Raw genomic sequence first — 143,678 nt, forward strand, 5'->3', positions numbered from 1 at the left:
CCTCAGCTCCTGTTCTCCAGCTGAATCCCCCAGGTCCCTCAGCCGCTCCCATCACACTTGTGCTCCAGCCCCTCACCAGCTCCATTCCCTTCTCTCAACTTGCTCCAGCACCACAAGGGCTTTCTTGGTGTGAGGGGCCAAAAACTGCCCCCAGGACACTCAGCACAGCGTGCTCTCTGAAGCAGATGGAGGAACAGTCCAAGCAGAGCAGAGTGCAGGGTTGGAGACAGAACAGTGTGTTGTCCAGGGGTCAATGGGCTGCGCACATCCCCTCGTGGGTGTTCGTCCCACAGTGGTGCTGTCAGCGATGCTGCTCGTGAACAGGGACGGGGGTCACACAGCCAACTGTGGGTCACTCGTGAGTGAAAGGCAGGTTCCTCCACAGGGCTGCGAGTGGTCCAGCGGGGCCAGGAACAAGCTTGGAAGATTTTCTAAATAATCAAGAGAATAGGGAATAAGACTGGAAGCTGGACTCAAAGACAGCCCTGAGGAGGTCACAACCCTGAGGAGGGCATCAGTGACAACTCTGCTCAATTTTCTGAAGCTGAAGTGGGAGAAGAGCTGCTCTCCTGCTGCACCAGCACTGGAGGCAGGGAAGCGGATACTGCAAAGCTGCCTGGTCCAGCTCTGATTTGACAATCTGCACCATCTGAGTAATTATCTCCGTCTTCTCCCCTCCAAGGAAAGAGGGAACATGCCTGTACCACTGAAGGAAGCCAGCAGCCTCCTGCTCAGCCTCCAGGAACTCTGCATCTGCTGTGCAATGGTGGAGGGGAGGAAAAACAGTTTCTCAGCAGGGTTCAGGCACAACCAACAGTACAAAAACATCCTGGGGCAACACTGGGGAAACTGCTGTAGCATTAAGGGAGCCTCCAAGAAAGCAATGCAGCAAGAGAACAGTCCTGCTTGGGGGAACACGGCAATATAGACAACCTTCTTCTGTGTAATGGAGGCTCTTCTTCAACGCTTTCCACACAGGAAAAATAGGATTTGGGATTTCATACCTTAGGAAGCTGTGCCCGTATATCTTCTGAGCCTATGAATATGCTCTCCAAGTGAGACCACGTACGCTGCACTTCGAACCAGAGAGAAATGACGGAATCTGTTGTGGACAGCTTCCTCTGCCATATGGACACTTCCTCCAAGAAGAAAGCAATACATTTGGATGTCATTGAATTCTGCAGCTGCACCTGGTTGTCTTCTAAAGTTTCTATGAGTTCCTCGTCTGACTTCAGCAACGGGATGTTCGTCCGGGGGTGAGGCTCATACTGAAACTCCATGGTGCTCCAAGTCATTTTTAGCTCCTTCAGGACTTTCTCCATACTCATTTCTCGTACCGCTTTGTCCACAATGCCACGAACCTCATCCTCAAAGTCATGGAGGTTGAGCTTCAGGAGGTCAGCCAGCGTGGTGTCCGAGTCCATCACAAACCTCACACCCGTCACCTGCATCAGCTGATTCCAGTGCCTTTCCCTAATGGCGGGATTTTGAAGTTCTGCCACAGCTTTCAGGGCCGTCAGCACGTTCTTCACCTTGCTGTCCAGCCCAGTGAAAGCATCCCACGCCCTCACCTCCTTATCCAAATTCCGAATCTCTCTTGCAAACTTTTTACACTCCAGATCCATGTTTTCCACGTTAATATCCGCCCATTTGGTGGTCTGCCAGTCATCAAGGCAAGTGCCCACAAGGGAGATCATATCCCAGAGCTCTTTGAGAAGACACAGCTCCTTTCGGCACTGCTTCAGTTGTTTATAGTCTGGCACTATGACTTCAAACAGACCAGCTGATTCATAAATCGAGGTCATGGCTGACTCCATTTGTTTAATCTCAATGTGCTTTGTATCCAGCAGTTGATAAGGCTTTTTGGTGTCAAACCTAGAAAGAAATGTTTATTCTTCATAAGTGATATTGTAACAACTTCTAAAGAAAACATAAAACAAATGGTGCCTCTGAGACACAAAGCAGACATGATACATCTATAGTACCCATTGATGGTGCAGCCACATGGCACTGCTGACAACCCCTTTAAGCAATATTGTGCACTCAGCATCCAGATTGAATCTCTTGCTAACACCTTACAGTGTTTGCAGGGACAAAACACCCAGGGCATAACAGATACAACACCGTGAGCAGGTAGGAAATGTATGCAAGGGTTCAAGAACACATCCTCAGGACACTCCGAGATGATCCCATGAAGCTTTTCTTCCTCAGGGCTTCTCTGATGTTATAATTTCACTGTACCTGAATGGTGCTTCTTTCCGAAATCGCTCTCTGAATCTGTGTTGCTCAACATCAAACGCCGCACAGCTCTTGCGCACAACTGTCATTTCGTTCGCCTGCAGAGGAGCCACATGCTGCTTCACAGCTATCGCCAGCTTCTTTATATTGTTCCATTTTTCTGGCAGCTCCTGCAAGCAAAATTTAAATGACGGTAGGCAGTATTTGCTATTTGATATAAGATGTGACTGATCTGTTTATGGACAACCACAGAACAGGAAAAGCAACAGATTCCATGCCTAAAACTGCAAGGAAGTTTTGTTGTGATGCAAAAGCTAAACACAATTTGGGATAAAACTTATCAGTTATCCACAATTTTGAAGACGAATGAAGACTGAGACTTTAAAACTGACTGCTCTGATTGCAAAAACATGTTAAATAACTTCAGAAGAAGGGTCCCAGACCAGATCCTGGGCTCCCAGGATGGCTCGGTGGTTGAGAGAGCACAGTTCTCCTGACACCGAGCCCAGCGGGACCCAGAGCTGGCTGGGGGCAGGAGGGTGGGCTGAGGATGCAAGTTCATCAGATCGTCCGGCTTCCCAGAGCTAATTAAGAAACAGAGCCTGGGAAATTTCCAGCCAGCTCTTAGAGCAGAAGATATTATGCCAGAAGGACTTCTACAGAGCTTTCTGGGGCAAATCCCTCCAGCCTGCCTGTATAATATTAGTACTAAATAAGACAGTTTCTTTCTCAGGACTGCATCCAAGCTGCTGGTGCACAGCACTGCTAACAATCCACCCTTTGCACCTGGGATTTTATTTAGAAAGAGATTTGATTTCTTCTCTTCTCACTAGACTTCTCGAGCCAAATCCTCACCCCAGACAGTGACACCAGCCAGGGCTCTGCTGTCCTCAAGTCCCACAGCTTTGCTCTCCCACTTCCCCAGGTACTGTGCCAGCCTACAGGAAAGACTTTGGGCTTCTTTTCATCCCAGTGCACATAGTTGAGAAGACTAATGGAGATGCACCAACACTATGCAAAGAAGCGAAATAACCTGGAGGCAGCAGAGGCGGCCAGAGCAGGGCCAGTCCCTCCTGAGGGGTCTCTTTCTGGCACTTCATGTTCCAGTCTCTGTAGAAATCACTATCCATGACCATAGCAGGGCACACATGGAGCTGCTTCCTTGTCCTTCTCATACAAACTATCAGCTCCAGCCCATCCATCTTCATGGCCATGGAGGGAGCGGTACCTGGAGGAACTTACTTTGGTTTTCCTACTGTGTACAGCAGTGAATGAATTATTCAACTATGTGTTGCTGTCACCTGCCAGAAAGAACGAAACTGTTTTGTTATCTCCTCCATCTGAATGGCTGCCCTGCATACCTCATTTCTTCTGTCAGAAAAATAAATCAGTTGTTCAAATCTACACGCACAAACAGGCACCAAGCAAGCAGCTCTTGGGCAGAGGAATCAGCAGAGCTGGGTTCCCCATAGCACCATTTTTTATGCTGAACTGAAGCTGCTGTAGCAGCCAAAACATTCATTTAATGCAGCTCTTCTGTTTTTTAGGGTGTCTGTAGGAATCCAGTTATCTTTAGGACCCTTACCCGTGTCAGATTTGGTGATACAACCATCCGTGGATCACGGCTGCACCAGCAGAAAACTGGGGGATTGCTAAACCCCGCTCAGGTCCCATCCAAGCCTGCAGCAGAGGGAGGAACTTCTCCCCAAAAAGCTCTGCCTTAAACCTGGTGTCCTACACAGAGCCCTCTGCACACAACGCCCCGTGACTAAGGGGTATCCATCAGTATGCAGCCACACGCTCCTCCACCGTAACATGGTGACTGCTGCCAGTTCCCCAAGGCTGGCTGGGCATCCCACAGGCTTTTCCAACCTTCACCTCATGGTCCCCTGTCCAGAAATGAGAAGAATTCCCCAAAGAAAAATTGATTCATCAGGGCCAGATGTGGAAAGGTGCTGAAATACTTTCATAACGTGCTCCCAGTGATGTCCTTTGGGTCAAGCAGATTGGGTGTTATAGACCTAGTGGAGGACTGAAGTCCTATGAGAAGGCGACTCCTCTGCCAACATTATCCTTCCCATCTCCACAGTTGCCAAGAACTGGCTTATTTAAAAATAATTATAATTCAAACTAATTAACAGATGTATTTGAAAATGCATTAATTTTTTTCAAGAGTAATCGCTGAGAGTTGGAGCAGGCAATTCTATGTTTTTCATACATAACAAAAGGCTTAATCTCTGCTTTAAAAGAAAAACCTCAATATAACTCCAAAATTTAGAGCTATTAAGGCACATCCCACAATAGTAAAATACTATCCACTGAGGCCCTCTAATGACAGGGAGTGGGGCTTTAAATATTCCTGCAATGCTCTTAAGCTCATGCTCTTTGACGCTGGCTACTTGGCAAACCGCCGTGTCCACCGCAGCTTTTCACCCACCTCCAGTTGCTTATAGACTTCCTCCGGCAGCTCTTGCTCATACGTCTTCAGCAGTTCGACGGTTTGCTTCGGGGGCTCGAACATGGCATCGGTGACACTGTGCCTTTCCTTAACGGCCAGGAGATGCCCCATGATCTCCACCAAACCATCATAATCGCCTTTTTCAACCTTTTTGCTCAAACCTTTGTCAGCAGTTTTTATGAACTCGTCCAGGTCAGACAAGCTGTAGAACACAAAACAGGAAAGCACCAAATGAGAGCAGTTCCTACCGGAATCATCCAGGCAGCTGGACTGGCACGGAGAGGGAAAGGCCTGGCTAACTCTGCCCATCACATGGCAACATGCTGAGGGCATCAGAACCACAGTTCATGCTCACAGGGATCCATAGATGTGGTACAGCTTCCTGTGAGGAACGGATAAATGGGTTGGGACTTCACAGGTTGGAGAAAAGGCATTTGAGGAGCACAAGTCTTACGAGGAGCAGCTGAGGGAGCTGGGGCTGTTCAGCCTGGAGAACAGGAGATGAGGGGAGACCTGATCTCTGCAACTGTCTGAAAGGAGGTTGGAGCGTGGAGGGGGTTGGTCTCTTCTCTCAGGTAGCAAGTGATAAGATAAAATGGCCTCAAATTTCTCCAGGGGAGGTTCAGATTGGGTATTAGGAAAAAAACTATTCACAGAAATGGCTGTCGGGCCTTGGAACAGGCTGCCCTGGGCAGTGGTGGAGTCACCATCCCTGGAGGGGTTGGATAGACATATAGATGAGGTTCTCAGGGACATGGGGTAGTGCCAGAGTTAGGTTATGGTTGGACTCTGTGATCTTGATGGTCTCTTCCAACCAAACAGATTCTATGACTCTATCCTATGATTCTATAAGGGAGACCTGTGAGCTCGGGTCTGTGGTCTGAAGAGAGTGAATTTGAAAGGACAGTTTTCATGTCATCTCTTCCAATACAAGAATTCAACAAATGAACCTGGTAGGTTGTAAAGCTACAACAAACAGGGATTCTTCTTCGCACGCTGCCTTATTTCAGAGGGTAAGTCTCTGCTGCAGAAGGATGCAGATGTTAAAAATTCACAGCGGTTCAGAAAAGCAACCGAACATTTGTGGGAGAAAAAAAAATCCATCCAGGTCTTTAGATACAAAGGTACAACCCATGACTCTCAAAGTCCTCAGGTATGAATGGTTAGAGACAAGGAGACTATTTGGGGGAAGTTTCCCTACCTGCTTCTTGATCTCACCAGCTGCTGGACACTGTTAGCAGAGCTTGATGGGCTCCTGGATCTTTGGTCCTTTCCATTCTTCCCTTCTCAAAACGCTTACTTTTGAAGTGCCCGCTTAAATTCTGTGGATGCTGCTGGACCAAAACATAGCCCTAAACACTTCACCTATTAAAGACTAAACTGCTGAGTCAGGAGCTCTTAATAAGAACTCCTAAATGCCTGTTCTAACCTATGCAAAAACCTCTTTGCACAGGAATCATCGTGCTGAAAAGAACACAAGAGATCACAGCAGCCACCACACGCAGCAGCCTTCACTAGTACATATGTCTGTAAATATTTCTTCGTAAGCATCCAAGCCCTGTGGCATCCTTCAGCTGCTACTACTCAAATAAATCACCTAACACATCATCCTGCAGAGACCAGGCGGCTGAGCAGCTATTCAGAGCAGGGAACACATGTTAATTCGAAACTTACATCCAAAGCTCCTCCTTTTTGTAACCTTGAAACTGCCTCCCCATGACTGCTCATGCCAGGCAACCCAAATTACTTTTTTTACAAAGAGTGCACTCAAAAGAGCACTGCATTTAGAAACGGAGCAAGTATCTCATGGCATTAATGCAGCTTTACTGATGGCAAATTCAACAAAATAAGCATAGAGCCCTAGAAGAGATTAGATTAGTTGGACCAGGATGAACAGACAAACAGACATCCTGTCCAACACCACACAGTAGGTCGTAGGAGCATCAGCTCGCAGGATGTCGATGGTGCCGAGTTCGTGGAACTGTTTGCACTTTACACACTCAGCTGGACCAGCTGCTCCCAGCAGAGACGAGGGGATGAAAGTTAGCAGAGATGCGATGGAGCTGGCAGGGGGTGTGTGCCCCCTCCTCTTGCTCCTGTATTAGCCTTTTGCTTATCAGTGTGAAATGATAAAGCCCAGCCAACACAAGAGAAACCCACTTTGGTTCTGGGAAGAAGAGGTAGAACGGTTCCTACCTGTGCATGACGTGGTCCATGAGATGCTGCTTGAACACCAAGCTCCACCGTTTAATCACATTCAGCAGAGACGCTTTGAAAGGCCGAGCATCAACTTTCATCCAACTCTGGAAAATGCTGATGGGCTCGATGCGATTCACCTCCTCATAGATCTTCTCGTAGGAGTCAATCTGCTCTCGGAACTGCTGCAGCGTGGGAGGTGACTCAGGGACCCCGTTCTCTGCATGGGCCTCGATTTCTGCCGCAGTGAGAATGTGCCCGTAGAGGAGGAACTGGCGGAAGAACTCCTTTCTGTCCTCCCCATACAGGTAGGAGTAGCGGTCGAAGGCACTGCGGTAATCACAGCAGGCCGCCATCACGGCCTGCACACGCCCCATCAGCTCATGGCGCATGTCGGCCAGGTCAGCCATGTCCTCCACGTCAGCCTGGAGAGAAGAGGAGAGGAGCTCGCAGTGATGCGGGGGCAGCGTGGCACCTCCTCACTGCCACACAGCGTGAGGGAGCTCCACAGCCACGGACCTGGTAGTGGAGGAAGCCGCTGTGCTCAGCCAGCCTGGGCACCAGCGATGAGATCCGGTAGATGTCGTTGAGAAGACCTTCCACCACGTCGTAGAAGCCGTCGTTTGTGCCAGGGTCCAAGGAGGGTTGAAATATCAAATCTGGGATCACCAAATCCAGCTGCACCTCAAACAGGGGAGGAAGCCCTGCCTTGGGATCTGGTAGGGAAGAACAGAGGTGCCAGGTTATTTTTGAAGGGGAGAAAAGTGATCTAGAGCCACCACTAACATCCCACCACAAGACACACACATGCCCCACAGGGACACCAGGCAGGTGGGACACCCACTCGCTGGGTCCAGTGACATTGTGTCTGCATACAACGCAGAGGGGAGGCTGCCAAACCAGCTGGTGTTCTGGTACCCACAGGAGATACTGGAGAACAGATGAGACACAAGTGATTTAAGGACCGGAAAAATGCTGTGGAGGGAAGCCTTAAAGAGACCAGGCTCTTCAGCTAATCAAAAGGGAGTCTGAGAGCTGAACAATTACAGCGCATAAGTACTTAAAGAGGAGAAAAACAACAGGAACCAAGAGGCTCTTTAATTTAGTGGAGAAAGGCATGAAAAAATAAAACACCAACTGGTTTCACAAATGTGAAATTATGTGCTTGTTTTTAACAAGATGGTGAGGAACTGGATGCAATTCTCCAGCTCAGTGTGCCTCCACATCCAGGAGGGAAGCGTTCTGAAGATGTGCTTTAGCTGGACACAGCTGCTCTCAGCAGAGTGACCCTCCGTGGCAGCCTTAGGCAGGAGCTCTGCTTTGGTGACCCCTCTCCTCACTCCTCAGTGATGGAGGTTTTTCTTTCATGTCTTTCATCCACAGAACCAACTCTTGAGACTCTCCACAAACGAAAGGTTGTGTCACCTTGATGCTTTGTGCATGGGAGGTCAGGAGATGGCTGATGCCCAAGAACAGACTTGGAATGATGCCTCAATTTTGTCTGTTCACAAATCCCAGCAAATGGTGCACAGTCATCTCTGTCCCTTCCCTTGAGCAAGGCTTTGCTCCAGTGACCAGGGGACAGAGTTACCCTCTGAGTCTGGAGGCTCCTCCAGCACTTGCTGTAGACAATGCAAGAGGCAGAGTAGAAAGACCACCACAAGTCAAAGCACAAAACAGAAACTTCCTTTTGGTGAGACTGAAGATGGTATCACGGCCAGAGCTGAGGAACCAGCAGTTACCTGTGTTTTCGAGGAGGTACTTGAGTGAGCACTCAATGGCAGTGAAGAATCCATCCAGAACTATCTCATCCACGTAATCCACATAGGCCTTCCAGATGTCAGATGCTGGGTCTGCAAGTAAGAGGCTCTGGTTTTCCTGGAAGAAAAAGACGACACTTTGAAATACAGCGGGGCTGAGTCTGTCCTACAAGAGCTGCCCACAGCTGAGGACTCATGGCAATGAGCACACAGGTACCAGCCCTGCGGGGGGTGAGAAACCAGACAGACGGATGTTGCTGCTGGTAGCATGGCCACAATTTTCTCCTTCTGTCAAGGGCTGCTTTGTCATCTGAAGCAACTCAAAATAATCACAAGGTAAAAATGGAGTGCGTGAGAGACTTAGCAGCCCTGCAACCTTCTCCTCCTTCTTCTCTGAGGCCAAAGGGCTCAAGGGTGCTTTGCAGACCTGGGCCAAAGGCTCATCCCAATGCATGAAGCCTCAGTCCTTGTGGCCTGTATAATGTTACCTTGGGTGGATGAGTCCTTCCAAGTGGACTGCTTACACCTCTGCCCTACAAATGGTCATCTCGGAACAAGAGAACTTTAAAATTCAGAAAAGGGTTTTTAAATAAACCAAGTGAAAATAGTTAAAGATTGGGATCAGAAGACAAAGGGTTGGCTTACAGCCTCCCTTCTCAGCTTATTGCGTTCCTTACCTCCAGGCAAGTTCACAGTCAGGAAATTCACGGTTTTCTAGGCCACAGAATGGCCCCATCCTTCTTGCGTCTCCTCTTCCACACCCACAAGACCAGCCTGGGTATCCATCCCCTGCACCTCCCAGGCTCTGCCGTGATCCTGTTCCGGCCTTGCTATGCCCTCTGAGGGCTCTTTCTCCTAAGCCTGCCAGGGGCTCTCAACACAGGCACGGGCTCAAAAAAAACGTAAGGTCCAGCTTGCAGTCTGCTGCCAGGGGTTCAAAGCTGGCTGTATTTCATCTCTGGGGACACAGGAGAGGGTGCCATTCCCAGTGGCATGGCAGCTTGGCACACATGAGATCATAGAATCATTCTGGTTGGAAGAGACCCTCAAGATCATCGAATCCAACCATAACCTAACTCCACCACTAACCCATGTCCCTAAGAACCCCATCTGTACATTTGTTAACACCTCCAGGGATGTGACTCCACCACTGCTCTGGGCAGCCTATTCCAAAGCTTCACAATCCTCTCTGTGAATTATTTTTTCCTAATATCCAATCTGAACTTTCCTTGGTGCAACTTGAGGCCACTTCCTCTCATCCTATCTCTTACTACTTGGGAGAAGAGACCAACCCCCTCCATGCTCCAACCTCCTTTCAGACAGTTGCAGAGAGCAAGAAGGTCTGGCCTCAGCCTCCTCAAGATAGAGTGGCATTGCCAATTGGGCTTGAGTCAACCCAGAGCTGCTGCTCCCCAACTTTACACATCAACGCTGAGTGATTAAACTGTTAACAGAGCAAGCCAGGGCTCTGGTGCCTTGCAGACTCACCTCCACATTTTGCTGACACAAGAGAAAGGGGAACTTCACAGGACTGAACACTATGGGAATGCCCATTTGAAAGCACCACCCCCTCTTCACCGTCCCATGCCCTTGTATTTGACAATGCCCCCTTGTCACTGGTGTTCTACTGAACCTTTACTCCAGAGGCCTCATCCTGGTGCAAAAGGGCAATGCAAGCCAGCATCTCACTGTCCTGCCTGTGCTTGTGGGTGCACGTACCCAAACTCTCTGTGCTCTTCTCTCAGCAGCCTCAAGACTCACCTGCTCAAAAGAAGACCTGAACACCCAAGGGAAACACAGCAGACCAGCTCTTGGCCCCTTTGCTGCTGTTCCTCCAGGTTTGACCAGCACAGCAGGACAGAGGCATGGGGACATCCTATTTTGGGCCACGGTGCCTTTCCCTCCCCAGGACCTTCATGCTGCTTTGCAGTTGGTCCTGCCCTGTGAGCCACCAGAGCAGCGGTGCCAGCCCTTCTGCCTTGGCCACAGCCCCATGTTCTCTCCGGTCAATTTAGGAAGTGTTCCCATCTTTTGGGTGTAGCTGGAGGTGGTTGAGCCTGTCACAGCTGTAGCAGCAGGACAACGTGGGCATAGTAAAATCCTCGCCGTGGGTTCAGAGGGTACAGAAGTGGGTCAGAAGCCCAAGGCTGAGTGCAGACAGTGAAGTAAGGTGAGCAACAAGGGCTCAGTGTCCCAGAGAGGGTCAGCCCAGTCTCTCCAGAGTCCAAGGCCAGATGGTGACCCTCAGGAGTGGGCTGGACCTAAAATCCATCTGCCTTCCAGCCAAGGTGCTGTCCCTGACACGCTAAAACCTCTGGGCGGGTGAGGCGCAGAGATTTGGGCTTTCTCCTGCTCTGCAAAGAGGACTCTCAGCTCTGGCAAAGCCACTGGAAAAAACCCAGGGTTCAGACAGCAGCTTTTTTCTTGTTACTCAGCTTCTCCCTGGACTGACAGCGTCACCTCCTGCTCCCGCAGAGGAACAACAAGCCTAAAGCAGAAAGGTCAGCCACAGCCAGCTGCCTCTCCATTTTAAGGTGAATATTTCGGAGGAGTTTTTCCTCTGAGCAGGATCCCAAAGCCTGATGCACGACTCCCCTCTAGTGGCTTCACAAGAACCAGGACTGGGAGCCAGACTGGGCTGCATCGGCTCCCACTCCTGCTCCAAACTCGGTGCCTGGTCAGCAGCCCCGCACACTCAGCTGTACCAGCTCACCCATCAAAGTATTCCTTAATCAACAACAGGTAAGTTTTTCAAATGAGTTAAGGGAGTTAATTTTAAGGTGAAGCAGCTCTGGACATTTTCACCAGAGCGGAGAGACACCCAGAGCCTATGAAGAGTCAACAAACCCCTGGAGAAGGTCCCCCCTCACCTTCACCAGCAGATGAATCCTCTGCCCTGACTCTCGGACAAGGCTGTAACGCCGTTCCAGGCGGTCCTGACAGTCCTCCAGGCTCAGCAGCGCTTCTCTTTTACAATCTCTTCTCACAAATATGGGCGACGCCCACGATCCCACGATGGTCTGGATCTCCTCAACATTGTTTTTGGCTTTCTGTATCCTCTGCTCGAGGTCATGGACATCATCCATCACCATGGAGATGTGATCCCAGACACCTGGTAAAAAATGAGATGATTGACTACTTTTTTTCAGAGCTGCATGACCAAGCTCTTGTGCACTCTCCATAAGACTTTTCCCCCACGGTTTCATGTATTTCTCACCCATCATTAACACAAGAGACTTACCACCTCAACCAAAAGAGTCACTTCTAGCTCCCTCCTACCCCAACAATCCATGGTACAGCTGCAGCCTCTGTTTTCTGCCAGGAGCACCAGCACCGTGGGGACGTCTGACACTTCCCCCTTTCCCGTACCCAGATTTAATGTGCTACCAGAGAGAGAACAAGGACAACAGGCTGAGTGTTCCTGCCACTGTCACTAGAGCAGGGACCCACAGCCCCACAAACACAGGCTGTGACAGCCCAAGGTACCAGCGAGGGCTGCATTTAGATTCAGGGAACTTCATCTGCAGGAAAGTCCCTTCATCTTTGTTGTGCAATGGAGAAAGAGCTTTTCAGCATGAGGAATTCTGCTTTGCAAGTTCCCAAGGGAGGACACTTGTTCCTGTTCATACCACAAGCCTGATGACAGAAATATATATTCCAACAGCGAGCAGTTTGCTTTCACCAAGAGGAAACAAATTGTCTTCCTCCATTCTGCTTTGCAGTTCAAACTGATCAAGCAAGAACACTGGTTAAATCATCCCAAAGTCACGGTGCACAAACCTCACCACTAACCACAGTATTTCATCTGGCTGGAAAGGATAACGAGGTGGCCCTGGCCCCCACCGGGAGAAGTCTGTCCCAAGCCAGATGGCTGGGCCAAGGGGTCCCAGTCCCTGCACAACTCAGGGAGAAAGCAGTGCCTTGGGGACACAGGGACATGACCACACAGTGGGTCACTTGGGCTGGCACGGGCAGGGAGCAGACTCTTCAACCCCAGCCTTGCCAGCTCTCACAAACCCCAATCTTGCCGTTTCCTCAGCATCACTGCTTACAGGGCAGCCTCTCTTCCCCAAAAGCCCAGAGGGAAGCTGAAGGGATCAGGATCCTGTCCCCAGCCCAAGCAGATCAAGGTAAGATGGGAAGGAGCAGGCAGGCTGGGGGCTGCCCTTTGTCTCCCCAGTGCTGGCTCTGCTGGAGAGTCCCCTGCCCTGCTGTGAACTGTCACTGGGAACCAGGTGATGGAGGCTGGGGACATGGGAGGAATCTGATGAGACCCAAGTGAGCAGGTTAACCATGAGCAATGTGCCCTGTGGCCAAGAAGGTTGATGGTACCTGGGCTGCGTGAGTAGGAGTGTGGCCAGCAGGTCGAGGGAGGTGAATCCTCCCCCTCTGCTCTGCACTCGTGAGGCCCCATCTGAGTGGTGTGTCCAGTTCTGGGCACCCCAGTTTAAGAAGGACAAGGAATTACTGGGGAGAGCCCAGCGGTGGCTACCAAGATGCTGAGGGGTCTAGAGCATTTTTCTTCTGAGGAAAGGCTGAGAGAGCTGGGGCTGTTGAGCTGGAGAAGAGAAGCTGAAAGGGATCTGATCAATGGATCAATATCTCCGGGTGGCTGTCAGAGGATGGACCAGACTCTGTTCAGTGGTGCCCAACGCCAGGGTGAGGGGCAACGGGCACAGACTGAAACACAGGAGGCTCCATCTGAACATGAGCAGAAACTTGTTTGCTGGGAGGTGCCAGAGCCTGGCCCAGGCTGCCCAGAGCGGGTGTGGAGTCTCCTTCTCTGAGACATTGAAACCCGCCTGGACCCACCTGTGTGATCTGCTCTGGGACCCTGCGTGAGCAGGGGGGTTGGACTGGGAGATCTCCAGAGGTCTCTTCAGCCCTCACCAGTCTGGGATTCTGTGAAATCCTGTACGGCCTCTTTTGCCCTAACACAGAGCTAGCTCACCCTCCATCTTCCAGTTGAGTGTTTCTTCTGCCTTCTTCAGCTTCAAGTTAATATCCCACAGCTGCTCCTGTATGAGAGGGTATTCGACCTCCAGGACTGTCTTCAGGACCTTGTTGTATCTGTTCACCATCAGCTCCAAGTTGGCCGCCAGCTGCCGGTATGACTCCTTGGAGGAATAGATTTCTGCTGCCGTGGGTGGGATGGCTCCCAGGCGGCTGCCAGACAGGTAGCTCAGCTCCCTCAGCACCGACACCAGCTGCAGAAACAAGGCAGAGAGCTGAATGTGAGACAATCCTCCCCATTCACCTGGTAGACACCCTCCTGTCAATTCTGGGGATCTTAGGGGGTTCCTGCTGTTTTATTCACAAAGCAGCACGCTCTGAGAAGGGCCTGGACACCTCCTAGTCCAGACCATCTCCCTCCCATTGATCTTTGCCTCTGATTTGCTTCCCAATCAAAGACATATAGCTCTGTTAACTACCCAGCCAGCAAACCCTGTGCAGCCTCTAAAAGCCATGATGATCTCTGGTCTTCTCAGCTATCCTCATCAATACAGTCTTTCAGCAATACTGTGCCTGCAGGAGGAGGCACAACCAAAAGCATCTTTGAGTTGTGATGGAACGGGATTGAGTGGGTTATTAAACTATAAACCCAAGTAGAAGTGAGTCCCTGCAACAAACGGAGCAGCAAGGTCTTCCAACGCAATATATCACTTCTAAGACAAAAAAATAAAATCTTTGCTCAGTTTAGTGGCTTGTGAGAGGGAAAATGCTCCTGAAACTGCACATTTTGGCTGGGTGACAGAAATTCAGTATATTGTATGGGCAATGGCAGGGGTGAGGAGTATCTACAATACTAAAGTGACTATGTCCACAATGACAAGAAGAGGAAAGAAAGACGGAGCGCAGAAGGGCGAAGGGAGCAGTTTGAGGAGGTGGATGGAAGAGGATGGGATGGGAGGAAGGGAAAAGCAGGGGATTGAGGGAGCAGGAGGCCAAGTGAGATAGAACCAAACTCCCCTCCCTTTTATGCACTGGAATGTCTGAGACATCCCCACCATGGTGTCAAGGATGTCTTACCCTCTTTCCCTCTCCTCCATGGAAGGTGAGCTCTGGAAGATTCTTTAATGTTGAAGGGTTGCAAATACATCCTCCCTTTAGGCAAAATGAGGTGCTCCTATCTGCTCTGAAGGGCATGAAGGGGCTGCTAAGCAGGCACCTGAGGACATGAGGCAGTCCTCAGTACGGAAAGCTGAGAGCAGCGCAGAAGCACTCAGAGACTGGAGCTGAGAACATGCTCAGCACGTCACAGGCTCCAAACCCTGGCACCAGGGTGAAGGGTGGAAAACATCCCCTGGGGCCATTTGCTTCCCACCTTAGCAAGGAGATTCCAAGGAGCTGGACAAATCCTTTGTCTGAGAGCCAAGCTGGAATGAGCTCTGGAACCTCAACACTTTTCTCTAACAGCAGCAAGTCCCAGGGAAAGGGGGAAGTGTTTGATGTTTTCCCAGGCCCCTGAGATTCAGCACCTCCGCAGCAAATGCCATTTCACATTTGAGAGGCCCCAGCTCTCATCAGGCCCCAGAACCTTTGAATCCACCTCTGCACTCTGCTGGCTTGGACCCTGCCTCTGCTTTGGGCAGGGGGATGGTCAGGCCTCCCTGTGCTGGAGAGGGCAGCCCTAGGGAACAGAGACCTACTGGAAGCCTCCTGCACCACAATTAAGGAAATCCAACAGCCACAACACTGAAGTAACAAAACAAACCTTTCCTGGGATTTTTATACCCTTTCAGGAAGCTCAGATTTCAGGTAAACATAACACGAACCCACGTCTGTAGGATGATGCTCCTACGCTCCCCACACCAGCGTCAAACCAACCTGCTCTGGAGATGTTGACACCAGTTAACATCTGGCTACTCACAGACTTTCTGGCTTTAATTACAATCCGCGCTGCTTAAACTGTAATCCTGATATTTTACCAGGAGACAGAGCCCACAAAGGGGATGGTTAATTCATGTCACCCATAACAGATGCTCCAGGGACCTCAGCAGAACAGATCTAGTAGCGATCCCACCAGACTTGCCATGCACGGTGGGGCACAGCTTGGAGACGTGCCCTCCAGCAGACAGGAAAGCTAGTTCTTACCTGGGGATCAAAATTAACTGTGATCAGCTTGGTTTCTGGATCTCGCCGGATAAGCGGTTGAGTAAGGTTGTACTGTGATTTTTCAGAGACTGTCTGGGACCAGTCTGCATAGAGCTTCTCCTGATACCTGCCGAAAAACAAACAAACAAATTAAAACATCCACCACGTAGCTGCCAAGCCCGCACACCAAGACATAGAACCAAATAAAAGCCAAGTCCACTTCTGAGGGCTGAAGAACATCAAGGAATATTTAAAACCCACCCACACCACCTCCATAAAGATCTTGGCTTCAAAGACAAACACCTGAAAACCAGTGACAGCATCAAGTCAGGAAAACAAAGATCCCCCAAGTACCATTCTTAGCAGAGGATTCAAATTTGGGGACAAACATTCAAAAGCTCAGAGCAATCAGTTCAGTTTTAGCATCAAACATTAAGATATTAAGTGAGGTGCAACGAATCCCACTCCCACTTGTGGAATACACACATTACAGCCACGGTAAGTACACTGTGAATGGGCACAAGTGGATCGAGACTTCTGGTCAGCTCAGGTTTTCTACCACAGCATCTCCTACATCCAAAAGAATCTCGTTCCAACATTTCTGCTGGGCTGCACAGCCCCTGTCCCTCCCATGCAAACTTCTCATTTCAAGATATCACAGAAAGACTGTGGTGTGTAGCAAAGGATTCCTCCTCCTCTCTCATCACAAAATTCCTTCTGGCTTAGAAAGAGACATTCTCAGGCCCTGGGCTTGCAAATGTGCTGAAAGGTGGTTTAGAGAAGGAGAAGGAAATGGCCTCAAGTTGCACCAGGGGAGGTTCAGACTGGATATTAGGAAACATTTCTTCCCCAAAGGGCTGTCGGGCATTGGAACAGGCTGCGAGGGCAGTGGTGGAGTCATCATCCCTGGAGGGGTGGACAGACGTGGAGACGAGGTTCTCAGGGACACGGGGCAGTGCCAGGGTTGTGTTAATGGATGGACATGAGGGTCTCTTCCAACCAAAACAATTCTATGATTCTATAAGGTTTGGCTTTTTTTCATATAGTTACAGTCATGCCTGAGCCACCACTTACCTGTCGAGCAGCTGGATCATTTCTTCATACTTCTCTATCACCCTTCTTCCTTCAGCAGAGTCCAAGCAGCTGGTGGCACAACAGACAAGCTCAGCGTTACATTTAGCCCTGTGAGGCTGCAGTCTCTATTTACCCCTTCCCAAAACCACCCACCACCTTGCAGGCAGAGCCTGGCTGGGGATCTTACATTCCAACCCCACCATATCGCCCAAAACCATTTCACTGCACAAAAGCTCTCCAAGCCCCAGTGCGCCCTTTTGCGGGTGTTTGCATGGCAACTGGCAAATGAGAACCACGTCCTGGGGGAAGAACAAGGGCCCAGAGCTGCTGGAGGAACACTGGTCTCCGTAACATACTCAATGCTCCGGTGTTTGCACAGAGCAGGGCAACCTCTGCTCACCAGCCACCACTTTCTGAGGTCAAAGAGGCACAGAAAGAAGCAGAGTGTGGCTCCCGGCAGATGAAGCTCTTGGCGGTGCCCAATTCATGCCCCTCAAACCGAAGAGCAAAGGTGTCCCAGAGTGCGGGAGGCAGAGCCCTGGCCACGCTGCCAGGGCTGTACAGCCCAGGGAACAGCAGGCCAGAGGAATTCTTATCATGCTGTCTTTTCCCCACTGTTTCATCTACAATATCCAAGTTTTCCTCAAGATGGTTGTTGATTTTGGAGGACATATTGACAAAACTTGAATTAACTTAACCAAAAGCTGGAAAAAAGGAGCGCCTGAGCAGTCACCGCTGGGCAAGTGCTGAGAAACCTGCTGCAAGTAAACAAGTCCTCTGAGCAAATCCAAGTAAATCCCAGCAAAACCACTTTTGTTTCTCCTTTTTAATCCTTTTTCCCTTTCAACAGCATCATGTCACCACCGTTGCAGAGCATGTTATTAACTACTCTAAACAGAGGACAGAAAATCAGTGTGAAATGCAGATCTGGGTCCTTCATGGTGGACAAAAATTTGCCATTTAGGTTCAAATCAGACATGATAACTTGGGCTCTGTGCTGGGAACAGCCCAAGAGTTTGTTTCATTGCACCAATGTCTTTGCTGCTGCAGAATAACTGTGCACTTAAAGACACTTAATGGCAAGATACAGTGAGAGAAGGTTACAAACATGGTACAGTGACGGTCAAGTTATTTTGGTCAAGTACATTAAAAAAGTGGATCCATTTACACAGAATCCTGACCAGCACACGTGAAGCCATTCCTGTGAGCTACCAGGTGCAGTCCCTAGAACACCCTCAGTTGTCATAAGTCCAACACTGCCTTGCTTACAGAGCTCTTAAATGTTGTCTCATGTGGTGCCAGCTGTGAGTATGAGGCCATACTTCCCTGACACCATCCGTTATAACAAGCATTTGGGTGATAAATATACCAGCACTGGTTTCTTTCCTTGATCTTGGGAGATGGCTCCTTTGTTTAACGCTGAGAAAGTTTTCTTCTGCCCAACAAAATGCTCGTCTGCTCCCCAACATGCAAACCCAGCTCCATCGACCCATCTCAGCTGAGTCCAGCCCAGCACTTCTCTGCTATTCACAGTCTGGATGATGCCAGAACCAGGACTTGCAGCTGAGGAGGTCCTGGAGAACATGCTGAGTGGGATTGCAGCAGGAAAGGTTCTGATACCTCTTTCAATTGCAACCCGGGAACTATGTCTGAAAGCTGAATAGCCCACTGTGCCTCTTAATCGCTTCAAAACAAATCCAGTTAATGAGTTTCTTAAAAAAAATAATGATCACAAGGAAGCTGAAAAGCACCAGTGCAACCACTTCACACCTCTTTGACTAAGAATTATTTCAGCTATAACCATGGGATAATGTTCACCACAGAAAGAAAATCAGATTGATTACAGAGAAGATAGCAAGGTGGTCATAAAGCAACTTAGCTGGAACAGACACGCACAGATGTGGGATGTGCCTGAAGTGATCAAACGGCACCTGGATTCGCGCTCGCAGCTCCTGCGCCCAGCGCAGCGCTCCAGCCACCGGCGGCATGTTCTTGTGCACAGGGGGGATCCTGGGGAGGGCACATTGGAACAGCGTTTGACTGAACACTGCACTTGTAACCCCAAAGATGCAACAACAGAACCTCATTTGCAGAAAACTGCTCTGATTTCCCAGCTTCCTTCCTTAAATCCAACATCTGCCACACTGATGTAGGTCTGTGACCAAGGCGAGTGCCTCTGGATCTTGAATAAGGAGCTGAGATCGAACGAGAAGCCCAGACTATGTCCAAACCTGAGCTGATGTGAGGTGTCCCTTGCCTGGGACACATTCCCCGCCCCTCACAAACACTGACATAGGGATTTCTGACCAGGAGTTACTTCTGTCCGTCTTATCTAACAGCCACAGAACAATAACCACAAATTCACAGCAAATGATTCTCTCCATGATTCTCTCCAGTCCAGGACTTGCCTCGTTCCAGTATGATCTTTCTGAGGCAAGTAAATAGGTTATTGTTCAAAATGACACACTTGAATCCTCATAATCTGATAGAAATCCACCCATTCCCCCCTGTGCCAACAGTCACGGGGAATAATAAACTTGGAAAAGGCTGATTAAACCCTTGGTTACAAAGTCCCACTCGCATACTTTGCATTTTAAGCATTGTAAGGGAAACAAAATAAATTCATTCTGAGGAGCACATGAGTGGGTTTGCAGGTCCCATGGGGTGCTGGAGGCAGCACACAAATGTGGAGAGAAACCTCCTGTCACAGCCTCGCTGGGAGAAAAGCTCAGCATGTGTCTCCATTCCCAGTCACATATCATGCATACACATTTGAAAAAGGGTATTTTTACTCCTAACCAATTATTTGCTTTAATACTAAGAACAGAGCTTTCCCAGGCATTTCCATTGCCACTAGGAGCTACAGAGGCTGAAAACATCTGCAATTTGTAAAGTTTTGGGTTCCTTAGAAAAATAAATCATTTCCCCCCCAAATTAATCTCAATCAAACTCCCTGTAAAACCCATTTTACTCAGCACGTTCTACCTACCGAGCTTCAGCTCTGCCTGGATGTGCCGGGAGTAGATCAGCCTGGCGTGGTCCAGGGCCCTGCTGAACATGCTGATGAGGACGGAGTATTTGCCAGCAGCACCTGCAGCGACTACCGGTCGCTCCAAAAGGCTCCCGAACACGTCCAGCAGCTGTTGGGGTGAACACGCAGGAAAAGAAGAGGGGAAAAATTTACGACCCCGACTCCTGCAGAGAGATCAGCTGGGACCTTCCTCCCCAGCCCAGATGCTTCAATACTGTCCGCACCGATGGGCACTTTGGAAAAAGGAAATTTGCTCCCTTTGTTACGGGGCCTCTCAGACTTTCTCTGGGGTTGGACCACATTCCAACTGTTGTTCTTCAAATGCTTCAAGATTTTCTATTTTTTTCAAAAAACTTACAAAGATAAACACTGTCACTTGCTAAAGGCTTTTCTACAAATGCTTATATTGATTTTTTAAAAAAAATACCATTTATTATTTCTGCAAGATAGATTAATTGATAAATAAACCAGCTTTGTTTCTAGAAAACCTGTTTCCAAAACTGAAACAGATCCATGTATTAATAATATTAACAAATTGATACTAACAATATCAATTCTCACCAGGAAATCCTAGAAAAAGCATGATTTCCCCCAACTTGCAGAGAGAGACACAAATATATCTCCTGGCATCCAAAAGCTTTGTGAGGGACCCACCAGCCTGAGCATCCCAAACCAAGAGCAGCCCAAAAGCTACAAGTCCCACTGTCCCACCAGCAAACACCAGCCCCATGTGCCTGTGGCTCCAGCACTGCCTGGTCTCCTCAGCGTGATTCTCACCGAGCCGGGTGCCCTGATTTCCCTTTTAGGGAAGAGCAAGGGAGCGATAAACAAACCTTGAAGGCGTGGTCCAAGTTGGAGGCGTCATCAAAAGCCTGGATGAAAATGGTGCCCAGCCGACGGTCCATGTCTTCTACTTTCTGCTGGAAACCAAAGGCATCCTGCTCAAAGTCCTGCACAAAGGCAAAACACAAGCTGTGAGGCTGCAAGATGGCACTAGGAAGGTACCTGTAACTCCTCGATCCAGAGATGCCCTCTCTTATTCACCGTGAACTAAGCCACTCCTCTGGCCAATCTTCAGCCATCGCAACGTGGCAAAGTCCTCACGAAGCTCGAGAACATTTCTGTGCTGTCCCATGGCTGAGATGTTGGCCCTTTCTCTGGGAGGGACCCTTTGGTCCTGAGGGCTTTCCACAGCCCACATGGCACTATCTTCAGCCTACAGGCAAGATGGACTATTTCCACACCCTCTCCCCCACCACTTGGCCTGAAGACCACACCATCATCCAGAAAACCCACGGATGCACCTGCTGAGTCCCAAATCCAACCTACTTTCAAGTCAAAACAAGCCTGTGGTTCCATGGTGAGCTGGTTGTGAGGGAGGCAGTTTCAAAACACTCGCACAGGTTGCCCAGAGAGGCTGTGGAGTCTCCACACTTGGACATAGGTAATCTTGGAGATATTTCACCTGACCAGTCACAGTCCTGCTCTAGCTGAGCCTGCTTTGAGCAGGGAAGGTGGACTGGGTGATCTCCAGAGGTCCTTTTCAAACTCAACAGTACTGGGTTTCTGTAATTTCCATCATCTTCTTGCACTGCTTTTCTTGCTTCAATTGTAATAAATCCTTTGAACTTCAAGAGTAACATCTATATTTGTTTTCCTACACGTAAAAGAGTCCAAATCAAAGACTGAACTTGACAGTCCGTGACAGTCCTTCTGTTCTAGCTTGGACAAAACCACTAAAAATGAGGTCATGTGTCTCTTTTCCAAAGGACAAAGTGCAAGGAAATAGCTTTTACTATTGCTACTGCTGAGCTCCAGCAGATCCAGATGCCATGTTTTAGCTAAAAAAAACGGCTCCAGCAGTGGCAGAGGGTGCAAAACTAGAGCACTGAAAGAACAAACATGACTCAGAGTCACACAAATGGCCATGGGGTCACCAAACCCAAGCCACCTCCTGCAGAGCCACTGTCACCTCTCCTCTGTGCCTGCCCTGCTGAAGGAGGGGTGCTATGGAGCAAGCAGCTTTCCAGCAAGAAACACTGGGGACGTGCCACCCCCTGCAGAGATGTACTGGGAGCTGCAGGAAGCAAAGCACGAGCCACCCATCCCCACACCAGGCAGGTCCCAGAGGGCTGGGAATATTCCTTTAATTAAAGCACTACTGATAATAAAATAGAGCATCCTTGAATTCTGAGAGCCCCAGATGCCATGTGTTCATCTAGGCAGGAGCGAACACATCCCAGAGATGATCTGAGTTGGCCCTCATCAGGCAAACTACCTTGTTTTTCCAAAACTAAGACAGAGTCTTATATTAATTTTTGCTGCAAAAGATGCTTACTTTTTTACATGTATAGCTGCCTGGACCCTATTTAAATTGACTTTTTTATGAACTGTAACTAGGGCTAATTTTTTGAATAGGGTTCATATTTCAAGCATCCTGAAAAATCATGCTATAGCTTGTTTTTGGGGTAGGTCTTATTTTTGGGGAAACATGGTAAATACCAAGAGCAGGAAAGCAAAGAGATGTGGGTGTTGGTATAGCTCTTATACCTCAGCAAGCACCATGTACAGCAAAAGCTTGTGCATAACTCATGGAAATCCCAGTTTCCCAGCTGCACTGATCTAAGGTGCTGATCTAGCAAGATATGTTAGATATAGACGTGCAAGAAGTCCCAAATCTCTGCAGGAAAGGCCAGCGGCTCCCTGTTCCCTCCAGTACCAGATCAGATCATAATGAAAGGAGGAAAGAGCTGGGAAGAAGATAGCAGGAAACTGCTGCTTTGGAAACATGCACATGTTCCTGATGTTCCCGCAAACTGGTCCCACCTACCGTGTTGGTCAGGTCAAGACAGTCATAGGTTCGCTCTGAAAACACCTTGTATGCCTCCTGGAATTCCTCATACATGTCCAGGACCTGCTGGCCCAGGGTCTTCCCTTTAATCCCACTGAATTCAATTTTCTCCAGCTTCATCAAGTCCAAGGAAGTTGCCAGGAGATCCTTCAAAGTCAACGGAGGGAGACACAGGTCATGATGTTGACAAAAGAAGATGACAACAGTTGTCACGACAGAGTTGCACTTGCTGAGGGACCTTCCCAAGCACAGCGCTGGTGCTCAGGCTGGGTGGCAGGGATGGGAAGGGGGGAGCCTGATCTGCCTGTCCTGAGCATCAGTGGCTGCTCATAACACGTCCCTGCCCAGTGAGACCTGCTGCAGCCACTAGAAATACCATGACAACTGTAAAATCGCTTTTAAGTGTATTTAAAGGACAGATCCAAAGCAGGATATGAGACTCTTATGTGTCATCCAGCATAGCTAAGAATCCCAATTTTATAGGTATTAACCAAGGACAGATTTCTAATATTTACAGGTACCCAAACTGTCCAAAGCTCCTGCGCAGTCAAACCTCCACGTGTCCAAGTGGGTGTTGCAGCACCTGCCCCGCTGGCCCTCTCTGCTGAGGTGGCACACGGGTCCTTCCCTTCCCTTCCCTTCCCTTCCCATCCTCTGCAGCCTGGCAGTGTCACCTCTTGGGAAAATGTCCCGCTCCCCCAGTGGTGGTGGCAGCACTGGGCAGCTCTGCTGCCATCCCACCTCATCTGTCTCCCTAGGTAGGGCCAAGTAAGGGCTGGTTGAACATCCATTGTCTCAGAGGACCAGGAGAAATGTGCACAGGAATGTACTGGTGGCCACTCTCTGCTTGCACTTGTCCTGGGGCCACCCGAGCAGGGCAGCAGGTTTTACCACAGACACGTAATATGAAACAGTGCAACGAACCAAAGGAAAGGGATCCTTCCCTCTTCACGTGCTCATGGGCTACCCATGCACCAGTGTAACTGCAGCTTTTATGAAAATTCGAAAACAAATGCACATATGCATTCATATTCACTTCGACACACCAGCACATCCGCTTGAACAAATACCTAGTAAGGCAAAAAAATAATGTGGAAATACCAGTTGTCCCTTGCTTTGTCTTGCAAGGTTGCTTGAAATGAAGTGATGAGGGGAAATTGAGACGGAGAGAGATGCAGCAGTTTTCCTCATTAACAGGCTGGTGTGCACTATGCTTTTAATTATTGTTTTACAGCTCACTCCGCAGGCTCTCCCTCTGACTCCAGATACTGCAGCTTCTACTGTCCCTGGAGTGTGGGACAGCCACGGAAGGAGGAAACAGACACTGGTCAAAACGCACAGTGCCCCAGCTCAAAACCTCCCCACTGGCTTTTGTCTGCAGCCCATATCCACAGTGTGCCCATGGCATCCATGGAATCCCAGCAGTCAGTGCCCCAGAGCCTTTACAGGGTCCCAGTAAACCTGTCACCAACACTGTCCTCATGATAACCTGCAGTTATTCCTGTGTCTATTTATATTCCTCTCTACACTGACCAGCATAATTTGGTTTATTTCACATCAAACCCTACTGGAAACCATCATTATGAATACTTTTAAAATAGGCACCAGTCATGACAGTTTTCAACATAGTTAATTAAGGAACACATAAAAGTATATGGCACATTTAAAGCAGTAAAACTGCAAACACCAGCAACCTGTACACTGGCCATCCAACCCTACACACTGAGAACGCAGCAACAATCAACAAAGAAATTCATTTGGGATGTGTGTGGAGAGCAGATGAATGTGTGTGGTTAGCCACGTGAGAGATAACAGGTACATGCAAGGTCTGTACAAGAGGTACATACAGTATCTGTATAAGAGGTATATACAGTGTCTGTATAACAGGTACATATGGTGTCTGTATGTCTGTGGTCTCCAGACACAGCCATGTGGTAAGGAGAGCATAGGGAGCTCCCACATTCACACTCAGACCTGCTCTCTGCAGAACATCTCCTGTGGCTCAAGGAGCCCTTGGCCACACTGGGAGCTCAGGGATGACACCCCAATGTCCCTGCCTCAGGTGACAGATCTGGCAAACAGGGACACCCCTGAGCCACAGCACCCCAGTTTGATGGACTATGAGGATGCGAAGGGACAACCTGGTGAGGAACGTGTCCCTGCTCCTCCCCAGGCCCACGTGGCACAGCCAAGGGGATCCTGCCATCTGGCCTCTCCAAGACAGGCAGGACCCAGCTCTAGGGTGTCATAGAATCATAGAACCATTTCAGTTGGAAGAGACCCTTAAGATCATTGAGTCCAACCATAACCTAAATCTGTCTCTGATGGCACCAGGAGACCTGGGAGATTACATTGCTTTATTTACAGCTGTGCAAACCACACCTCCAGTAATCCTCCTTTTCTTGCCCCAACAGGAGCAAGGAGTCCAACGGGACTCCTGAGAGCAAAAAACACACCTATCAACCTGACCAGCTTACATATGCACTGAGCAGGACATAGTAAAACACAGTCTTAGACTCGCTGTAACAGGAGACCTAACAGCAAAAGAGTGGCCCCATTCCCTGGTATCAGGTGAAGCTATAGAAAGGAAAGATGCCAGCAAGTGATCTCCTGGCTACAGAGTTCTCCTGACGGTTTGCAATGTTTTTCAAGACCAGAGTCTCACCTCCACCATCTCCAGTCTCTTCAGGAAGGTGTCCAGCCTCGCAAACACCATCGTGGAGCTGACGTCCCACTCCCTCACTTCTTGGCCTGGTTCATAATACATGTGCAGTTTTTCCCTTCTCTCCTCAAATGCCTCTTTGAACATGTTCAGGATACCGAGCACCATTCGCACCTTGCCCAGGCTCTCCTCCATGTCCCCTTTCAGAAGGTCTTCTGGAGACAGGTACACCAGGGCCTGGAAGAGCAAAATCACACCTGAGAGGTCACTTCTGCCATCATGGAAAACAAGGACTTCTTGTGTTGAACACATTTGAACCTGTTTATTAAGTTAAATGTTGCCTAAAGAATCACTTTTCCAGGGAAGGACAATAGGAAGAAGGGGAGAGGGGACACAGGGGACTGCAAACACAGGCATCACAGCCACAGACCTGCTCAATGAGAAGGTTGCAGATCTCCTGGAGCAGCACCACTATCCGCACGGGCATGTTGTAGTGCTTGGAGGTGACCCAGATCAAACACACCACGTGGAGCAGGGGGAGCAGGAAAGGCTTCACCTCGCTGAACTCAACCCTCTCTACGTCTTCCGAGCGGCGCTTGAGGGGTGTCAGGTGCAGGTGAACGTCCTGAGCTTCAGTCAAAGCTGTGTTGAGAGACGTGAGAAGCGGTAAGAACCACCCAGCTGCGGTGTGCTGGGTTCCCAGCTAGGTGCTGGCCTCACCACATGGAAAAGTGCCTGGGAAAAGAAACTGTCCTGACAAGCACTGAGCACCCTCAGCCACCTGTGTGCTGCAGGTCACTCACTCGTGAACATCACTCACCTGCGGCAGTAACCAGAACAGAAATAAGCTGATGTGATGGCAGGGGACAGGGAGCTGGGACAGGGCTTCGTGGAGAGCCTGAGTCCACAACTGCTAAAAAGTCACACGGAATTTGCCCAACAGCACCAAAAATACAGTGCTGCCATGGCTGTGAGCCATGGCCTTGCTGTACAGCACGACAGGCTGTACAGCCTTGGCCTGAGCCCTTTTTAGCTCAGTTTTGGCTCAAGCAACTCCTTGTCCAGTGGGCAGATGACGACGGCCCCACTAGTCCTGACTGTAATAGAAAACCTGTCAACAGTAAAGCAACTGATGTCTGACTCGTCGAAAGCTTTAGCTTAGCTCTGTACAGCTGTGTGGTTTTACCCTGAAGAATTACCCCAGAGCGCAAGCATTAATAAAACCAGATCGTTGTGCAATTAAACCTGTGGACCAACAAGAAGTGACAGAAGTGCTTGAATGCATGCAAAAATAACCCCTAAGGCCCAAGACCAAGGAAGAAGAGACTCCCACTATCAGCATCACCCTCCCAGCAAATCCACCAACAGCAGCCACACCAGTACAATGCCAGGGAAAGGGGCAGAGACTTAAAAGCAGGTGCACACAAATCTGAACTGCGCTGTAATGGAAATTAACAATTATAGTCCAAATTATCCAATTAGGGTTAGTATCGCTGTAGCCGGATTAAAACCAAATATTTGTTGTATTTTGATTAAACCCTTAAAGTATTAATTAGTTTAACAATGAACCCTTGGCTCCTTATATAAGGGGTGTTTCTCCAGCCCATTTAAACTGCACAATGCAGAGTGTGACACAGATCCTTAAGAGATTCAATGTTTGCACGTGAAGTGGTGAAGAACAGTGTTTTCTGCCAGCACGTGCACAGCTAACACAGTCTAGATGGTTTCATTGTGCCAGAGAGCAGCTGGGTTGGACATGGATGTCCAGCTGTGTTGGTCTGCAGGGACAGACCAGCAGGACTACACTGTTTTTCACTACAGACAGGGATTTGCAATATTTCCTTGGGCTGCGCTCAACTCCCCTAAGCAAAGCAAAGCAAGGAAATTCGGGCTGCAGTGGCCAAAGCCTGAGAAGCAGCGCTCTAACAAAGCAGTCTTAGGTACAAGATCTGTCCTCTTAGTCTGAACTCCCATTCCTGCATAATAACACCAGAGGAGCTGGTGGAAGTTGAGGTGAGTCCTGTTAGAGTAATGCAAACACTTTATTACAGCAGAATAAATTCCCAAACCCATTCACCCTGAACTTTGGCAAGAGTCTGGCTAACAGACCAGCGATGGAGCTTGTCCCAGCCTGGAAACAAAAGCCTAGACTCAAGCACAAGCAGCCCAGTCTCAATTCACAAACTAGAAAGATTTGGCTTGAAATCAGTCACACCAGGCCATGAAGAAAGGCCAGAAGCCAGCACTGTGGTAAAGTTGCCCCAGCATCTCACCTGCCTCAACATCCATTAGCATGGTTTTGAAGGCTGGGATGTAGCTGCTCTCAACTCTCTCCAGCAGCTCCATCATGTTCCTGACCTTCCTCGTTGTCAGCTGGTTGTAAATGCATTCCAGGTCATCACACCTACAGCAACCGAGACACAGAATCACAGAATCAGTTGGTTGGAAGAGACCCTCAAGATCATCGAGTCCAACCATAACCTAACCCCTGGCACTGCCCCATGTCCCTGAGAATGTCATCTCTGTGACTGTTCAACCCCTCCAGGGATGGTGACTCCACCACTGCCCTGGGCAGCCTGTTCCAATGCTTCACAACCCCTTCTGGGAAGAAATGTTTCCTAATATCCAACCTCAGCCTCCCCTGGCGCAACTTGAGGCCGTTTCCTCTGCTCCTGGCGCTTGTTCCTGGGGAGCAGAGCCCGACCCCCCTGGCTCCAAGCTCCTTTCAGGCAGTGCAGAGATCAGAAGGTCTCCCCTCAGCTCCTGTTCTCCAGCTGAACCCCCCAGGTCCCTCAGCCACTCCCATCACACTTGTGCTCCAGCCCCTCACCAGCTCTATTCCCTTCTCTCAACTCACTCCACTACCTCAAGGTCTTTCTTGGCCTGAGGGGCCCAAAACTGATTTGAGGTTTGGCTTCCCCAGCGCTGAGTACAGTGGGACAGTCATTGCCCTGGGCCTGCTGGCCACACTGTTCTTGATGCACACCAGGATGCTGGTGGCCATGTTACCCACCTACACTGGGCCATCAGCTGTCCCCCAACATCATCTGTTTCCCCTGGGCCTGATTCAGGGCTTCCTCCAGCTACACATGGACTGTGGAAATGGGAGAAAGCTGCATGAGGCACAGACAAACCCTACAGGACAGAAAGTGCTGAGTTCAGCATGACAGCAGCTCTGCTACTGACAGAACATCGCTGAAAAAAAGCCATCGTGTTTCTGCAGGCATTAGCAACAGCTCTCCAGCCAGCAGGGCTTTGCCCCGAGTCAGCCTGAACCAGTACAGCACAAAGGTTTTCAAAGGGCAGGAGGAAATACCACTCCCAGGCTCCTGAGCATCTAAAGCCCCTCTGGCCCTGACAGATGAACAGCAGCCAGCTGAGATGCACCATTTCCAGACAGCCCCCAGCAGGTGTCCATCAGCAATTACTCCTGTGGATGGCTCCTAGTGAACAGTGACGAAAGAGTGCCCAGAGCGGGTGTGGAGTCTCCTTCTCTGAGACATTGAAACCCACCTGGACCCACCTGTGTGATCTGCTCTGTGACCCTGCGTGAGCAGGGCTTGGACTGGGGGATCTGCAGAGGGCCCTTCAGCCCAACCAGCCTGGGATCCTGTAAAGGGCATTTCTGAAAAAAGTCCCTTGAGGTGTAGCCCCTGTGGTGGGGCTAAGTTAAAACACAGCCAGCTGCCCAGTGACCTCCCAGGCACTTTGCAGATCATGATGATTTTCTGTGCGGGAGCAATTTTCCTTAGTTGAAGCCTACACGAACCCCAAGTGGCCTGTTCTTCTCAACTCATGGAATTAGCAGCTCCACCACCAGCACTCTCCCTCTACACAAAACCAGCACCACAGGGCACCATGCACTGGCCAGGCTGCTCTGGGTACCTGTTCTTCCAGAACTCCAGCTCCACCTTTGGGTTCGGATTGCTGCCTTGCAGGAGAGGCTCTGAAGACTCTTTCTTCAGTGCCTCCTGGATCTGGTGGCTCCAGTCTATGATGGCCGACTCCATGGCATACACCAGAGATTTATCTATCCGTTCCATGCTGTAGTAAACAGAGTACGTGATTAACTTTGTTGATGTGCATTGCTCAGTTGGATCTACTTCCAATGGCCGTGTGGGCAGCTGGATTTTACAGGGTTTCACATTTCAAAACCACAAAACAATCAAACCCCATAAGATTTTGTCACTGGTTTAATATAGGAATTACACTCTGGAGAAAACGGCTGAATGTCTGCAGCAGTGTGGGCAACAACACTGTTCATAAAGTGAATGGTGGAAATGAAGAGCCAGTCGCCACCTCTCTGCACAGCCAGTCATTGTCACATCAGATCCATTCAGGTTCAGGATCTGACCTGGAGACTCACACATCCAGCAAGATTCTCTCTCCCCATACCATTCTCCCTCAAAATATTCTACATCCCTGCAGTCATTAACTCACTTAATTCAGCAAGAAACACCACCAAGTGGGCTGGGAAGCTGAGGACAGGTCACCCCACTGCCTTGGAAGCAGTAACTTCTCACAAAATCCCACCCGCACCACGTCCTGTCTGAGGAGTGATGCATTCCACTGCACCCACACATCTCCTGGGGTTCCACAGGGGCACGCACGCAGCCCAGACACGATGACAACTTGATGTACAAACGCATCTGCTTCTCTGGACCTTCCAGAACCTGCTATTTTGGGGTGGTACTCACGATTTCTCATTTTCCAGATCAATGTCCTCAATTCCCTCTGAGCCAGCTGGGAGAGGCAGCAAGGTCTTGCCGTCTACTTGGCCAACAACTGTGAAAATGGTACTTTTGAGGTTGTGGACATGACGCACGATGTCTTGTGACACCACTTGTGGCCAGCCCTGATGGTTCTTCTTGTTCGTTAGGATGGGCACGATCACCTACAGCGGGAGTCACGGAAGACCAATGGAGAAAAAAGTGCAGCAGGAGACGGACAGGCCACCAGGCTCTGAGGTCTGTGCTTGGCCAAGCCTGGAGACCCATATTCATTGCTGTCTCAAGCAGTTCCCATGTGAAATAGAGGCAGCTGATGATGAATGGGCATCTCTACAGGCCCACTTTATACAGCAGAACACCCTTTTCCCCAAATCCAAGCAGCCAAGGAGGGTGGAAGCCAGTAGGCAAAGTGAGCAGCCCCATCCCCAGGCTCTCCCAGCCTTTCAAGCCCGCAACTGGAGATGGCCCCATGGGCTGCTGTCCCTTGCCCTCACAACTGTCCCCGGTGCTTGGTCCCCATGTCCCTGCCCATGGGCACAGCTGTCAGGCTGCCCTTTGAGCCTGCCAGGGCTGGGCTGAGCTCAGTGTGCTGCAAGGGAAGGTCTGCTGGTACCCCCTGGGATACACTGGTGGTGAGGGTCCCCCAGGTCCCAGCTGCAGCCCACCAAACAGGAGCTTTGCCTTTATCAGCACTTTTACTGACCCGGCAGCATGGGGTTGTGGGGCTGGTCGGGGTTTGCCCAGATTTGAGCTGCTTTTGGCTTGTTTGAGCTGTGACAGCAACACCGTGTCTGTCACCTATCCTGGCTGGCTCTGCACTGGGACCAGCCTGTGGCAACAGCCTAACAAAGCCAGGTTGTCCCTAGTGACAAACAACAGCCCTTTGTGTTACTGGACTCAGGGTGGGGGTAGGGGAGGGGGGGGAGGTGACTAAAGGCATAAAAATAGCTGCAAATGGACATAAAATTGAAACGGAATAAAGCAGCTCAGCACCTCCATGGTGCTGTCCCAGGATGCTGAAGACTCTTTGGAACTGTGGCTGGCTCTGTAGACCCGAAGAAGACCCGACCAGCCACCTTCGTGCCCAGGGAGCCGTGGGAAGGGGGAGCACAACCCCAGGGAACACACGGGCAGGTGCTGACGAGTTCACCTTCAGCAGTTTTAGCTGCATTATTAGCAAGATGTGTCTCTATTACTTAAAGCATGTGGACTGCTAATGCCAGTGATGTTGTAACCAGGCAAATGATAGCCGTTCATTTTCTTTCTGACTGTTAAAATGATAACTGGACTCAGGATGAAGCCCCAGCCCACAGAGCAGGTGTGTTCCCTTCGGCACCGCAGGAGTGAAGCAACAAGTGGACAAGGTCACCAGCTGTGACCCCTCACCGAATAAAGACAAAGTGTGGGCAGAGGAACACACGACCCCAACCCCAGGAAATTCAAGACCTTTTTCACCTTCACGCAGACCCACCCCATCTGCCTGACCCAGCACCACCGCTGCTTTTGCCTTCAAGTGAAGCTTGAGAGGAAAATAGGATGAAAACCAGGCACAATCTGCTCCCTGCAGAAATACTGCATGTCTGCACAGGGGAGAGCAAAGCCTGCAAACACGCAGCTGGGACGCACAATCCCGGCTCCCAAAGGCATTCAGAAAACAGGATTTAACAGGATCTGCCAAAGTGTTCCTACCCCACCATCTACCCATAGCAGACGGTGCTTGCAATGCTATTGGCCAGCCGTGATGCAAAACCACTGTTTGTGCAGACTTCGCAAGACCACGGGGCTCATCAAAACAAAAGCTCCCCGTATAAATAATGTGTTTTCTCACAAAACCAGGATAACCAGTCTGGCAGCCTGCTCTTGGGAATCCAATCTATCAGTCACCATCTTAATATACCAAACATCATGATCAGAGCTTCTCAAATCCAGCAGCTCCTCTGCTTTCCCATTACAGCCTCATTCCTGAGACTTCTCCAGGTGAGGAGCCATCAGGAATAAACCGAAACAACATTGTCTAGTTCAGGCTAATAACACAGCAAAGCAAAAGCACTCGAACCTCTTGACGATCTCTTTAAGAAAACATCAGCCCACCTGAGATAACCCGACACTGAGCTACAGGAGGCTCCTGAACATCACAAAACACTTTTTCACTATGAGAGTAATCGAGCACTGGCCCAGGTTGCTCAAAGAGGTTGTGAAGTCTCCATCCTTAGAGATAATGAAGAGCTACCTGGACATGGCCCTGGGCAACTGGCTCTGGATGGCCCTGCTTGAGCAGGGGTTTGGAGTAGGTGACCTGCAGATGTCCCCTCCAGCACCTGTGGGTACATCAGTCCCACAAGGACCCCACTGATAGACAGAGCTGATGTGGATCAGCATTCAGGTGGTTTATATGAGTTCTAAAGCCGTCCATGGTACTGCAAAGGGCAGAGTTAAGGGTACAAGTGCATCAGCAGAGAAGGGAGGGAGGCCAAGGAGCCTGTCTGTAGGAGGGGACACCTTCCCCGCTGCCATGTGCGAGGGGCACCCGGTACTCATGGGTGCCAGGGCTCCCTCTGCACCTCCGGGGCTGCCCAGGCCTCACAGGATCCCAGCCTGGTTAGGTTGAAGGGATCTCTGCAGATCCCCCAGTCCAAGCCCTGCTCACGCAGGGTCACAGAGCAGATCACACAGGTGGGTCCAGGCGGGTTTCAATGTCTCAGAGAAGGAGACTCCACACCCGCCCTGGGCAGCCTGGGCCAGGCTCTGCCATCTCCCAGCAAACAAATTTCTCCTCATGTTGAGCCTGCCCCCGTGGCCCCTCATCCTCACCTCCTCCACGAGGGCGGCAAAGTGCCGCAGGGCATCGGCGGGCAGGTCCCCGCAGAGCAGCTCCCCGGGGCCGGCGCCGGGGGCCCGCAGGAAGAACAGCCCCTTGCGGCGGGCGGCGGGGGGCGGCGGGGGCGGCCCCAGCTCCAGCTCCCCGGCCGGGCCCCGCCAGAGCAGCAGCGCCGGCCCCGCCGGCCCCGCCAGGAAGCTCCGCAGCAGCGGCCCCGCCGCCTCCCCGCCTGCCCAGCGCTCCCAGCGCTCCGCCGGCACCCCCAGCCCCCGCGCCGCGCACCGGCACAGCCGCTCGGCGCCGGGCACCGGCTCCACCGCCTGCTCCATCCGGCCGGCACCGGCGGGTGTTTGCGGGGAAGAGCCGCGTTGCCCGGGGGAAGGGACACTGCGAGGAGCCGGGGGCGGGCCGGGGCGGGACACTGCGAGGAGCCGGGGGCGGGCCGGGGCGGGACCCAGCTCGCCTGGGAGACGCAGCTGCCCCGGGCAACCACGGGTATCAACACAAGCTGGGGATGGAGGGCCTGAGAGCAGCCCTGCGAAGGACTTGGGGGTGCTGGGGGATGCTCCCTCTGGGGGGGGTCTGGATACCACTGGATCCACCTGGGCACCCCCAAAGTGGCTTTCTAGCACTTATTTTTCTCCTGAAAAAGCAAACACAGTGGGGCTTTCTCCCATCCTGCCCCATGGAACCCCACTCAGACCACACCAGTGCTTGGTTGCCCATCACCATTTATTGCAGCTGCTGCCTGCTCAGCGCCCAGGGCAGTGGGACCGGGCCCGAGACCCCCATCCTGCCCGGCTGTCAGGGAGTGATTCACTGCGGGGGGTGGAAACTGGGGATCCCGTACCCCTATATATATGCTAAACCAAATTATTCGGTTGCAAGCAGTGGTTGAAATAATAAGCAACCAGACGGCTGAGGCACCGAATCTCATAGCGAGACAATTGTCTCAGACCAGAGCTGCAGTGTACCAAAATCAGGGAGCGTGAGATTGTCTTTCAGCTGAAGAGAGGGGGGCGTCTGTGGGAAACTGAACACTTCGGAGTGTTGTTTGGAAAGAGATAACGATGGGGAAGCCATAATGAAAATAGCAGAGGAGATAAAACGCGTTGCACATGTACCAGTACAGAAGTGGAATTCTGTACTTACTAGCCATTGGTGGGGTAACTTATTTGGGGGAGCCTGGTGGAAGAAAATAGGCTTCATGATAGTATGTGCATTTCTGGGTTTACTGTTTGTGCCACGTACGACCCCGTGCTTTGTTCAGTTAATACATTCAGTAGTCCAAGTCCTCCCCACCCCCCGCCAGCGAGTTCGCCTCCCCCCCGGGAAGCCGGGGCGTCCCTGCCGGCTCCGTGCCCGGGGTGGACGGGGGTGGACGGCGGGGGGGGGTGGACGGGGGCGGGGGGGGCACGCGGGCGTCCCGCGGTTTCTCAGCCCCGCTGTCGGAGGCCTAACCCCCTCACCTGCCCGTGCTGCCGCCTCCCGCGCTTCTTCCTCGGTGGCTCGCTCGCTCGGTCCCTCGGCCCGCTGCCCGCCCCGGCCGCGGGCTGAAGAAGAAACCGACCCCGCCAGCGGCTTTGCCTCCCCCCGGGGAGGCATAGAGACACCGCGTCCCCGTCCCCGTCTCCCCGTCCCGGCCCGCCTGCCTCCCTGCCTACCCGCGCGCGGGGTTCCTCGGCCGATCGGCAAGACGCTCCCGCGCTGGCCTCCCCGCGACCGCCCGCCCGACGGGCTTGACTCCGAGCGACTGACCGTTGGGCACCTGGCGGGGGGCAGGGGGCCGGTTGCCGGGCGGCGGGGAGAGCGCGCATGCGCGGCGCGCGCAGTTGCCGACCCCCTCCGGCCCTTCCCGCGGGTGGGCCGGAGGGGGCGGGGGGCAAGGCGAGGGCGGGAGAGACCGCGCTTTGGGGTGCGGGCGGGGGGGGGGGGTGTTTGTGCTCGCCGTGCAGTCTGAGCCGGAACACGAAGTGAAATTATACGGCGGCGGCAGGTGCGGGTGGGGGGCACGACGACACCACCACGACCCCGCCGCCCCTGCCGAAATAAACCCCCACCAAAAAAAAAAAAAACACCGCCACGAAACCCGCATCCCCACGCCACGCGCGAGCCCCGAAACTCCAGACACGGACTCGCCGAGCGTGTGCACGGATCGCGAGGGTCGAAAAGCTCGACTCGTAGAGTCGCGTACACTGTCCCGCAGCGGTCTGGTCCGGTTCGGTTCGGTTCGGTTCAGTTCAGGCCTTTCCCGCCAGTCCGGTGCAGTCCGGTTCAGTTCAGTCCTTTCCCGCTGGTCCGGTGCGGTCCGGTCCGGTTCAGTCCTTGCCCGCCGGTCCCGCTTACTTAGAGTAAGCCTAAAATGCACAGATCTCTCCATAAGGATGGGTTTTATACTCTACTTCCACAATCTGCTGGCAGTACAAAAGAATAAGCGGCAGATCTACTTAGGCTGAGTCACGGTGCTTTGCTCCTAAGACCATGCATACCATGGGAATATTTCAGCTGCATGTCCCACCCCAACCCCAGAGAGCAAGAGCTCCAGGAACAGGTGGAGAAACAGTGAAGAACACTGCAGTGCTTCTGAGAAATAAAGCAAGGACAGAAAGGCAGACGGGCATGCTGTGGAACCTTCTCCTTACCCGACTGTGCTGCTGCCACTCATGAAATGACACTGTAGAGCAAGTACTTTTAGCACCTTTTTTGTGTTTCACGTTCCAGGAACCCTTCCCCTGGAGGTCCAGCTGCTGAGGTGGAGACTCAGGACCTGGACCCCATGGCTTCGGGGCAGAGGCTCTGATGGAGAGGAGAGGAGACCAGGGGTTGCACTGGGAAATGTGTCTGCACTGCAGGGGATGTGAGAGAGGTTCCTAAATCCCATCCCCAGCATTTCTGGTAGCAGTTAACTCTTCCTGCCCATGTCTGTGCTCCTGCAGCTGTGTCTCTGTCCCTGGGTCTGCTCCCTGTCCGTGTCACAGACCCCGTCCCACCCGCTGTGTGCTCAGCTCTGTCCTGCTCACACCGCCTGGCACTGCCCAGGTGTTGCTTTATCCATGCGAGCCACGGAACCTGACACACCAATATGATGTTCACAGAGTTCGCTTTATTGTCGGACCGGGCTGGCTTTATAGCAAAGCTGCCCTGTCCACGCGCCTTACAACAACGTGATTGGTTGTAACTCGTGCTATACAATAACATGATAGGCTGCATGTACTGTCCACGCGCTCTGCACGCATGTGTCCGGCGATTGCTCACTCATTATTACCTTCTAATGGTGCTCCTTTAGTCTCTTTTGTCTCTGGCTTCACCTCTCAGCCAGGCTGGGGACAACCCCATCCCCCTGGGGCGGGGGGGGGCTCTGCCACTACATCTCCCCCTCTTTTATTTAATATTAACAATACGCCATATCATGCTTTAAATACAGTGTGAAATACAGGGTAAGAACATTAAGGCTGATACAATTACAATTAACAAGAACAAACCTGTTTTCAATATTCCTTTTAACCAAACAAGGCATTCACCCCAAAAAACCCAGTATCTTCTGTTATTTTCTTGTTCTGCAAATCTTCTATCTTTTTAACTTTTAAGTTCAAACAACACATACAATCAAACTCTTCATAACTGTGAACATGTCCAATAACAAAAAATTAATTGCTGCTCTGTTTTACAAAGTGGTATTCTCAACATTGGCTACATTCATTGCTTAAAGCGATAACATGTCTGAGGTTAAGGGTTGTCATCACTGCAACCGGTTTCTTCTCTGTTAGCTAGCCAAGGTCTCACCCACTTTGCTGGGATCCATGAATTTTTGTGGTTACCTGTAGAAACACAAGCATATCCCCTTCCCCAGGTTATTAGTGACATAGGACCTTCCCATTGTTGTGTTGTCGGATTAAACACACTAACCTTAGGCACATTTTCGGAAAAATCTTTGACATTTTTGATTTGGTGCATAACAACCGGTTCCATTTCAGTTTCACTTTTAGGATTAAGCCAGTTCAGCACATACAATGCCTTCATCAATACCTCTTCTGGGCTCACACCAATTCCCCCTTGTTTTTTCAAAACAGACAAGAGATTTTTAATGCACGGTGTGCACGCTCAATAATTGCTTGGCCAGTAGAATTATAAGGGATTCCAAACAGGTGTTGTACCTTCCACTGGGTGAGGAAGGCTGCAAGTCTGTCAGAGTGGTATGCAGGGCCATTATCTGTTTTGATTTGTGTAGGGACACCCATGACAGCAAAAGCTTGTAGTAAATGACGTTTTACTGCCTTTGCATTTGCTGAGGTCAAGGCTGTAGCCCACAGCAGTCCTGAACAGGTATCTATGGAGACATGAATGTACTTTTGTCTGCCAAATGGTGCAAATTCAGTAATATCAGTTTGCCATAACTGACCTGGCTGCAAGCCCCGAGGATTTACTCCCTTTTGTTGGAGAGGGACTATGCGGGCACAATCAGGACAAGCTGCAATAATGGCTCGAGCTTGTTCCTTTGTAATTGTAAACTGCTTTCGGAGTGCTGCTGAGGATTGATGAAAGAATTCGTGAGCTTGTCTGGCTTGTTCAAAAGGGGATATATCTGCTACTGCCACAAGTTTGTCTATGATGCTGTTTCCCTCTACTAGACCACCTGGTATGTTAGTATGGCTTTTTATATGCATGATAAATACTGGTGCTGTCCTATAATCTAATACGTTCCACAAATCTAACAATGCTTCAAACAACAAGGAATTGGAAACTCGCTGCAAAAGTGCTCTATGTATTCTTTGTACAATTCCCACAACATAAAGAGAATCTGTTACCAGATTAACTGGAGAGTTATGCCATTTTTGCAATGCTGCTGTCACCGCTCGCAATTCTAAAATTTGAACCGATCCTTCAGCTATGACAATCTGTGAATGCCACTGACCATTCTCAAACCATACAAAGCCTCCTTTGCATGAGCGACTACTCGCATCTGTGAAAATGGTTATAGCATCTAGTGGATGCTCACTAACAATTGACATAGGCTCTAAGGGGAGGTTGGTCTTAAATATAGGATGTGGTGGATAATGATTGTCCACCTGCACCGGAATCCGGGCAAGAGCTGAGGCAAGATCGTCATGTTTGAGAAGGATCTGTTCAAACAAATTGAGGGAAATAGGGATCACAATTTTAGCAACATATAGTCCAGACAATGTCAGAAATCTGCTTAGTCCTTTCACTATCACTTGGGCAATGGCTTCCCACCTCTGAATGATGGTTTTTTGTTTTTGGCTGTTTAAAAATATCCATTCTAATATTACCAATGGATCCTTTTCTTCCGTGCTCCACTGGGCCAAAAGTCCTGCCACTTCCTTATTGGTATTATAGACATAGAGAGTAACAGGCAATTCTGATCTTACCCGCTGAGCAGTATTCTGTGAAACTTTTCTTGCAATCTGCTCAAGCGCTTTCTGTGCTTCTGGTGTGAGGCACCGTGGTTCTTGGGGGTCTCGTCCCCCACGGAGGAGACTAAACAGCGGTTGCAAATCTGTATTTGTAATACCCACAACATTTCTTATCCACTGTAAGTCCCCTACTAACTTCATTGCATCGTGAAGGGTTGCTATCTTTGCTTTCACAGTAAGCTTCTGAGGTCTAATCATGGCCTGAGTTAGTTCATATCCTAAATATTTCCATGGTGCGGTTTGCTGTACCTTTTCTGGTGCCACAACCAGACCCCATTGACCTAATTGCTTTGTCAACTGAGTTATTATGTCCTTACTAATTTTCTCTTTATTGCACAAAAGGATATCATCCATATAATGATAGATGATCATCTGAGGGTGTTGTTGCCTGAATGATTTTAAAGCCAAATCTACATACCATTGGCAAATAGTAGGAGAATTTTTCATTCCCTGAGGTAGCACTACCCAATGATATCTTTTTGTGGGAGCTTGATGATTAAGCACTGGAACAGTAAAGGCAAATTTTTCACAATCCTCTGGGTGTAAAGGAATCGTGAAAAAACAATCCTTCAGATCAATGACAGTTATATCCCAATCTTTTGGAAGCATGGTTGGGGTAGGAAGACCTGGTTGTAGTGCCCCCATATCTTTCATTACTGCATTAATTGCCCTGAGGTCCTGTAACAAACGCCACTTCCCTGATTTCTTCTGGATAGTAAAAACAGGTGTATTCCACGGGCTGGTGGAAGGGACCAAATGTCCGAGACTGAGTTGCTCTTCAACCAGCTCCTCTAAATGTGCGAGCTTTTCTTTTGGTAATGGCCATTGATCCACCCAGACAGGATCATTTGTTTCCCAACTCAGCTTCATACATGGCCGGGTGTCGCTCGCTGCAATGGCCATTATTAAAAAGGTGACTGCATAACTATTCCCCACTGAGACATCACATCCCTTCCCAATAATGCAATTGTTGTGTTTAGAACATAAGGTCGTACCCATGCCTCTAAGCCCTCGCCCTCCTCCCTTATCTTAACCATATGTGTGCTGATGTGGGTGGGAGTGGCCCCCCCTATCCCCACTACCATGGTATTTACTGCTTCTAAAGGCCAACACAAAGGCCAGTCAGTGCGAGGGATAATCGTCACATCTGCGCCTGAATCTGAAAGCATTCTTTTCCTCTTAATCTCACTGCCAGGCCCAATAATGGAAACTACCCTAGATGGTTTGTCCAAAGTCAGTTTTTCCGTGAAAGCAACCACAGGGGCTCCAGTAGAACCAAAACCTTTCTGACCTCTTTCTGTATTTAAAGCCTTTGGAACACATGCTTTAAAAGGTACCAATTGTGCTATACGGGTCCCCTGTTTAATAGTCACAGGGGGTGTTAAGACTTGCAACATAATACCTATGGGTCCAACATAATCAGAGTCTATTAATCCTGGCAAAACAAACAACCCCTGTCTTGAAGCAGAAGAACAACCTATTAAAAGTGCACTCAATCCATACCCTAGGGGCCCTGTTACTGTAGATGGAACTACATGTACAGACCGGTCTGTTATTGTGACATCTGTTCCCACGGCCAGATCGACGCCTGCGCTTCCTGAGGTTGCTGCCCTGAGCTCGGACAAGCAACCATGGCTGTTCCCCCTCTCGGCTGGTATTGTGGTGTCATCGCGCCCCAGCCCCTGGCGCTGGTCCTCCCGTTTCCCGGCAGCGGTGTCCCATCTTTTTTAAATCTTGATCGACACTCCACTACTCGGTGTCCATACTTATCACACCGACTGCACGTGCCATCAAAGCGCAAATTATTGAGAGGGGCTGGTGACTGACTAGTGCCATTACTAGGTCCCCCTCTCCGAGTATACTGAGGGCAATTTCTTCTAATATGTCCTGTTTGTCCACAAGTAAAACATGCTAGGCCGCGAGAAGAAGGGCTTCGACCTTTCATTGCAGGCTTAAGTGCTGCAGCCAAGGCCGCAGCGTGGGCTTGAGCATGTATTTTTGCTTTTTCTACCTCCTGTTGCATAATTGGTACCCGTGTGCAAGCTTCCACCATCTCTGCTAAAGAAGCACTTTTTCCCAAACCGGCTAATATCTGTTGGCATTGGGTGTTTGCATTCATCATAGCCAAATCTTTCCCCACAGCAGCTTTTGCCTCTGGAGTCAAGTTAGGACAGGCATCTATAGCTTCTTTCAAACGATCTACAAACTTCATATATGGTTCCCCAGGATCCTGCTTTATTGTAGAATAGGGTGGCACAGGGTTACCTATATTTGGCAATTCTTTCACTGCTGCCAAGGCAAGCCCTTGCGTTTGCTGCAAAATCCTTGGATGAAGTGCTGCCTGAGTAGCACCATCCGCATATTGCCCACGACCCAGTAACTGGTCCATGCTCGCTAACCGCAACGGATCATCAGCTGGTAAACGAACATTTTCTAATACTGCCAATTCCACTTTCCCCTGCCACGTGTCCAAGAACAGCAAATACCCCGTTGGAGGAAGCAATAACTCCATCAATGCCCTAATATCTGTTTGAGTTAGTACTTGCCCCTTGAAAAATGAATTGATTAGCTGCATCACATGCTTATTATCCATACCATATTGCATAACTGCACTTTGCAATTGCTTAACCGTTTTCCAATCAAAAGGCGACCACTGCCTTTGTCCTCTATTATCTATGTGCACTGGCATTGCTGTAATACTACCAGGTAACGTGATCCCTTCAATAGTTGCATCTCTGATTACCCCTTGCCAACGTTGCCCTGCATTATAAGAATGATCTCGAGGAATATCTCTACCCTGATGCACAGGGGCAGCACCCAAATTATCATTATTATCACTGCTATACAATTCCCTTGTGTTTCCCTGTGGATCAGTAAGTCGACGCATATTTGCAAACCGATCTGCTAACCCAGTCTCCAGCCCTTTTCCATATCGCGCTCTCAAATATTCATCTGCTTCTCTTACAGACCACATTCCATCTTCAACACATTGTCTAGCCCATTTTTGTATTCGCTCCCTTTTGATACGGAGCTCCTCCGGAGTGAGGTCTAATTCCACCCCCTCCCTTTCCTGTTTTCCCCGTTTTTCACATTCCCTGCCAATTGCCTCCAGCCCGTCCTTAATTGCATCTGACGCCTTTTTATATGCTATTAACCGCGAAGTTTTACCGTTACCGCCATCTAGTCGTTTCATAGCTTCTAGAACTTCTTGCATCTGGCTCTCCTGCCGTCTCAGTAAGTCCTTCAGGCTCTGCACGTGGCTCTCCTCCTGGCAGTCAGGGCGATTCTGCGGGGCTCCGTCCTGGTGTTCCATCGGGTCCTCCGGCAAGGGCACGTCGGCTGGATTAACTTGTCCTGGCTTGTTGAAACTTGCCGGTTGCTGCCATTCGTTGTCGGAGCCAGGCAATGGCTCAACGGGCGCAGAGGGTAGAATTTGCTCTCCGCCCCAGAACTCCAGATCTGATACCAGCGGTGTTGATTCTTCGGAGTCCTCGGAGGGTGGGCAGCTCGCGGCGGGCGGCTCCGAGGGGACGGCACACAGCTCGGCTCCTCTGAGACTTCCTGCACCAGCTGCCTGACCTCCCGCCAGGGTCCGGCGAGATCGCAAGCCTCGCGGCTCCCCCTTGTAACCGCTTCCCATAGTTCGGTCCCTATGTCCTCCCATGTATCGGGAGAAAAAAATTCATCCGTCGAACGAACACAGCCCTTACGCTGGGCGAATAGTAAAAGGCGCTCCACCGCGTCTTTTTCCAAAATTCTTCCTGTTCTTGCAGCCAGCTGCAGAATACTTCTCACTATTATTTTTTCTTCCACGGATGCCGTGTTTCCCATGCCACCCGCTTCTTCATAGGCCTACTTTCCGCTATGATTGAGCGCTGGGCTGGTGTCGCCCCCAGGTGGCGTCCTCGCGTCTTCACTTCCGGCGATCTTGCTTCGATACGAAGGATCACGTCGGGGTCACCAAAGTGTTGCTTTATCCATGCGAGCCACGGAACCTGACACACCAATGTGATGTTCACAGAGTTCGCTTTATTGTCGGACCGGGCTGGCTTTATAGCAAAGCTGCCCTGTCCACGCGCCTTACAACAACGTGATTGGTTGTAACTCGTGCTATACAATAACATGATAGGCTGCATGTGCTGTCCACGCGCTCTGCACGCATGTGTCCGGCGATTGCTCACTCATTATTACATTCTAATGGTGCTCCTTTAGTCTCTTTTGTCTCTGGCTTCACCTCTCAGCCAGGCTGGCGACAACCCCATCCCCCTGGGGCGGGGGGGGCTCTGCCACTACACCCAGGGCCCATTGTGACATCCTCGGCACCCCTTTGTCCCCCGGGCCCATTGTGACATCCTGGGGACCCCCCCTTGTCCCCAGGGCCCATTGTGACGTCCCAGGACCCCCCATTGTCCCCAGGGGCCATTGTGACTTCCTAGGGATCCCTCCTTGTCCCCAGCGCCCATTGTGACATTCAGGCGACCCCTCTTTTTCCCTAGGGCCCATTGTGAGATCCTGGGGATCCCTCCTTGTCCCCAGGACCCATTGTGACGTCCCAGGATCCCCATTGTCCCCAGGACCTATTGTGACATTCAGGGGACCCCCTTTGTCACTGGGGCCCATTGTGACACCATGGAGACCCCCGCTTGTCCCCAGGGCCCATTGTGACATCCCAGGACCCCTCTTTGTCCCCAGTGCCCATTGTAGCACCATGGGGACCCCCTTTGACCCCAGGGCCCATTGTGGCACCATGGCAACCCCTTTTGTCCCCAGGGCCCATTGTGACATTCTTGGACCCCACTTTGTCCCCAGGACCTATTGTGACACCATGGGGACCCCTCCTTGTCACTGGGGACCCATTGTGACACCATGGGGACCCCCCCTTGTCCTCAGGACTCATTCTCACATCCTGGACACCCCCCATTGTCCCCAGGGCCCATTGTGACATCCACTGCACCCCATTGTCCCCAGGGCCCATTGTGACATTCAGGGGACCCCTCTTTGTCCCCAGGGCCCATTGTGACATGCTGGGGACGCTCTTTGTCCCCAGGGCCCATTGTGACATCCTGGGGACCCTCCTTGTCCCCAGAGCCCATTGTGACATCCAGGGGACCCCCTTTGTCCCCAGGGCCCATTGTGGCACCATGAGGACCCTCTTTGTCACTGGGCCCCATTGTGACATCCCAGGACCCCCCTTTGTCCCCAGGGCCCATTGTGACATCCCAGGACCCCACTTTGTCCCCAGGGCTTATTGTGATACCATGGGGATCTCCCTTGTCCCCAGGGCCCACTGTGACATCCCATGACCCCCCTTTGTCCCCAGTGCTATTGTGAAATCCTGGGGACCCCTTATGTCCCCAGGGCCCATTATGACACCATGGGGAACCCCTTTGTCACTGGGGGCCATTGTGACATTCCAGGATTCCACTTTGTCCCCAGGGCTCGTTCTGACACCTTGGGGACTCCCATTGTCCCCAGGGCCCATTGTGACATCCTGGGGATCCCCCTTTGTCCCCAGGGCCCATTGTGACATCCTGGGGACCCCCATTGTCCCCAGGGCCCATTGTGACATTCCAGGACCCCACATTGTCCCCAAGGCCCATTGTGACATCCACTGCACCCCCTTGTCCCCAGGGCCCATTGTGACCTTCAGGGCACCCCTCTTTGTCCCCAGGGCCCATTGTGACATCCTGGGGACCCCCACTTATCACTGGGGCCCATTGTGACATCCCAGGACCCCCCATTGTCCCCAGGGCCCATTGTGACATTCTGGGCACCCCCTTGTCCCCAGGGCCCATTGTGACATTCCGGGGACGCCTCTTTGTACCCAGGGCACACTGTGACATCCTGGGGACCCCCCCTTGTCACTGGGGCCCATTGTGACGTCCCAGGACCCCCCATTGTCGCCAGGGCCCATTGTGACATCCTGGGGATCCCTTCTTGTCCCCAGGGCCCATTGTGACGTCCCAGGACCCCCCATTGTCCCCAGGACCCATTGTGACATTCAGGTGGCCCCTTTGTCACTGGGGCCCATTGTGACATCCCAGGACCCCACATTGTCCCCAGGACCCATTGTGACACTATGGGGACCCCCCCTTGTTCCCAGGGCCCATTGTGACACGGTGGGTACCACCCTTTTCCGCAGGGCTCATTGTGACATCGCAGGACCCCCCTTTGTCCCCAGGGCCCATTCTGATACCGTGGGGATCCCCTTTGTCCCCAGAGCCCATTGTGACATCCTGGGGACCCCCATTGTCCCCAGGGCCCATTGTGACATTCCAGGACCCCCCATTGTCCCCAGGGCCCATTGTGACATCCTCGGCACCCCCTTGTCCCCACGGCCCATTGTGACATTCAGGGGACCCCTCTTTGTCCCCAGGGCCCATTGTGACATCCTGGGGACCCCCCCTTGTCACTGGGGCCCATTGTGACGTCCCAGGACCCCCCATTGTCCCCAGGGCCCATTGTGACATCCTGGGGATCCCTCCTTGTCCCCAGGGCCCGTTGTGACGTCCCAGGACCCCCCATTGTCCCTAGGACCCATTGTGACATTCAGGGGGCCCCTTTGTCACTGGGGCCCATTGTGACATCCCAGGACCCCACATTGTCCCCAGGACACATTGTCACATCCTGGGGACCCCACTTGTCCCCAGGACCCATTGTGACACTATGGGGACCCCCCCTTGTGCCCAGGGCCCATTGTGACACCGTGGGTACCACCCTTGTCCGCAGGGCTCATTGTGACATCCCAGGACCCCCCTTTGTCCCCAGGGCCCATTCTGATACCGTGGGGATCCCCTTTGTCTCCAGAGTCCATTGTGACATCCAGGGGACTCCCTTTGTCCCCAGGGCCCATTGTGACATCGCAGGACCCCCCTGGGCCCCAGGGCGCATTTTGACATCCTGGGGATGCCCCCTTGTCAACGGGGCCCATTGTGACGTCCCAGGACCCCCCATTGTGTCCAGGGCCCATTGTGACATCCTGGGGATCCCTGCTTGGCCCCAGGGCCCATTGTGACGTCTTAGGACCCCCCGTTGTCCCCAGGGCCCATTGTGACATCCTGGGGATCCCTCCTTGTCCCCAGGGCCCATTGTGACGTCCCAGGACCCCCCACTGTCCTCAGGACCTATTGTAACATTCAGGGGACCCCCTTTGTCACTGGGGCCCATTGTGACATCCCAGGACCCCACATTGTCCCCAGGGCCCATTGTGACATCCTGGGGACCCCATTTTCCCCAGGACCCATTGTGACACTATGGGTACCCCCCCTTGTCCCCAGGGCCAATTGTGACGTCCCAGGACCCCCCATTGTTCCCAGGGCCCATTGTGATGTCCTTGGGAGCCCCCTCTCTTCCCAGGGCTCATTGTGACTCTCAGGGGACCCCACCTTGTCCCCAGGACTGATTTTGACGTCCTAGGGCCCCTCTGTGTCCCCAGGGCCCATTGTGACGTCCCAGGACCCCCATTGTCCCCAGGGCCCATTGTGACATCCTCGGCACCCCCTTGTCCCCAGGGCCCATTGTGACATTCAGGGGACCCCTCTTTGTCCCCAGGGCCCATTGTGACATCCTGGGGACCCCCTCTTGTCCCCAGGGCCCATTGTGACGTCCCAGGACCCCCCATTGTCCCTAGGGCCCATTGTGACATCCTGGGGATCCCTCCTTGTCCCCAGGGCCCATTGTGACGTCCCAGGAACCCCCATTGTCCCCAGGACCCATTGTGACATTCAGGGGACCCCCTTTGTCACTGGGGCCCATTGTGACATCCCAGGACCCCACATTGTCCCCAGGGCCCATTGTGACATCCTGGGGACCCCCATGTCACTGGGGCCCATTGTGACGTCCCAGGACCCCGCATTGTCCCCAGGGCCCATTGTGACACCTTGGGGACCCCCTTGTCACTGGAGACCCGTTGTGACATCATGGGGACCACCCCTTGTCCTCAGGGCCTATTGTTACGTCCCAGGACCCCCCATTGTCCCCAGGGCCCATTGTGACACCTTGGGGACCCCCTTGTCACTGGAGACCCGTTGTGACAGCATGGGGACCACCCCTTGTCCTCAGGGCCTATTGTGAACATCCTGGGGAACCTCCATTGTCCCCAGAGCCCATTGTGAGTTCCTGGAGACCCCCTTGTCCCCAGGTCCCATTGTGACATCCTGGGCAGCCTCTTTGTCCCCACGGCCCATTGTGACATCCTGGGGACCTCCTTGTCCCCAGGACCCATCCTGGCACCGTGGAGACCTCCCTTGTTACTGGGGACCCATTGTGACACCATGGGGACCTCCCATTGTCCTCAGGGCCCATTGAGACATCCTGGGGACCCCCTTTGTCACTGGGGACCCATTGTGACATCCCAGGAACCCCGTTGTCCCAAGGGCCCATTGTGACATCCTGGGGACCCCCCTTTGTCTCCAGGACATATTGTGACACCGTGGGGACCACATTAGTCCCCAGGGCCCATTGTGACATCCTAGGGATCCCCTCTTGTCCCCAGGGCCCATTGTGACGTCCCAGGACCCCCCATTGTCCCCAGGGCCCACTGTGACCTCCTCGGCACCCCCTTGTCCCTAGGGCCCATTGTGACATTCACGGGACCCCCCTTTGTCCCCAGGACCCATTGTGACATCCTGGGGTCCCCCCTTTGTCCCCAGGGCCCATTGAAATGTCCCAGGACCACCGTTTGTCCCCAGGGTTCATTGGGACATCCTGGGGACCCCATTTGTCCCCACGGCCCATTGTGGCACCATGGGGAACCCCTTTGTCACTGGGGCCCATTGTGACATCCCAGGACCCCACTTTGTCCCCAGGGCTTATTGTGACACCATGGGGATCTCCCTTGTCCCCAGGGCCCATTGTGACATCCCATGACCCCCCTTTATCCCCAGTGCTATTGTGAAATCCTGGGGACCCCTTTTGTCCCCAGGGCCCATTGTGGCACCATGGGGAACCCCTTTGTCACTGGGGGCCATTGTGACATCCCAGGATTCCACTTTGTCCCCAGGGCTCGTTCTGACACCTTGGGGACTCACCATTGTCCCCAGGGCCCATTGTGACATCCTGGGCAACCCCATTGTCCCCAGGGCCCATTGTGACATCTGGGGGACGCCCTTGTCCCCAGGACCCATCGTGGCACCGTGGGGACCCTCCTTGTCACTTGGGCCCATTGTGACACCATGGGGATCCCCCCTTTGTCTCCAGTACCCATTGTGACATCCTGGGGATCCCTCCTTGTCCCCAGGGCCCATTGTGACGTCCCAGGACCCCCCATTGTCCCCAGGACCCATTGTGACATTCAGGGGACCCCCTTTGTCACTGGGGCCCATTGTGAAATCCCAGGACCCCACATTGTCCCCAGGGCCCTTGTGACATCCTGGGGACCCCACTTGGGGACCCCACTTGTCCCCAGGACCCATTGTGACACTATAGGGACCCCCCCTTGTGCCCAGTGACCATTGTGACACCGTGGGTACCACCCTTTTCCGCAGGGCCCATTGTGACATCCTGGGGACACCCCCTTGTCTCCAGGGCCCATTGTGACATCCTGGGAATCCCTCCTTGTCCCCAGGGCCCATTTTGACATTCAGGGGACCCCCCATTGTCCCTAGGGCCCATTGTGACATCCTCGGCACCCCCTTGTCCACAGGGCCCATTGTGACATTCAGGGGACCCCACATTGTCCCCAGGGCCCATTGTGATATCCTGTGGACCCCACTTGTCCCCAGGACCCATTGTGACACTATGGGGACCCCCCCTTGTGCCCAGGGCCCATTGTGACACTGTGGGTACCACCCTTGTCTGCAGGGCTCACTGTTTCATCCCAGGACCCCCCATTGTCCCCAGGGCCCATTGTGACATTCAGGGGACCCTCCTTGTCCCCAGAGCTCATTGTGACATCCAGGGGACCCCCTTTGTCCCCAGGGCCCATTGTGACATCCTGGGGACCCTCCTTGTCCCCAGAGCTCATTGTGACATCCAGGGGACCCCCTTTGTCCCCAGGGCCCATTGTGGCACCATAGGGACCCCCTTTGTCACCGGGGCCCATTGTGACATCCCAGGACCCCCCATTGTCCCCAGGGCCCATTGTGACATCCTGGGGACGCTCTTTGTCCCCAGGGCCCATTGTGACACTATGGGGACCCTCCTTGTCCCCAGAGCCCATTGTGACATCCAGGGGACCCCCTTTGTCCCCAGGGCCCATTGTGGCACCATAGGGACCCCCTTTGTCACTGGGGCCCATTGTGACATCCCAGGACCCCCCCTGGTCCCCAGGCCCCATTGTGACATCCTGGGGACCCCCCTTGTCCTCAGGGTCCATTGTGACAGCCCAGGACCTTACATTGTCCCCAGGGCCCATTGTGATATCTCGGGGAACCCCTTGTTCCCAAGGCCCATTGTGACATCCTGGGGACCCACCCTTGTCCCCAGGGCCCATTGTGACATCCCAGGACCCCCCATTGTCCCCAGGGCCCATTGTGACATCCTCGGCACCCCCTTGTCCCCAGGGCCCATTGTGACGTCTCACGAGCCCCCATTGTCCCCAGGGCCCATTGTGACATCCTGGGGATCCCTCCTTGTCCCCAGGGCCCATTGTGATGTCCCAGGACCCCCCATTGTCCCCAGGGCCCATTGTGACATCCTCTGCACCCCCTTGTCCCCAGGGCCCATTGTGACATTCAGGGGACCCCTCTTTGTCCCCAGGGCCCATTGTGACATCCTGGGGATCCCTCCTTGTCCCCAGGGCCCATTGTGACGTCCCAGGACCCCCCATTGTCCCCAGGACCTATTGTGACATTCAGGGGACCCCCTTTGTCACTGGGGCCCATTGTGACACCATGGAGACCCCCGCTTGTCCTCAGGGCCCATTGTGACATCCTGGGCACCCCCCATTTTCCCCAGGACCCATTGTGACATCCTGGCCACCCCCTTGCTCCCAGGGCCCGTTGTGGCACCATGGGGACACCCCCTTTGTCCCCAGGGCCCATTGTGACATCCCAGGACCCCCCTTTGTCCCCAGGGCCATTGTAGCACCATGGGGACCCCCTTTGACCTCAGGGCCCATTGTGGCACCATGGCAACCCCTTTTGTCCCCAGGGCCCATTGTGACATTCTTGGACCCCACTTTGTCCCCAGGGCCTATTGTGACACCATGGGGACCCCTCCTTGTCACTGGGGACCCATTGTGACACCATGGGGACCCCCCCTTGTCCTCAGGACTCATTCTCACCTCCTGGACACCCCCCATTGTCCCCAGGGCCCATTGTGACATCCTGGGGACCGTCCTTGTCCCCAGAGCCCATTGTGACATCCCAGGACCCACTTTGTCCCCAGGGCTTATTGTGACACCATGGGGATCTCCCTTGTCCCCAGGGCCCATTGTGACATCCCATGACCCCCCTTTGTCCCCAGTGCTATTGTGAAATCCTGGGGACCCCTTTTGTCCCCAGGGCCCATTGTGACACCATGGGGAACCCCTTTGTCACTGGGGGCCATTGTGACATTCCAGGATTCCACTTTGTCCCCAGGGCTCGTTCTGACACCTTGGGGACTCCCATTGTCCCCAGGGCCCATTGTGACATCCTGGGCAACCCCATTGTCCCCAGGGCCCATTGTGACATCCTGGGCAACCCCATTGTCCCAAGGGCCCATTGTGACATCCTGGGGACCCCCATTGTCCCCAAGGCCCATTGTGACATTCCAAGACCCCCCATTGTCCCCAGGGCCCATTGTGACATCCTCTGCACCCCCTTGTCCCCAGGGCCCATTGTGACATTCAGGGGACCCCTCTTTGTCCCCAGGGCCCATTGTGACATCCTGGGGACCCCCCCTTGTCACTGGGGCCCATTGTGACGTCCCAGGACCCCCCACTGTCCCCAGGGCCCATTGTGACATCCTGGGGATCCCTCCCTGTCCCCAGGGCCCATTGTGACGTCCCAGGACCCCCCATTGTCCCCAGGACCCATTGTGACATTCAGGGGGCCCCTTTGTCACTGGGGCCAATTGTGACATCCCAGGACCCCACATTGTCCCCAGGACACATTGTGACATCCTGGGGACCCCACTTGTCCCCAGGACCCATTGTGACACTATGGGGACCCCCCCTTGTTCCCAGGGCCCATTGTGACATCCTGGGCAACCCCGTTGTCCCCAGGGCCCATTGTGACATCCTGGGCAACCCCATTGTCCCAAGGGCCCATTGTGACATCCTGGGGACCCCCATTGTCCCCAAGGCCCATTGTGACATTCCAAGACCCCCCATTGTCCCCAGGGCCCATTGTGACATCCTCTGCACCCCCTTGTCCCCAGGGCCCATTGTGACATTCAGGGGACCCCTCTTTGTCCCCAGGGCCCATTGTGACATCCTGGGGACCCCCCCTTGTCACTGGGGCCCATTGTGACGTCCCAGGACCCCCCATTGTCCCCAGGGCCCATTGTGACATCCTGGGGATCCCTCCCTGTCCCCAGGGCCCATTGTGACGTCCCAGGACCCCCCATTGTCCCCAGGACCCATTGTGACATTCAGGGGGCCCCTTTGTCACTGGGGCCAATTGTGACATCCCAGGACCCCACATTGTCCCCAGGACACATTGTGACATCCTGGGGACCCCACTTGTCCCCAGGACCCATTGTGACACTATGGGGACCCCCCCTTGTTCCCAGGGCCCATTGTGACACCATGGGTACCACCCTTGTCCGCAGGGCTCATTGTGACATCCCAGGACCCCCCTTTGTCCCCAGGGCCCATTCTGATACCGTGGGGATCCCCTTTGTCCCCAGAGCCCATTCTGACATCCAGGGGACCCCCTTTGTCCCCAGGGCCCATTTTGACATCGCAGGACCCACCGTGGTCCCCAGGGCCCATTGTGACATCCTGGGCACCCCTTTTGTCCCCACAGCCCATTGTGGCACCATGGGGACCCCCTTTGTCACTGGGGCCCATTGTGACATCCCAGGACCCCACATTGTCCCCAGGGCCCTTGTGACATCCTGGGGACCCCCTTTGTCCCAAGACTTCATTGTGACATCCTGGGGACCCCCCTTGTCCTCAGGGTCCATTGTGACAGTCCAGGACCTTACATTGTCCCCAGGACCCATTGTGACATCCTGGGGCCACCCCCTTGCTCCCAGGGCCCGTTGTGGCACCGTGGGGACACCCCGTTTGTCCCCAGGGCCCATTGTGACATCCCAGGACCCCCCTTTGTACCCAGGGCCATTGTAGCACCATGGGGTCCCCTTTGACCCCGTGGCCCATTGTGGCACCATCGCAACCCCTTTTGTCCCCAGGGCCCATTGTGACATTCTTGGACCCCACTTTGTCCCCAGGGCCTATTGTGACACCATGGGGACCCCTCCTTGTCACTGGCGACCCATTGTGACACCATGGGGACCCCCCCTTGTCCTCAGGACTCATTCTCACATCCTGGACACCCCCCATTGTCCCCAGGGCCCATTGTGACATCCACTGCACCCCCTTGTCCCCAGGGCCCATTGTGACATTCAGGGGACCCCTCTTTGTCCCCAGGGCCCATTGTGACATCCTGGGGACCCCCCCTTGTCACTGGGGCCCATTGTGACGTCCCAGGACCCCCCATTGTCCCCAGGGCCCATTGTGACATCCTGGGGATCCCTCCTTGTCCCCAGGGCCCGTTGTGACGTCCCAGGACCCCCCATTGTCCCTAGGACCCATTGTGACATTCAGGTGGCCCCTTTGTCACTGGGGCCCATTGTGACATCCCAGGACCCCACATTGTCCCCAGGACACATTGTCACATCCTGGGGACCCCACTTGTCCCCAGGACCCATTGTGACACTATGGGGACCCCCCCTTGTGCCCAGGGCCCATTGTGACACCGTGTGTACCACCCTTGTCCGCAGGGCTCATTGTGACATCCCAGGACCCCCCTTTGTCCCCAGGGCCCATTCTGATACCGTGGGGATCCCCTTTGTCCCCAGAGTCCATTGTGACATCCAGGGGACTCCCTTTGTCCCCAGGGCCCATTGTGACATCGCAGGACCCCCCTGGGCCCCAGGGCGCATTTTGACATCCTGGGGATGCCCCCTTGTCAACGGGGCCCATTGTGACGTCCCAGGACCCCCCATTGTGTCCAGGGCCCATTGTGACATCCTGGGGATCCCTGCTTGGCCCCAGGGCCCATTGTGACGTCTTAGGACCCCCCGTTGTCCCCAGGGCCCATTGTGACATCCTGGGGATCCCTCCTTGTCCCCAGGGCCCATTGTGACGTCCCAGGACCCCCCACTGTCCTCAGGACCTATTGTAACATTCAGGGGACCCCCTTTGTCACTGGAGCCCATTGTGACATCCCAGGACCCCACATTGTCCCCAGGGCCCATTGTGACATCCTGGGGACCCCATTTTCCCCAGGACCCATTGTGACACTATGGGTACCCCCCCTTGTCCCCAGGGCCAATTGTGACGTCCCAGGACCCCCCATTGTTCCCAGAGCCCATTGTGATGTCCTTGGAAGCCCCCTCTCTTCCCAGGGCTCATTGTGACTCTCAGGGGACCCCACCTTGTCCCCAGGACTGATTGTGACGTCCCAGGACCCCCATTGTCCCCAGGGCCCATTGTGACATCCTCGGCACCCCCTTGTCCCCAGGGCCCATTGTGACATTCAGGGGACCCCTCTTTGTCCCCAGGGCCCATTGTGACATCCTGGGGACCCCCTCTTGTCCCCAGGGCCCATTGTGACGTCCCAGGACCCCCCATTGTCCCCAGGGCCCATTGTGACATCCTGGGGACCCTCCTTGTCCCCAGAGGCCATTGTGACATCCAGGGGACCCCCTTTGTCCCCAGGGCCCATTGTGACATCCTGGGGTCCCCCCTTTGTCCCCGGGGCCCATTGTGATATCCTGGGGATCCCTCCTTGTCCCCAGGGCCCATTGTGACGTCCCAGGACCCCCCATTGTCCCCAGGGCCCATTGTGACATTCAGGGGACCCCCTTTGTCACTGGGGCCCATTGTGACATCCCAGGACCCCCCTTTGTCCCCAGGGCCCATTGTGACATCCTGGGGATCCCCATGTCACTGGGGCCCATTGTGACGTCCCAGGACCCCGCATTGTCCCCAGAGCCCATTGTGACATCCTGGAGACCCCCTTTGTCTCCAGGGCCCATTGTGACGTCCCAGGACCCCCCATTGTCCCCAGGGTCCATTGTTACATCCTGGGGACCCCCTTGTCACTGGGACCCATCATGACACCATGGGGACCCTCCTTGTCACTGGGGACCCATTGTGACACCATGGGGACCCCCCTTGTCCTCAGGGCCCATTGTGACATCCTGGGCATCCCCCTGTCCCCCGGGACCGTTGTAACACCGTGCGGACCCCCTTTGTCCCCAGGGCCCATTGTGACACTGTGGGGAACCCCCTTGTCCCCAGGACCTATTGTTACGTCCCAGGACCCCCCATTGTCCCCAGGGCCCATTGTTACACCTTGGGGACCCCCTTGTCACTGGAGACCCATTGTGACAGCATGGGGACCACCCCTTGTCCTCAGGGCCTATTGTGAACATCCTGGGGAACCTCCATTGTCCCCAGAGCCCATTGTGATTTCCTGGAGACCCCCTTTGTCCCCAGGGCCCATTGTGACATCCTGGGGACCCCATTTGTCCCCACGGCCCATTGTGGCACCATGGGGAACCCCTTTGTCACTGGGGCCCATTGTGACATCCCAGGACCCCACTTTGTCCCCAGGGCTTATTGTGACACCATGGGGATCTCCCTTGTCCCCAGGGCCCATTGTGACATCCCATGACCCCCCTTTATCCCCAGTGCTATTGTGAAATCCTGGGGACCCCTTTTGTCCCCAGGGCCCATTGTGGCACCATGGGGAACCCCTTTGTCACTGGGGGCCATTGTGACATCCCAGGATTCCACTTTGTCCCCAGGGCTCGTTTTGACACCTTGGGGACTCCCATTGTCCCCAGGGCCCATTGTGACATCCTGGGCAACCCCATTGTCCCCAGGGCCCATTGTGACATCTGGGGAACGCCCTTGTCCCCAGGAGCCATCGTGGCACTGTGGGGACCCTCCTTGTCACTTGGGCCCATTGTGACACCATGGGGACCCCCCCTTTGTCCCCAGTGCCCATTGTGACATCCTGTGCGCCCCTCTTTGTCCCCAGGGTCCATTGTGACATCCTGGGCAACCCCATTGTCCCCATGGCCCATTGTGAAATCTGGGGGACGCCCTTGTCCCCAGGACCCATCCTGGCACCGTGGGGACCCTCCTTGTCACTTGGGCCCATTGTGACACCATGGGGAGCCCCCCTTTGTCTCCAGTAGCCATTGTGACATCCTGGGGATCCCTCCTTGTCCCCAGGGCCCATTGTGACGTCCCAGGACCCCCCATTGTCCCCAGGACCCATTGTGACATCCTGGGGACCCCACTTGTCCCCAGGACCCATTGTGACACTATGGGAACCCCCCCTTGTGCCCAGAGCCCATTGTGACACTGTGGGTACCACCCTTGTCCGCAGGGCTCATTGTGACATCCCAGGACCCCCCTTTGTCCCCAGGGCTCATTGTGACATTCTAGGACCCCACTTTGTCCCCAGGGCCTATTGTGACACCATGGGGAACCCTCCTTGTCACTGCGAACCCATTGTGACACCATGGGGACCCCCCCTTTGTCCCCAGTGCCCATTGTGACATCCTGCGCACCCCCCTTTGTCCCCAGGGTCCATTGTGACATCCTGGGCAACCCCATTGTCCCCAGGGCCCATTGTGACAACTAGGGGGACGCCCTTGTCCCCAGGACCCATCGTGGCACCGTGGGGACCCCCATTGTCCCCAGGGCCCATTGTGACGTCCCAGGACCCCCATTGTCCCCAGGGCCCATTGTGACATCCCAGGACCCCACTTTGTCCCCAGGGCTTATTGTGACACCATGGGGATCTCCCTTGTCCCCAGGGCCTATTGTGACATTCAGGGGCCCCCGTTTGTCACTGGGGCCCATTGTGACATCCCAGGACCCCACATTGTCCCCAGGGCCCATTGTGACTTTCAGGGGACCCCACTTGTCCCCAGGACCCATTGTGACACTATAGGGACCCCCCCTTGTGCCCAGTGCCCATTGTGACACCGTGGGTACCACCCTTGTCCGCAGGGCCCATTGTGACATCCTGGGGACACCCCCTTGTCCCCAGGGCCCATTGTGACATCCTGGGGATCCTTCCTTGTCCCCAGGGCCCATTGTGACGTCCCAGGACCCCCCATTGTCCCCAGGACCCATTGTGACATTCAGGGGACCCCCTTTGTCCCCAGGGCCCATTGTGACATCCTGGGGACCCCCCCTTTGTCCCCAGTGCCCATTGTGACATCCTGCGGACCCCCCTTTGTCCCCAGGGCCCATTTTGACATTCAGGGGACCCACCATTGTCCTCAGGGCCCATTGTGCGGTCCCAGGACCCCCCATTGTCCCCAGGGCCCATTGTGACATCCTGGGGACCCCACTTGTCCCCAGGACCCATTGTGACACTATGGGGACCCCCCCTTGTGCCCAGGGCTCATTGTGACATTCAGGGGACCCCCCTTTGTCCCCAGGGCCCATTCTGATACCGTGGGGACCCCCTTTGTCCCCAGGGCCCATTGTGACATCCTGGGGACCCTCCTTGTCCCCAGAGCCCATTGTGACATCCAGGGGACCCCCTTTGTCCCCAGGGCCCATTGTGACATCCTGGGGACCCTCCTTGTCCCCAGAGCACATTGTGACATCCAGGGGACCCTCTTTGTCCCCAGGGCCCATTGTGGCACCATAGGGACCCCCTTTGTCACTGGGGCCCATTGTGACATCCAAGGACCCCCCATTGTCCCCAGGGCCCATTGTGATATCTGGGGGACCCCCTTGTTCCCAAGGCCCATTGTGACATCCTGGGGACCCCCCCTTGTCCCCAGGGCCCATTGTGACATCCTGGGGACCCTCCTTGTCCCCAGAGCACATTGTGACATCCAGGGGACCCCCTTTGTCCCCAGGGCCCATTGTGGCACCATAGGGACCCCCTTTGTCACTGGGGCCCATTGTGACATCCAAGGACCCCACATTGTCCCCAGGGCCCATTGTGATATCTGGGGGACCCCCTTGTTCCCAAGGCCCATTGTGACATCCTGGGGACCCCCCCTTGTCCCCAGGGCCCATTGTGACATCCCAGGACCCCCCATTGTCCCCAGGGCCCATTGTGACATCCTGGGGACCCCCCCTTGTCCCCAGGGCCCATTGTGACGTCCCAGGACCCCCCATTGTCCCCAGGGCCCATTGTGACATTCTTGGACCCCACTTTGTCCCCAGGGCCCATTGTGGCACCATAGGGACCCCCCCTTGTCCCCAGGGCCCATTGTGACATCCCAGGACCCCCCCTGGTCCCCAGGCCCCATTGTGACATCCTGGGGACCCCCCTTGTCCTCAGGGTCCATTGTGACAACCCAGGACCTTACATTGTCCCCAGGGCCCATTGTGATATCTGGGGGACCCCCCCTTCTCCCCAGGGCCCATTGTGACATCCCAGGACCCGACATTGTCCCCAGGGCCCATTGTGACATCCTCTGCACCCCCTTGTCCCCAGGGCCCATTGTGACGTCCCAGGACCCCCCATTGTCCCCACGGCCCATTGTGACATTCAGGGGACCCCACTTTGTCCCCAGGGCCCATTGTTACATCCTGGGGACCCCCTTTGTCGCCAGGGCCCATTGTGGCACCATGAGGACCCTCTTTGTCACTGGAGCCCATTGTGACATCCCATGACCCCCCTTTGTCCCCAGTGCTATTGTGAAATCCTGGGGACCCCTTTTGTCCCCAGGGCCCATTGTGGCACCATGGGGAACCCCTTTGTCACTGGGGCCATTGTGACATTCCAGGATTCCACTTTGTCCCCAGGGCTCGTTCTGAACACCTTGGGGCCTCCCATTGTCCCCAGGGCCCATTGTGACATCCTGGGCAACCCCATTGTCCCCAGGGCCCATTGTGACATCTGGGGGACGCCCTTGTCCCCAGGAACCATCGTGGCACCGTAGGGACCCTCCTTGTCACTTGGGCCCATTGTGACACCATGGGGACCCCCCCTTTATCCCCAGTGCCCATTGTGACATCCTGCGGACCCCCCTTTGTCCCCAGGGCCCATTTTGACATTCAGGGGACCCACCATTCTCCTCAGGGCCCATTGTGAGGTCCCAGGACCCCCCATTGTCCCCAGGGTCCATTGTGACATCCTCGGCACCCCCTTGTCCCCAGGGTCCATTGTGACATCCCAGGACCCCCCATTGTCCCCAGGGCCCATTGTGACATTCAGGGGCCTCCCCTTTGTCCCCAGGGCCCATTGTGACATCGTGGGGACCCCCTTTGTCCCAAGACTTCATTGTGACATCCTGGGGTCCCCCCTTGTCCTCAGGGTCCATTGTGACAGCCAAGGACCTTACATTGTCCCCAGGGCCCATTGTGATATCTTGGGGACCCCCTTGTTCCCAAGGCCCATTGTGACATCCTGGGGACCCCCCCTTGTCCCCAGGGCCCATTGTGACATCCTGGGGACCCCATTGTCACCAAAGCCCATTGTGATATCCTGGCGACCACCTTTTGTCCCCAGGGCCCATTGTGATATCCTGAAGACCGCCCTTTGTCCCCAGGGCCCATTGTGACGTCCCAGGACCCCCCATTGTCCCCAGGGCCCATTGTGACATTGAGGGGCCCCCGTTTGTCATTGGGGCCCATTGTGAGATCCCAGGACCCCACATTGTCCCAAGGGCCCATTGTGACACTATAGGGACCCCCCCTTGTGCCCAGTGCCCATTGTGACACCGTGGGTACCACCCTTGTCCGCAGGGCCCATTGTGACATCCTGGGGACACCCCCTTGTCCCCAGGGCCCATTGTGACATTTTGGGAATCCCTCCTTGTCCCCAGGGCCCATTGTGACGTCCCAGGAGCCCCCATTGTCCCCAGGACCCATTGTGACATTCAGGGGACCCCCTTTGTCACTGGGGCCCATTGTGAAATCCCAGGACCCGACACTGTCCCCAGGGCCCATTGTGACATCCTGGGGACCCCCCCTTTGTCCCCAGTGCCCATTGTGACATCCTGCGGACCCCCCTTTGTCCCCAGGGCCCATTTTGACATTCAGGGGACCCACCATTGTCCTCAGGGCCCATTGTGAGGTCCCAGGACCCCCCATTGTCCCCAGGGCCCATTGTGACATCCTTGGCACCCCCTTGTCCCCAGGGTCCATTGTGACACTATGGGGACCCCCTCTTGTGCCCAGGGCCCATTCTGATACCGTGGGGACCCCCTTTGTCCCCAGGGCCCATTGTGACATGCTGGGGATCCTCTTTGTCCCCAGGGCCCATTGTGACATCCTGGGAACCCTCCTTGTCCCCAGAGCCCATTGTGACATCCAGGGGACCCCCTTTGTCCCCAGGGCCCATTGTGGCACCATAGGGACCCCCTTTGTCACTGGGGCCCATTGTGACATCCCAGGACCCACCCTGGTCCCCAGGGCCCATTGTGACATCCTGGGGACCCCCTTTGTCCCAAGACTTCATTGTGACATCCTGGGGACCCCCCTTGTCCTCAGGGTCCATTGTGACAGCCCAGGACCTTACATTGTCCCCAGGGCCCATTGTGATATCTGGGGGACCCCCTTGTTCCCAAGGCCCATTGTGACATCCTGGGGACCACCCCTTGTCCCCAGGGCCCATTGTGACATCCCAGGACCTTACTTTGTCCCCAGGGCCCATTGTGACATCCTGGCGACCCCCCCTTGTCCCCAGGGCCCATTGTGACATCCTGGGGATCCCTCCTTGTCCCCAGGGCCCATTGTGACATCCCAGGACCCCCCATTGTCCCCAGGGCCCATTGTGACATCCTCTGCACCCCCTTGTCCCCAGGGCCCATTGTGACATTCAGGGGACCCCTCTTTGTCCCCAGGTCCCATTGTGACATCCTGGGGACCCCCCCTTGTCCCCAGGGCCCATTGTGACATCCTGGGGACCCCTCTTTGTCCCCAGGTCCCATTGTGACATCCTGGGGACCCCCCCTAGTCCCCAGGGCCCATTGTGACGTCCCAGGACCCCCCATTGTCCCCAGGGCCCATTGTGACATTCAGGGGACCCCCTTTGTCACTGGGGCCCATTGTGACATCCCAGGACCCCACATTGTCCCTAGGGCCCATTGTGACATCCTGGGGACCCGCCCTTGTCCCCAGGGCCAATTGTGACGTCCCAGGACCCCCCATTGTTCCCAGGGCCCATTGTGATGTCCTTGGGAGCCCCCTCTCTTCCCAGGGCTCATTGTGACTCTCAGGGGACCCCATCTTGTCGCCAGGGCTGATTGTGACGTCCTAGGGCCCCTCTGTGTCCCCAGGGCCATTGTGACGTCCCAGGACCACCATTGTCCCCAGGGCCCATTGTGACATCCTCGGCACCCCCTTGTCCCCAGGGCCCATTGTGACATTCAGGGGACCCCTCTTTGTCCCCAGGGCCCATTGTGACATCCTGGGGACCCCCTCTTGTCCCCAGGGCCCATTGTGACATCCTGGGGACCTCCTTGTCCCCAGGACCCATCCTGGCACTGTGGAGACCTCCCTTGTCACTGGGGACCCTTTGTGACACCATGGGGACCTCCCATTGTCCTCAGGGCCCATTGAGACATCCTGGGGACCCCCTTTGTCACTGGGGACCCATTGTGACATCCCAGGAACCCCATTGTCCCAAGGGCCCATTGTGACATCCTGGGGACCCCTCTTTGTCTCCAGGACATATTGTGACACCGTGGGGACCACGTTAGTCCCCAGGACCCGTTGTGACATCCTAGGAATCCCCTCTTGTCCCCAGGGCCCATTGTGACATCCCAGGACCCCCCTTTGTCCCCAGGGCTCATTGTGACATTCTAGGACCCCACTTTGTCCCCAGGGCCTATTGTGACACCATGGGGAACCCTCCTTGTCACTGGGGACCCATTGTGACACCATGGGGACCACCCCTTGTCCTCAGGGCCTATTGTGAACATCCTGGGGAACCTCCATTGTCCCCAGAGCCCATTGTGAGTTCCTGGAGACCCCCTTGTCCCCAGGTCCCATTGTGACATCCTGGTGAGCCTCTTTGTCCCCACGGCCCATTGTGACATCCTGGGGACCTCCTTGTCCCCAGGACCCATCCTGGCACTGTGGAGACCTCCCTTGTCACTGGGGACCCATTGTGACACCATGGGGACCTCCCATTGTCCTCAGGGCCCATTGAGACATCCTGGGGACCCCCTTTGTCACTGGGGACCCATTGTGACATCCCAGGAACCCCATTGTCCCAAGGGCCCATTGTGACATCCTGAGGACCCCTCTTTGTCTCCAGGACATATTGTGACACCGTGGGGACCACGTTAGTCCCCAGGACCCATTGTGACATCCTAGGAATCCCCTCTTGTCCCCAGGGCCCATTGTGACATCCCAGGACCCCCCTTTGTCCCCAGGGCTCATTGTGACATTCTAGGACCCCACTTTGTCCCCAGGGCCTATTGTGACACCATGGGGAACCCTCCTTGTCACTGGGGACCCATTGTGACACCATGGGGACCCCCCCTTTGTCCCCAGTGCCCATTGTGACATCCTGCCCACCCCCCTTTGTCCCCAGGGTCCATTGTGACACTATGGGGACCCCTCCTTGTGCCCAGGGCCCATTCTGATACCGTGGGGACCCCCTTTGTCCCCAGGGCCCATTGTGACATGCTGGGGATCGTCTTTGTCCCCAGGGCCCATTGTGACATCCTGGGAACCCTCCTTGTCCCCAGAGCCCATTGTGACATCCAGGGGACCCCCTTTGTCCCCAGGGCCCATTGTGGCACCATAGGGACCCCCTTTGTCACTGGGGCCCATTGTGACATCCCAGGACCCACCCTGGTCCCCAGGGCCCATTGTGACATCCTGGGGACCCCCTTTGTCCCAAGACTTCATTGTGACATCCTGGGGACCCCCCTTGTCCTCAGGGTCCATTGTGACAGCCCAGGACCTTACATTGTCCCCAGGGCCCATTGTGATATCTGGGGGACCCCCTTGTTCCCAAGGCCCATTGTGACATCCTGGGGACCACCCCTTGTCCCCAGGGCCCATTGTGACATCCCAGGACCTTACTTTGTCCCCAGGGCCCATTGTGACATCCTGGCGACCCCCCCTTGTCCCCAGGGCCCATTGTGACATCCTGGGGATCCCTCCTTGTCCCCAGGGCCCATTGTGACATCCCAGGACCCCCCATTGTCCCCAGGGCCCATTGTGACATCCTCTGCACCCCCTTGTCCCCAGGGCCCATTGTGACATTCAGGGGACCCCTCTTTGTCCCCAGGTCCCATTGTGACATCCTGGGGACCCCCCCTTGTCCCCAGGGCCCATTGTGACATCCTGGGGATCCCTCCTAGTCCCCAGGGCCCATTGTGACGTCCCAGGACCCCACATTGTCCCTAGGGCCCATTGTGACATCCTGGGGACCCGCCCTTGTCCCCAGGGCCAATTGTGACGTCCCAGGACCCCCCATTGTTCCCAGGGCCCATTGTGATGTCCTTGGGAGCCCCCTCTCTTCCCAGGGCTCATTGTGACTCTCAGGGGACCCCATCTTGTCGCCAGGGCTGATTGTGACGTCCTAGGGCCCCTCTGTGTCCCCAGGGCCATTGTGACGTCCCAGGACCACCATTGTCCCCAGGGCCCATTGTGACATCCTCGGCACCCCCTTGTCCCCAGGGCCCATTGTGACATTCAGGGGACCCCTCTTTGTCCCCAGGGCCCATTGTGACATCCTGGGGACCCCCTCTTGTCCCTAGGGCCCATTGTGACGTCCCAGGACCCCCCATTGTCCCCAGGGCCCATTGTGACATCCTGGGGATCCCTCCTTGTCCCCAGGGCCCATTGTGACGTCCCAGGACCCCCCATTGTCCCCAGGGCCCATTGTGACATTCAGGGGACCCCCTTTGTCACTGGGGCCCATTGTGACATCCCAGGACCCCACATTATCCCCAGGGTCCATTGTTACATCCTGGGGACCCCCTTGTCCCCAGGACCCATCATGACACCATGGGGACCCTCCTTGTCACTGGGGACCCATTGTGACACCATGGGGACCCCCCCTTGTCCTCAGGGCCCATTGTGACATCCTGGGCATCCCCCTTTGTCCCCCGGGACCATTGTAACACCGTGCGGACCCCCTTTGTCCCCAGGGCCCTTTGTGACACTGTGGGGACCCACCACTGTCCTCAGGGCCCATTGTGAGGTCCCAGGACCCCTCATTGTCCCCAGGGCCCATTGTGACACCTTGGGGACCCGCTTGTCACTGGAGACCCATTGTGACAGCATGGGGACCACCCCTTGTCCTCAGGGCCTATTGTGAACATCCTGGGGAACCTCCATTGTCCCCAGAGCCCATTGTGAGTTCCTGGAGACCCCCTTGTCCCCAGGTCCCATTGTGACATCCTGGGGAGCCTCTTTGTCCCCACGGCCCATTGTGACATCCTGGGGACCTCCTTGTCCCCAGGACCCATCCTGGCACTGTGGAGACCTCCCTTGTCACTGGGGACCCATTGTGACACCATGGGGACCTCCCATTGTCCTCAGGGCCCATTGAGACATCCTGGGGACCCCCTTTGTCACTGGGGACCCATTGTGACATCCCAGGAACCCCATTGTCCCCAGGGCCCATTGTGACATCCCAGGAACCCCATTGTCCCAAGGGCCCATTGTGACATCCTGGGGACCCCTCTTTGTCTCCAGGACATATTGTGACACCGTGGGGACCACGTTAGTCCCCAGGACCCGTTGTGACATCCTAGGAATCCCCTCTTGTCCCCAGGGCCCATTGTGACATCCCAGGACCCCCCTTTGTCCCCAGGGCTCATTGTGACATTCTAGGACCCCACTTTGTCCCCAGGGCCTATTGTGACACCATGGGGAACCCTCCTTGTCACTGGGGACCCATTGTGACACCATGGGGACCCCCCCTTTGTCCCCAGTGCCCATTGTGACATCCTGCCCACGCCCCTTTGTCCCCAGGGTCCATTGTGACATCCTGGGCAACGCCCTTGTCCCCAGGACCCATCGTGGCACCCTGGGGACCCCCATTGTCCCCAGGGCCCATTGTGACGTCCCAGGACCCCCATTGTCCCCAGGGCCCGTTGTGACATCCCAGGACCCCACTTTGTCCCCAGGGCTTATTGTGACACCATGGGGATCTCCCTTGTCCCCAGGGCCCATTGTGACATTCAGGGGACGCCTCTTTGTCCCCAGGGCCCATTGTGACATCCTGGGGATCCCTCCTTGTCCCCAGGGCCCATTGTGACGTCCCGGGACCCCCCATTGTCCCCAGGGCCCATTGTGACATTCAGGGGCCCCCGTTTGTCACTGGCGCCCATTGTGACATCCCAGGACCCCCCCTTGTGCCCAGTGCCCATTGTGACACCGTGGGTACCACCCTTGTCCGCAGGGCACATTGTGACATCCTGGGGACACCCCCTTGTCCCCAGGGCCCATTGTGACGTCCTGGGAATCCCTCCTTGTCCCCAGGGCCCATTGTGACATCCAGGGGACCCCCCCTTGTCCCCAGGGCCCATTGTGACGTCCCAGGACCCGCCAATGTCCCCAGGGCCCATTGTGACATCCTGGGGATCCCTCCTTGTCCCCAGGGCCCATTGTGACGTCCCGGGACCCCCCATTGTCCCCAGGGCCCATTGTGACATTCAGGGGCCCCCGTTTGTCACTGGGGCCCATTTTGACATTCAGGGGACCCACCATTGTCCTCAGGGCCCATTGTGACTTTCAGGGGACCCCACTTGTCCCCAGGACCCATTGCGACACTATACGGACCCCCCCTTGTGCCCAGTGCCCATTGTGACACCGTGGGTACCACCCTTGTCCGCAGGGCCCATTGTGACATCCTGGGGACACCCCCTTGTCCCCAGGGCCCATTGTGACATCCTGGGGATCCCTCCTTGTCCCCAGGGCCCATTGTGACGTCCCAGGACCCCCCATTGTCCCCAGGACCCATTGTGACATTTAGGGGACCCCCTTTGTCACTGGGGCCCATTGTGAAATCCCAGGACCCCACATTGTCCCCAGGGCCCATTGTGACATCCTGGGGACACCCCAATTGTCCCCAGGGCCCATCAAGACATCATGGGGAACCCCTTGTCACTAGGGAGCCATTGTGACACCATGGGGAGCCCCCTTGTCCTGAGGGTCCATTGTGACATTGCAGGATTCCACTTTTTCCCCAGGGCCCGTTCTGACACTGTGGGTACCCCCATTGTCCCCAGGGCCCATTGTGTCACCCTGGGGATCCCCCATTATCCCCAGGGGCCATTGTGACGTCCCAGGACACCCCGTTATCCCCAGGGCCCATTGTGACATCCTGGGTACCCCCTTAGTCCCCAGAACCTATTGTGACATTGCAGGTCCCCCCTTGTCCCCAGGGCCCATTTTGAGATCCTGGGGACCCTCCTTTGTCCCCAGGGGCCATTGTGACATTCAGGCAACCCCTCTTTGTCCCCAGGGCCCATTGTGACACCATGGGGACCGCCTTTGTCCCCAGGGCCTATTGTGACGTCCCAGGACCCCCTTTGTCCCCAGGGCCCATTGTGACATCCTGGGGACCCACTTTGTCCTGAGGGCCCATTTTGGCACCATGGGGACCCCTTTTGTCACTGGAGCCCATTGTGACATCCCAGGACCCCCTTTGTCCCCAGGTCGCATTCTGACATTCAGGGTACCCCACTTTGTCCCCAGGGCCCATTGTGACATTCAGGGGACCCCTCTTTGTCCCCAGGGCCCATTGTGACACCATGGGGTCCCCCCTTGTCCCCAGGGCCCATTTTGACATTCAGGAGACCCCACTTTGTCCCCAGGGCCCATTGTTGCATCCTGGGGACCCTCCCTTTTCCCCAGGGCACATTGTTACGTCCCAGGACCCCACTTTGTCCCCAGGGCCCATTGTGATGTTCCAGGACTCCCCATTGTCTCTAGGGCCCATTGAGACATCTTGGGGAACCCCCTTTGTCCCCAGGGCCCATTGTGACGCCATGGGGACCCCCTTTGTCACTGGGGCCCATTGTGACATCCCAGGACCCCCTTTGTCCCCAGGTCCCATTCTGACATTCAGGGCACCCTACTTTGTCCCCAGGGCCCATTGTGACATCCAGTGGACCCCGTTGTCCCCAGGGCCCATCGTGGAACCGTGGGGACCCTCCTTGTCACTTGGGCCCATTGTGACACCATGGGGACCACCCCTTTCCCCCCAGTGCCCATTGTGACATCCTGGGGACCCCACTTGTCCCCAGAACCCATTATCACATCCTGGGGACCCCTGTGTCCCCAGGGCCCATTGTGACATCCCAGGACCCCCCATTGTCCTCAGGGTGCATTGTGACATTCAGGGGACCCCCATTTGTCCCCAGGGTGCATTGTGACACCGTGGGGACCCCCTCTGTCCCCAGAGCCCATTGTGACATCCTGGGGAGCCCCCTTTGTCCCCAGGGCCCATTGTGACATTTCTGAACTCCCCACTGTCTCCAGGGCCCATTGTGAACATCCTGGGGACCCCTCTTTGTCCCCAGGGCCCATTGTGACATCCTGGGGAGCCCCCTTTGTCCCCAGGGCCCATTGCGACACCATGGGGACCCCCCCTTTGTCCCCAGTGCCCATTGTGACATCCTGGGTACCCCTATGTCCCCAGGGCCCATTGTGACGTCCCAGGACCCCCCATTGTCTCCAGGGCGCATTGTGACATCCTGGGAACCCCTTTGTCCCCAGAGCCCATTGTGACATCCTGGGGAGCCCCCTTTGTCTCCAGGGCCCATTGTGACATCTCAGGACCCCCCTTTTTCCCTAGGGCCCATTGTGCCGTCCCAGAACCCCTCATTGTCCCCAGGGCCCATTGTGACATCCTGGGGATCCCTCCTTGTCCCCAGGGCCCATTGTGACGTCCCGGGACCCCCCATTGTCCCCAGGGCCCATTGTGACATTCAGGGGCCCCTGTTTGTCACTGGCGCCCATTGTGACATCCCAGGACCCCCCCTTGTGCCCAGTGCCCATTGTGACACCGTGGGTACCACCCTTGTCCGCAGGGCACATTGTGACATCCTGGGGACACCCCCTTGTCCCCAGGGCCCATTGTGACGTCCTGGGAATCCCTCCTTGTCCCCAGGGCCCATTGTGACATCCAGGGGACCCCCCCTTGTCCCCAGGGCCCATTGTGACGTCCCAGGACCCGCCAATGTCCCCAGGGCCCATTGTGACATCCTGGGGATCCCTCCTTGTCCCCAGGGCCCATTGTGACGTCCCGGGACCCCCCATTGTCCCCAGGGCCCATTGTGACATTCAGGGGCCCCCGTTTGTCACTGGGGCCCATTTTGACATTCAGGGGACCCACCATTGTCCTCAGGGCCCATTGTGACTTTCAGGGGACCCCACTTGTCCCCAGGACCCATTGCGACACTATACGGACCCCCCCTTGTGCCCAGTGCCCATTGTGACACCGTGGGTACCACCCTTGTCCGCAGGGCCCATTGTGACATCCTGGGGACACCCCCTTGTCCCCAGGGCCCATTGTGACATCCTGGGGATCCCTCCTTGTCCCCAGGGCCCATTGTGACGTCCCAGGACCCCCCATTGTCCCCAGGACCCATTGTGACATTTAGGGGACCCCCTTTGTCACTGGGGCCCATTGTGAAATCCCAGGACCCCACATTGTCCCCAGGGCCCATTGTGACATCCTGGGGACACCCCAATTGTCCCCAGGGCCCATCAAGACATCATGGGGAACCCCTTGTCACTAGGGAGCCATTGTGACACCATGGGGAGCCCCCTTGTCCTGAGGGTCCATTGTGACATTGCAGGATTCCACTTTTTCCCCAGGGCCCGTTCTGACACTGTGGGTACCCCCATTGTCCCCAGGGCCCATTGTGTCACCCTGGGGATCCCCCATTATCCCCAGGGGCCATTGTGACGTCCCAGGACACCCCATTATCCCCAGGGCCCATTGTGACATCCTGGGGACCCCCTTAGTCCCCAGAACCTATTGTGACATTGCAGGTCCCCCCTTGTCCCCAGGGCCCATTTTGAGATCCTGGGGACCCTCCTTTGTCCCCAGGGGCCATTGTGACATTCAGGCAACCCCTCTTTGTCCCCAGGGCCCATTGTGACACCATGGGGACCGCCTTTGTCCCCAGGGCCTATTGTGACGTCCCAGGACCCCCTTTGTCCCCAGGGCCCATTGTGACATCCTGGGGACCCACTTTGTCCTGAGGGCCCATTTTGGCACCATGGGGACCCCTTTTGTCACTGGAGCCCATTGTGACATCCCAGGACCCCCTTTGTCCCCAGGTCGCATTCTGACATTCAGGGTACCCCACTTTGTCCCCAGGGCCCATTGTGACATTCAGGGGACCCCTCTTTGTCCCCAGGGCCCATTGTGACACCATGGGGTCCCCCCTTGTCCCCAGGGCCCATTTTGACATTCAGGAGACCCCACTTTGTCCCCAGGGCCCATTGTTGCATCCTGGGGACCCTCCCTTTTCCCCAGGGCACATTGTTACGTCCCAGGACCCCACTTTGTCCCCAGGGCCCATTGTGATGTTCCAGGACTCCCCATTGTCTCTAGGGCCCATTGAGACATCTTGGGGAACCCCCTTTGTCCCCAGGGCCCATTGTGACGCCATGGGGACCCCCTTTGTCACTGGGGCCCATTGTGACATCCCAGGACCCCCTTTGTCCCCAGGTCCCATTCTGACATTCAGGGCACCCTACTTTGTCCCCAGGGCCCATTGTGACATCCAGTGGACCCCGTTGTCCCCAGGGCCCATCGTGGAACCGTGGGGACCCTCCTTGTCACTTGGGCCCATTGTGACACCATGGGGACCACCCCTTTCCCCCCAGTGCCCATTGTGACATCCTGGGGACCCCACTTGTCCCCAGAACCCATTATCACATCCTGGGGACCCCTGTGTCCCCAGGGCCCATTGTGACATCCCAGGACCCCCCATTGTCCTCAGGGTGCATTGTGACATTCAGGGGACCCCCATTTGTCCCCAGGGCCCATTGTGACACCGTGGGGACCCCCTCTGTCCCCAGAGCCCATTGTGACATCCTGGGGAGCCCCCTTTGTCCCCAGGGCCCATTGTGACATTTCTGAACTCCCCACTGTCTCCAGGGCCCATTGTGAACATCCTGGGGACCCCTCTTTGTCCCCAGGGCCCATTGTGACATCCTGGGGAGCCCCCTTTGTCCCCAGGGCCCATTGCGACACCATGGGGACCCCCCCTTTGTCCCCAGTGCCCATTGTGACATCCTGGGTACCCCTATGTCCCCAGGGCCCATTGTGACGTCCCAGGACCCCCCATTGTCTCCAGGGCGCATTGTGACATCCTGGGAACCCCTTTGTCCCCAGAGCCCATTGTGACATCCTGGGGAGCCCCCTTTGTCTCCAGGGCCCATTGTGACATCTCAGGACCCCCCTTTTTCCCTAGGGCCCATTGTGCCGTCCCAGAACCCCTCATTGTCCCCAGGGCCCATTGTGACATCCTGGCAACCTCCCTTTGTCCCCAGGGCCCATAGTGACATCCCAGGACCCCCAATTGTCCCCAAGGCCCATTGTGACACCATGGGGAACCCCCTTGTCACTGGCGATGCATTGTGACACAATGGGGACCCCCCCTTTGTCTCAGGTGCCCATTGTGACATCCTGGGGACCCCCCTTGTCCCCAGGGTCTATTGTGACATCCTGGGGACCCCTCTTTGTCCCCTGGGCCCATTATGACATCCTGGGCCCCCCGTTTGTCCCCAGGGCCCATTGTGACATCCCAGGACCCCACTTTGTCTTAGAAGGTCACTGATCGGACTACTGGTACATCCTGACTCTGCTTTCTCAATAAACATTGAAGAACACCTGGGGTTTGTTTGCTCCAAGGGAAAACTTCCCTGCCACGGTTCCTGGTTCCCGGTCCTGTTTCCCGGTCCGGTTTGGCTTCGCTATCAGAACAGCTGCTGCCTCCACAGCCGCGCTCAAAGTCCCCGTTGTGACACCGGGATGGCGGGAGAAGAGGGGTGGCGGGGGCGGCAGCGGCGGCGATGGGGGGGGGGCAGTCGGGGCTGGGCGGACAAGCGGCGGCTGCTGCGGCTCCTCAGGCAGCGACAGCAGCAGCGATCGGGGGGACGTGGGGGGCGGACAAGCGGCGGCTGCTGCGGCTCCTCAGGCAGCGACAGCAGCAGCGATCGGGGGGACGTGGGGGGCGGACAAGCGGCGGCTGCTGCGGCTCCTCAGGCAGCGACAGCAGCAGCGATCGGGGGGACGTGGGGGGCGGACAAGCGGCGGCTCCTCCGGCCGCGGCCAGGTCGTGGCTTCGCCGGCACCGGGGCCCGAGACCGCGCGCTGTGGGGCTGCGGGGCGGGTGTGGGGCCGGGGGTCTCCGGGGGTCCCGCAGCGGCCGCTGTGGGGCGGGATGGGGCGGCTGTGGAATTACCTGTGGGGCACTCATGGGGCTGCTGTAGGGGTCTTAAGAGGCATGTCTGGAGCACTTACGGGGCGACTATGGGGCAGGTGCTGGGCTGCTACAGCGGGACCTGTGGGGCAGCCATAGGGCTGCTATGGGGTTGGTTATGGGTCACAGATGGGAGGGGGCAGCTGGGTGTGGCCCCGCCTACATGGGGTGGGGTCAGTGCCGAGGGGCGGGTACTGAGAGGGCACGCCCACGGGGAGCCCCTCGGGGGGGCGGAGCCTCTGTGTCACGCCCCATGGGAGGTGGTCTGGGGGCGGGCATTCTCTGGGGCACGCCCCCATGGGAGGAGCCTCTTGGGGTAGGGAGAGGGTGCGGTCAACATGGCACGGCCCCGAGGGGGCGTGGCTTAGCTCGGGAAGAGGTGGAGCCGAGAAGGGGCTGCCCGACCCGGCTCTCCAGGCGGCTCTGAGACGGAGCGGAGCGGGCCGGGCGGGGCCGGGCCGGGCACTCCCCGGGGCCTCGCAGAAACAGCGGCGCAGCGAGACCGCTCCGGGCTCCAACGGTGCGCGCACGTGGCCGCCGAGAGCGCCCCGTGCACCTCGCAGCGCCCATTTCTGCGCATGCGCATTGGGAAGCCCTCGAGACAACCCTTCCTCCGCGGCCCGCCCCTTCTCTTCCCTCTCCGCAATCTGATTGGCCAGCTAAGCACGTCAATTTCCATTCTCTCCGCCTATCATCACCCGTCCCCGTTTGCCCCGCGCTGCGCTCTGATCCAGTGTCTATTTACACTTAAATACATTTAAACTTCCATTTTAACACTCAGGTATCTTTTCAAATTTACAGATTTTGACATATTTACAATTATATATATTTAGACTGGGATATCGATTTACATTTATTAATAAATTAAAGGTATGTATACGGGTGTGAGTGGATATATATAGATGATATTTATTACCTATTTAGACTATGTAACACGTAGTAATTATACAGAGCTCTGCCTACTCACACTTTTTTCTATTTTAAGTTCCTATCTAGATATTTTTTTCTTTTTCAAGTCCTTCACTTTTTAATCTACAAATAGATAAGATGTTTGTATTCTTAAAACCATCAACAGAAATTTTTTACATTCTAAAATCCTTTATATAACAGAGTAGAAAAGGGGTTTTATTTTAAAATCATTTTATATCTACATGAATACCATTCTGCAATATATAAATACAAACGACAGACTTCTCTCTGTTTGAAATTCTCACGCTCATATTTACAGGGTTTAATAAGTTTTATCCTCCCCCAGGAATTTTCAGGCATTTTTGGACTGTGACCCCCTCTTTTCAGGGGGACTCCCTTTTGAGCCCCACATTGTGGGGGATTTGAGGGATTTTCTTGCAGTCAGTGAACATTGTATGGAACTGAACTGAACTGAACAGGGCTCTGAGGCCTCTGTGTCCTGCAAGAGAGCAGGAGAGCAGGAGCGGAGCAGCCCCCGTGTCTACGTGACTGTACAGCCTTCTTCAGTGTCGGAACCGAGCTGCTTCGCCTTCTGTTTGTCCACGTGCACACACACCATTCCTCACTGGAAAACAGGCAGAAACCTTTCCACACGCACCCAGGTCTGTGCACCCAGGCCTTGTCTATTCCTGTCGGGTTTGCTGGGCTCTGTCAGGCTCCTCTGGCTCTGTCGTGCTGTGACAGCCTCTGTCAGGCCCTGCCAGACTCCACTGTTCGCTGTCAGGCGCTGTCGGGATTTGTCGGCCCCTGTTGAGTTCTATCAGGCTCTGTCAAGCCCTGTTGGGCTCTGTCGCGCTTTGTCAGGCTCTGCCTGGCTTTATCATGTTCCATAAGTGCTCCAAAAACTGGATGCTCTTGCGATGCTTGTATTCACACAATTATCGCATATTCATTACAATTTGGGGGAATTTTTAGCATCAAACGCATCTATAGTAAGAAAAAATGTCATAAACCTAGGGTTAGACTGAGGTTAATAATTTCATGGTCTTTGCTGCCATCTAGCGTCCCTTAAGAGAATGCACAGAACACACATTCGGAGGTGCCTGCAGGTATGTGCCTGTTCTTGGACGAACCTGTGCGCGAAAGCCTTAGTGCCCATAAACGTTGGTCTGTCCACATGTGAGTGCCTTGATGTCAGCTCCATTTATGCTAAAGCTGGAGCATCATCGTTCAGACGTGTGCGTGTGTGCAGTGTGCCAAACATCCACGCACGTGTTTACCCTCAAGCATGTCAGTACATTTCACGTACGCCTTTCTGTCAATAGATGGGACTGGGCACGCTTGTGGAAGTGTGCGTGTGTGTGGCCACGTGTTTGCTTACACATCAGTGTGTAGCTGCGTGTGCGTGCACGCGGTGCTGGGTGCACATACCTGGGTGCCCCACAGGTCCCGCTGTAGCAGCCCAGCACCTGCCCCATAGTCGCCCCATAAGTGCTCCAGACATGCCTCTTAAGAGCCCTACAGCAGCCCCATGAGTGCCCCACAGGTAATTCCACAGCCGCCCCATCCCGCCCCACAGCGGCCGCTGCGGGACCCCCGGAGACCCCCGGCCCCACAGCCGCCCCGCAGCCCCACAGCGCGCGGTCTCGGGCCCCGGTGCCGGCGAAGCCACGTCCTGGCCGCGGCCGGAGGAGCCGCCGCTTGTCCGCCCCCCACGTCCCCCCGATCGCTGCTGCTGTCGCTGCCTGAGGAGCCGCAGTAGCCGCCGCTTGTCCGCCCCCCACGTCCCCCCGATCGCTGCTGCTGTCGCTGCCTGAGGAGCCGCAGCAGCCGCCGCTTGTCCGCCCAGCCCCGACTGCCCCCCCCCAATCGCCGCCGCTGCCGCCCCCGCCACCCCCCTTCTCCCGCCATCCCGGTGTCACAACGGGGACTTTGAGCGCGGCTGTGGAGGCAGCAGCTGTTCTGATAGCGAAGCCAAACCGGACCGGGAAACAGGACCGGGAACCAGGAACCGTGGCAGGGAAGTTTTCCCTTGGAGCAAACAAACCCCAGGTGTTCTTCAATGTTTATTGAGAAAGCAGAGTCAGGATGTACCAGCAGTCCGATCAGTGACCTTCTAAGGCAAAGTGGGGTCCTGGGATGTCACAATGGGCCCCAGTGACAAAGAGGGTCCCCATGGTGCCACAATGGGCCCTGGGGACAAAGGGAGTCACCAGGATGTCACAATGGGCCCTGGGGACAAGGGGGGTCCCACCCTGTAACAATGGGCCCTGGGGACAAAGTGGGGCCCTGGGATGTCACAATGGGTCCTGGGGATAAAGGGGGTCCCCAGGATGTCACAGTGGGCACTTGAGACAAAGGTGGGGTCCCCATTGTGTCACAATGCGTCCCCAGTGACAAGAGGGTTCCCCATGGTGTCACAATGGGCCCTGGGGACAATTGGGGGTCCTGGGATGTCACAATGGGCCCTAAGGACAACAGGGGGTCCACACAGTGTCAGAATGGGCCCTGGTGACATACGGGGCAGCCCAGGATGTCACAATGGGCCCTGGGGACAAAGAGGGGTCCCCAGGATGTTCACAATGGGCCCTAAAGACAGTGGGGGGTCCAGAAATGTCACAATGGGCCCTGGGGACAAAGGGGGCTCCCCAGGATGTCACAATGGGCTCTGGGGACAGAGGGGGTCCCCACGGTGTCACAATGCACCCTGGGGACAATGGGGGGTCCTGGGACGTCACAATGGGCCCTGGGGACACAGGGGTCCCAAGGATGTGATAATGGGCTCTGGGGACAAGTGGGGTCCCCAGGATGTCACAATGGGCACTGGGGAGAAAGGGGTGGTCCCCATGGTGTCACAATGGGCCCTAGTGACAAGGAGGGTCCCCACGGTTCCACGATGGGCCCTGGGGACAAGGGGGTCCACCGGATGTCACAATGGGCCCTGGGGAAAACAGGGGGTCCCCACGGTGTCACAATGAGCCCTGGGGACAAAGGGAGGTCCTAGGACGTCACAGTGGGCCCTGGGGACAAAGTGGGGTCCCCTGAATGTCACAATGGGACCTGCAGACAAAGGGGGGTCCTGGGATGTCACAATGGGCCCCAGTGACAAAGGGGGTCCCCAGGATGTCACAACAGGCCCTGGGGACAAAGAGGGCTCTCCTGAATGTCAAAATGGGCCCTGGGGACAAGAGGGGACCCCAGGATGCAACAACGGGCCCTGGGGACAAAGAGGGGTCCCCTGAATGTCACAAAGGGCCCTGGGGACAAGGGGGTGTCCTGGGATGTCACAATGGACCCTGGGGACAAATAGCAGTTCCCTGAATATCACAATGGGCCCTGGAGACAAGGGGTGTCCTGAGATGTCACAATGGGCCCCAGTGACAAAGGGCGTCCCTATGGTGCCAAAATGGGCCCTGGGGACAAAGGGGGTCCCCAGGAAGTCACAATGGGCCCTGGGAACAAAGGGGGGTCCTGGGATGTCACAATGGGACCTGGGACAACGGGGGGTCCCCAGGATGCCACAATGAGCCCTGGGGACAAGCAGGGTACCCACGGTGTCACAGTGGGCCCTGGGGACAATTGGGGGATCCTGGGATGTCACAATGGGCCCTGGGGACAAAGAGGAGTCCCCTAAATGTCACAATGGGCCCTGGAGACAGAGGGGCTCCCCATGGTGCCACAATGGGCCCTGAGGAAAAAGCGGGGTCGCCAGGATGTCACAATGGGCTCTTGGAAAAATGGAGGGTCCTGGGACGTCACAATGGGCCCTGGGGACAAAGGAGGTCCCCAGGATGTCACAATGAACCCTTGGGACAACGAGGCCATTGTGGACATCACAATGGGTCCTGGGAACAAAGTGGGGTCCCCAGGATGGCACAATGGGCCCTGGAGACAAAGGGGTTCCCCACCCTATCACAATGGGCCTTGGGGACAAAGGGGGGTCCCCAGGATGTCACAATAAGCCCTGGAAACAATTGGGGGGTCCTGAGATGTCACAATGGGCCCTGGGTACAAAGGGGGTTCCCAGGATGTCACAATGGGTCTGGGGACAATGGGGGGTCCGGGGACGTCACAATGGGCCCTGGTGACAAAGGGGGTCCCCCGGAAGTCACAATGGGCCCTGGGGACAAAGTGAGGTCCTGGGATGTCACAATGGGCACCAGTGACAAAGGGGGTCCCAATGGTGCCACAATGGGTCCTGGGGAAAAAGGGCGTCCCCAGGATGTCACAATGGGCTCTGGGGACAAGGGGGGGTCCTGGGACATCACAGTGGGCCCTGGGGAACAAGGGGGTCCCCAGGATGTCACAATGGGCTCTGGGGACAAGGGGGGATCCCCATAGTGTTACAATGGGTCCCAGTGACAAGGGTGGTCCCCACGGTGCCACGGTGGGCCCTGGAGACAAGGGAGGTCCCCATGGTGTCACAACGGGCCCTGGGGACAAAGGAGGTCCCCACGGTGCCACAACGGGCCAGAGGGACAAGGCGGTCCCCATGGTGTCACAATGGGCCCTGGGGACAATGGGAGGTCCTGGGATGTCACAATGAGCCCTGGGGACAAACGGGGGTCCCTATGGTGTCACAATGGGTCCCCAGTGACAAGTGGGGTCCTGATATGTCACAATGGGTCCTTGGGACAATGGGGGGTCCTGGGATGTCACAATGAGCCCTGGGGACAAACGGGGGTCCCCATGGTGTCACAATGGGTCACCAGTGACAAGGGGGGTCCCCAGGATGTCACAATGGGCCCTGGGGACAAAGGGGGTCCTGGGACTTCACAATGGGCCCTGGGGACAAGGGGGGGTCCCCAGGATGTCACAATGGGCCCTGGGGACAATTGGGGGGTCCTGGGATGTGACAATGGGCCCTGGAGTCAAAGGGGTGTCCCCATGGTGTCACAATGGGCCCTGGGGACATAGGGGGGTCCTGGGATGTCACAATGGGCACTGGGAATAAAGAGGGGGTCCCCAGGGTGCAACTATGGGCCCTGGTGACAAGAGGGTCCCCAGGATGTCACAATGGGCCCTGAGGACAAGGGCAGGTCCCCATGGTGTCACAATGGGCCCTTGGGAAAAAGGCTGTCCCCTGAATGTCACAATGGGCTCTGGGGACAATGGGGGGTCCGGGGATGTCACAATGGGCCCTGGGGACAAAGAGGGGTCCTGGGACGTCACAATGGGCCCTGGTGACAAAGGGGTGTCCTGGGATGTCACAATGGGCCCTGGGGACAAAGGGGGCTCACCAGGATGTCACAATGGGCTCTGGGGACAAAGGGGTGGTCCCCATGGTGTCACAATGGGTCACCAGTGACAAGGGGAGTCCCCAGGATGTCACAATGGGCCCCGGGGATAAAAGGGGTACCCAGGATGCCACAATGGGCCCTGGGGACAATTGGGGGGTCCTGAGATGTCGCAATGTGCCCTGGGGACAAAACAATGTTCCCTGAATGTCACAATGGGCCCTGGGGACAAAGGGGGGTCCTGGGACGTCACAATGGGCCCTGGGGACAAAGGGGGTGCCCAGGATTTCACAATAGGCACTGGGGACAAGGGGGTCCCCAGGATGTCACAATGGGCCCTGGGGATGACGGGGGGTCCTGGGACGTCACAATGGGCCCTGGGGACAACTGGGAGGTCCCTAAATCTCACAATGGGCCCTGGGGACAAATGGGGTCCCCACGGTGTCTACAATGGGCCCAGGGGACAGAGGGGGCTCCCCAGGATGTCACAACGGGCTCTGGGGACCAGGGGCGTCCCGAGGATGTCACAATGGGCCCTGGGGACAAAGGGGGGTCCTGGGACGTCACAATGGGCCCTGCAGATCAAGGATGGTGCCCTGGATGTTACAATGGGCTCTGGGGACAATGGGGGGTCCTGGAATGTCAGAATGGGCCCTAGGGACAAAGGGGGGTCCCTTGGATGTCACAATGGGGCTGAGGACAAAGGGGGTCCTGGGATGTCACAATGGGTCCTGGGGACAAAGGGGGTCCCCAGGTTGTCACAATGGGCCCTGGGGACAAAGGGGGTCCTCAGGATGTCACAGTGGGCCCTGGGGACTAGGGGGATACCCACGGTTTCAAAATGGGCCCTGGGGACAAGGGGGTCCCCAGGATCTCACAGTGGGCCGTGGGGACAAAGAGGGGTCCCCAGGATTTCACAATGGACCCTGGGGACAAAGGGTTCCCCAGGATGTCACAATGGGCTCTGGGGACAAAGGAGGTCCCCAGGATGACACAATGGGCCCTGGGGACAAAGGGGGTCCTGGGACGTCACAATGGGCCCTGGGGACAATGGGGCGTCCTGATATGTTACAATGAACCCTGGGCACAATTGGGGGGTCCTTAGATGCCACAATGGGCCCTGGGGACAAAGGGGGTCCCCACGGTGTCACAATGGGTCTGGGGACAAAGGGGAGTCCCGAGTATGTCACAATGGGCCCTGGGGACAATGCGGGGTCCTGGGATGTCACAATGGGCCCCCTGGTGACAACGGGGGTCCCAACGGTGTCACAAGGGGCCCTAGGGACAAAGGCTGTCCCCTGAATGTCACAATGGGCCCTGTGGACAATGGGGGTCCCCAGGATGTCACAATGGGCTCTGGGGACAATGGGGGATCCGGGGACGTCACAATGGGCCCTGGGGACAAAGGGGGTCCCCAGGACGTCACAATGGGCCCCAGTGTCAAAGGGGGTCCCAATGGTGCCACAATGGGTCCTGGGGAAAAAGGGGGTCCCCAGGATGTCACAATGGGCTCTGGGGAAAAGGGGGGGTCCCCATAGTGTTACAATGGGTCCCCAGTGACAAGGGGGGTCCCCAGGATGTCACAATGGGCCCTGGGGACAAAGGGGGTCCTGGGACTTCACTATGGGCCCTGGGGACAAGGGGGGGTCCCCAAGATGTCACAATGGGTCCTGGGGACAAGGGGGTCCCCAGGATGTCACAATGGGCCCTGGGGACAAGGGGGTCCCCAGGATGTCACAATGGGCCCTTAGGACAACGGGTGGTCCCCATGGTGTCACAATGGGTCCCCAGTGACAAGGGGGGTCCCCAAGGTGTCACAAAGGGCCCTGGGGACAATGGGGGGTCCTGGGACATCACAACAGGCCTGGGGACAAGGGGGATCTCCACCCTGTCACAATGGGCCCTGGGGACAAAGGGGGGTCCTGGGATGTCACAATTGGCCCTGGGGACAAGGGGGATCCCCAGGGTGTCACAATGGGCCCTGAGGAGAAGGGGTTAGGTGTTTGTGTTAGGGGGTTGCAGGATTAGGTGGTGCAGGATTTGGGGGTGCAAGGCCAGGGGAGCAGGATTTTGTGGGGCCTGATTTGTGGCTACAGAGCCTGGGGTTGCAGGTTCCAGGGGTGCAGGATTTGGGGGTTCAGGGTTTAGGGCAGTAGGATCTTTGGGTGCAGGAGTTTGGGGTGCCGGGTTTGGGGGCCAGGATTTGGGGTTGCAGGATTTAGGGGTGCAGTGGTTTGGAGTGAAGTGTTTTGGGGTGCAGGGTTTGGGGAAGGAGGATATGGGGGTGCAGGGTTTAGGGTGCAGGATCTTGGGGTGCAAGGGTTTGGGGTGGAGGGCTTGGTAGGGCAGGATTTGGGGGTGGAAATTTTATTGGGTAGGGCTGGGGGTGCAGGATTTGGGGGTGAAGGGGTTGTGGGGTGCAGGGTTTGGGAGATCGGTACGTGGGGCTGGAGGATTTGGGGTGCAGGGTTTGGAGCAGCAGGATCTGAGGGTGCAGAGTTGGGGGGTGCAAGATTGGGGGTAGCAGGGTTTTGGGGAGCAGGGTTTAGGGGTCAGGCTTTAGGGGGACAGGGTTTGGGGGGCAGGGCTGGGAGGGATGATTTTGGGGTGCAGGGTTTAGGGCAGCAGGATCTTGGGGTGAAGGGGTTTGGGGTGAAGGGTTGGGTAGGACAGGATTTGGGGTGCAGGTTTTTAGGGTGCAACTTGTGGGGGTCAGGATTTGGGGTACAGGGTTTGGGGGTGCAGGGTTTAGTGGTGCAGGGTTTGGGGGTGCAGGTCTTGGGGAGGCAGAATTAGGGTGCAAGACTTGAGGGTGCAGGGTTTGGGGGTTTGGGACATGGGGCTGGAGGATTTAGGGGTGCAGCATTTGGGGTGCAGTGTGTGGGGGTGCAAGATCTTGGGGTGTACGAGCTTTGGGTGTGGGATTTGAAGGACAATGATCTGGGGGTGCAGGGATTGGGGGTGTAGGGTTTTGGGGTTGCTGCGTTTGGAGATTCGGGATGTGGAGGTCAAGGATTTAGGGGTACAAGGGCTGGTTGCAGGATTTGGGGTACAGGGTTTGGTTGCAGGATTTGGGGTGCAGGGTCTGAAGCGCAGGGCTAAAGGGGGCAGGATTTGGAGGTGCAAGATTTGGTGGTCTGGGGTACTGGGCTGCAGGGTTTTGGGGTGCGGGATTTGGGGGTGCAGGTTCCATGTCTTTAGGAACTGGGCGGGGAGGGTTTCTTGGTGCGGACTTTTGAGTGCAAGTTTGAGGGGCCTTGATTTTGGGGTGCATGGTTTGGGGGGCAGGATTCCGGGTGTAAGGTTTTGAGGTGCAGGACTTGGGGGCGCAGGTTTCACACGTTAAGGAACTGGGGCTGCAGAGGTTGGGGGTGCAGCGTTGTGGGCTGCAGGGTTGAAGGGTGCAGGATTTAGGGGTACAGGTTTTGGGGGTGCAGGAGCTGGGGGTGCAGGCTGTAGGGATCAGAATTTGGGGGTGCAGGGTTCTGGGGTGCAGGATCTGGGTGAGCAGGCTGTTGGGGTACAGAACCTTGTAGTTCAGCGTTTAGAGGCAGGATTTGGGGGTGCAGGGCTTTGGGGTGAGGGGTCTGGTGTGAGGGGTTCAGGTGTTCAGCACCTGGGGGTGCAGGACTTGGGGGCTGGAGGATTTGGGGGTGCAAGGATTTGGGGGTGCAGGGATATGGGGTGCAACTTGTGGGGTGCAAGGTTTTGGGTATAGGGTTTTGGGGTGCAGAGTTTTGGGGGGGAGGATTGGAGGAGCAGGGTTTTGGGGTGCAAGGTTCAGTGGTGCAGGGTTTTGGGGGTGCAGGGTTTAGCACCAGAATTGGGGGTGCAGGGTTTGGGATTGCAGGGTGTTGGGGGAAGGATCTGGGGGTACAAGATTTGGGGTAGCAGGGTTTTGGGGAGCAGGGTTTCAGGGTCAGGCTTTAGGGGGACAGGGTTTGGGGGGCAGGGTTGGGAGGGATGATTTTGGGGTGCAGGGTTTAGGTCAGCAGGATCTTGGGGTGAAGGGGTTTGGTGTGAAGGGTTGGGTAGGACAGGATTTGGGGTGCAGGTTTTTAGGGTGCAACTTGTGGGGGTCAGGATTTGGGGTACAGGGTTTGGGGGTGCAGGGTTTAGTGGTGCAGGGTTTGGGGGTGCAGGTCTTGGGGTGGCAGAATTGGGGGTTCAGGTTTTTGGAGTTAAGGGATTTGGGGGTGCAGATTTTGGGTGTTCAGGACCTGGGGGTGCAGGATTTGGGGATGTAGGTTTTGGGGGGTAGATTTTGGGGTGCTGGGTTCGGGACATGGGTCTGGAGGATTTGGGGGTGCAGGGCTAAGGGGTTTAGGATTTTGGGGTGCACAGTTTAGGGTGCACGTTCTGGGCCTGTATGATTTGAGAGTGCAGGGCTTTGGGGTACAGGATTTGGGGTGCAGGATTTTGGGGTCAGGATCTGGGGGTGCAGGGTGTTTTAGGTGGAGGGCTCGGTAGGGCAGAGTTTGGGGGTGGACAGTTTAGGGGGGGTTTGGGGAGCAGGTTTTGGGGGTTCAGAACCTGGGGGGGCAGGGTATTGGGGTGCAGGATCTAGAAGGGTAGGGTTTGGGGGTGCAGTGTTTGGGGCACAGGGTTTGGGGTGCAGGATCTTGGGGTGTACAAGTTTTGCAGGTAGGATTTGAAGGAAAATGATTTGGGGTGCAGGGATGGGGGTACAGGGTTTTGGGGTTGCTGGTTCTGGGGAGCTCCCTTTGTCCCCAGGGCCCACTGTAAACGGACGAAGAGGGTCCCCAGGATGTCACAATGGGTCCTGGGGACAACAGGGGGTCCTGGGATATCAGAATGGGCCCTGGGGACAAAGAGGGGTCCCCTCAATGTCACAATGGGCCCTGGGGACAAGGGGGGACCCCACGGTGTCACAGTGGGTCCTGAGGACAAAGTGGGGTCCTGGGATGTCGCAATGGGCCCCAGTGACAAAGGGGGTCCTCATGGTGCCACAATGGGCCCTGTGGACAAAGGGGGTCCCCTGGATGTCACAATGGGCCCTGGGGACAAAGGGGGTCCCCAGGATGTTCACAATGGGCCCTGGGGACAAAGGGGGATCCCCAGGATGTCACAATGGACCCTGGGGACAAAGAGGGGGTCCCCATGGTGCCGCAATGGGCCCTGGGGACAAAGGGGGTCCCCACGGTGTCACAATGGGCCCTGGGGACAAAGGGGTCCTCAGGATGTCACAATGGGCCCTGGGGACAAAGTGGGGGTCCTGGGATATCACAATCTGCCCCAGTGGCAAAGAGGTTCCTCATGGTGCCACAATGGGTCCTGGGGACAAAGGGCGTCCCCAGGATGTCACAATGGGCCCTGGGGACAAAGGGGGTCCCCAGGATGTTCACAATGGGCCCTGGGGACAATGGGGGGTCCTGGGATGTCACAATGGGCCCTGGGGACAAAGAGGGGTCCCTAGGATGTCACAATGGGCCTTGGGGACAACTGGGGGTCCTGGGACGTCACGATGGGCCCTGGGGACAAAGGGGGGTCCCCAGGATGTCACAATGGGCCCTGGAGACAAAGAGGGGTCCCCTGAATGTCACAATGGGCCCTGAGGACAAGCGGGGTCCGCACGGTGTCACAATGGGCCCTGGGGACAAAGAGGGGTCCCCAGGATGTCACAATGGGCTCTGATGACAAAGGGGGTCCCCAGGATTTCACAATGGGCCCTGAAGACAAGGGGGGGTCCTGGGATGTCACAATGGACCCTGAAGACAAGGGGGGGTCCCCAGGATGTCACGATAGACCCTGGGAACAAAGAGGGGTCCCCTGAATGTCACAATGGGCCCTGAGGACAAGCGGGTGTCACAATGAACCCTGGGGACAAAGGGGGTCCCCACGGTACCACGATGGGCCCTGGGGACAATGGGGGATCCTGAGATGTCACAATGGGGCCTGGGGACAAAGGGGGTTCCGCAGGATTTCACAATGGGCCCTAAGGACAATGAGGGGTCCTGGGACGTCACAATAGGCTCTGGGGACAATGGAGGGTCCTGGGACGTCACAATGGGCCCTGGGGACAAAGGGCGTCCCCAGGATGTCACAATGGGCCCTGAGGACAAACGGGGTCCCCACGGTGTCACAATGGGCCCTGGGGACAATGGAGGGTCCTGGGATGTCAAAATAGGCCCGGGGACAAAGGGGGTCCCCGGGCTGTTCACAATGGGCACTGGGGACAAAGGGGGTCCCCAGGATGTTCACAATGGGCCCTGGGGACAATGGAGGGTCCTGGGACGACACAATGGGCCCTGGGGACAAAGGGCGTCCCCAGGATGTCACAATGGGCCCTCAGGACAAACGGCGTCCCCACGGTGTCACAATGGGCCCTGGGGACAAAGGGGGTCCCCAGGATGTTCACAATGGGTCCTGGGGACAATGGGGGGTCCTACGATGTCACAATGGGCTCTGGGGACCAAGGGCGTCCCCGGGCTGTTCACAATGGGCCCTGGGGACAAAGGGGGTTCTGCAGGATTTCACAATGGGTCCTAAGGACAATGGGGGGTCCTGGGACGTCACAATGGGCCCTGGGAACAAGAGGGGGTCCTGGGACGTCACAATGGGCCCTGGGAACAAGAGGGGGTCCCCAGGATGTCACAATAGGTCCTGGGGACAAAGAGGGGTCTTGGTGGTGCCACAATAGACCCTGGGGACAAAGGGGGTCCCCATGGTGCCACAATGGGCCCTGGGGACAAAGGGGGTCCCCAGGATGTCACAATGGGCCAAGGGACAACGGGGTGTCCTGAGATGTCACAATGGGCCCTGGGGACAAAGGGGGGTCCCCCGGATGTCACAATGGGCCCTGGGGACAAGGGGGTCCCCCAGATATCACAATGGGCCCTGGGGACCATGGGGGGTGCCCAAGATGTCACAATGGGCCCTGAGGACAAGGGGGGATCCCAATGGTGTCACAATGGGCCCTGGGGACAACGAGAGGTCCTGGGACGTCACAATGGGCCCTTGGGGACAAAGGGGGTCCCCCCAGTGTCACAATACACCCTGGGGACAAAGGGGGGGCCCAGGATGTCACAATGGGCCCTGGGGACAATGAGGGGTCCTGGGACGTCACAATGGTCCCTGGGGACAAAGGGGGTCCCCACAGTGTCACAATACACCCTGGAGACAAGGGGGGATCGCCAGGATGACACAATAGGCCCCGAGGACAAAGAGGGGTACCCTGAATGTCACAATGGGCCCTGGGGGCAAGGGGGGTCCTGGGATGTCACAATGGACCCCAGTGACAAAGGGGGTCCCCATGGTGCCACAATGGGCCCTGGGACAAAGGGGGTCCCCACAGTGTCACAATGGACCTTGGGGACAAAGGGGGTACCCAGGATGTCACAATGGACCCTGGGGACAATGGGGGATCCCTTGAAGGTCAGAATGGGCCCTGGGGACAAAGGTGGGTCCCCTGAATGTTCACAATGGATCCTGGGGACAAAGGGGGGTCCCCTGAATGTTCACAATGGATCCTGGGGACAAAGGGGGTCCCCATGGTGCCACAATGAGTCCTGGGGACAAACAGAGTCCCCAGGATGTCACAATAGGCTCTGTGGACAAGGGGGTTCCCCGCTCTGTCACAATGGGCCCTGGGGACAAGGAGGGTCCCTACGGTGTCAAAATTGGACCTGGGGACAAAGTGGAGTCCTGGGATGTCACAATGGGCCCTGGAGACAAATGGGGGTGCCGACGGTGTCAGAATGGGCCCTGGAGACAAAGGAAGTCCCCTGGATGTCACAATGGGCCCTGGGGACAAAGGGGGTCCCCAGGATGTTCACAATGGGCCCTGGGGACAAAGGGGGATCCCCAGGATGTCACAATGGACCCTGGGGACAAAGGGGGTCCCCAGGATGTTCACAATGGGCCCTGGGGACAAAGGGGGATCCCCAGGATGTCACAATGGACCCTGGGGACAAAGAGGGGGTCCCCATGGTGCCGCAATGGGCCCTGGGGACAAAGGGGGTCCCCACGGTGTCACAATGGGCCCTGGGGACAAAGGGGTCCTCAGGATGTCACAATGGGCCCTGGGGACAAAGTGGGGGTCCTGGGATATCACAATCTGCCCCAGTGGCAAAGAGGTTCCTCATGGTGCCACAATGGGTCCTGGGGACAAAGGGCGTCCCCAGGATGTCACAATGGGCCCTGGGGACAAAGGGGGTCCCCAGGATGTTCACAATGGGCCCTGGGGACAATGGGGGGTCCTGGGATGTCACAATGGGCCCTGGGGACAAAGAGGGGTCCCTAGGATGTCACAATGGGCCTTGGGGACAACTGGGGGTCCTGGGACGTCACGATGGGCCCTGGGGACAAAGGGGGGTCCCCAGGATGTCACAATGGGCCCTGGAGACAAAGAGGGGTCCCCTGAATGTCACAATGGGCCCTGAGGACAAGCGGGGTCCGCACGGTGTCACAATGGGCCCTGGGGACAAAGAGGGGTCCCCAGGATGTCACAATGGGCTCTGATGACAAAGGGGGTCCCCAGGATTTCACAATGGGCCCTGAAGACAAGGGGGGGTCCTGGGATGTCACAATGGACCCTGAAGACAAGGGGGGGTCCCCAGGATGTCACGATAGACCCTGGGAACAAAGAGGGGTCCCCTGAATGTCACAATGGGCCCTGAGGACAAGCGGGTGTCACAATGAACCCTGGGGACAAAGGGGGTCCCCACGGTACCACGATGGGCCCTGGGGACAATGGGGGATCCTGAGATGTCACAATGGGGCCTGGGGACAAAGGGGGTCCCCGGGCTGTTCACAATGGGCCCTGGGGACAAAGGGGGTTCCGCAGGATTTCACAATGGGCCCTAAGGACAATGAGGGGTCCTGGGACGTCACAATAGGCTCTGGGGACAATGGAGGGTCCTGGGACGTCACAATGGGCCCTGGGGACAAAGGGCGTCCCCAGGATGTCACAATGGGCCCTGAGGACAAACGGGGTCCCCACGGTGTCACAATGGGCCCTGGGGACAATGGAGGGTCCTGGGATGTCAAAATAGGCCCGGGGACAAAGGGGGTCCCCGGGCTGTTCACAATGGGCACTGGGGACAAAGGGGGTCCCCAGGATGTTCACAATGGGCCCTGGGGACAATGGGGGCTCCTGGGACGTCACAATGGGCCCTGGGGACAAGAGGGGGTCCCCAGGATGTCACAATGGGCCCTGGGGACAAAGGGTGTCCCCAGGATGTTCACAATGGGCCCTGGGGACAATGGAGGGTCCTGGGACGACACAATGGGCCCTGGGGACAAAGGGCGTCCCCAGGATGTCACAATGGGCCCTCAGGACAAACGGCGTCCCCACGGTGTCACAATGGGCCCTGGGGACAAAGGGGGTCCCCAGGATGTTCACAATGGGCCCTGGGGACAAAGGGGGTTCTGCAGGATTTCACAATGGGTCCTAAGGACAATGGGGGGTCCTGGGACGTCACAATGGGCCCTGGGAACAAGAGGGGGTCCTGGGACGTCACAATGGGCCCTGGGAACAAGAGGGGGTCCCCAGGATGTCACAATAGGTCCTGGGGACAAAGAGGGGTCTTGGTGGTGCCACAATAGACCCTGGGGACAAAGGGGGTCCCCATGGTGCCACAATGGGCCCTGGGGACAAAGGGGGTCCCCAGGATGTCACAATGGGCCAAGGGACAATGGGGTGTCCTGAGATGTCACAATGGGCCCTGGGGACAAAGGGGGGTCCCCCGGATGTCACAATGGGCCCTGGGGACAAGGGGGTCCCCCAGATATCACAATGGGCCCTGGGGACCATGGGGGGTGCCCAAGATGTCACAATGGGCCCTGAGGACAAGGGGGGATCCCAATGGTGTCACAATGGGCCCTGGGGACAACGAGAGGTCCTGGGACGTCACAATGGGCCCTTGGGGACAAAGGGGGTCCCCCCAGTGTCACAATACACCCTGGGGACAAAGGGGGGGCCCAGGATGTCACAATGGGCCCTGGGGACAATGAGGGGTCCTGGGACGTCACAATGGTCCCTGGGGACAAAGGGGGTCCCCACAGTGTCACAATACACCCTGGAGACAAGGGGGGATCGCCAGGATGACACAATAGGCCCCGAGGACAAAGAGGGGTACCCTGAATGTCACAATGGGCCCTGGAGGCAAGGGGGGTCCTGGGATGTCACAATGGACCCCAGTGACAAAGGGGGTCCCCATGGTGCCACAATGGGCCCTGGGACAAAGGGGGTCCCCACAGTGTCACAATGGACCTTGGGGACAAAGGGGGTACCCAGGATGTCACAATGGACCCTGGGGACAATGGGGGATCCCTTGAAGGTCAGAATGGGCCCTGGGGACAAAGGTGGGTCCCCTGAATGTTCACAATGGATCCTGGGGACAAAGGGGGGTCCCCTGAATGTTCACAATGGATCCTGGGGACAAAGGGGGTCCCCATGGTGCCACAATGAGTCCTGGGGACAAACAGAGTCCCCAGGATGTCACAATAGGCTCTGTGGACAAGGGGGTTCCCCGCTCTGTCACAATGGGCCCTGGGGACAAGGAGGGTCCCTACGGTGTCAAAATTGGACCTGGGGACAAAGTGGAGTCCTGGGATGTCACAATGGGCCCTGGAGACAAATGGGGGTGCCGACAGTGTCAGAATGGGCCCTGGAGACAAAGGAAGTCCCCTGGATGTCACAATGGGCCCTGGGGACAAAGGGGGTCCCCAGGATGTTCACAATGGGCCCTGGGGACAAAGGGATATCCCCAGGATGTCACAATGGACCCTGGGGACAAAGGGGGTCCCCAGGATGTTCACAATGGGCCCTGGGGACAAAGGGGGATCCCCAGGATGTCACAATGGACCCTGGGGACAAAGAGGGGGTCCCCATGGTGCCGCAATGGGCCCTGGGGACAAAGGGGGTCCCCACGGTGTCACAATGGGCCCTGGGGACAAAGGGGTCCTCAGGATGTCACAATGGGCCCTGGGGACAAAGTGGGGGTCCTGGGATATCACAATCTGCCCCAGTGGCAAAGAGGTTCCTCATGGTGCCACAATGGGTCCTGGGGACAAAGGGCGTCCCCAGGATGTCACAATGGGCCCTGGGGACAAAGGGGGTCCCCAGGATGTTCACAATGGGCCCTGGGGACAATGGGGGGTCCTGGGATGTCACAATGGGCCCTGGGGACAAAGAGGGGTCCCTAGGATGTCACAATGGGCCTTGGGGACAACTGGGGGTCCTGGGACGTCACGATGGGCCCTGGGGACAAAGGGGGGTCCCCAGGATGTCACAATGGGCCCTGGAGACAAAGAGGGGTCCCCTGAATGTCACAATGGGCCCTGAGGACAAGCGGGGTCCGCACGGTGTCACAATGGGCCCTGGGGACAAAGAGGGGTCCCCAGGATGTCACAATGGGCTCTGATGACAAAGGGGGTCCCCAGGATTTCACAATGGGCCCTGAAGACAAGGGGGGGTCCTGGGATGTCACAATGGACCCTGAAGACAAGGGGGGGTCCCCAGGATGTCACGATAGACCCTGGGAACAAAGAGGGGTCCCCTGAATGTCACAATGGGCCCTGAGGACAAGCGGGTGTCACAATGAACCCTGGGGACAAAGGGGGTCCCCACGGTACCACGATGGGCCCTGGGGACAATGGGGGATCCTGAGATGTCACAATGGGGCCTGGGGACAAAGGGGGTCCCCGGGCTGTTCACAATGGGCCCTGGGGACAAAGGGGGTTCCGCAGGATTTCACAATGGGCCCTAAGGACAATGAGGGGTCCTGGGACGTCACAATAGGCTCTGGGGACAATGGAGGGTCCTGGGACGTCACAATGGGCCCTGGGGACAAAGGTGGGTCCCCTGAATGTTCACAATGGATCCTGGGGACAAAGGGGGGTCCCCTGAATGTTCACAATGGATCCTGGGGACAAAGGGGGTCCCCATGGTGCCACAATGAGTCCTGGGGACAAACAGAGTCCCCAGGATGTCACAATAGGCTCTGTGGACAAGGGGGTTCCCCGCTCTGTCACAATGGGCCCTGGGGACAAGGAGGGTCCCTACGGTGTCAAAATTGGACCTGGGGACAAAGTGGAGTCCTGGGATGTCACAATGGGCCCTGGAGACAAATGGGGGTGCCGACAGTGTCAGAATGGGCCCTGGAGACAAAGGAAGTCCCCTGGATGTCACAATGGGCCCTGGGGACAAAGGGGGTCCCCAGGATGTTCACAATGGGCCCTGGGGACAAGGAGGGTCCCTACGGTGTCAAAATTGGACCTGGGGACAAAGTGGAGTCCTGGGATGTCACAATGGGCCCTGGAGACAAATGGGGGTGCCGACGGTGTCAGAATGGGCCCTGGAGACAAAGGAAGTCCCCTGAATGTCACAATGGGCCCTGGGGACCAAGGGTGGTCCCCAGGATGTCTCAGTGAGCCCTGGGGACAATGGGGGGTCCTGGGATGTCACAATGGGCCCCAGTGACAAATGGGGTCCCGATGGTGTCACCATGGCCCATGGGGACAAAGGGAGTCCCCAGAATGCCACAGTGGGTCCTGGGAACAAGTCAGGTCCCCACGGAGTCACAATGGGCCCTGGGGACAATGGGGTCCCCAGGATATCACAATGGGCCCTGGGGACAATGGGGGTCCTCATGGTGTCACAGTGGGCCTTGGGGACAAAGTGGGGTCCTGGGATGTCACAATGGGCCCTGTGACAATTGGGGGTCCCCAGGATGTCACAATGGGTCCTGGGGAGAACAGGGGGTCCTGGGATGTCACAATGGGCGCTGGGGACAAAGGGGGTCCCTACGGTGTCACAATGGGCCCTGGGGACAAAGGGGGTCCCCAGGATGTCACAATGGGCCAAGGGACAATGGGGTGTCCTGAGATGTCACAATGGGCCCTGGGGACAAAGGGGGGTCCCCCGGATGTCACAATGGGCCCTGGGGACAAGGGGGTCCCCCAGATATCACAATGGGCCCTGGGGACCATGGGGGGTGCCCAAGATGTCACAATGGGCCCTGAGGACAAGGGGGGGTCCCAATGGTGTCACAATGGGCCCTGGGGACAAGGAGAGGTCCTGGGACGTCACAATGGGCCCTTGGGGACAAAGGGGGTCCCCCCAGTGTCACAATACACCCTGGGGACAAAGGGGGGGCCCAGGATGTCACAATGGGCCCTGGGGACAATGAGGGGTCCTGGGACGTCACAATGGTCCCTGGGGACAAAGGGGGTCCCCACAGTGTCACAATACACCCTGGAGACAAGGGGGGATCGCCAGGATGACACAATAGGCCCCGAGGACAAAGAGGGGTACCCTGAATGTCACAATGGGCCCTGGGGGCAAGGGGGGTCCTGGGATGTCACAATGGACCCCAGTGACAAAGGGGGTCCCCATGGTGCCACAATGGGCCCTGGGACAAAGGGGGTCCCCACAGTGTCACAATGGACGTTGGGGACAAAGGGGGTATCCAGGATGTCACAATGGACCCTGGGGACAATGGGGGGTCCCTTGAAGGTCAGAATGGGCCCTGGGGACAAAGGTGGGTCCCCTGAATGTTCACAATGGATCCTGGGGACAAAGGGGGGTCCCCTGAATGTTCACAATGGATCCTGGGGACAAAGGGGGTCCCCATGGTGCCACAATGAGTCCTGGGGACAAACAGAGTCCCCAGGATGTCACAATAGGCTCTGTGGACAAGGGGGTTCCCCGCTCTGTCACAATGGGCCCTGGGGACAAGGAGGGTCCCTACGGTGTCAAAATTGGACCTGGGGACAAAGTGGAGTCCTGGGATGTCACAATGGGCCCTGGAGACAAATGGGGGTGCCGACGGTGTCACAATGGGGCCTGGAGACAAAGGAAGTCCCCTGAATGTCACAATGGGCCCTGGGGACCAAGGGTGGTCCCCAGGATGTCTCAGTGAGCCCTGGGGACAATGGGGGGTCCTGGGATGTCACAATGGGCCCCAGTGACAAATGGGGTCCCGATGGTGTCACCATGGCCCATGGGGACAAAGGGAGTCCCCAGAATGCCACAGTGGGTCCTGGGAACAAGTCAGGTCCCCACGGAGTCACAATGGGCCCTGGGGACAATGGGGTCCCCAGGATATCACAGTGGGCCCTGGGGACAATGGGGGTCCTCATGGTGTCACAGTGGGCCTTGGGGACAAAGTGGGGTCCTGGGATGTCACAATGGGCCCTGTGACAATTGGGGGTCCCCAGGATGTCACAATGGGTCCTGGGGAGAACAGGATGTCCTGGGATGTCACAATGGGCGCTGGGGACAAAGGGGGGTCCTGGGATGTCAAAATGGGCCTCAGTGACAAATGGGGTCCCCATGATGCCACAATGGGTCCTGGGGACAAAGGGCGTCCCCAGGGTGTCACAATGGGCCCTGGGGACAAAGACGGGTCCCCTGAATGTCACAATGGGCCCTGGGGACAAAGGGGTCCCCACGGTGTCACAATGGGCCCTGGGGAGAAAGTGGGGTCCTGGGATGACACAATGGACCCTGAAGACAAGGGGGGGTCCCCAGGATGTCACGATAGACCCTGGGAACAAAGAGGTCAATGGGGTCCCCTGAATGTCACAATGGGCCCTGAGGACAAGCGGGTGTCACAATGAACCCTGGGGACAAAGGGCGTCCCCAGGATGTCACAATGGGCCCTGGGGACAATGGGGGGTCCTGAGATGTCACAATGGGGCCTGGGGACAAAGGGGGTCCCCAGGATGTTCACAATAGGCCCTGGGGACAATGGAGGGTCCTGGGACGTCAAAATGGGCCAGGGGGACAAAGGGGGTCCCCACAGTGTCACAATGGACCTTGGGGACAAAGGGGGTACCCAGGATGTCACAATGGACCCTGGGGACAATGGGGGGTCCCTTGAAGGTCAGAATGGGCCCTGGGGACAAAGAGGGGTCCCCAGGATGTCACAATGGGCCCTGGGGACAACGGGGGGTCCTGGGACGTCACAATGGGCCCTGGGGACAAAGGGGGGTCCCCAGGATGTCACAATGGGCCCTGGAGACAAAGAGGGGTCCCCTGAATGTCACAATGGGCCCTGAGGACAAGCGGGGTCCGCACGGTGTCACAATGGGCCCTGGGGACAAATGGGGGTGCCGACGGTGTCAGAACGGGCCCTGGAGACAAAGGAAGTCCCCAGGATTTCACAATGGGCCCTGAAGACAAGGGGGGGTCCTGGGATGTCACAATGGACCCTGAAGACAAGGGGGGATCCCCAGGATGTCACGATAGACCCTGGGAACAAAGAGGGGTCCCCTGAATGTCACAATGGGCCCTGAGGACAAGCGGGTGTCACAATGAACCCTGGGGACAAAGGGGGTCCCCACGGTACCACGATGGGCCCTGGGGACAATGGGGGATCCTGAGATGTCACAATGGGGCCTGGGGACAAAGGGGGTTCCGCAGGATTTCACAATGGGCCCTAAGGACAATGAGGGGTCCTGGGACGTCACAATAGGCTCTGGGGACAATGGAGGGTCCTGGGACGTCACAATGGGCCCTGGGGACAAAGGGCGTCCCCAGGATGTCACAATGGGCCCTGAGGACAAACGGGGTCCCCACGGTGTCACAATGGGCCCTGAGGACAAACGGGGTCCCCACGGTGTCACAATGGGCCCTGGGGACAATGGAGGGTCCTGGGATGTCAAAATAGGCCCGGGGACAAAGGGGGTCCCCGGGCTGTTCACAATGGGCCCTGGGGACAATGGGGGCTCCTGGGACGTCACAATGGGCCCTGGGGACAAGAGGGGGTCCCCAGGATGTCACAATGGGCCCTGGGGACAAAGGGGGTCCCCAGGATGTTCACAATGGGCCCTGGGGACAATGGAGGGTCCTGGGACGACACAATGGGCCCTGGGGACAAAGGGCGTCCCCAGGATGTCACAATGGGCCCTCAGGACAAACGGCGTCCCCACGGTGTCACAATGGGCCCTGGGGACAAAGGGGGTCCCCAGGATGTTCACAATGGGTCCTGGGGACAATGGGGGGTCCTACGATGTCACAATGGGCTCTGGGGACAAAGGTCGTCCCCGGGCTGTTCACAATGGGCCCTGGGGACAAAGGGGGTTCCGCAGGATTTCACAATGGGTCCTAAGGACAATGGGGGGTCCTGGGACGTCACAATGGGCCCTGGGAACAAGAGGGGGTCCTGGGACGTCACAATGGGCCCTGGGAACAAGAGGGGGTCCCCAGGATGTCACAATAGGTCCTGGGGACAAAGAGGGGTCTTGATGGTGCCACAATAGACCCTGGGGACAAAGGGGGTCCCCATGGTGCCACAATGGGCCCTGGGGACAAAGGGGGTCCCCAGGATGTCACAATGGGCCAAGGGACAATGGGGTGTCCTGAGATGTCACAATGGGCCCTGGGGACAAAGGGGGGGTCCCCCGGATGTCACAATGGGCCCTGGGGACAAGGGGGTCCCCCAGATATCACAATGGACCCTGGGGACCATGGGGGGTGCCCAAGATGTCACAATGGGCCCTGAGGACAAGGGGGGGTCCCGATGGTGTCACAATGGGCCCTGGGGACAACGAGGGGTCCTGGGACGTCACAATGGGCCCTTGGGGACAAAGGGGGTCCCCCCAGTGTCACAATACACCCTGGGGACAAAGGGGGGGCCCAGGATGTCACAATGGGCCCTGGGGACAATGAGGGGTCCTGGGACGTCACAATGGTCCCTGGGGACAAAGGGGGTCCCCACAGTGTCACAATACACCCTGGAGACAAGGGGGAATCGCCAGGATGACACAATAGGCCCCGAGAACAAAGAGGGGTACCCTGAATGTCATAATGGGCCCTGGGGGCAAGGGGGGTCCTGGGATGTCACAATGGACCCCAGTGACAAAGGGGGTCCCCATGGTGCCACAATGGGCCCTGGGACAAAGGGGGTCCCCACAGTGTCACAATGGACCTTGGGGACAAAGGGGGTACCCAGGATGTCACAATGGACCCTGGGGACAATGGGGGGTCCCTTGAAGGTCAGAATGGGCCCTGGGGACAAAGGTGGGTCCCCTGAATGTTCACAATGGATCCTGGGGACAAAGGGGGTCCCCATGGTGCCACAATGAGTCCTGGGGACAAACAGAGTCCCCAGGATGTCACAATAGGCTCTGGGGACAAGGGGGTTCCCCGCTCTGTCACAATGGGCCCTGGGGACAAGGAGGGTCCCTACGGTGTGATAATTGGACCTGGGGACAAAGTGGAGTCCTGGGATGTCACAATGGGCCCTGGAGACAAATGGGGGTGCCGACAGTGTCAGAATGGGCCCTGGGGACAAAGAGGGGTCCCCTGAATGTCACAATGGGCCCTGGGGACAATGGGGGGTCCTGGGACGTCACAATGGGCCCTGGGGACAAGGAGGGATCTCCAGGATGTCACAAGGGGCCCTGGGGACAAGGGGGTGCAGAGGATGCCACAATGGGCCCTGGGGACAATGGGGGGTCCTGGGACGTCACAATGGGCCCTGGGGACAAGGGGGGGTCCCCAGGATGTCACAATGGGCCCTGGGGACAAAGAGGGGTCCCCTGAATGTAACAATGGGCCCTGGGGACAGGGGGGTGCAGTGGATGTCACAATGGGCCTGGGGACAATGGGGGGTGTCCAGGATGTCAGAATGAGTCCTGAGGACAAGGGGGGGTCCCCATGGTGTCACAATGGGTCCCCAGTGACAAGGAGGGGTCCCCATGGTGCTACAATGGGCCCTGGGGACAAAGGGGGGTCCTGGGATGTCACAATGGGCCCTGGGGACAAAGGGGGGTCCTGGGACGTCACAATGGGCCCCAGTGACAAAGGGGGTCCCCATGGTGCCACAACGGGCCCTGGGAGGAAGGGGATGGCCAGGATGTCACAATGGGTCCTGGGGAAAATGGGGGGTGCCCAGGATGTCACAATGGACCCTGAGGACAAGCGGGGGTCTCCATGGTGTCACAATGGGCCCCAGTGACAAAGGGGGTCCCCTGAATGTCACAATAGGTCCTGGGGACAATGGGGGGTCCTGGGACGTCACAATGGGCCCTGGGGACAAGGAGGGATCCCCAGGATGTCAGAATGGGCCCTGGGGACAATGGGGGGTCCTGGGACGTCACAATGGGCCCTGGGGACAAGGGGGGGTCCCCAGGATGTCACAATGGGCCCTGGGGACAAGGGGGTGCAGAGGATGTCACAATGGGCCCTGGGGACAATGGGGGGTCCTGGGACATCACAATGGGCCCTGGGGACAAGGGGGGGTCCCCAGGATGTCACAATGGGCCCTGCGGACAAGGGTGGTACCCACGGTGTCACAATGGGCCCTGGGCACAAGGGGGGTTCCCCATAGTGTCACAATGGGTCCTGGGGACAAGTGGGGTCCCCAGGATGTCACAATGTGTCCTGGGGACAATGTGGGGTCCCCAGGATGTCACAATGGGTCCCAGTGACAAAGGGGCCCCCTGAATGTCACAATGGGTCCTGGGGACAATGGGGGGTCCTGGGACGTCACAATGGGCCCTGGGGACAAGGAGGGATCCCCAGGATGTCACAATGGGCCCTGGGGACAATGGGGGGTCCTGGGACGTCACAATGGGCCCCAGTGACAAAGGGGGTCCCCATGGTGCCACAATGGGCCGTGGGGACAAAAGGGGTGCCCAGGATGTCACAATGGGCCCTGGGGACAAGGGGGGGGCCCCAGGATGTCACAATGGGCCCTGGGGACAAAGAGGGGTCCCCTGAATGTCACAATGGGCCCTGGGGACAAGGGGGTGCAGTGGATGTCACAATGGGCCCTGGGGACAATGGGGTGCAGTGGATGTCACAATGGGCCCTGGGGACAATGGGGGTCCCCAGGATGTCACAATGGGCCCTGGGGACAATGGGAGTCCACAAGGTGTCAGAACGAGCCCTGGGGACAAAGTGGAATCCTGGAATGTCACAATGGCCCCCAGTGACAAAGGGGTTCCCCATGGTGTCACAATGGGCCCTGGGGACAAAAGGGGTCCCCAGGATTTCACAATAGCACTGGGGACAAAGGGGGGTCGTGGGATGTCACAATGGGCCCTGGGGACAAGGGAGATCCCCATGGTGTCACAATAAGCCCTGGGGACAAAGTGGGGTCCTGGGATGTCACAATGGGCTCTGGGGACAAGGAGGGTCCCCAGGATGTCACAATGGGCCCTGGGGACAAAGGGGGTCCTGGGATGTCACAATGGGCCCCGATGACAAAGAGGGTCCTCATGGTGCCACAATGGGCCCTGGGGACAAAGGGGGTCCCCTGGATGTCACAATGGGCTCTGGGGACAAGGAGGGTCCCCAGGATGTCACAATGGGCCCTGTGGACAAAGAGCGTCCCCACGGTATCAGAATGGGCCCTGGGGACAAAGAGGGGTCCCCTGAATGTCACAATGGGCCCTGGGGACAGTGGGGGGTCCTGGGACGTCACAATGGGCCCTGGGGACAAGGGGGGGTCCCCAGGATGTCACAATGGGCCCCGGGGACAAAGAGGGGTCCCCTGAATGTCACAATGGGCCCTGGGGACAAGGGGGTGCAGTGGATGTCACAATGGGCCCTGGGGACAATGGGGGGTGCCCAGGATGTCAGAATGAGTCCTGAGGACAAGGGGGGGTCCCCATGGTGTCACAATGGGTCCCCAGTGACAAGGAGGGGTCCCCATGGTGTCACAATAGGCCCTGGGGACAAAGTGGGGTCCAAGAATGTCACAATGGGCCCTGGGGACAAAAGGGGTTGCCATGGTGCCACAATGGGCCCTGGGGACAAAGGGGGGTCCTGGGATGTCACAATGGGCCCTGGGGACAAAGGGGGTGTCCCCATGGTGCCACAACGGGCCCTGGGAGCAAGGGGGTGGCCAGGATGTCACAATGGGTCCTGGGGAAAATGGGGGCTGCCCAGGATGTCACAATGGACCCTGAGGACAAGCGGGGTTCTCCATGGTTGCACAATGGGCCCCAGTGACAAAGGGGGTCCCCTGAATGTCACAATAGGTCCTGGGGACAACGGGGGGGCCTGGGACGTCACAATGGGTCCTGGGGACAAGGAGGGATCCCCAGGATGTCACAATGGGCCCTAGGGACAAAGAGGGGTCCCCTGAATGTCACAATGGGCCCTGGGGACAAGGGGGTACAGAGGATGTCACAATGGGCCCTGGGGACAATGGGGGGTCCTGGGACATCACAATGGGCCCTGGGGACAAGGAGGGATCCCCAGGATGTCACAATGGGCCCTGGGGACAATGGGGGGTCCTGGGACATCACAATGGGCCCTGGGGACAATGTAAGGTCCTGGGCTGTCACAATGGGTCCTGGGGACAAGGGTGGGTCCCCAGGATGTCACAATGGGCCTTGGGAACAAGGGGGTCCCCCAGATATTACAATGGGCCCTGGGGACAATGTAAGGTCCTGGGATGTCACAATGGACCCTGAGGACAAGGGGGGTCCCCAGGATGTCACAATGAAGTCCTGGGGACCAGGGGGTGTCCTGGGATGTCACAATAGGCCCCAGTGACAAAGGGGGTCCCTATGGTGCCACAATGGGCCCTGGGGACAAAGGGGGTCCCCAGGATGTCACAATGGGCCCTGGGGACAAAGGGGGTCCCTATGGTGCCACAATGGGCCCTGGGGACAAAGGGGGTCCCCTGGATGTCACAATGGGCTCTGGGGACAAGGAGGGTCCCCAGGATGTCACAATGGGTCCTGGGGACAAGTGGGGTCCCCAGCATGTCACAATGTGTCCTGGGGACAACGCGGGGTCCTGGGACGTCACAATGGGCCCCAGTGACAAGGGGGGGTCCCGAGGATGTCACAGTGTGCCCTGGGTACAAAGAGGCGTCCCCGGAATGTCACAATGGGCCCTGGGGACAAGGGGGTGCCCTGAATGTCACAATGGGCCCTGGGGACAATGGGGGGTCCTAAGACGTCACAATGGGCCCTGGGGACAAGGAGGGATCCCCAGGATGTCACAATGGGCCCTGGGGACAATGGGGGGTCCTGGGACGTCACAATGGGCCCCAGTGACAAAGGGGGTGTCCCCAGGATGTCACAATGGGCCCTAGGGACAAAGAGGGGTCCCCTGAATGTCACAATTGGCCCTGGGGACAAGGGGGTGCAGTGGATGTCACAATGGGCCCTGGGGACAATGGGGGGTCCTGGAATGTCACAATGGGCCCTAGGGACAATGGGGGTCCCCAGGATGTCACAATGGGCCCTGGGGACAAAGGGGGGTCCTGGGATGTCACAATGGGCCCCAGTGACAAAGGCGGTCCCCATGGTGCCACAATGGGCCCTGGGGACAAGGGGGTTCCCCTGGATGTCACAAGGGGCTCTGGGGACAAGGAGGGTCCCCAGGATGTCACAATGGGCCCTGGGGACAAAGGGGGGTGTCGACGGTGTCAAAATGGGCCCTGGGGACAAGGGGGTGCCCTGAATGTCACAATGGGCCCTGGGGACAATGGGGGGTCCTGGGACGTCACAATGGGCCCTGGGGACAAGAGGGGATCCCTAGGATGTCACAATGGGCCCTGGGGACTAATGAGGTCCCCACGGTGTCACAATATGTCCTGGAGGCAAAGGGGGGTCCCCAGGATGTCACAATGGGCCCTTGGGACAATGGGGTTCCTGGGATGTCACAATGGGTCCCCAGTGACAAAGGGGGTCCCCAGGATGTCTCAATGGGCCCTGAGGACAATGGGAGGTCCCCATGGTGTCACAATGGGTCCCCAGTGAAAAGGGAGGTCCCCACGGTGCCAGGATGGGTCCTGGGGACAAGGAGGTTCCCAGGATGTCACAATGGGCCCTGGGGACAAAGAGGCTCCCCAGGATGTCACAATGGGACCTGGGGACAAGGGGGTCCCCAGGATCTCACAATGGTCTCTGGGGACAATGGAGGTTCCCCAGGATGTTCACAATAGGCCCTGAGGACAAGGGGTGGTCCCCATGCTGTCACAATGGGTCCTCAGTGACAAGGGGGTCCCCAAGGTGTCACAATGGGCCCTGGGGACAATGGGGGGTCCTGGGACGTAACAATAGGCCCTGGGGACAAGGGGGTTCCCCACAGTGTCACAATGGGCCCTGGGGACAAAGGGGGTCCGCACGGTGTTACAACGGTCCCGGGGGACAAAGGGGGATGCCCAGGATGTCACAATGGGCCCTGAGGACAAGGGGGGGTCCCCATGGTGTCACAATGGGTCCCCAGTGACAAGGAGGGTCCCCATGGTGTCACGATGGGTCCTGGGGACAAGGGGGTCCCCAGGATGTAACAATGGACCCTGGGGACAATGGGGGGTCCTGGGACGTCACAATGGGCCCTGGAGACAAAGGGGGTCCCCAGGATGTCACAATGGGCCCTGGGGACAATGTGGGGTCCTGGGATGTCACAATGGGCCCCAGTGACAAAGTGGGTCCCCTGAATGTCACAATGGGCCTTGGGGACAAAGGGGGGTCCTGGGATGTCACAATGAGCCCCAGTGACAAAGGGGGTCCCCTGAATGTCACAATGGGCCCTGGGGACAATGGGGGGTCCTGGGACGTCACAATGGGCCCTGGGGACAAGGAGGGATCCCCAGGATGTCACAATGGGCCCTGGGGACAATGGGGGGTCCTGGGACGTCACAATGGGCCCTGGGGACAAGAGGGGGTCCCCAGGATGTCACAATGGGCCCTGGGGACAAAGAGGGGTCCCCTGGATGTCACAATGGGCTCTGGGGACAAAGGGGATCCCCACGGTATCAGAATGGGCCCTGGGAACAATAGGGGGTCCTGGGATGTCACAATGAGCCATGCGGACAAGGGTGGTACCCACGGTGTCACAATGGGCCCTGGGCACAAGGGGGGTTCCCCATAGTGTCACAATGGGTCCTGGGGACAAGTGGGGTCCCCAGGATGTCACAATGTGTCCTGGGGACAATGTGGGGTCCTGGGATGTCACAATGGGTCCTGGGGACAATGGGGGGTCCTGGGACATCACAATGGGCCCTGGGGACAAGGAGGGATCCCCAGGATGTCACAATGGGCCCTGGGGACAATGGGGTGCAGTGGATGTCACAATGGGCCCTGGGGACAATGGGGGGTCCTGGAATGTCACAATGGGCCCTGGGGACAATGGGGGGTCCTGGGATGTCACAATGGGCCCTGGGGACAAAGGGGGTCCTGGGATGTCACAATGGGCCCCGATGACAAAGAGGGTCCTCATGGTGCCACAATGGGCCCTGGGGACAAAGGGGGTCCCCAGGATGTCACAATGGGCCCTGTGGACAAAGAGCGTCCCCAGCATGTCACAATAGGCCCTGGGGACAAAGGGGGTCCCCACGGTATCAGAATGGGCCCTGGGGACAAAGAGGGGTCCCCTGAATGTCACAATGGGCCCTGGGGACAGTGGGGGGTCCTGGGACGTCACAATGGGCCCTGGGGACAAGGGGGTGTCCCCAGGATGTCACAATGGGCCCTGGGGACAAAGAGGGGTCCCCTGAATGTCACAATGGGCCCTGGGGACAAGGGGGTGCAGTGGATGTCACAATGGGCCCTGGGGACAATGGGGGGTGCCCAGGATGTCAGAATGAGTCCTGAGGACAAGGGGGGGTCCCCATGGTGTCACAATGGGTCCCCAGTGACAAGGAGGGGTCCCCATGGTGTCACAATAGGCCCTGGGGACAAAGTGGGGTCCAAGAATGTCACAATGGGCCCTGGGGACAAAAGGGGTTGCCATGGTGCCACAATGGGCCCTGGGGTCAAAGGGGGTCCCCATGGTGCTACAATGGCCCTGGGGACAAAGGGGGGTCCTGGGATGTCACAATGGGCCCTGGGGACAAAGGGGGTGTCCCCATGGTGCCACAACAAGCCCTGGGAGGAAGGGGGTGCCCAGGATGTCACAATGGGCCCTGGGGACAACGAGGGATCCCCAGGATGTCACAATGGGCCCTGGGGACAAAGAGGGGTCCCCTGAATGTCACAATGGGCCCTGCGGACAAGGGGGTGCAGAGGATGTCACAATGGGTGCTGGGGACAATGGGGGGTCCTGGGACATCACAATGGGCCCTGGGGACAAGGAGGGATCCCCAGGATGTCACAATGGGCCCTGGAGACAATGGGGGGTCCTGGGACGTCACAATGGGCCCTGAGGACAAGGGGGGGTCCCCAGGATGTCACAATGGGCCCTGGAGACAAAGGGGGTCCCCACAGTATCAGAATGGGCCCTGGGGACAAAGGGGGGTCCCCTGAATGTCACAATGGGCCCTGGGGACAATGGGGGGTCCTGGGATGAAACAATGAGCCCTGCAGACAAGGGTGGTACCCACGGTGTCACAATGGGCCCTGGGGACAATGGGGGGTCCCCATAGTGTCACAATGGGTCCTGGGGACAAGTGGGGTCCCCAGGATGTCACAATGGGCCCTGGGGACAATGTGGGGTCCCCTGAATGTCACAATGGGCCCTGGGGACAAGGGGGTGCCGAGGATGTCACAATGGGCCCTGGGGACAATGGGGGGTCCCCTGAATGTCAAAATGGGCCCTGGGGACAAGGGGGTGTCCCCAGGATGTCACAATGGGCCCTGCGGACAAGGGTGGTACCCACGGTGTCACAATGGTCACTGGGCACAAGGGGGGGTCCCTATAGTGTCACAATGGGTCCTGGGGACAAGTGGGGTCCCCAGGATGTCACAAGGGCCCTGGGGACAATGTGGGGTCCTGGGATGTCACAATGGGCCCTGGGGACAAGGGGGGGACCCCTGAATGTCACAATGGGCCCTGGGGACAATGTGGGGTCCTGGGATGTCACAATGGGCCCCAGTGACAAAGGGGGTCCGCTGAATGTCACAATGGGCCCTGGGGACAATGGGGGATCCTGGGACGTCACAATGGGCCCTGGGGACACGGAGGGATCCCCAGGATGTCACAATGGGCTCTAGGGACAATGGGGGGTCCTGGGAAGTCACAATGGGCCCTGGGGACAAGGGGGGGTCCCCTGAATGTCACAACGGGCCCTGGGGAGAAAGGGGGTCCCCAGGATGTCAAAATGGGCCTTGGCGACAAAGTGGGGTTCTTGGATATCACAATCTGACACAGTGACAAAGGGGGTCCCCATGGTGCCACAATGAGCCCTGGGGACAAAGGGAGGTCCCTAGGATGTCACAATGGGCCCTGAGGACAAGGGGTGGTCCCCATGGTGTCACAATGGGTCCCCAGTGACAAGGGGGTCCCCAAGGTGTCACAATGGGCCCTGGGGACAATGGGGGGTCCTGGGACGTAACAATAGGCCCTAGGGACAAAGGTTGTCCCCACGGTGTTACAATGGTCCCGGGTGACAAAGGGGGATGCCCAGGATGTCACAATGGGTCCTGAGGACAAGGAGGGGTCTCCATGGTGTCACAATGGGTCCCCAGTGACAAGGAGGGTCCCCATGGTGTCACGATGGGTCCTGGGGACAAGGGGGTCCCCAGGATGTAAGAATGAACCCTGGGGACAATGGGGGGTCCTGGGACGTCACAATGGGTCCTGGGGACAAAGGGGGTCTCCAGGATGTCACAATGGGCTCTGGGGACAATGCAGGGTCCTGGGACGTCACAATGGGTCCTTAGGACAAAGAGGGGTCCCCAGGATGTCACAATGGGCCCTGGGGACAATGTGGGGTCCTGGGATGTCACCATGGGCCCCAGTGACAAAGGGGGTCCCCTTAATGTCACAATGGGCCCTGGGGAAAATGGGGGGGTCCTGGAACGTCACAATGGGCCCTGGGGACAAGGAGGGATCCCCAGGATGTCACAATGGGCCCTGGGGACAATGGGGGGTCCTGGGACGTCACAATGGGCCCTGGGGACAAGAGGGGTCCCCAGGATGTCACAATGGGCCCCGGGGACAAAGAGGTGTCCCCTGAATGTCACAATGGGCCCTGGGGACAAGGGGGTGCAGAGGATGTCACAATAGGCCCTGGGGACAATGGGGGGTCCTGGGACGTCACAATGGGCCCTGGGGACAAGGAGGGATCCCCAGGATGTCACAATGGGCCATGGGGACAATGGGGGGTCCCGGGACATCACAATGGGCCCGGGGAACAAGGGGGTTCCCCAGGATGTCACAATGGGCCCTGGGGACAAAGAGGGGCCCTACGACGTCACAATCAGCCCTGGGTACAAGGGGGGATCCCCTGAAAGTCACAATGAGCCTTGGGAGCAGAGGGGGCTCCCCAGGACGTCACAATGGGCCCTGGGAACAATGGGGGTCCCTTGAAGGTCACAATGGGCCCTGGGGACAATGGTGGGTCCCCTGAATGACAAAATGGGCCCTGGGGACAAAGGGGGGTCCGCAGGATGTCACAATGGGCACTGGGGACAAAGGGGGGGTCCCCATGGTGTCACAATGGGCCCAAGTGACAAGGAGGGTCCCCACGGTGCCACGATGGGTCCTGGGGACAAGGGGGTCCCCCAGATGTCACAATGGGCCCTGGGGACAATGGGGTTGCCCAGGATGTCAGAATGGGCCCTGGGGACCAGGGGTCCCCTGGATGTCACAATGGGCTCTGGGGACAAGGAGGGTCCCCAGGATGTCACAATGACCCCTGCGGACAAGGGGGGTGTCGATGGTGTCACAATGGGCCCTGGGAACAATGGGGGTCCCTCCTTCCTTCCCTCCTTCCTTCCTTCCCTCCTTCCTTCCTTCCCTCCCTCCTTCCTTCCCTCCCTCCTTCCTTCCTTCCCTCCTTCCTTCCCTCCTTCCTTCCCTCCTTCCTTCCTTCCTTCCCTCCTTCCTTCCCTCCCTCCTTCCTTCCCTCCTTCCTTCCTTCCTTCCTTCCCTCCTTCCTTCCCTCCTTCCTTCCCTCCTTCCTTCCTTCCCTCCTTCCTTCCCTCCCTCCTTCCTTCCTTCTCTCCTTCCTTCCCTTCTTCCCTCCTTCCTTCCCTCCTTCCTTCCTTCCCTCCTTCCCTCCTTCCTTCCCTCCCTCCTTCCTTCCCTCCCTCCTTCCTTCCCTCCTTCCTTCCTTCCCTCCTTCCTTCCTTCCCTCCTTCCTTCCTTCCTTCCTTCCTTCCTTCCTTCCTTCCTTCCTTCCTTCCCTCCTTCCTTCCCTCCTTCCTTCCTTCCTTCCCTCCTTCCTTCCCTCCTTCCTTCCTTCCTTCCCTCCTTCCCTCCTTCCTTCCTTCCCTCCTTCCTTCCTTCCCTCCTTCCCTCCTTCCTTCCCTCCTTCCCTCCTTCCTTCCCTCCTTCCTTCCTTCCCTCCTTCCTTCCTTCCCTCCTTCCTTCCTTCCCTCCTTCCTTCCTTCCTTCCTTCCTTCCTTCCTTCCTTCCTTCCCTCCTTCCTTCCCTTCTTCCTTCCTTCCTTCCCTCCCTCCTTCCTTCCCTCCTTCCTTCCCTCCCTCCTTCCTTCCCTCCCTCCTTCCTTCCCTCCTTCCTTCCTTCCTTCCCTCCTTCCTTCCTTCCTTCCTTCCCTCCTTCCTTCCTTCCTTCCCTCCTTCCTTCCCTCCTTCCCTCCTTCCTTCCTTCCTTCCCTCCTTCCTTCCTTCCTTCCCTCCTTCCTTCCTTGCGCTCTCACAACCGCACGCGAGCCCAGATGCTGAGGGCCCTTGAGCTCCTCCTCGCCTTTGAAAACAACACGGCCGACCTCATCTTGTTGATGATGGGGATCTTCTGGAGAAGGCCAGGGATCTTCTGGAGATCCTCGGAACGGAAGCAAGAAGGAAGCCAGCAAGAAGCAGCAGCAGTCGCTCCAGGAGAGCTTTGGATGGTCCAGACCACCCCTTGTGCTTCGGATGCCCACACCACCCCTTGTGTTTTGGATACCCCAGACCATCCATTTGGCTCCGCACTCCCCGCCACCCCTTGTACCCTTTCTCCGCTGGGTTTAATAAAGCAGATCATTTTGGTTCCTCCCAAAGCTCTGCTCAAGCTGCAATGGGGGGTCCTAGGTCACCTCTGTCACCCGGGACGCATGGGGGTCAAAGCCTGAGGAGCACTCACCTGGGTTTGGAGGCAGCACCGTCGCCCTGGCCCTCACCCAGTTGAGGTGTTGCATCTCCTTCCTCTTCATCCTCTAAAAGGTATTTGGTAAAGAGCAGAGCCATTTCCATGTTGGTTTTAGGAGGGTTTTAGGAGGATCCGTCCATCCATCCATCCGTCCATCCATCCATCCGTCCATCCCTCCTCCATCCATCCGTCCATCCCTCCTCCATCCATCCATCCATCCCTCCATCCATCCCTCCTCCATCCATCCATCCATCCATCCTCCATCCGTCCATCCATCCATCCATCCTCCATCCATCCGTCCATCCGTCCATCCATCCTCCATCCATCCATCGCTGTGATACCGTGGGGCAGGGTCCCATCCATGGGGGACATGGGGGGCACATCCTGCCCGAGCTCATGGGGAGCAGAGGAATGGACAGAGGGGTCTGGGTGGCCCTGGAGGAGCCTGGAGCAGAGCAGGGGGCACAGAAACGCAGGGAGGGTCTTGGAGATGGGGCCAGAGAGGATCCAGGTGTATATGGGGAGGGGGAAAGGGATGGGAGGGTGCAGGGGGTGTCACACAGGGTGGGAGTGAGCACACAGGGACCAGAGCCGAGCTGAAGGTGCTTGGTGGGGATAGAGGTGATTGAGCAGGGGACAGGAGCAAAGTCCTGCGGAGGGCAATGGAGCTGGAGGGGGTTTGGAGGGGTAAGGAGGAATGGGGGAGACCCAGGGGGAAGCACAGGAGCTGTGATATTTGGGATCAGAGGAACTGGAGAGAGGATGCAGAGGGGAAGAGGGATGGGGAGAACCCGGAGGGCACAGAGAGGGGGGCTCTGAGGTGCTTGGGTATGTGTGTGTGTCCCCAGCCCTGCAGGGGACAGGGGGACAAGCACAGCCCTGTGACACACACGTAGTGGCTGCTGCTGGGTGTCATGGTGTGGGGACCCAGGATCGCCCCAACACGCTGCCCTGGGCTGGGGCCAGGTGGGTGCTCCCCCAAAATATCCAGCACCCACTCATGGAAGGAGTAGACGCATCTCCCCCTCTCTCTGCTACAGCTTCTTTTGTCTGGCCCCAGGGCCGTTAGGAGAAGGGAGCCCCGAGGCGCCACGGAGCCGCTGGGCGCCCGCGGCCAGCGTGGGGGATGTTTGGAGGCTTCAGGAGCACCCACAGCCAGAGTCACTTTTGGATGCTAAAACCCTGTTTCTCACCGGTTTAACAGAAGTTGGTTTGGACCCTGTTGTCCCTTAAACGAACCTGGGGTGCCTCCGGGACACCCCCCTTTCCATATTGATCCCCAGGAATGAGTCCCCCCTCAGTCTCCTCTCCTCCAGCTCCAGAGCCCCAGCTCCCTCAGCCTTTCCTCACACGGGAGATGCTCCACTCCCTCCAGCATCTTGGTGGCTGCGCTGGGCTCTCTCCAGCAGTTCCCTGTCCTTCTGGAGCTGAGGGGCCACAACTGGACACAAATTCCCGAGAGAGCCCGGGAAGAGCCGGAGCCACCCCCGCCTCCCCGAGCCGGCCACGCCAGCAATTCAGCCGCCCGAGCGCTCTCCCCGCCACCCCCCAAGCGGCTCCCGCTGCCCGCCCAGGGGAACCGGGGCTCCCCGGCCCGGGACTCACCGGCCGTGCCCGCTCCGGACGCCGCTCAGCGCCGCGCTCGGGCGGCACCGCCATGCTGCGCGCCGCCCGCACTGGAAGGCCCCCGTTCCCATAGCAACGGGGGCCGCGCCGCGCGGGGTCCGGCCCGCAAGGCCCCCGTTCCCATAGCAACGGGGCTGTCTACCGCAGCGCCGGGCTGGAAATGGCCCCCTCCCCTAGCAACGGGGCTGTTTAGCGCGGAGCCTGCCTAGAAACGTCCCCGCAGCCCCGCGGGACGGGCTCTGCCCTCCCCGGGAACCCCTCCCCATCGCCGGCCTTGCTGCTCCGACCGGGCAGAGCCCGCGGAAGGACCGGAGAGGCCCCGCTGTCACCCCGGGGTACCCGGACGGGAGGTGAAGCCCAAAAGCACAACCTCCAGACCCAAGGATCTGGGGCAACTGATTTCTGGCCTCAAATTCTGGCTCCATCCCTCCGGGTCAAACCGGCAGTTTCTCCAATTCACCCCTGAGGTTTGGGGTGATCACTGCTGATCCGCACACACTCGCTCTCTCTGGTATTCACCTCCACTCCTGCTCCTCCACCTCCCCACTGTTCTCTCCATCTCCTCTCTTCTCGTTCCCACCACACTCTGCACACAGACCCGACCACTGAGAATGTTCCAGAACACGCTGATCCAAACCCCGCTGGGACCTCCGGGCTCCATGGCAACGTGAAAATGGAGTGTGCCACAGAATCCCTTTGGGTGTCAAACACCTTGAAGGTGCTGGAGTCCAAGCACAACCCCCCGGCACTGCCCACGGCCCTCAGGAGCTCCTGTGGAAACCCCTCCAGGGATGGCGGCTCCAGCCCTGCCCTGTTCAGCGCCCGACAGCCCTCGCTGGGAGGAACAGCTCCCAGGCTCCAGCCAGAAGCTCACCCGGTACCGCTGGGGCCGTCTCCTCTCCTCCTGCCGCTCGTTCCCGGGCAGAGTCCCTGAAGCCCGCTCTCCGGGCGCTCTGCGGGCGGCTCCTGGCCCGGCCGCCCCCCGCACTCCCGCTCTGGCTCCGCCCCAAGGCTCAGGCGGGAACGGCCGCTGCGGCCCGGCCGGCCAATCGCAGCTCGCCGCCTCAGCCCCGCCCCCTCAAACCAGCCCTTGGCCCCGCCCCCTCCCCCCAGCCCCTCAGGAGGAGCCGCACCCGCTGGTGCTGAGTGCGGAGCTCAGCGCACAAAGAGCTGCACAGGGTGAGAGGGGCAGGGGGATTCGAGCTGGGATGGGCGCTGTTTGCAGACGGAACCAAGTGAGGCACGGGCTCTGCACCTGGAGAAAGGAAAAGGTGCTTGAGTTCTATGTGAAAAGTTATGAAATTTGTTTGTGAATTATTGGCTTAAACGTTTTTATCCATAGCAAAAGCGTAAGTTATTTATTTCAATCCAATTCCTTCCTTGTATTCCTTAAACCCCCGTTCATCAGAGCAAAAGCAAAGCAGCGCGGGGGATTCGCTCCGCCCCACACGCCCCCGTTAAACAGCACGGGTGTGTTAAACACAGTGAGGGGTTCATACCCATCATGGCCCAGAACGCTGCACACACCCACAGCCTTTCCTCCCAGCTCGAACCGCACCTGCACTGCTCACCCTGGGCAGCTCTGTGTGCGCTGAGCTCCGCACTCAGCACCAGGAACTGGGGTGGGGGGTGCGAACGAGAAGAGAGGAGGTGGAGAGAACAGTGGGGAGGTGGAGGAGCAGGAGTGGAGGTGAATACCAGAGAGAGCGAGTGTGTGCGGATCAGCAGTGATCACCCCAAACCTGCCCCGCAGACACGGCACCCAAAATCCTGCACCCCGAATCCTGCCTACCAAACCTTTCACTGCAAACCCCTGCACCCCAAGATTGTGCTGCCCCAAACACTGAACCCCCAAATCCTGCACCCCCAGATCCTGCTGCCCCATACCCAGCACCCCAAACTCTGCACCCAGAAATCCTGCACTCTCATAACCCTGCACCTCAAACAATTCCCTCAACCCTGCACCCCCAGAACCTGTAACCCCAATCGCTGCACCCCCAGGTCCTGTCCCCAAACTCTGCACTGCCAGATCCTGCCCCCCTAAACCCTTAAAGCCCAAATATTGCACCCCCAGATCCTTCCTCAACACCCTGCACCCCCAAATTCCCCACCGAAAACCTGCACCCCCAGATCCTGCACCACCAGGTTCTGTACCCTGAAGCCTGCACTGAAAATCCTGCCCCCTAACTCTGCACCCCCAAATCCTGCACCCCCAAATCCTGCATTCCTAAACCCTGCACCCCCAAATCCTTCAACCCCCAAAGCCAATGCACTGCCAAACCCTGGACCCCCAGATCCTGCACCCCAGAACCCTGCACGTTGAAATCCTGCACCCCCAAACCCTGCAGCCCAGAACCCTGTACCCGATATCCTGCCGCCCCACAACTTGCACCCCCAAACCTGCAACCCCAAATACTGCACCCCAAATCCTGCATCTTGAAACCCTGCACCCCTAAATCCTCTTCCCAAGCCATGAATCCCCAAAACCTGTAATACCAAATCCTGCACCCCCAAATCCTGCACCCCAAAATCGTTCCCCCAAACCATTCGCCCCCGAATCTTTTATGTCCAAACCTGTCCCCCAAACCTTGCACCCCTGAACTCTGCTCCCCCAAAGCCGGCCTGCGAAACCTTGTCAACCAATTCCATCACCCCCAGATCCTGCTCCCCAAACCCTGCACCCAAAATCCTGCCCCACAAACCCTGCGCCCTCAGATCCTTCCTTACCCAACCCTGCACCCCCAAATCCTCCAACCCCCAAGTCCCGAACACCTGAACCCTGCACCCCCAACTCCTCACCCCAAAGCCCTGCACCCCCAAATTCTGCCTCTAAACCCTGAACAACAAGGTTCTGCACCCCATATCCTGCTCCCCAGATCCTGCTCCCCAGATCCTGCACCCCAGAATCCTGCACCCCCATGCTGTGATCCCTGCACCCCCAGATCCTTCCCTCCCAAAACCCATAGCCCCATAACCCTGCACCCCAAAATGCTGCACCTCCAGATCGTGAACCTTTAAACCCTGCACCCCAAAATCATCCCTCCCAACCCTGCCCCCCAAACCCTGTCCCCCTAAAGCCTGACCCCTAAACCCTGCTCCCCAAAACCCTGCTACCCCCAATCTTGCACCCCCCAACTCTGCACCCTCAGATCCTGCTGCTCCAAACCCTGCACCCCCAAATCCTCCAGCCCCACGTCCCGATCTCCCAAACCCTGCACCCCACAACCCTGCACCCCACAACGCCTTCACCCCCAAATCCTGCACCCCCAGCTATACCCAATAAACTTTCCACCCCCAAATCCTGCCCTACCAAGCCCCCCACCCCAAACCCCTGCACCCCAAGATCCTGCACCCTAAACCCTGCACCTCCATATCCTCCTTCCCCAAACCCTGCACCCCAAAACACTGCACTCCAAACCACTGCACCCCTAAACCCTGAACCCCCAAATCCTGCACCACCTAATCCTCCAAACCCCTAACACAACCCCCTAACCCCTTGTCCCCAGGGCCCATTGTGGCACCATGGTGACCCCCTTTGTTCCCAGGGCCTATTGTGATGTCCCCAGAACCCCTTTGTCCCCAGGGCCCATTGTGACATCCTCGGGACACCTCTTTGTCCCCAGGGCCCATTGTGACACCGTGGAGACCCCTCTCGTCCCCAGGGCCCATTGTGACATTCAGGGGACCCCCTTTGTCACTGGTGTACATTGTGACAATCCAGGACCCCCCTTTGTCCCCAGGACCCATTCTGACACCGTGGGGACCCCGCTTGTCCCCACGGCCCATTGTGACATTCAGGGGACCACTCTTTATCCCATGGGCCCATTGTGACGTCCCAGGACCCCCTTTGTCCCCAGGACTTATTGTGACATCCTGGGGAACCCCCTTTGTCCCCAGGGCCCATTGGGACACCGTGGGGACCCCCTTTGTCCCCAGGGACCATCGAGGCTTCCCAGGACCCCTCGTTGCCCCCAGTGCCTCTTCTGACATCCCAGGACCCCACTTTGTCCCCAGGGCCCATTGTGACACCATGGAGACCACACCTTGTCCTCAGGGCCCATTGTGACATGCTGGGGACCCCCTTTGTCGTCAGGGCCCATTGTGACATCCTGGGGATCCCGTTTGTCCCCAGGGCCCGTTGTGGCACAATGAGGACCCCCTTTGTCACTGGAGCCCACTGTGACATCCCAGGACTCCACTTTGTCCCCAGGGCCCATTGTGGCACCGTGGGGACGCCCCTTGTCCCCAGGGCCCATTATGACATTCAGGGCACCCCTCTTTGTCCCCAGGGACCATTGTGACACTATGGGGACCCCCCCTTTTCACTGGGAACCCATTGTGACACCATGGGGACCCCGCCTTGTCCTCAGGGCCCAGTGTGACATCCTGGACACCCCCCATTGTCCCCAGAGCCCATTGTAACATCCTGGGGACCCAACCTTTTCTCCAGGGTCCATTATGACTTCACAGGACCCCCCATTGTCCCCAGGGCACATTGGACGTCCCATGACTCCCTGTTGTCCCCAGAGTCCATTGTGACACCGTGGGGACCCCATTTGTCCCCAGGTCCCATTGTGACATCCCAGGACCCCCCATTGTCCCCAGAGCCCATTGTGACATCCTAGGGACCCCCTTTGTCCCCAGGGCCCATTTTCGCACCATGGGGGATCCCTTTGTCACTGGGGCCCATTGTGACATCCAAGGACCCCCCCTTGTCCCCAGGGCCCATTGTGACATGCTGGGGACTCCCATTGTCCCCAGGGCCCATTGTGACACCGTGGGGACCCTCTTTGTCCCCAGGGCCTATTGTGACATCCTGGGGACCCCCCCTTGTCTCCAGTGCCCATTGTGACGTCGCAGGACCCCCCATTGTCCTTAGGGCCCATTGTGAAATCCTGGGGACCCCTCCTTTGTTCCCAGGGCCCATTGTGACATGCTGCGGACTCCCTTTGTCCCCAGGGTCAATTGTGACATCCCAGAACCCCCCCTTGTCCCCAGAGCCCATTGTGACATCCTGGGGATGCCCTTTGTCCCCAGGGCCCATTGTGACATCCTGGGGACCCCCCTTTGTCCCTAAGGCCCATTGTGACTTTCAGGGGAACCACCTTTGTCCCCAGGGCCCATTGTGACATTCTTGGGACCCCGTTTGTCCCCAGGGCCTATTGTGACATCCTGGGGACCCCCCCTTGTCTCCAGGGCCCATTGTGGCATCCTGGGGACCCCCTCTGTCCCCAGGGTCCATTGTGACATCCCAGGACCCCAACTTGTCCCCAGGGCCCATTGTGACACCGTCGGGACCCCCATTTGTCCCCAGGGCCCATTGTGACATTCAGGGGACCCCTCTTTGTCCCCAGGGCTCATTGTGACATCCCAGGACCGCCCGTTGTCCCCAGGGCCCATTGTGACTTCCCAGGGCCCATTGTGACATCCTGGGGACCCCCTTTGTCCCTCTCGAGGGTTAAGATTCCTAACCCCAACTCCTAACCCCAACTCCTAACCCTAATCCCTAACTCTTAACCCTAACCTCTAACCCTAACCCAGAACATAACGCTAATCCTAATCCTAAACCTAAGCCTAATTCCTAACCCTAAACCCAATCCTAACCCAATCCCTTAACCCTAACCCAAATCCTTAACTCTAAGCCAAACCCAAACCCTTAACCCTAACCCAAACTCCTAACCCAGACGCCTAAGCCCAACCCAGACGCCTAAGCCCAACCCAGACGCCTAAGCCCAACCCAGACGCCTAAGCCCAACCCAGACGCCTAAGCCCAACCCAGACGCCTAAGCCCAACCCAGACGCCTAAGCCCAACCCAGACGCCTAAGCCCAACCCAGACGCCTAAGCCCAACCCAGATGCCCAACCCTAACCCTAAGCCAAACTCCTAGCCTTAAGACTAACCCTAAATCCTAACTCAAACTCCTAACCCTAAGTCTAAGCCTAAACCAAACTCCTAAGCTTAAGACTAAGCCTAACCCAAACTCCTAAGCCTAACCCTAACCCAAACTCCAAAACCTAAGCCTAACCCTAACCCAAACTCCTAACCCTATGCCAACCTTAACCATATTCCTACCCTTTCCCCCTAAACCTGAAGTCTTACTGCTTACACAAACACTATTCCCTAACCCCTAACCTTAATCCTTACTCCTAACATTAACCCTAATACTAACCCTTATCACTAACCACATCCCTACCCATAAGCCCTAAACCTAATCCTAATCAAACCCTAATAATAACAACCCTAACCCTACCCCTAACACCTATCCCTTCATCTAAACTTCTAATATTAGTCCAATCACTTACTGTAATCCTAAAGCAAGGCTAAATCGAAGACCAACCTCTACCCCTAACTCCAACTCTAAACCTAATGCTTAGCCCTCTTACTCTAATCAGAAATCTATGCCTAAACCTAAAACCAAACTCTATCCCTCACCCAAAACCCCTCACCTTAACTCTAACCCTAATCCTAATCAAACCCTGACCCTACCACTAACTCTAACCCAAACGTAACCCTAACCCCAGCCCTACTTCCTAAAACCAACCCCTAACCCCAACCACTTCCACTGACACTACTCTCTATCCCTGACACTAATCAAATCCTAACCCTAACACATGAACACCTAACCTAAACCCAAATGCAAACACATACCCGAACCTAAAATCCTAACTCTCAGACTAATCCCTAGCTCCTAAGTCTAGCACTAACCATAATTCCTAACCCTAAAGCCTAACTCTAACACATAACCCTAATCCCAAACATCACCTAACTGAAACACATACTCCTAACCCTAACAGTAATTCTAACCCTAACTCTGACCCTTGCCCTACGTTTAACCCTATTTCTAACCTTCGATCTAACCTTCCCCCTTAAACATAAATCAAACCCGTAACCCCAAAGTCTAACCCCACTCCCTAATTCCTAAGCCTAACCCTAACTGTAACTCCTAACACTTACCTTTACCCTAAATCGAACCCTATACCTTAACCCTACTACTTAACCCTAACTTAAACCTCATAGAACCCAATCACAAACTTCTAATCCTAACCCTTAACGCTATGCTCTAACCTCTTGCCCAAAGTTTAATCCTAACTCTAACACTAAGTCTAACCCAAAACCTGACCCATAACCCTCACTCAAAACCCTAACCATGCTCCCTAAGCCTATCCCAAACTCTAACCCTAACTCTATCCCCTAACCCAAAACCTTACCTAACACTAACCCTCAACCTTAACTAAAACCTAACCCTTATCTAAATGCTAAACCTAAACCTAATCCTAACCCTAACTCTAAATCTAACCCTAACTTAACCCTTAAACTAAGCCCTAATTTTTACCCTAACTCTAACCTTTACTGTAAATCCTAACCCTAAGACAGCTGGGAGCCAAAAGGCTGAGCTGAGGACGCAGCTGAAGGTCGGCTTTTCAGGATTTGCCTGATGCAGTGCAGATGAGGACAGCCTGCAGAACAGGAAAAGAGGCTGACATGATCTGAAGGCCAGATCAGGAGCCCCCCTCTTCCTCCACACTCCACAGTGCACAAGCACAGCACTCAACTGCTACCATCTTAGCCAACCCAAGAGAACAGGAGAGGTGGCTGCTGAAATCACTCCCTCCCCCGGGCCACCTGCCATGCAGTTGTCTCGTGGAGTACTGGCCTTGCTGCCAGTCAGGAGCCTGAGAGCGACTGGCACCACTAACCTCGACTTGCCAAAAGGCCCAGGAGTTGGGCTGGGTGCTGTCCATGGGGAAGGTGCGCTTGGCAAATTGGGAATGAGGTGGTGTGCAATGGTCGCTTCTGCTCGCCTTCCACAGGATGCTGCGCTGCAGCTATTGACATGAAAAAAAAAAACAACAAACTTGGTGATCTAAAGAAAAGAGGTTTCCATGAGCCAAGAGAAGAAAATAAGAAGGAGAGCCCAGAGAAAAAGGAAGGGTAAAGACACAGCAGGGGAGAGGAAAGTGGGGGTGGTCAACAAATCAGAAGTGTTTTCTGTTAGAAGCCGAAAGGAAAAAAGGAAGGAGGGAAATGTAAACAACAGAAACCCCAGCGCACTGTCCTGAGCCCTGGCTGCACAGCGGCGCCCAGAGGGCCGGTCCCAGCCACTGCCTGGAGGCTGCAGAGTCTCCTCCTCCCATCACCCCAGGGGACAGGATACCCAGAGAAGATTGGCGAGGCCACCCCGCTCCAGGGACTGGCACCCCCGCCCCTCTGTCCTGAGCAAGAAGACAGGAGGCGTTCCTCCAGCCTTAATCCGGGATGGGAACAACAGCAGGGACCTGGCCCTGCACCCCAAACCAGAGCAATTGCTGCAGCCCTGGGGCTGAGGGGCTCTCCCTGTCTGCCTCCAGCTGAGCAAGACACCCAGCATCTGGTCTACACTGTCCCCAACACAACCTTCAGCTCAGAAGACACAAGGCACCTATGGAAGACCCCAGGCAGAAGCTCAGACTCACTTTTTGGCACAAAACACCAGCTTCTTGGCTGGTAGTGGTGACATGGTGCTCTGGCCCTGAACAGCCTTCAGGACTCACCTGGCCTGTCACTGGGGAAGACACGGGTCTGTTGGTCACAGCTTTTTTCACCTGATCAGAGGCGCTGGCCCCAAGAGATAAAACAGAGCATGAGCACAGGGCCCCAGACTGCACCAAAACCCTGAGGCTGCCCCCAGCCAGGCCCTGGCCAGCACGCCATGAGGGACGGCTGCACTGTCCCCCACAGCACGGAGCCTCACTGGAGGAGTCGTGGCTCATGCTCAGGCAACGGGCTCCGCTTTGCCAGACAGAGGCAGCACAACAACAGCAGCTGCTTCCCTCTTGCCCACACCCTGCCTGACACTGGCAGTTAAGCAGCCTTGAGAGCAGGAACGGTGCAGCTGCAGGAACATCCCCTGTGAGAGCAGAGCTCCCCCCACCCAGACCCTGCCCCAGTACCTGATCTCCAGCGCCAGGTCCAGGAAAGGGTCAGAGGTCTCCCAGATGCTCCTGCACACTGAGAACTTCACTGCAAAAGCAAGAGCAGTAAGCACACCCTGGCACAACACCTGCACCCAACACCACCCCAGCACAGCACAGGCAGCTGCCGTGTTCCCCCTCTCCAGCTTTGGGCTCTGGGATGTCGGCACCAGGATTCACAGCGTGCAATTCCACTGCGTGCTGGGACAGCAAGTGTTGCTCCGTAACTGCCAACGTGGGTTCTTCAGCTGGTGGCAAAGAGCTGGGGCCCACAGCCAACAGCATTTTCCATCACCACAACACACCCCACAACCCACAGGAACATCCAGACTGACCAGCTGCAGCTCTGGAGAAGTTACACACACTCAGCAGTTTTCCCAAAAGGTTTTTGCTCCAAGGCTCTCAGGGAAACCACTGCCCTGAGAGTCACAGGCCCAGGACCTGGCAGCCAGCGCTCACCACGGGAGCACAGGGATCTGCCAAAGATCTGGTGAACCAGCACGGTGGTCTGGTGATCCAACCTGGAGACAGCAGCACCAGAGCTCACACTGCCCCTCCGCAACGGCCACCTCCGTGAGCCACCGCAGGCTCCAAACCCATCCCAGTGGCAGCTCCTCTCTCCTTCCAGTCAGGAGCATCTTGCCAACATTTATCCAGCACTTGCAGTGGCCACTAAGCAGGCCTGGAGCTGTCAGGAGAAAGGACTCCCTGGAGCTCACCCAGCTCTAAACTCAGCCCCAACCTGCTGCTGCCTCGGCAGCCGGCACTGCGAGCGGCGCAGAGACGGAGCAGTTGGCAAAGAGCTTTGCAAGGCAGAGCCCTCTGGGGCACAGCACTGAGCTGGACCCACTTCCCCTCTGCGTGACCGAGCGTCAGCCAAGAAAGCAGCAAGCTAAATTTCACAGGAACGGAAAATTAACATGGAAACGCTCATTTGTTCCCAGGTCGTACCTGTGGGATGGCCCCGAGGCTCACGGACACACTCAGGTGAAGCAGTCAAGGAGCCGCTGCCTACAGGGACGGCTGGAATCGAGCAGAAAGGAAAAGCGTTTCCATTTCACGTTGTGAAATGACCTGCAGCGCCTGGACGGGGGTCAGGCAACAACACGGGACCCAGACGCATGCTGAAATTGCCAAAGCTGCAGAGGGGCTGCAGAGCCCTTGTCTGGGACCTGGCAGCTTCCAAACTACTGTGTCCAGGCCACATGCAACACCCCTCAAGGACCAGACGGACCAACACGGGGCCTCTCAGGGCCTTCTCACCAGGAGACCTCTCACACACACAAAAGGAAACCCACACTAACGTGGGAGCATGGAGCACCAGGGCAAAAAATGATCATCCATGTTTCTCCTAAATCAGAGCCTGCTGGCTACTGCAAGGCTCAACTATTGCAAGAAAACGTTCACAAATAATAAACCAAATACTAACAAACGCAAAAGGCCAGTAACCAATGAACACTGAACACTTACCCCTGCGATTCCCCTCAGGCTCAGGAACAGGATTACACCAAGAGGCTTGATCAGCATGGACTGCAGGAACCAAACAGGGAGTCAAACACGGGTGGGGAGCTTCCATGGCACGTTGTGATCTCCTGCTTCCTCAGTCACCTGCTGTGATGGGAGAGGGTGAGATAATGACACGAGACACATACAGAGGTGTGTGTTCCCACAGCTAGAAACAGAGCACGGGTGACCTTTTTGCTGAGACCTAGCAGGTTTTCAGGCAAATTGAACATTCATGACTTGTCTGTGTAATACCACCAAGGCACAAAAAGCTTTTGGAAAGCCTCTGAGAGGATCTTGGGTACAATCACACATGAATAACCTATTAAAACACGAGTGTTTATTCGCTCAAGCAGACAGACAGTGACAACTCACCTCTGGGACAGCCCAAGGCTCCTAACCAGGACCCAGCTGAGAAGCTCGATCAACTCTGCCAAGGCCATGTCCTGGAGTCAAGCACAGATCAGAGAGGTTTCCAGGCTCACCGAGCAACACTCCTGCATTCCAGGTAAAAGAGGACATAGACAAGAGAGAAAAAACAAAACACAACACAACATATTTAGGACAACAGTGCCCATATCTTGCAGAAAAATAGCCGTATTTGGGGAAAAAACTGGCAAAATGACAAAATATTCCAAATATTTGGGAGCTAAATTGGTCAATACAGGCAAAACAATCTGAGTATTTGGGCAAAAAGTGGCCCAAAGAGGCAAAAACATCCACACTTGGGTGCAAAGCTGTCGGCAAACATGAAAACATCCCATATTTGGGATCACAGTGCCCATATCAGGGGAAAAAATGGGCAAAAGCACCTGAGTATATCGGGTCAAGAGAGGCAGAAAAAACCAAAGCACCACTAGATTTGAGCAAAACTGGCCAAAAAGGGGTATAACATCCCCAGATTCAGGGTGAAACTGGACCAAAGAGTCGAAGTATGCCCAGATTTGGGTAAAAAAATGGCCAAAAATGGCCCAAACACCCCCAGATTTGGGTATAAACAAAACTGGAAAACCAAAGAACTCCCAGATATAGGCAGAAACGATCCCAAAGGGCACAAATGTGCCCAGGTTTAGCTCTAAAGTGGCCCAAAGTGCCAAAGCAATCCCAGCTTTGATTTGAAACGGGCCCAAAGGCTCAAAGCGCGCCCTGGGATGGGGCCGTGTGGCACGAGGCTGGGGGGCAGGGAGGGCCCCACAGGGACTCAGTGCTGGTTTCTGCCCTGTGCCAGCACTCCCAGCCCCTGCTTGCCCAGAACCTGCCCCTGAAGCAGCCGCAGCCCCTCTCCCCTCCCTGCGGGTGTCTGCCCCCTGCCCACACCCTGGTGCTGCCTGGCTCGCCCTGCCCGGCCCAGCCCGGCTGCTCTCCCGGCCCCAGCCCCAGCCCTGGCCCCACTGCTGCCCTGCTGAGCTGCTCGGGGCTGGGTGCTGCCCCTGCTCGCCCACCTGCTCCCTGCGCTCGGCTGGAGCAGCCTGGGCGTCCCGGGCTGGCAGGGACACCAGGAGGAGGAACAGGGTGAGGACCATGGCCCCCACGCTCGCCCCATGATGCTGCTGCTGCCAAGACACAGCACAGCACGTCACCGAGGGGCTCTGACCTCACAGTCACATTGGAATCACCACATCTGCACACTGCTGCATGGCCTTGTGCTACACCAGCATGGAAGGAACAGAAGTGGAGAAGGGTGCACCTATTTTGGGAGGCAGCACTGCCTATGGGAGTGCACAGGCTCTCACTTCTTGCTTCCCAGAAATCAATCAATCAATCAATCAATCAATACCAAAAGCTACATATTAATAGCAAATTAAAAAAAAAAAAAGCCAACTTCAAGGGTCTTTACTTGTAGCTGTTTTTGTCAGGCAGCTCTCTGGGAAGAAACCAGCTTTTCCTGCTAGTTTGACCACAGCTTCAATGCCTTTAAAGCCACCACTTCTGACCTCTGCTGCTCCAACACAGCCTCACAGCCCAGCAAAATCATAGTGCAGGCAGAAAGCTTCACCATACAGAGATGGAGACAGTCAGGAATACGTTCCTCTCAAAAGCAGACACTGTAAACCACGAGAAACCCTGCACAGAGTTGGAGAAGGGTGGAGGAAACGGTGAGGAAGAAGCAGAGAGGGGCAGAGACAGAAGAGATGAAGAGGAAGAAGGACACGGTAGGAAAGAGGAGGGAGCAGGGAGGGACTGGAGCACAAAACAGGATGAAATGACCCCAAGGGCCCAGCACTCACCACAGTTCCTGCTCTCTGCACTGCCAGGCAAGCTGTGGAGTTCAGGCCCTTCTGTCTGCCTGCCTTTCCCTCCCCTCCTATTCTGTAGCTCCAGCCGTTTGTCCATCCCGCACCTAAGAGAACACATGGGTGTCTGACAGCTCTCACAGCACGAGGCTCCCCAGACGCACCCCACACACACACACACTATACGGCCGGACAGTGATTTTCCCCACTTACACAGACCCTGCGGTGCACGTTTGTGATCTGCTCTGCTGAGGCTGCTCACAGGGACTCTTCCTCACCCAGAGGGGCAGCTGTCTCTGGTGCAGCTGCAGCAGCAGCTGTGGGGATCCCCTGCACTCCACCCTCCAGCTGCTTCCCCTTCTCCTGCTCTCTCCAGCTCCAGCCCCAGCAGCTCCTCTCCAGAAAGTGCCCCTGCCCCCTCCCCCGCCCAGGAGAACAAGTCCAGAGCAGCCCACACACACCTGGGCCAGAGGCAGCAAGACATCTCCAGGGCCCCAGAGGGAGGAAAAAGGGCCCCAGGGCTGGGCCGGGCGCTGCTCGGCCTCGGGCAGCTCCACGGGCGCCATGGCAAAGCTCACGCTGGCCGCCTGCAGAGCAACCGCCTGCTCAGCCTGGGCTGCACCACCATTGGTCGGGAGGGCTGTCAGTCTCCTCCCCTGAGCTGATCCTGCAGCTCATTGGCTGCCTGGGCAGTGATTCTGTCCTGGTTTGAGGCTCACCCAGCCCTGAGGTGATACTCTCTCTGATTGGCTGCCTGAGGGGTTACTCCCTCCACAGTGTCCGCCTTCCCTGAGCTGCTGTTTCCTCTGATTGGCTGTCTGGGATTTCCCCACTGGCTCCCCCCACCAAATGATTGGTCAGGTTATTTGTCAATCATCCCTCTGCTGCACTCCCACCAGGTGTGATTGGTGCAGCCAGCACAGCCCGCCCCTGAGGGCTGCCCAGTTTGTTCAACCGTCGCCAACTGTCCTGCAGGTCTCAAATCTCGATTGGCTGCTTACGTTTCAATCACATGACTTACCCCGCCTCCTCAAATGTGATTGGCTGCATTTCATCCCCTGGCTGTCCACAGACTTCCGGGCGGTTGTTGCCAGGCAGCGAGCTCCACCTGAAAATGAAGCTGCGGGCGCCCTGACCAAAGGCCGTGGGTGATGAAAGACGCGTTGGGACCCTAAACATGAGGATTTGGCCCCAAGAGGGAGGCTCTGGGCGCTCAGAAGGACGGGCAGATGCTACAGATGGCGCTTTGGGCCCTGCACACGAGGGCGCCCTCTTGGCTCCACCCGAGCTGGGTTTGGTGCCCGTGACCCCACGTTCCAGCTCTGCTGTGCTTTCTGACCTCATGGGCCCTCTTGTCCTGCCCAACTTCTGCTGCCAAACCCTGCTGTGGGAAACAATCCCCTTGCCAAGAGAACAGCCCCGGGCAGGATCTCTCAGCAAAGCGTATTTTATAAACGATTTGGCAAGACCAGGTGTTCTACCCAAAGACAGCACAGGGAATGGGACAAAAAGCCCCCGCTTACACATCCACCAACCCCAGCTGCACATTCCCTGCCCTGCTCCCCAGCGCTTGGCACTGCAGGGGTTACAGACTCCCCAGGGCTGGCCTCAGCTTACCTGTCTCATTCATCTAATTAACAACCCTCTCACCTTATTGATTTATTTGAAATATGGATTCCTGGCTCTTTGGTTGCCCTTCCCCCTCGATTATCTTTTTAAACACAGTGATCAGTTTGGACTGTGAGCACCTTGGTGCCACCCTCGCCACCCTTGGCCACCGCCACCGCCACCCCAGTGACCCCCACGGCTCCACCAGTGAACTGGAATGATGGCACGGGGCGTGCGTGTGTCTCTGGGGTCCCTGTGGCCAGCTGTGTGTCCCACGGGTGTGTGTCTGTGCTGGGGCACGTATCCCATGGCTGGCATGGCCAGGACAAGCACGTCTGCAGGATGGAGCTGCCCCAGCCTCCCTGCTCCTGTGCTGGCTCTGACTCGTGCCCATGACCCAGCCCGTCTGCACATCCCAGCAGTCTCTGTGACCCAGGCCATCCATGTCCCAGCCTATCTCTATGTCCCAGCCCACCCCCGTGTCCCAGTCCATCTCCATGTCTCAGCAGCCTCTGCGTCCCCAGGTGTCCTGGTTTTGGTAAAAAACAAGTTTCTCTTTTAGTGAATTTTGCCTGTCAGCCAAAGCCTTCATGTCAGCTGCATTTTCCTGGAGAACCAGACACATGTTTTGGCAAACCCAGCAATGGAATGGAAACTTATTGACAAGCACAGATGGACATCTCGCGAGAGGGGCAACGAGAAACCGGTGACCAACTGTGTATAACATTCCGTTCACGTGAATACTTCATATAAAAGCGGGAGATCACGAGAATCTCGTCCCTTTTCCTTCCCTTTTGCCTTTTTCCTTCCCTTCTCCTCATGGCCGACATTAGGAGAGGACCTTGCTGGTCGTCCCTGCGAACGGAGGCCAGTGAGAGACTGAATCCAGCTCCGGTTGGCTGCAGAGTCTGATCCAGGACTTTGGGTGCTGGCTCTGCAGTTGCTCAGACTTACAAGATGGGTTTTGTATATTTGTATTATTTTCTCTGTTCTCATCAGTAGCATCAGTAAAACATCTTGAACTTTTCCAACTCTCTCCCCTCTGTGCTTCTTCCCCTCCCGCTCGCCTGTGCTGAGTGGGAAGGGGGGAGAGGGAGGGGCAAAAGGGGGAAGTGGGGGGGAGAGGAAGTTGACAACACATCTGCCAGGGTTTGATTGTCACCCCGCAATCCTAACCCTCGACAGGGACAAAGGGGGTCCTGGGATGTCACAATGGGCCCTGGGGAGAACGGGGGGTCCTGGGATGTCACAATGAGCCCCAGTGACAAAGGGGTTCACCATGGTGCCACAATGGGCCCTGGGGACAAAGGGGGTCCCCATGGTACAACAATGGGCCCTGGGGACAAACGAGGTCCCAAGGATGTCACAATAGGCCCTGAGGAAAATGAGGGGGTCCCCTGAATGTCACAATGGGCTCTGGGGACAAGGGGGGTCCCCCGGATGTCACAATGGCCTCTGGGGACAAAGGGGGTCCCCAGGATGTAACAATGGGCCTTGGAGACAAGGGGTGTCCCACCCTGTCACAATGGTGCCTGGGGACAAAGGGGTCCCCAGGATGTCACAATGGGCCCTGGGGACAAGGGGGGTCATGGGATGTCACAATGGGTCCTGGGGACAAAGGGGTCCCCACGGTGTCACAATGGGCCCTGGGGACAAAGTGGAGTCCTGGTATGCCACAATGGGCCCCAGTGACAAAGGGGGTCCCCACGGTGTCACAATGGGCCCTTGAGACAACAGGGTCCCCAGGATGTCACAATGGGGTCTGGAGACAAGGGGGGTCCTGGGATGTCACAATGGGCCCTGGGGACAAAGGGGCTGCCCAGGATGTCACAATGGACTCTGGGGACAATGGGGGTCCCCAGGATGTCACAAAGGGCCCTGGGGACAAGGGTGGGTCCTGGTATGTCACAATGGCCCCTGGGGACAAAGGGGGTCCCCAGGATGTCACAATGCGCCCTGGGGAAAATGGGGGGTCCTGGGATGTCACAATGGGCCCTGGGGACAAAGGGAGTCCCCAGGATGTCACAATGGGCCCTGGGGACAAAGGGGGTCCCCAGGATGTCACAATGCGCCCTGGGGAAAATGGGGGGTCCTGGGACATCACAATGGGCCCTGGGGACAAAGGGGGTCCCCATAGTGCCACAATGGGCCCTAGGGACAAACGGGGTCTCCAGGATGTCACAATCGGCCCTAGGGACAAAGGGGGCTCCCCAGGATGTCACAATGGGCTCTGAGGACAAGAGGGGTCCCAAGGATGTCACAATTGGCACTGGAGAAAAAGGGGAGGGTCCCCACGGTGCCACGATGGGCCCTGGGGACAAGGGGGTCCCCAGGATGTAACAATGTGCCCTTGGGACAATGGGGGCTCCTGCGATGTCACAATGGGCCCTGGGGACAAAGGGAGGCCGCAGGATGTCACAATGGGCTCTTGGGACAAAAGGGGTCCCCAGGATGTCACAATGGGCCCTGGGGATAAAGGGGACTCCCCAGGATGTCACAATAGGCCCTGGGGACAAAGGGGGTTCCCAGGATGTCACAATGGGCCCTGGGTACAAGGGGGGTCCCACCCTGTCACAATGAGCACTGGGGACAAAGGGGGTACCCAGGATGTCACAATGGGCACTGGAGACAAAGGGGGGGTCTCCACGGTGCCACGATGGGCCCTGGGGACAAGAGGGTCCCCACTGTTTCACAATGGGCCCTGGGGACAAGGGGGATCCCCGCCCTGTCACAATGGGCCCTGGGGCCAAAGGGATCCCCAGGATGTCACAATGGGCCTTGGTGACAAAGGGGTCCCCAGGATGTCACAGTGGGCCCTGGGGACAATGGGGCGTCCCTTGAAGGTCACAATGGGCCCATGGGACAAAGAGGGTGCCCACGGTGTCACAATGGGCCCTGGCGACAAAGGGGGATCCCCAGGATGTCACAATGGGCCCTGGGGACAAAGTAAAATCCTGGAATGTCACAATGGTCCCCAGTGACAAAGGCGCTCCCCATGGTGCCACAATGGGCCCTGGGGACAAAGTGGGTCCCCAGGATTTCACAATGAGCACTGGGGACAAAGGGGGGTCCCAGGATGTCACAATGGGCCCTGGGGACAAGGGGGGGTTCCCATGGAGTCACAACGGGTCCTGGGGACAACGAGGCGTCCTGGGACGTCAAAATGGGCCCTGGGGACAAAGGGGGTCTTCCACAGTCTCACAATGGGCCCTAGAGACAAGGGGGGATCCCCAGGATGACACAATAGGCCCTGGGGACAAAGAGGAGTCCCCCTGAATGTCACAATGGGCCCTGGGGACAAGGGGGGTCCCCATGGTGTCACAATAAGCCCTGGGGACAAAGTGGGGTCCTGGGATGTCACAATTGGCCCCAGTGACAAAGGGTGTCCCCATGGTGCCACAATGGGCCCTGGGGATAAAGAGGGTCCCCAGGATGTCACAATGGTCTTTGGGGAGAAGGCGGGGTCCCCAGGATGTCACAATGGGGTCTTGGGACAAAGGGGGTACCCACGGTGTCACTATAGGCCCTGGGGACAACGGGGGGTCCCCACGGTGCCACGATGGGTCGTGTGGACAAGGGGGTCCCCAGGATGTTCACAACGGGCCCTGAGGACAAAGGGGGTCCCCACGGTGTCACAATGGTCCCTGGGGACAACTTGGGGTCCTGGGATGTCACAATGGGCCCTGGGGACAAAGGCGGTCCCCAGGATGTCACAATAAGCCCTGGGGACAAGGGGGGTCCCCAGGATGTCACAATGGGCACTGGGGACAAAGGGGGTACCCACGGTGTCACTATAGGCCCTGGGGACAACGGGGGGTCCCCACGGTGCCACGATGGGCCCTAGGGACAAGGGGGTCCCCAGGATGTTCACAATGGGCCCTGGGGACAATGGGGTGTCCCCAGGATGTCTCAATGGGCTCTGGGAACAAAGAGGGGTCCCCGGAATGTCACAATGGGCCCTGGGGACAAAGAGGGTCCCTACAGTGTCACAATTCGACCTGGGGACAAGGTGGAGTCTTGGGATGTCACAATGGGCACTGGGGATGAGGGGGTCCCCAGGATGTCACAATGGGCCCTGGGGACAAAGAGGGTCCCCTGGATGTCACAATGGGCCCTGGGGACAAGGGGGGTCCCCAGGATGTCACAATCGGCCCTTGGCACAAAGGGGGGTGCCGATGGTGTCAAAATGGGCTGTGGGGACAAAGGGCGTCCCCAGGATGTCACAGTGGGCCCTGGGGACAAAGTGGTCCCCATGGTATCAGAATGGGCCCTGGGGACAAAGAGGGGTGCCCTGAATGTCACAATGGGCCCTGAGGACAAAGGGGGGTCCCCAGGATGTCGCAATGGGCCTTGGGGACAATGGGGGGTCCTGGGATGTCACAATGGGCCCGAGTGACAAATGGGGTCTCCATGGTGTCACAATGGGCCCTGAAGACAAAGGGGGTCCCCTGAATGTCACAATGGGCCCTGAGGACAATGGGGGTTCCTGGAACGTCACAATGGGCCCTGGGGAGAAAGGGAGGTCCCCAGGATGTCACAATGGGCCCTGGAGACAATTGGGGGTTTTGGGATGTCACGATGGGCTCTGACGACAAGGGGAGGTGCCCATGGTGTCACAATGGGTCCTCAGTGACAAGGGGGGTCCCTATAGTGTCACAATGGGCTCTGCAGACAATGGGGGGTCCTGGGATGTCACAATGGGCACCAGTGACAAAGGGGGTCCTCATGGTGCCACAATGGGCCCTGGGGAGTAAGTGGGGTCCTGGGATGTCACAATGGGTCCTGGGGACAAAGGGTGATCCTTTGATGTCACAAGGGGCCCTGGAGGCAAGGGGGTCCCCAGGATGTTACAATGGGCCCTGGGCACAAAGGGGGGTCCCCATAGTGTCACAATGGGTCCCCAGTGACAAGGGGGTCCCCACGGTGCCACGATGGGCCCTGGGGACAAGAGGGGGTCCCCATGGTGTCACAATGGACCCTGGGGTCAAAGGGGGTTCCCAGGACATCACAATGGGCTCTGGGGACAATGGGGATCCTGGGACATCACAATGAGCCCTGGGGACAAGGGGGGGTCTGGGACGTCACAATGGGTCCTGGGGACAAAGCGGTTCCCCAGGATGTCACAATGGGCCCCGGGGACAAAGCAGGGTCCTGGGACGTCACAATGGGCCCTGGAGACAAAGGGATTCCCAGGATGTCACAATGGGCATTGGAGACAAAGGGGGGGTCTCCACGGTGCCACAATGGGCCCTGGGGACAAGAGGGTCCCCACGGTTTCACAATGGGCCCTGGGGACAAGGGGGATCCCCGCCCTGTCACAATGGGCCCTGGGGCCAAAGGGATCCCCAGGATGTCACAATGGGCCCTGGGGACTGCGGGGGGTACTAGGATGTCACAATGGGTCTTGGGGACAAAGGGGGTCCCCAGGATGTCACAATGGTCCCTGGGGACAATGGGGGGTCCTGGGACGTCACAATGGGCCCTGGGGACAAAGGCGGTCCCAGGGTGTCACAATAAGCCATGGGGACAAGGGGGGTCCCCAGGATGTCACAATGGGCACTGGGGACAAAGGGGGGTCCCCACGGTACCATGATGGGCCCTGGCGACAAGGGGGTCCCCAGGATGTCACAATGGGCCCATGGGACAAAGGGGGTACCCATGGTGTCACAATGGGCCCTGGGGACAACTTGGGGTCCTGGGATGTCACAATGGGCCCCGGTGACAAAGGGGGTCCCCGTGGTGCCACAATGTGCCCCTGGGACAATGGGGGTCCCCAGAATTTCATAATGGGCACTGGGGACAAGGGGGGTCCCCAGGATGTCACAAGTGGCCCTGGGGATAAAGGGGGTCCCCATGGTGCCACAATGTGCCCCTGGGACAAAGGGGCCCCCAGGATGTCACAATAAGCCCTGGGGACAAGGGGGGTCCCCAGGATGTCAGAATGGGCCCTGGGGACAACGCGGGGTCCTGGGATGTCACAATGGGCCACGGGGACAAAGGCGATCCCCATGGTGTCACAATGGGCCCTGGGGACAAGGGGGTCCCCAGGATGTCACAATGGGCTCATGGGATAAAGGGGGTACCCACGGTGTCACTATAGGCCCTGGGGACAACGGGGGGTCCCCACGGTGCCACGATGGGTCGTGTGGACAAGGGGGTCCCCAGGATGTTCACAACGGGCCCTGAGGACAAAGGGGGTCCCCACGGTGTCACAATGGTCCCTGGGGACAACTTGGGGTCCTGGGATGTCACAATGGGCCCTGGGGACAAAGGCGGTCCCCAGGATGTCACAATAAGCCCTGGGGACAAGGGGGGTCCCCAGGATGTCACAATGGGCACTGGGGACAAAGGGGGTACCCACGGTGTCACTATAGGCCCTGGGGACAACGGGGGGTCCCCACGGTGCCACGATGGGCCCTGGGGACAAGGGGGTCCGCAGGATGTTCACAATGGGCCCTGGAGACAATGGGGTGTCCCCAGGATGTCACAATGGGCCCTGGGGACAAAGAGGGTCCCCAGGATGTCACAATCGGCCCTGGGCACAAAGGGGGGTGCACATGGTGTCAAAATGGGCCCTGGGGACAAAGGGCGTCCCCAGGATGTCACAGTGGGCCCTGGGGACAAAGTGGTTCCCATGGTATCAGAATGGGCCCTGGGGACAAAGAGGGGTGCCCTGAATGTCACAATGGGCCCTGAGGACAAAGGGGGGTCCCCAGGATGTCGCAATGGGCCTTGGGGACAATGGGGGGTCCTAGGATGTCACAATGGGCCCGAGTGACAAATGGGGTCTCCATGGTGTCACAATGGGCCCTGAAGACAAAGGGGGTCCCCTGAATGTCACAATGGGCCCTGAGGACAATGGGGGTTCCTGGGACGTCACAATGGGTCCTGGGGACAAAGCGGTTCCCCAGGATGTCACAATGGGCCCCGGGGACAAAGCAGGGTCCTGGGACGTCACAATGGGCCCTGGAGACAAAGGGATTCCCCAGGATGTCACAATGGGCCCTGGGGACAAAGGGGGTCCCCACAGTGTCACAATGGGCCCAGGGGACAAAAGGGGGACCCCAGGATGTCACAATGGGCCCAGGGGACAATGGGGGGTCCTGGGACGTTATAATGGGCCCTCGGGAAAAAGGGGGTCCACATGGTGCCACAATGGGCCCTGGGGACAACGGGAGTCCCAGGATGCCACAATGGACACTGGGGACAAGGGGGTCCCCAGGGTGTCACAATGGGCCCTGGGGACAACGGTGGCTCCTGGGATGTCACAATGGGCCCTGGGGACACAGGTGGTCCCCAGGATGTCACAATGGGCCCTGGGGACAAAGTGGGGTCCTAAGATGTCACAATGGGCACTGGGGACAAAGGGGGTCCCCATGGTGCCACAATGGGCCTTGGGGACAATGGGGTCTCCCCAGGATGTCACAATGGGCCTTGGGGACAAAGGGGTGTCCCCTGAATGTGCATAATGGGCCCTGGGGACAAAGGGTGGTCGCCGGGATGTCTCAGTGGGCCCTGGGGACAATGGGGTGTCCTGGGATGTCACAATGGGCCCCAGTGACAAATGGGGTCTCCACGGTGTCACAATGGGCCCTGGAGTAAAGGGGGGTCCCCAGGATGTCACAATAGTCCCTGGGGACAAAGAGGAGTCCCCTGAATGTCATAATGGGCCCTGAGGACAAGGAGGGTCTCCACGGTGTCACAATGGGCCCTGGGGACAATGGGGGGTCCTGGGATGTCACAATAGGCCCTGGGGACAAAGGGGGTCCCCATGATTTCACAATGGGCCCAGGGGACAATGGGGCATCCTGGGACGTCACAATGGGCCCTGGGGACAAAGGGGGTCCCCATGGTGTCACAATGGCCCTGGGGATAAAGGGGGACCCCAGGATGTGTATAATGGGGCCTGGGGACAATGGGGGGTCCTGGGATGTCACAATGGGCTCTGGGGACAATAGGGGGTCCTGGGACGTCACAATGGGCCCTGGAGAAAAGGGGGGGTCCTGGCATGTCACAATAGGCCCTGGGGACAAAGGGGGTCTTCAGGATGTCACAATGGGCCCGGGGGACAAAGGGGGTCCCCAGGATGTCACAATAGGCCCTGGGGAAAAAGAGGGGTCCACAGGATATCACAATGGGCCCTGGGGACAAAGAGGGGTCCACAGGATGTGCACAATGGGCCCTGGGGACAAAGGGGGCTCCCCAGGATATCACAATGGGCTCTGGTGACATAGGGGTCCCCAAGATGTCACAACGGGTCCTGGGGACAAGGGGGGTCCCAAGGATGTCACAATGGGCACTGGAGACAAAGGGGGGGTCCCCACGGTGCCACAATGGGCCCTGGGGACAAGGGGGTCCCCAGGATGTAACAATGTGCCCTTGGGACAATGGGGGCTCCTGCGATGTCACAATGGGCCCTGGGGACAAAGGGAGGCCCCAGGATGTCACAATGGACCCTGGGGACAAAAGGGGTCCCTGGGATGTCACAATGGGCCCAGGAGACAACGAAGCATCCTGGGACGCCACAATGGGCCCGGGGAAAAAGGGGGGTCCCCAGGTTGTTCACAATGGGCCCTGGGGACAATGGGGGTCCTGGGATGTCACAATGAACCCTAGGGACAAAGGGGGTCCCCAGGATGTCACAATGGGCCCTGGGGATAAAGGGGACTCCCCAGGATGTCACAATAGGCCCTGGGTACAAGGGGGGTCCCACCCTGTCACAATGAGTACTGGGGACAAAGGGGGTCCCCAGGATGTCACAATGGGCCCTGGGGACTGCGGGGGGTACTAGGATGTCACAATGGGTCTTGGGGACAAAGGGGGTACCCAGGATGTCACAATGGGCCCTGGGGACAATGGGGGGTCCCTTGAAGGTCACAATGGGCCCATGGGACAAAGAGGGTGCCCACGGTGTCACAGTGGGCCCTGGCGACAAAGGGGGATCCCCAGGATGTCACAATGGGCCCCGGGGACAAAGTAAAATCCTGGAATGTCACAATGGTCCCCAGTGACAAAGGCGCTCCCCATGGTGCCACAATGGGCCCTGGGGACAAAGTGGGTCCCCAGGATTTCACAATGAGCACTGGGGACAAAGGGGGGTCCCAGGATGTCACAATGGGCCCTGGGGACAAGGGGGGGTTCCCATGGAGTCACAATGGGTCCTGGGGAGAACGAGGCGTCCTGGGACGTCACAATGGGACTTGGGGACAAAGGGGGTCTTCCACAGTCTCACAATGGGCCCTAGAGACAAGGGGAGATCCCCAGGATGACACAATAGGCCCTGGGGACAAAGAGGAGTCCCCCTGAATGTCACAATGGGCCCTGGGGACAAGGGGGGTCCCCATGGTATCACAATAAGCCCTGGGGACAAAGTGGGGTCCTGGGATGTCACAACTGGCCCCAGTGACAAAGGGTGTCCCCATGGTGCCACAATGGGCCCTGGGGACAAAGAGGGTCCCCAGGATGTCACAATGGGCTTTGGGGACAAGGCGGGGTCCCCAGGATGTCACAATGGGGTCTTGGGACAAAGGGGGTCCCCAGGATGTCACAATGGTCCCTGGGGACAATGGGGGGTCCTGGGACGTCACAATGGGCCCTGGGGACAAAGGCGGTCCCAGGGTGTCACAATAAGCCATGGGGACAAGGGGGGTCCCCAGGATGTCACAATGGGCACTGGGGACAAAGGGGGGTCCCCACGGTGCCATGATGGGCCCTGGCGACAAGGGGGTCCCCAGGATGTCACAATGGGCCCATGGGACAAAGGGGGTACCCATGGTGTCACAATGGGCCCTGGGGACAACTTGGGGTCCTGGGATGTCACAATGGGCCCCGGTGACAAAGGGGGTCCCCGTGGTGCCACAATGTGCCCCTGGGACAAAGGGGGTCCCCAGAATGTCATAATGGGCACTGGGGACAAGGGGGGTCCCCAGGATGTCACAAGTGGCCCTGGGGATCAAGGGGGTCCCCATGGTGCCACAATGTGCCCCTGGGACAAAGGGGTCCCCAGGATGTCACAATAAGCCCTGGGGACAAGGGGAGTCCCCAGGATGTCAGAATGGGCCCTGGGGACAACGCGGGGTCCTGGGATGTCACAATGGGCCACGGGGACAAAGGCGATCCCCATGGTGTCACAATGGACCCTGGGGACAAGGGGGTCCCCAGGATGTCACAATGGGCTCATGGGATAAAGGGGGTACCCACGGTGTCACTATAGGCCCTGGGGACAACGGGGGGTCCCCACGGTGCCACGATGGGTCGTGTGGACAAGGGGGTCCCCAGGATGTTCACAACGGGCCCTGAGGACAAAGGGGGTCCCCACGGTGTCACAATGGTCCCTGGGGACAACTTGGGGTCCTGGGATGTCACAATGGGCCCTGGGGACAAAGGCGGTCCCCAGGATGTCACAATAAGCCCTGGGGACAAGGGGGGTCCCCAGGATGTCACAATGGGCCCTGGGGACAAAGGGGGTACCCACGGTGTCCCTATAGGCCCTGGGGACAACGGGGGGTCCCCACGGTGCCACGATGGGCCCTGGGGACAAGGGGGTCCCCAGGATGTTCACAATGGGCCCTGGAGACAATGGGGTGTCCCCAGGATGTCACAATGGGCCCTGGGGACAAAGAGGGTCCCCAGGATGTCACAATCGGCCCTGGGCACAAAGGGGGGTGCACATGGTGTCAAAATGGGCCCTGGGGACAAAGGGCGTCCCCAGGATGTCACGGTGGGCCCTGGGGCAAAGTGGTCCCCATGGTATCAGAATGGGCCCTGGGGACAAAGAGGGGTGCCCTGAATGTCACAATGGGCCCTGAGGACAAAGGGGGGTCCCCAGGATGTCGCAATGGGCCTTGGGGACAATGGGGGGTCCTAGGATGTCACAATGGGCCCGAGTGACAAATGGGGTCTCCATGGTGTCACAATGGGCCCTGAAGACAAAGGGGGTCCCCTGAATGTCACAATGGGCCCTGAGGACAATGGGGGTTCCTGGAACGTCACAATGGGCCCTGGGGAGAAAGGGAGGTCCCCAGGATGTCACAATGGGCCCTGGAGACAATTGGGGGTTTTGGGATGTCACGATGGGCTCTGACGACAAGGGGAGGTGCCCATGGTGTCACAATGGGTCCTCAGTGACAAGGGGGGTCCCTATAGTGTCACAATGGGCTCTGCAGACAATGGGGGGTCCTGGGATGTCACAATGGGCACCAGTGACAAAGGGGGTCCTCATGGTGCCACAATGGGCCCTGGGGAGTAAGTGGGGTCCTGGGATGTCACAATGGGTCCTGGGGACAAAGGGTGATCCTTTGATGTCACAAGGGGCCCTGGAGGCAAGGGGGTCCCCAGGATGTTACAATGGGCCCTGGGCACAAAGGGGGGTCCCCATACTGTCACAATGGGTCCCCAGTGACAAGGGGGTCCCCACGGTGCCACGATGGGCCCTGGGGACAAGAGGGGGTCCCCATGGTGTCACAATGGACCCTGGGGTCAAAGGGGGTTCCCAGGACATCACAATGGGCTCTGGGGACAATGGGGATCCTGGGACATCACAATGAGCCCTGGGGACAAGGGGGGGTCCTGGGACGTCACAATGGGCCCTGGAGACAAAGGGATTCCCCAGGATGTCACAATGGGCCCTGGGGACAAAGGGGGTCCCCACAGTGTCACAATGGGCCCAGGGGACAAAAGGGGGACCCCAGGATGTCACAATGGGCCCAGGGGACAATGGGGGGTCCTGGGACGTTATAATGGGCCCTCGGGAAAAAGGGGGTCCACATGGTGCCACAATGGGCCCTGGGGACAACGGGGGTCCCAGGATGCCACAATGGACACTGGGGACAAGGGGGTCCCCAGGATGTCACAATGGGCCCTGGGGACAACGGTGGCTCCTGGGATGTCACAATGGGCCCTGGGGACACAGGTGGTCCCCAGGATGTCACAATGGGCCCTGGGGACAAAGTGGGGTCCTAAGATGTCACAATGGGCACTGGGGACAAAGGGGGTCCCCATGGTGCCACAATGGGCCTTGGGGACAATGGGGTCTCCCCAGGATGTCACAATGGGCCTTGGGGACAAAGGGGTGTCCCCTGAATGTGCATAATGGGCCCTGGGGACAAAGGGTGGTCTCCGGGATGTCTCGGTGGGCCCTGGGGACAATGGGGTGTCCTGGGATGTCACAATGGGCCCCAGTGACAAATGGGGTCTCCACGGTGTCACAATGGGCCCTGGAGTAAAGGGGCGTCCCCAGGATGTCACAATAGTCCCTGGGGACAAAGAGGAGTCCCCTGAATGTCATAATGGGCCCTGAGGACAAGGAGGGTCTCCACGGTGTCACAATGGGCCCTGGGGACAATGGGGGGTCCTGGGATGTCACAATAGGCCCTGGGGACAAAGGGGGTCCCCATGATTTCACAATGGGCCCAGGGGACAATGGGGCATCCTGGGACGTCACAATGGGCCCTGGGGACAAAGGGGGTCCCCATGGTGTCACAATGGCCCTGGGGATAAAGGGGGACCCCAGGATGTGTATAATGGGGCCTGGGGACAATGGGGGGTCCTGGGATGTCACAATGGGCTCTGGGGACAATAGGGGGTCCTGGGACGTCACAATGGGCCCTGGAGAAAAGGGGGGGTCCTGGCATGTCACAATAGGCCCTGGGGACAAAGGGGGTCTTCAGGATGTCACAATGGGCCCGGGGGACAAAGGGGGTCCCCAGGATGTCACAATAGGCCCTGGGGAAAAAGAGGGCTCCCCAGGATATCACAATGGGCCCTGGGGACAAAGAGGGGTCCACAGGATGTGCACAATGGGCCCTGGGGACAAAGGGGGCTCCCCAGGATATCACAATGGGCTCTGGTGACATAGGGGTCCCCAAGATGTCACAACGGGTCCTGGGGACAAGGGGGGTCCCAAGGATGTCACAATGGGCACTGGAGACAAAGGGGGGGTCCCCACGGTGCCACGATGGGCCCTGGGGACAAGGGGGTCCCCAGGATGTAACAATGTGCCCTTGGGACAATGGGGGCTCCTGCGATGTCACAATGGGCCCTGGGGACAAAGGGAGGCCCCAGGATGTCACAATGGACCCTGGGGACAAAAGGGGTCCCCGGGATGTCACAATGGGCCCAGGGGACAACGAAGCATCCTGGGACGCCACAATGGGCCCGGGGAAAAAGGGGGGTCCCCAGGTTGTTCACAATGGGCCCTGGGGACAATGGGGGTCCTGGGATGTCACAATGAACCCTAGGGACAAAGGGGTTCCCGAGGATGTCACAATGGGCCCTGGGGATAAAGGGGACTCCCCAGGATGTCACAATAGGCCCTGGGGACAAAGGGGGTCCCCAGGATGTCACAACGGGCCCTGGGTACAAGGGGGGTCCCACCCTGTCACAATGGTGCCTGGGGACAAAGGGGGTCCCCAGGATGTCACAATGGGCCCTGGGGACAAGGGGGGTCATGGGATGTCACAATGGGTCCTGGGGACAAAGGGGTCCCCACGGTGTCACAATGGGCCCTGCGGACAAAGTGGAGTCCTGGTATGCCACAATGGGCCCCAGTGACAAAGGGGGTCCCCACGGTGTCACAATGGGCCCTTGAGACAACAGGGTCCCCAGGATGTCACAATGGGCCTGGGGACAAAGGGGGCTGCCCAGGATGTCACAATGGACTCTGGGGACAAGAGTGGGTCCTGGTATGTCACAATGGCCCCTGGGGACAAAGGGGGCTCCCCAGGATGTCACAATGCGCCCTGAGGAAAATGGGGGGTCCTGGGATGTCACAATTGGCACTGGAGAAAAAGTGGAGGGTCCCCACGGTGCCAGGATGGGCCCTGGGGACAAGGGGGTTCCCAGGATGTCACAATGGGCCCTGGGTACAATGGGGGGTCCTGGGATGTCACAATGGGCCCTGGGGACAAAGAGGGGTCCCCAGGATGTCACAATGGGCCCTGGGGACAAAGGGGGCTCCCCAGGATATCACAATGGGCTCTGGTGACATAGGGGTCCCCAAGATGTCACAACGGGTCCTGGGGACAAGGGGGGTCCCAAGGATGTCACAATGGGTACTGGAGACAAAGGGGGGGTACCCACGGTGCCAGAATGGGCCCTGGGGACAAGGGGGTCCCCAGGATGTAACAATGTGCCCTTGGGACAATGGGGGCTCCTGCGATGTCACAATGGGCCCTGGGGACAAAGGGAGGCCCCAGGATGTCACAATGGACCCTGGGGACAAAAGGGGTCCCCGGGATGTCACAATGGGCCCAGGGGACAACGAAGCATCCTGGGACGCCACAATGGGCCCGGGGAAAAAGGGGGGTCCCCAGGTTGTTCACAATGGGCCCTGGGGACAATGGGGGTCCTGGGATGTCACAATGAACCCTAGGGACAAAGGGGGTCCCCAGGATGTCACAACGGGCCCTGGGTACAAGGGGGGTCCCACCCTGTCACAATGAGCACTGGGGACAAAGGGGGTCCCCAGGATGTCACAATGGGCACTGGAGACAAAGGGGGGGTCTCCACGGTGCCACAATGGGCCCTGGGGACAAGAGGGTCCCCACGGTTTCACAATGGGCCCTGGGGACAAGGGGGATCCCCGCCCTGTCACAATGGGCCCTGGGGCCAAAGGGATCCCCAGGATGTCACAAAGGGCCCTGGGGACTGCGGGGGGTACTAGGATGTCACAATGGGTCTTGGGGACAAAGGGGGTACCCAGGATGTCACAATGGGCCCTGGGGACAATGGGGGGTCCCTTGAAGGTCACAATGGGCCCATGGGACAAAGAGGGTGCCCACGGTGTCACAGTGGGCCCTGGCGACAAAGGGGGATCCCCAGGATGTCACAATGGGCCCCGGGGACAAAGTAAAATCCTGGAATGTCACAATGGTCCCCAGTGACAAAGGCGCTCCCCATGGTGCCACAATGGGCCCTGGGGACAAAGTGGGTCCCCAGGATTTCACAATGAGCACTGGGGACAAAGGGGGGTCCCAGGATGTCACAATGGGCCCTGGGGACAAGGGGGGGTTCCCATGGAGTCACAATGGGTCTTGGGGACAACGAGGCGTCCTGGGACGTCACAATGGGACTTGGGGACAAAGGGGGTCTTCCACAGTCTCACAATGGGCCCTAGAGACAAGGGGAGATCCCCAGGATGACACAATAGGCCCTGGGGACAAAGAGGAGTCCCCCTGAATGTCACAATGGGCCCTGGGGACAAGGGGGGTCCCCATGGTATCACAATAAGCCCTGGGGACAAATTGGGGTCCTGGGATGTCACAACTGGCCCCAGTGACAAAGGGTGTCCCCATGGTGCCACAATGGGCCCTGGGGACAAAGAGGGTCCCCAGGATGTCACAATGGGCTTTGGGGACAAGGCGGGGTCCCCAGGATGTCACAATGGGGTCTTGGGACAAAGGGGGTCCCCAGGATGTCACAATGGTCCCTGGGGACAATGGGGGGTCCTGGGACGTCACAATGGGCCCTGGGGACAAAGGCGGTCCCAGGGTGTCACAATAAGCCATTGGGACAAGGGGGGTCCCCAGGATGTCACAATGGGCACTGGGGACAAAGGGGGGTCCCCACGGTGCCATGATGGGCCCTGGCGACAAGGGGGTCCCCAGGATGTCACAATGGGCCCATGGGACAAAGAGGGTACCCATGGTGTCACAATGGGCCCTGGGGACAACTTGGGGTCCTGGGATGTCACAATGGGCCCCGGTGACAAAGGGGGTCCCCAGAATGTCATAATGGGCACTGGGGACAAGGGGGGTCCCCAGGATGTCACAAGTGGCCCTGGGGATAAAGGGGGTCCCCATGGTGCCACAATGTGCCCCTGGGACAAAGGGGTCCCCAGGATGTCACAATAAGCCCTGGGGACAAGGGGGGTCCCCAGGATGTCAGAATGGGCCCTGGGGACAACGCGGGGTCCTGGGATGTCACTATGGGCCACGGGGACAAAGGCGATCCCCATGGTGTCACAATGGGCCCTGGGGACAAGGGGGTCCCCAGGATGTCACAATGGGCTCATGGGATAAAGGGGGTACCCACGGTGTCACTATAGGCCCTGGGGACAACGGGGGGTCCCCACGGTGCCACGATGGGTCGCGTGGACAAGGGGGTCCCCAGGATGTTCACAACGGGCCCTGAGGACAAAGGGGGTCCCCACGGTGTCACAATGGTCCCTGGGGACAACTTGGGGTCCTGGGATGTCACAATGGGCCCTGGGGACAAAGGCGGTCCCCAGGATGTCACAATAAGCCCTGGGGACAAGGGGGGTCTCCAGGATGTCACAATGGGCCCTGGGGACAAAGGGGGTACCCACGGTGTCCCTATAGGCCCTGGGGACAACGGGGGGTCCCCACGGTGCCACGATGGGCCCTGGGGACAAGGGGGTCCCCAGGATGTTCACAATGGGCCCTGGAGACAATGGGGTGTCCCCAGGATGTCACAATGGGCCCTGGGGACAAAGAGGGTCCCCAGGATGTCACAATCGGCCCTGGGCACAAAGGGGGGTGTACATGGTGTCAAAATGGGCCCTGGGGACAAAGGGCGTCCCCAGGATGTCACAGTGGGCCCTGGGGACAAAGTGGTCCCCATGGTATCAGAATGGGCCCTGGGGACAAAGAGGGGTGCCCTGAATGTCACAATGGGCCCTGAGGACAAAGGGGGGTCCCCAGGATGTCGCAATGGGCCTTGGGGACAATGGGGGGTCCTAGGATGTCACAATGGGCCCGAGTGACAAATGGGGTCTCCATGGTGTCACAATGGGCCCTGAAGACAAAGGGGGTCCCCTGAATGTCACAATGGGCCCTGAGGACAGTGGGGGTTCCTGGAACGTCACAATGGGCCCTGGGGAGAAAGGGAGGTCCCCAGGATGTCACAATGGGCCCTGGAGACAATTGGGGGTTTTGGGATGTCACGATGGGCTCTGACGACAAGGGGAGGTGCCCATGGTGTCACAATGGGTCCTCAGTGACAAGGGGGGTCCCTATAGTGTCACAATGGGCTCTGCAGACAATGGGGGGTCCTGGGATGTCACAATGGGTCCTGGGGACAAAGGGTGATCCTTTGATGTCACAAGGGGCCCTGGAGGCAAGGGGGTCCCCAGGATGTTACAATGGGCCCTGGGCACAAAGGGGGGTCCCCATAGTGTCACAATGGGTCCCCAGTGACAAGGGGGTCCCCACGGTGCCACGATGGGCCCTGGGGACAAGAGGGGGTCCCCATGGTGTCACAATGGACCCTGGGGTCAAAGGGGGTTCCCAGGACATCACAATGGGCTCTGGGGACAATGGGGATCCTGGGACATCACAATGAGCCCTGGGGACAAGGGGGGGTCCTGGGACGTCACAATGGGTCCTGGGGACAAAGCGGTTCCCCAGGATGTCACAATGGGCCCCGGGGACAAAGCAGGGTCCTGGGACGTCACAATGGGCCCTGGAGACAAAGGGATTCCCCAGGATGTCACAATGGGCCCTGGGGACAAAGGGGGTCCCCACAGTGTCACAATGGTCCCTGGGGACAAAGGAGATCCCCACAGTGTCACAATGGGCCCAGGGGACAAAAGGGGGACCCCAGGATGTCACAATGGGCCCAGGGGACAATGGGGGGTCCTGGGACATTATAATGGGCCCTCGGGAAAAAGGGGGTCCACATGGTGCCACAATGGGCCCTGGGGACAAAGAGGGCTACCCAGCATATCACAATGGGCCCTGGGGACAACGGTGGCTCCTGGGATGTCACAATGGGCCCTGGGGACACAGGTGGTCCCCAGGATGTCACAATGGGCCCTGGGGACAAAGTGGGGTCCTAAGATGTCACAATGGGCACTGGGGACAAAGGGGGTCCCCATGGTGCCACAATGGGCCTTGGGGACAATGGGGTCTCCCCAGGATGTCACAATGGGCCTTGGGGACAAAGGGGTGTCCCCTGAATGTGCATAATGGGCCCTGGGGACAAAGGGTGGTCGCCAGGATGTCTCAGTGGGCCCTGGGGACAATGGGGTGTCCTGGGATGTCACAATGGGCCCCAGTGACAAATGGGGTCTCCACGGTGTCACAATGGGCCCTGGGGATAAAGGGGGGTCTCCAGGATGTCACAATGGGCCCAAGTGAGGAGTCCCCACAGTGCCACTATGGGCCCTGGAGACAAGGGGGGTCCCCAGGATGTCACGATGGGGCCTGGGGACAACGAGGGGTCCTGGGACGTCACAATGAGCCCTGGGGAAAAAGGGTGGTCCCCATGATGTCACAATGGGCACTGGAGACAGTGGGGGGTCCTGGGATGTCACAATGGGCCCTGGGGACAAAGCAAGGTCCTCGGCTGTCACAATGAGCCCTGAGGACAAGGGGGGGTCCCCAGAATTTCAGAATGAGCACTGGGGACAAAGTGGGGTCCTGGGATGTCAAAATGGGCCCTGGGGACAAAGGGGGTCCGTTAATTGTCACAATGGGCCCTGGGGACAAGGGGGGTCCCCACGGTGTCACAATGGGCCCTGGGGACAAAGTGGGGTCCTGGAATGTCACAATGGGCCCAGAGGACAAAGGGGGTCCCCATGGTGCCACAGTGGGCCCTGGGGACAAAGGGGGTCCTGAGACGTCACAATGGGCCCTGGGGAAAAGGCGGGGTCCCCACGGTGTCACAATGGGCCCTGGGGACAATGGGGGGTCCTGGGATGTCACAATGGGCCCCAGTGACAAAGGGGGTCCCCATGGTGCGACAACGAGCTCTGGGGATAAAGGGGGTCTCCAGGATGTCACAATGGGCCCTGGGGACAAAGGAAGTCCCCAGAATGCCACAATGGGTCCTGGAAAGAAGTGGGGTCCCCACGGTGTCACAATGGGCCTTGGGGACAAAGGGGGGTCCCCAGGATGTCACAATGGGCCCCGGGGACAAAGGGGTCCCCAGGATGTCACAATGGGTACTGGGGACAAAGGCGGGGTCCCCATGGTGTCATAATGGACCCAAGTGACAGGACGAGTCCCCACGGTACCACTATGGGCCCTGGAGACCAGGGGGTTCCCCGGATTTCACAATGGGCCCTGGGGACAAGGGGGGTCCCCAGGATGTCACAATGGGCACTGGGGACAACGAGGGGTCCTGGGACGTCACAATGAGCCCTGGGGAGAAAGGGGGGTCCCCACCCTGTCAGAAGGGACCCTGGGGACAAGGTGGGGTCCTGGGATGTCACAATGGGCCCTGGGGACAAAGGGGGTGTCCATGGTGCCACAATGGGCCCTGGGGACTAGGGGGGGGGGGTCCCCTCGGTGCCACGATGGGCCCTGGGGACAAGGGGGTCCCCAGAATGTCACAATGGGCCCTGGGGACAAATTGGGGTTCTGGGATGTCACAATGGGCCCTGGGGACATTTGGGGTCCCCAGAATGTCACAATGGGCCCTGGGGACAATGGGGGATCCTGAGACGTCACAATGGGCCCTGGGGACAAAGTGGGTCCCCATGGTGTCACAACACCCTGGGGACAATGCAGGGTCCCCAGGATGTCACAATGGCCCCTGGGGACATTAGGGGTCCCCACGGTTTCACGATCTTAACCCTTGACACCCCCCAATTACTGGGTCCTTAGGGTTACTCCCGGGTCCCTCCTGAACTGAATCCCCGCCCGAACTCCTGGGTCTGATAGAGGGCACGAACATTTTAAGGGTTAACAAAACATAACTGGGTGCCCACTAACGAGCCAACACTTTAGGGCTGAGCCACACGAGCCCTTAGTTCAGAGCTTTAGGTGAACTCATGGTAAGGAAACCAGAACCCAGCAGTGCCAGGATCAGGAGTTTTACGGCACCAGCTGTGAACTCGAGGGGACGAGAGAACCGAGATTTACAGCAAAAAGGGGGCGCCAGGCTGGGTTCAACCGACCTGGAGCTTGGGTCCCAGTCCATTCAACACAAGGAGCCAAACCTGAGGAAGCTGAAGGAGCCTTCATCCAAAGACCCCTCCTCCAGAGCACCAGGTGGCGCCGCGCAGGCGAACAGGGGGCGTCCAGGCGGAGACTACGGCAGTGATGAGCGGGAAAGGTTATGGATGTGCGCGGGCGCTCCGGGGTCGTTGGGACACGAGCACCTCGCTGTATTTAAACGCAGCTCCTGCCGCTCGGAGCGGCGCACGAGGGGTGGAACCATCGCTCCCCTTGTGCCCGACGGCGAAACGAACGCAGCTGCTCTGGAGCCCTGCGGGGTGTGGAGGTTCATGGCTCCGGAGGCTGTAAAGTTGTTTCTGCGCCTCCGTTCCCCTCATGCCCCCCCCATTCCCTTCACACCGACCCCCAATCCACCCCCCACCCCGACCCCCAGCTCCCCCCCCCCCACCCCGACCCCCAATCCACCCCCCACCCGACCCCCAGCTCCCCCCACCCCGACCCCCCAATGCCCCCCAGTTCCTCCCCAGACTGACCCCCAATGCCCCCTCACACCGACCCCCAAGGCTGCCCCCGCACACCAACCCCCCAATTCCCCCCTCAAACACCGACCCTCAATCCCCCCCGGGACCCTAATTCCCCCTCGCACCGACCCCCAACGCCCCCCACACCAACCCCTAATGCCCCTCACATCGACCCCCAAATCCTCCCCACACTGACCCCTCAAATCCTCCCCAGACCGAGCCCCAACTCTCCCCCCACACCGAGCCCCAATTCCCCCCACACTGACCCCCAATGTCCCCCCCCCACGCCAGACCCCAATTCCCCCCCACACCGACCCCCAATTCCCCCCACACTGATCCCCAATGCCCCCCCCCCACACCGACCCCCAATTCCTCCCCAGACTGACCCCCAATCCCCCCTTACACCGACCCCCAAGGCCCCCCCTGCACTGACCCCCCCACACCGACCCCCCAATTCCCCCCTCAAACACCGACCCCCAGTGCCCCCCCACTGGACCCTAATTCCCCCTTGCACCGACCCCCAACGCCCCCCACACACTGACCCCCAGTTCCTGCCCCCCACACCAACCCCTAATGCCCCTCACATCGACCCCCAAATCCTCCTCACACTGACCCCTCAAATCCTCCCCAGACCAACCCCCAACTTCCCCCCCCACCGACCCCCAATTCCCCCTCACACCGACCCCCCAAGCCCCCCCCTCCGATCCCCAATTCCTCCCCACACCGACCCCCAATGTCCCGCTCACACCGGACCCCCAGTTCCTCCCCCACACCGCCCCCCAATTCCCCCCTCACACCGACCCCAAATCCCCACCACCACACTGCCCCCCAAATCCCCCCCTCACACCGACCCCCAATGTCCCCCCCCGGCCCCCCAATGCCCCTCACACCGACCCCAATTCCTCCCCCCACACCGACCCCCAATGGCCCTCCCGCCGACCCCCAGTTCCCCTCACAACCTCCACCAAAACGGCGGCGCCTCCCTCTCCTCCCTCCCGTCTTTTCCCGCCACAGACCCCCGGCACGTGACGCCGGCGAGGGGGCGTGGCCGGCGGCGAGGGGGCGTGGCCGCGGCGCCGGCGGGCGGGAAGCGCCGGGGCGGGAAACGCCGGGTTAGGAGATCGCGTCCCTTCGGGTCCCTCGTGTCTCTTCATGTCCCATCGCGTCCCCTCGGGTCCCTCGTGTCCCTTCATGTCCCATCGTGTCCCCTCGCGTCCCTCGGGTCCCTTCATCGTCCCCTCGTGTCCCTCGGGTCCCCTCGTGTCCCCTCATCTCCTCAGCACCCCCGCTGGAGCCCGCCCGTCCCTCCCCTCCAGGAGAGACCCCGGGGCTGGGGCAGATCCGCCATCAATCCCCCCACAGACTTTTTCCCTCTTTCCTCCCCCTCTTCCCTCTTTTGCCCCCTTTTCCCCCTTTATCCCTCTTTCCCCCCTTTTTCCCTTTCCCCCCCTTTTTCCCTCTTTTCCCTCTTTCCCCCCTTTTTCCCCCTTTCCCCCCTTTTCCCTCTTCCCCCGTTTCCCTCTCCCGTTTTCCCGTCCCTCCTCCCATTCCCGTGCAGCCCAACCCCTTCCCCCCTTTTCCCCAGAGCAGTTTTCACACAGATCCCCCCTTTCCCCCCAGCCCCGAACCCCCGGGGGTTTCTCAGCATCAGCAGCCACTTCACTCCCCCCAATTTAACTCTTTGTGTCCCTTTTCCAGGCTCTTTGGGAGCCCGGGTGTCCTGGGGCCGCTCTGGTTTTTGCTCCGGGGTGTTTGGAGCCCGGTGACCATGGACCTGTTTCCCTTGGGCGACGAGCTGCGTGGCTTTGCCCAGAGCCCCGGGCTGCTCTGCGGGGAAGCGCTGGACCTGAGCCTGGAGCCCAACCTGAGCCTGGAGCCCAACCTGAGCCTGGAGCCCGACCTGAGCCTGGAGCCCGACCTGAGCCTGGAGCCCAACCTGAGCCTGGAGCCCGACCTGAGCCTGGAGCCCAACCTGAGCCTGGAGCCCGACCTGAGCCTGGAGCCCAACCTGAACCTGGAGCCCGACCTGAGCCTGGAGCCCGACCTGAACCTGGAGCCCAACCTGAACCTGGAGCCCGACCTGAGCCTGGAGCCCGACCTGGAGCCCAACCTGAGCCTGGAGCCAGACCTGGAGCCCAACGTGAGCCTGGAGCCTGACCTGGAGCCCAACGTGAGCCTGGAGCCTGACCTGGAGCCCAACGTGAGCCTGGAGCCTGACCTGGAGCCCAACGTGAGCCTGGAGCCTGACCTGGAGCCCAACTTGAGCCTTGAGCTCAGTATTTGCTAATGATCAGTATTTACTAATGATGGTCAGTATTTATTAATGGTGATCAGTAATTATTAATAACGGCTAGTATTTATTAGTGACGATCAGTATTTATTAATGATGGTCAGTATTTATTAATGATGATCAGTATTTATTAGTGGTGATCAGTAATTATTAATAACGGTCAGTATTTATTAATGACGATCAGAATTTATTAATGATGGTCAGTATTTATTAATGACGATCAGTATTTATTAATGATGGTCAGTATTTATTAATGATGATCAGCATTATTAATAAGGATCAATATTTATTAATGGTGATCAGTATTTGTTAATAACAATCAGTTTTTATTAGTGATGGTCAGTATTTATTAATGGTGATCAGTATTTATTAATGATGGTCAGTATTTATTAAGGACGATCAGTATTTATTAATGGTGATCAGTAATTATTAATAACGGTCAGTATTTATTAATGACGATCAGTAGTTATTAATGATGGCCAGTATTTATTAAGGACAATCAGCATTTATTAATGATGGTCAGTATTTATTCATGACAATCAGCATTATTAATAAGGATTGATATTTATTAATGGTGATCAGCATTTATTAATAACGATCAGTATTTATTAGTGATGGTCAGTATTTATTAATGGCGATCAGTATGTATTAATGGTGGTCAGTATTTATTAGTAACGATCGGTATTTATTAATGACAATCAGTATTTATTAATGACGGTCAGTATTTATTAATAACGATTGGTATTTATTAATGATGATCAGTATTTATTAATGATGGCCAGTATTTATTAATGATGATCAGCATTATGAATAAGGATCAATATTTATTAATGGTGATCAGCATTTATTAATAAGGATCAGTATTTATTAATGATGGTCAGCATTTATTAATGGCGATCAGTATTTATTAATGATGGCCAGTATTTATTAATGGCTGGAAGGACCATTCAGCCAGCCAGCCACAGTCCAGGAGGTTCCTCCAGCGCATTGATGATCACTTCCTCATGCAGATGGTGGAGGAGCCGACCAGGAGAGGTGCACTGCTGGATCTCATCCTCACTAACAAAGAGGGTCTGGTCGAAGCAGTAAAGGTCGAGGGCTGCCTGGGTTGCAGTGACCACGAGATGGTGGAGTTCAGCATCTCGTGTGGCAGGAACAGAACAGCAAGTAGA

At 57.2% G+C, this 143,678-nt stretch overlaps 2 protein-coding genes across 2 annotated transcripts; both read right to left on the minus strand.

Moving 5' to 3' along the window:
* Positions 1-983: 983 nt before the first annotated feature.
* On the minus strand, positions 984-19,888 carry LOC136113878 (dynein axonemal heavy chain 9-like). Its single transcript, XM_065859118.2, has 12 exons — positions 19,811-19,888; positions 18,718-18,831; positions 16,822-16,890; positions 15,748-15,874; positions 13,604-13,859; positions 11,523-11,764; positions 8,635-8,770; positions 7,412-7,608; positions 6,893-7,317; positions 4,676-4,898; positions 2,242-2,408; positions 984-1,875 (listed from the first exon to the last, which is right to left on the minus strand). Exons 2-12 carry the CDS (start codon positions 18,807-18,809, stop codon positions 999-1,001), a joined length of 2,811 nt encoding a protein of 936 aa, XP_065715190.2. The 5' UTR covers positions 18,810-18,831; positions 19,811-19,888; the 3' UTR covers positions 984-998.
* A 33-nt stretch (positions 19,889-19,921) lies between these two features.
* On the minus strand, positions 19,922-118,864 carry LOC139825804 (uncharacterized). Its single transcript, XM_071800099.1, has 4 exons — positions 118,687-118,864; positions 118,220-118,332; positions 41,315-42,340; positions 19,922-19,961 (listed from the first exon to the last, which is right to left on the minus strand). The coding sequence occupies exons 3-4, from the start codon at positions 42,007-42,009 to the stop codon at positions 19,922-19,924; spliced, it is 735 nt and encodes a 244-aa protein (XP_071656200.1). The 5' UTR covers positions 42,010-42,340; positions 118,220-118,332; positions 118,687-118,864.
* Between the last annotated feature and the right edge of the window lie 24,814 nt (positions 118,865-143,678).

Source organism: Patagioenas fasciata, chromosome 29 (assembly GCF_037038585.1).
Source record: "Patagioenas fasciata isolate bPatFas1 chromosome 29, bPatFas1.hap1, whole genome shotgun sequence".
In the NCBI taxonomy this organism is placed as follows: Eukaryota; Metazoa; Chordata; class Aves; order Columbiformes; family Columbidae; genus Patagioenas; species Patagioenas fasciata.

What these genes read in the sequence shown, in the direction of transcription:
- LOC136113878 (XM_065859118.2), bottom strand. Translation starts at nt 18,809, where the DNA reads ATGCCGCCGGTGGCTGGAGCGCTGCGCTGGGCGCAGGAGCTGCGAGCG. An exon ending in GCGGCTTCCTCCACTACCAG is followed by an intron (nt 7,318 to 7,411) that starts GTCCGTGGCTGT and finishes TCTTCTCTCCAG; the next exon opens with GCTGACGTGGAGGACATGGC. An exon ending in ATGGACCACGTCATGCACAG is followed by an intron (nt 4,899 to 6,892) that starts GTAGGAACCGTT and finishes TGTGTTCTACAG; the next exon opens with CTTGTCTGACCTGGACGAGT.
- LOC139825804 (XM_071800099.1), bottom strand. Translation starts at nt 42,009, where the DNA reads ATGGGAGGACATAGGGACCGAACTATGGGAAGCGGTTACAAGGGGGAG. An exon ending in TGTGTTGAAGATGGAATGTG is followed by an intron (nt 19,962 to 41,314) that starts GTCTGTAAGAGA and finishes TCACCCCAACAG; the next exon opens with CTGCTGGACGTGTTCGGGAG.